Source organism: Theobroma cacao, chromosome 7 (assembly GCF_053813885.1).
Source record: "Theobroma cacao isolate CCN51 chromosome 7, ASM5381388v1, whole genome shotgun sequence".
In the NCBI taxonomy this organism is placed as follows: Eukaryota; Viridiplantae; Streptophyta; class Magnoliopsida; order Malvales; family Malvaceae; genus Theobroma; species Theobroma cacao.
The window spans coordinates 18506358-18650536 of NC_142645.1; the positions used below are offsets into that span (position 1 = coordinate 18506358).

At 34.7% G+C, this 144179-nt stretch overlaps 1 protein-coding gene, 1 non-coding gene and 1 pseudogene across 2 annotated transcripts; all 3 read left to right on the top strand.

Annotated features, from left to right (window-relative positions):
• The first annotated feature begins 855 nt into the window (after window positions 1-855).
• LOC108662680 (putative terpene synthase 9) lies at window positions 856-4628 on the top strand. Its single transcript, XM_088808400.1, has 7 exons — window positions 856-959; window positions 1051-1300; window positions 2112-2484; window positions 2791-3012; window positions 3135-3276; window positions 3656-3913; window positions 4064-4628. Exons 1-7 carry the CDS (start codon window positions 867-869, stop codon window positions 4379-4381), a joined length of 1656 nt encoding a protein of 551 aa, XP_088664526.1. The 5' UTR covers window positions 856-866; the 3' UTR covers window positions 4382-4628.
• Window positions 4629-30216: 25588 nt separating this feature from the next.
• LOC108662812 (trans-ocimene synthase, chloroplastic-like) lies at window positions 30217-100195 on the top strand (annotated as a pseudogene).
• On the top strand, window positions 85327-85433 carry LOC148761779 (small nucleolar RNA R71). The gene has a single exon (XR_016027664.1). It is a non-coding gene; the product is annotated as a small nucleolar RNA R71 (small nucleolar RNA).
• Window positions 100196-144179: the final 43984 nt, after the last annotated feature.

Genomic DNA, 144179 nt, shown 5'->3' on the forward strand with positions numbered 1-144179 from the left:
TAACAGAAGAAGAAGGGGTGAAGAAGATGGAGTTAGAGAGAGATAAAAAAAGCCAGACAAGGAAATAACATTGTGGGGGAGTTGGAGAGAGAAGAAAAGAGATTTTTTTTGTTTTTTATTTAATTAATTATTAACAACTTTTTAATATTTGAGTTTAAGTCTTTAAAAATTTTTAGTTTTATCTCATTAATGAAGTGGCAACATTTGGTGAGATGAAAATCAGTGCATTAAATATAAATCTATATAAAAAAGTTTAGCCATTGCTAGTGTATGTAATTTCTATGATTACAATTTATTCATAATGCATTTAAAAATTTAGCATTTGGCTTCTTGGTTGGTGTATAAATCTCTGTCTAAAGAACAGGGTTCGAATCCCCTTCCCTCAATTATTAAAAAAAAAAATTATATGATAAAGTGAAATCTATAAAAATGTTCTAAAAAACATAAAAAGATATTATTAAAATATTTTTAACAGCACATTTTTAAAAATGTGCTGTCTTAATTCAAATTTATTGTAATATCCAACGGATCTTTCGAGCTCGGATCAGATGGGCTAGCTGTATCTATCTATCAATCCGTAGTACAAATCTCCAATGATGTATGATGCCTATCCATTAAAATGATTTACACGTGGGTTCTTATATTTACATGTGAGTAAATAATTTAAAAATTAATTATTTGAATAACAAAACCGAAAGACATTTTTTTATCATTTCCTACTTTCCAATTGCTAAACAAGATCAACTATTTCTGCTGTTGATTATTATCCTTACTCTGTTATGTTATGGATAAATTCTTCATTGCATCTCTATAAATACCTGTAACCGGTCGAGTCACAATGCAATATTAATCATTTTAGTATTATCATGAAAGCAAAAGATATTGAACGGCGATCTGCAGGTTACCTTTCTACTGTTTGGGATGTTGAACTCGTCAAGTCCTTCACCACACCCTACTCGGTAAGTTTACTTCCATTAGATGACCAACCTTCATCACCTTAGAATTACTCTGTGTTTAACGTGCACCACTTTATTTTGGCTAACCTTGTAGTTCGAGAGCCATGGAAGTCGTCTTGAGGAACTTAAGCAAGGTGCTAGGGATTTACTTGCTACCATGAAGGAACCACGTGACCAGCTGGATCTGATCAACACACTGCAACGCTTAGGAGTGGCTTACCACTTTGAAAAGGATATCAAAGATATTCTTGCTAAACTTGTTGATGCTAACATTGCCACTGATCTTTACACTGTTGCCTTGCAATTTAGACTAATACGTCAAATTGGTTTCTTCATTAGTACAGGTTATATGCGCAAAATGTTATCGTTATTTTTAATATATAGTTTTAATTTTTTGAATAGCATTTCATTAAAGGACATTATATCTAATTTATGGTCATTCTTTTGATTTTTATTTGTGCAAGTTTTCAAATTTGAAAAGTTTGTCATTTCGTCGTCAATAACCTTATCAAACCCCATATTAATTAACATGATAATTGGACAGCCAACTTAACATGATATTAGAGCTTTAATTTCGAATCGTAAAAGATGGTTTTTCTCCCTTTAATATTGTTTCAAGTGTTTGGTTACAAATTAAACTTTGCAATACTTCTGTCATTCTTTTTGGTCGCCGGTTATTTCAACACTTGAGTCCACCTGCAAGCCCATTAAATATTCATATGAATTATATGTGAAGAAGCGTGTTAGAATTTAAATACAATAATCAAGTTCTTTTCTATTAATTTAACCTTTTAAAATAATCGATCATCCAATTTAACATGTCAGATTGACTAACAAGGCTCAAATGATCGTGTAAACATCTTTTTTATTTTTAATTTTTCTCCTTATTTATTTATATATCATTTTTGACAAATCTGATTTATTTTGCTTCATTGAAATTTATGGCAATAAATATATATCCATGAATACAATATCTTTTACCAACCTATACCTACCTCTCTTGAAAGGAATAGTTTGTCAATGTAAAAAATGACGGGACCAGATGCTGTTACATAGTTTTGCATTTGTAGGAAGGGCATACATCCCTACACGGGATTCCCCTCCTTGTTTATTTAGGTACCATACATACTCAAGATACGGGGTGAAAATGTGCAGATGTGTTTAATAAGTTCATGGAGAGAGATGGAAAATTCATGGACAGCTTACGAGAAGATGTTATTGGGCTATTGAGTTTATACGAAGCTTCGCACCTTGGGATGCCAGAAGAAGATGTTTTAGACGAGGCCCTGAATTTTAGTACAAAACATCTGTTAGTGTTAAGAAAGAAGATGGATGGAAATAAAGCTGAGCAAATACAACAATCACTGGAATATCCACTGCACTGGAGGATGCCCTGGACAGAAGCACGAGATTTCATTGCTATCTACCAATATGATGCTAAGATGAATTCGGTTTTGCTCGAGCTTGCCAAGTTGAACTTCAATATCATGCAATCTGTTTATCTGAAGGAGCTGCAGGAACTAGTGGAGTAAGATCTATTACAAAATAAATCTTAAAAGGAAAAAAATAAGAACTGTTAAGCTAAGATTGTTATCAGGATTTTAAATTACCATTACTTGATATCATTAATTAGTTAAATTACATTGGTAAGAAATCATATTTTTAAATTACTATTACTAGATATCATTAGTTGAATTAGATTGAAAATAAATAAGATTTTAAAATGTTATAGTTTTTTTTATGGGTAAAAATAAAAATCTGATAGTTGGGAAATTTAAATTTCTCATCAACTTAAATCATTGAAATTGTTACTGTTTTTCAATTGATTGGGCAGGTGGTGGGAGGACTTGAACTATAAGGAAAGGCTACCTTTTGCTCGGGATAGGCTACTTGAGTCTTATTTTTGGACAATAGGGAGTTGCCCTCCGGGGCCCCAATTCTCCAGATATAGGAGGAACCTCGCGAAATTCGGATCCATGGTAACAGCCTTAGATGACATATTTGACGTATATGGCTCACTCGATGAGCTTGAGAAGTACACGGATGCAGTAAATAGGTGAGAAATTTAGATTTTCAACGACTTCTTTCCTTAGTCATAGCAAAGCTCTTGAAAATTTGTGTTCATTCTATGTACACGTTTCCAAACTCTTTTAATTACAAACTTTTCCCAAATTGCAGATGGGATCTTAATAAGGCAATGGAGGAACTTCCAGAGTACATGAAAGTATCCTTCTCAGCGATGTACAACCATGTTAGTGAAATGGTCCAAGATGCCTTGAAAGATAATGGCATGGATATTTCACCCTATATTAAGGAACAGGTATGTTGATAAAAAGAATAAATAAATATAACAAGTTCGATACATAATGGAAAGGCCAAATAAAATATTATTTATTTGACCTTCTTGAACTTTTATGGAAATTAAGATAAAAAAAAAACCTTTAGTTTTAGTCTATTTGTTAGAAAATATTTCAAAACAATTTTGCAAATTAATTGATGTTTTATGATTTTTAATGCCAAAAAGTAAAAAAATAAATCATAAATAATAATTTATCAAATATAAAAAAGAATATTAGATGTTTAAAAATATGACATAATTTTAAAGAACAAATGAAAATTATGCACGGAGTACGTACATAATGAGAACTTTATCTATTAATTATAATTTATACTGACTAGTTGACATTCAATTTTTGTAGTGGTCTTGTTATGTTAGAGGAAGTCTCAAAGAAGCACGATGGTTTCACAGTGGATACACTCCAACGACGGATGAATATCTTGAGAATGCTTCGATCTCGATTGCTATATCTATATCCATTGTCTATGGCGTTTTTGGTGTGGCAGGACTCTCTATAAACGAATATTTGTCAGAATTTGTGGAGCATTGGTCTGCCTCTGACTTAGTTAGGTTGCCTGCCTACATTATTCGACTCATTGATGATTTAAACACTGCCGAGGTTAGTTCTTACATGCATTGCTATTGCTTTATTGCTGTACCAATTTAACATTTCAGCAAATCTCTCTCGCTTGTCTACCAAACTAGTGGCTACCTATTTTATTATATATTTCAATAATTTGTTAAGTCAGATATTACTTATCTTTTGAAGATTGAAATGAAAAGGGGAGAATCAATGAATTTCATCCATTTTTACATGACCCAAGAAGGTGTTTCGGAAGAAGAAGCACGTGATCATGTCAAAGCCTTGATAAGAAATTTTTGGAAAAAATTGAACAAAGTAATAGTTAAAGATTCTCTTCGAGCACCCGACATTGTGAAAGTTGCTGTCGAAATGACACGATGTACTCATCGGATCTACCAATATGGCGATTGGTTTGGCATTCAAAGCAAAGAAAATCAAGATTGTGTCAAGTCAATCCTTGAGCCCATTCCGATGGAGCAACGTGATCAAGCTTTACTGAAATAAGCTTTTGAAATTTCAGCCCAAGAGTGGCTTCATAAGTTGATTTTATGCTTTATGAGGTCTTATGAATAAGAGGTTGCTTATCTTTTTCTAATTGAGTCTTGCTTGCTGCTATTGCCATGTTGTATTATTTATTGCACTTAGTTCTAATAAATTATATTTATGCTTGAAGGAAAATTTGTTAAAGCTAGCAGGGGCCCTATGTAGTACGTATTGAATCAAAATATTAAATGCAATCTCCATTTCGAAATGGATAGTTGGTCTTGCTCTTAGCAATTCTGATGTAATTAGGAAAACCACTACTAACCATAAACATTTTCCCATTATATATCTACTTACATCTATAATCTGGTTGTGTGTGTCCTAATGTGGGGGTTCGGAAACCCGACTGTTTGATATAAAATAGAATTATTACCAATCTTGTTTGTCTGTGTTTGATTGACCACCTGTTTGAATTTACTTTATATAATGTTACCTCTTTTTTTTTTTTTGAAAGCTAATGACTTTGAATTAATGAAGAGAACAACGAAAGAAAACACATAAGCGTGGCCTAAATAGCCTTCCCATGTGATCTCAAAAACTTCAGATGAGCAAAAATAAATCTGCTATGGTAATTATATAGCTTCGTCAACAACTCTTCCTAACAATACCTTTTAGAATATTGTCACTATCTATTTTTAGGGGTCCATGACTAGCAACAAAAACAAAGAGGTGGGTATAGCCCACTGGACCTAAGCAAGCCTCTTACATTCATATTATGAAACTCTTACCTTTTATGAAATGATGTTGTTTAAACTTAAGTAAATGTTGGACAGATTTGAATGAATTTTATGTTAATGTAATTGGAATGTTGGTTGAGTTTTTCCAACTATATTCACATGAACTTCCTACTGTGATGTTGTTGGATTAATTGGTATCAATGGTTGAAAGAATGATTAGATAAGGAAGCCAAAGGAAAGTAATTTTTGCAAATAAAGCATGAAGGGTCGATCCAGAGAGGTTTTAAGCTTGATATAGCTATTGGAATAGCCAAGGATCAACCTCCATGGACAGGTAGATCGATCACCACAGCACAAGGTGCTTGTATGAGTGTTGTTGAGTTTTCACATGAGTGCACGGTATCGCAAATAAGTAATATAGTAACAAGTAGAGTACTGTTTCCAATAGGGATTTGTTCCTAAAGTTTTACTAAGTACTAAAATTTTATAACAAATCAATCTTATTTAAATAACTGAAATTTTAAGAAAATTAATTAATACTAAATAAAAATAAACACTAAATTAACTATCAAAAATTAAAGTTACTTGAGAAAGACCACTGACTAAAGACCTAGGATTATGGGTTCATTTAATACTTTATCTGATACCAGTTTCTCTTATTATTTACTTTCCTAGGTGGTTTTACTAACTTAAAATCCAATGCTATGTACAAGTCTCCATCTAGATGCTTGCACAAATAACTAACTTAATTAGTTAACTATATGTTTATAGGAATCAATTAAATTAAGTTCATTAAGCTAGTGTCCTAATTTGGCTATATATGGCAATTGGCATATGTCTACCCACATCATGATCACCTAAGTGGCATGAACATGCTCTATTCAAATCTTAGTCAATCTAAAATCTCTCTGTCGAGTCTCAATTAGATTTACAAATTAGTTAATTGTTTACCAAACAATTAAAAGCATTAAGAACATATTTGAATAAGCAAAACTATATCCATTCATGATAAATAAAAGAGAAACTAATATTCAAACTATATGTTAAAATCCACCATAATCCTCAAAAAACAAATTAGTTCATGATATCTAAGTAAAATATTATCCAAAGAAATTTAGCCATGAATTCAAGTCAAAGGAAATAAGAAAAACACAAAATAGAGAAAGAAAATAATGTTGAAGCTTTTTTATCTCAAATCTCTCTCAATTTCTCTTGTTCTCTTGCTTGATTCTTAGCTCCAATTCTCCAAACTAGTTGTTGTTGTTGTCTCTCTAAAATTCTTTGAAAAAGTCCCTTAAATAAGCACAAATTAACTTGATTTCCAAATTTCCCGTTAGACAATTATTTTTGGAAATAGGCTCCAGTGCTGTAGCTCTCAACATTTCAAACTTTGAAGTTTGCCACAAATTCCTTTCAGTGCCATGGTTCTCAAGTGTTCTATCTTTGTTTTACTTTCTTGGTGCAGTACTCTCTATTTGACACAAATTTCAACCACTTTCCAATTGAAAAAAGGCAATGTGATAAACAGAAAAGTTGTAGTCCTTCCTCTCAACTTTCTAGTGGTTAAAGAATCACATCATTTGATGTTCTTTAAAGAGAGTTATGGAAGAAATACCGCAACATATTCAGCAAATTCTGCACCTAATCATTTTGCACATTTCACTTCCATGAAGCTTTTTACAGTTGAGAATATTCAAAATAGAGAATAAATTACTGATTTCTCAAAGTAAGACTTTTGATATGAAATGAGCTCAAATTACTCAGATTAAAAATAATTCAACATGCATTAAACTAAATAAAGAAAAATATAAAAATTACCTAAAATTAACTTGAAAACACAAGGGCTTAGCTATTTTTTTATAGTCAAAATGCGGCAAAATAACTCTATATCATATAGTTATTACACCCCAAACTTAATATTTTGCTAGTCCTCGAGCAAAAACTAAGAAAACAAAATAATATAATTGAAAACATCAAACTAACAAAATCGGATGCACCAATTCATTGACAACATTTAATTTCCTCATAAACTATCCATTGACAACATCTTATTTCCTCATAAACTATCTCATTTTTTCAATTCAAAGTAAAACATAAATATTATCTAAATTCACATTATATTCAAATGCAAGCTGATTTTTGGATAAATTCTCATGTGTGTGTGTGTGTGTGTGTGTGAAGTCTCTTGCCATGAATCTCATGCACTTTGGATAAGTTTATGCTCATGCAAACTTCAAACTAGTTTAAAATTTCATAAGGTTGTTTTTCATCTCCCTCTCCACTAATGTAAGCTAATAATAAATTAAGGATCCTTAGGACTTTATTCAGCTTGTAGTGTGTGGCTAGGGTTGAGCTAGGATATGGGATAATATATAACTTAAGTCACCCTAAACACATAATAATTTTAAGACCTATATAGCATCATTATTTTTCTTCACTGAGTATGCCCTTTTTCTTTCAATTTCACTTTTCCTGCAACATAATATATATTTTTTTATTTCAACACCCCTAAACTTGGTTTTTTCATTAATAGTGGGATGAATACATTAAAAACCTTTCGCATGTTTCTCTACATTTCATCATTTCCACTTTTCTTATCAAATAGTCTAAACATACATTTCCTAAAACAATAAATATGCTTAGGAGTGAGGGTTGTAAAAATGGGAGAAATTTGTCAAAGGTTAAGCTAATTTTATTTATGGGTTAAATCAAAGAAAGGACAATTTAAGCTCAAAACGGCATACTAGGGATAAAGATGTAAAAAAGTTGGTTTAAAAGGCTCAATCAGTCCAAGGATGGCCTAAGTCATTTCCCTAACTAAGTATAGCGATATGATTTTTCCTCAAGGAAGAATTAAATAATTTATAAAACTCTAAACATAGTTCTAAAATCTTCATTTACGTAAACTTTCTCTAAAGAGACATGATATTTCAAGATAAGAGATGTAATGCCCAAGTATGAAAATTTCATCTGATCATGATGCTAAGATAAGACTTCACATAACATTGAAACAATATTCATGATTACTAAGAGTAAAAGATTAACAAGATAATTAGTTATCATTTTCAGATAGGTGAATCAATTTTATTTGTGCCCTAATTTAGCTTTAGTTTTTCAACAATTTCCTAAATTCACATACTCCTAAATTATTATGCTAAACAACTTAATTTAACTTCAATACATAAAAATTTTACACATAAAAATTTAAACCCCCCCCCAAAAAACACTTAAAGTAAACATTGTCCCTAATGTTATGAAAAATAAGGAAAAGAAAATACTCCCTTAAATCGTGGTTGCACCCTATTGCTCATCCTCATTGTAGTACCCTGTATTTTGATATGGTGGTTAATAAAGTTTACGGATGCCAACTGAGATTAATTACTGAGTTAAAAAGGGTAATTCAGAAGTGAACCTGTGAAATCTCGATCTCTATAGACACATAAGTAGAAGTAGACGTGATAATACGGACTAGGGGTAATTTCATAATTTCTCTTGGTGAGCTAGTACGAGTGGGTTTTTTTGATGCTATTAAGGTCTAAATTGGCCTAAGGAATGAATGAATGATGTTTATGATAGTAAAATAAAGGAAGAAGATAAAAATAATGATAATTTCCACGGTAGGGGCAAAATTATCATTTTGCTTCTCGAGTCTAACTTTTTATGTTTTCGTGAACTTGAGTATTTCTAGACTATTATGGACCTTGCCCTAGTGTCAAAAGAGTAAAAGGTTACGCAAAGGATGGGAGGAAGACAAAGTCACCATGTTAAGGGCATTTTGGTAATTTATGTGACAAATGGATAAACTTTAGATATAAATATCTAAAGCTCTAGCATATTTCTAACAGCTTCTAGCAACTCTTCTTCTTTTTCCCCTCTTTTCTCTCCGTTTCATGTTTTCTTCATCTTCCATGGAAGCCTCCCATGGTAACCCTAAACCTTGTGTTTTTCTACACTTTTTCATAAAGTTTTCATACTCTTTCTCTTCTACACCTCAAAAGCCCTTAAAGGTCTTTCCTTGGTATATTTTCTCACTAGCTGGATGGGTGGAGAGAGAGAGGGAGATTGTCCACAATAGCTTGGAAGCTTTTGAAAAGGAATTCAACTACAAAAAAACCACCAAGGTGAGTAATGAATTAGGTTTAATTTTCAAGTTGTTGATAATGGCTGACAATGGGGTTTGTGAGTGTTTTATCATTGAGGTTGTTTATTCACTCTTAGGGTGACTAGAGTAGTGTGAATAACTAACCACTTAATGGCAATTGGAAGCTAGTTAGGAATAACTAATAGAACTTGATTAGGAAAGAGCTTTTGGAATTATATTAAAGCCAATTTAGGTTGGTTGTGATGTTATGTGTGTATAGGTTCCAACAAGGCCTCACATGTCCATTTGGAGCATTAGCCGAGGTTAGAGTCAAGCAAAAGAATCAACAAGACCGGTGAGTGAACTTGCATCAAAGTGTTTTTTGGAAATACATATGCGTTGGGATGAAGCATTTAAATGATTTTACTTGGTTTTCATTAAATTATGCATGGGAACAAGCCCTTGATAAATGTTTTGATGTTGTGAAAATGTGAAATGTGTAAAAAGATGAATCCATGTGCTCCTATATTATGTTGGTATGTATATATATAAATATGTGTTGTGCATTGATGAATAATGCTGTGTGATAATGATGACCCTACTATGTGCGATGTGGGAGTGCACATGAGCTGATGGTGACCCGATTATCTGTGAGTAGGGAGTGCGCATAAGCCAATGATGACCCAGTTATGTGCGAGTAGAGAGTGCGCATAAGCCAATGATGACCCAACTATGTGATAGTAGGGACTGCTCATAAGCCGATGATGATGACCCGGCTATAATGATTAATGAAGTGGGGTGGTGTATGTGTTTATATATGTTTATATATGTAAATTTTTCAAAGCCTTTAGATTCAACCTTGGGAGACTAAATCGAGGCAAGTCAGTTAAGCACAAAATGATAGCACAAAACGATAACAAACTCAGAATAGCAAATATGGTTGTTCAATCTTTAACAAAGGTAACGAAATGATAGCACTAATGTGTGTACAGGGAAAATAGAAGAACATGACCTAAACAACACAAAAAAGTGTTGCATAACTAAACAAGACTACCAAAATGGCTCAACTGTCTACTGTTTCACTACAACTAATTAAAAGAAATAAAACAACATAATAACCAACGTTTAGACACTTTTAAACTTGACAAGGAAACAAACGACACTATATGCAACTAAGCCTTCTTCAATCTTCAAGCATCGGTTGTTTCCCGCCTTAGTTATCTGCTACTGAATTTCTAGATAAAGAGTCTTTTTTTTAACATTTTTCTAATGAAATCGAATTTGAATGAATTGAAACATTTTTTTTTTACTTTGGATCAACTTTGCAAACTATCCCTCTTTAAATCTGAAGTTCAAATCTCCAACACCCTATTTAGGCAGGTAGTGCACAAAGTCTCTGTTACCGTCTAGTTCACCTCACATGAACAATCATCAGCTGCGTGAGTGGCACATCGGCCACACCCACAATCTTTGAGTGGTTCCACCTCACTCAAGCAGATAATGATCAATCCCCACTATCGTCATAAGATTCCTTAATCTTAGGATTGTTCTCTTCTTTAACTTACATCACAAACACATAGAATTTCTTAAATCACAATCATACTTAGCCCATTGTGTATATGACTTTCTCAACACGTACATCTCATGGCATATATTTCCATAATCTCATGGATCATCCTCATTCTTAGTCCATAGTGTACATGATATCTTCAACACATACAACGCATGACATACATGTCATAAACTCATAAAACATTCTCATGCTTAGCCCATAGTGTACATGATATTCTTTACGCATACAATTCATGGCATACATGTCATAAACTCATAAATGGAACTAATGCTCCCATTAAACCTTACATGCCACATCATGTCAAGCATGTGCATCATATCATTCGTCTTGGCATTACATGCATCTCGATATACCCACACTAGCCTAAAAGCCAAAGTGATTGAATGAGAGAGTTTAAAATCATTGAAAGGCTTTGTCCCTCTATTGAAAACTAATACATAATAGAATATTTACATACATAGTAGATTTTGAAACAAGTTGAAAATCATTGTATCATCTCATATTACAAATCATTATCAAATCAAGTTCTTCATCATATTCTTTGAAAACCACTTGAAAACCTTGAAACTCAAATCCTTTGATAAATCATTTATTGAAATAACATTTTATAATGCATAAGCATTCATTTCCATAGAAATTATGTTCACTTTACATATTGAAATACTTGAAAATGTATATCCATTCACCTAATTGGAAACCTAACCTCTAGCTCCAATCACTACTCCTATGCGGCAAAATCCTTGGAGTTTTCAACCATTCTTAGCATACAACAATCATGACAATCATTATCTCGACTCAAAAATTTGCAATAATCATTTCCAACATTTTCAAAATTATTCATATTCAGCTAAATCTAATTTTCAAAATTAAAAACATTGCTACTTAACCAAATAAATCCTTAAAAACCCATAAGTCCTTCATCCTTACCTTAGGTGAGCTTAGATGTTTAGTAAAACCACAAAAACCTTGAGCTTTAACAACCCACAGAAAAATCTGGCATCAAAATAACATTTTTAGTTCTAGAAGCTTAAGATTTAAAGATTTCGAAGTTAAAAATGTCATTTTTTCCCTTAAAAACTCAAAACAAAGCTTTTAAATCATAAAAAATGGTGATTTGGACCAAAAATGGGTGGAGAGAGCTTTAGAGTTAAGGGTTTACCTTGCAAAAATGGCTGAAGGTTGCAAACCATTGGAACATGCTAGTTATTTATAGTTTTGAGGGTGAAAATACCTTTTTGCCTCTTTTATTTTTTGGAAAACGACGAAATGTATCAATACATTTGGCCCGTTATTGATATATTTGGTTGTAGGAAAATTGTATCAATACATTATGAACAAGTATCGATACATGTTCATTAGAACCCTTTTTTGGGTTAAATGTATCGATACATCATGAACATGTATTGATACATTTGAGACAGAATACAGTTTTTGAGACAGATTGCCTATAAAACCTATTGTTTGCTTATTTAGATTAAATACAATTTTAGTAAATGTCCTCAATTTTCCTTCTTTGCTTTTTACTCTTAATTAGCACCCCTATTTGAACTCAATTAAAATATCAACAAAATCAAACTCTGAAGGAATCAAATTCTAAATTTTGGTTTCAAGAACAAAATTGAAAAAAGTTTGACTAACGTTAAATTTGTGGCTCCCATTTACCATAGCAAACATATTCCAAAAATTATGAAAAATTCATTTTTTTGTCATATAAATATCGATGGAATTATTACCATAATTTTTTTTATTTCAAAAAGATTGTTCTATAAAATCACATATTTGACCCCATTCGGACTTAGAAAATCTTTTGCTTCAATGGTGACAAACAACTAAGGTGATAATGAATTCTTTTTTAAAGTTGAAACTTAATTTGATGTTCAAAACATGAAATCTATATGCTCACATGAGGGTTTCTTAACTTATCCTTTTACTTAGGGTGGGATTTCACAAATATAATCTCATTAAAAATAATATCAAGTTTAATAGAGAAAGAAAATTTAAGTGATCATTAATGATTTTAGTCATGATATTTCTAAAAGAACTCTATGAAATATTGGATTTTTTTTATAGTGGGAGAATTCAAACTTATCAAATAATTAAGTACGAAAATATTTATATATATATATATATTTTAACACCATAAATTTGTTACATTTAAACATTTGGCTTATTAATATGTATATATATCATCTACTATCATGACCCAAATCCCGGGCCATGACCGGTGCTTGAACTCAATGGACATAGCCCACTAAGCCCAAGCAAGCCTATCTATGTGACTCCATTCATCGATTTTATCAATCGTTCTTACAACCGTATTTCGTAATTCTTATCAACGAGTATTTCAATACTTTTCTATCGAAACCATATATTCACATTTATATGATTCAAAATAATGTCATCTGTGCCATCTCTTAATGGCAACATTAATCAACATAAACATCTATTGCTTAAGATATATATATGTCTTAACAATTTACATCAGGGTATGTATGTTCAACAAAAAGAACTTTAGACTCCCAGCGGAGTGACCATAGTGAATGTGCAGCTACTGAATGCCACTGATACCAACCAAAAGATGGACATACGTGGACACCTCAATCTACGTCTCAACTACCTCCTGATCTGAAAACATGAATTTGAAAAAGGTGGGTATAAACTCAGTGAAAAAGGGAATAAGCAATCGATAAGGAGAACTTGGAAATCATGATGCATTTGTTTAAAAAACAATGCAATTGATTTAATTTCTTACTAAAAACCCCTATTGCAAACTTTGATTAATAACCTCATAATGTTGCAAGAACCCATGATTAATCCATGAAGTTAAAAGGGTGAAAAATATGTCAAAATCAAGCAAGGTAGCAAGCATGATAGCAAGTTTCTTGCTGCAGCGAGAAACAACCTTAGTTTGCATATGTTTCGGTTTTTCAAGTATATCTCCTATTACAGAAGTCCAATTAACATGATTTTGGAACCATTAGAAAGCGAAGAGGCTGGAATACAACTTTGAGGTTTACCACTTTGCCCAGTTTTGATTGGATGGTGGTCAAAATATTTGTCTAAGTGAAAGCACTGCACCAGAACCTGAGAGTTTCTCGCTGTAGCGAGAATCTCCAGAAAATTTCTTGCTGCAATGAGAATCAAGCTAGTGTAACCTCCCTCCAACCCGAGAGTTTCTTACTGCAGCAAGAATGAATATCGCTACAGTGAGAAATAAAACAATTTTGTTAAAAGGGGTCTTGTTACATCAAAAGCCATTTTCTTGCTGAAATGAAAAGCAAGTTGAGAGTAATTAACAATGCCAACATACAACATAATCACAAATATGTTCATAAACTTTCTATGACATATATATATATATATATATATATATATACACATTATCATGCGTACCATCCGACCACACTCCGCTGATGTGCACTCCCTACTCGCACATAGCTTGGTCATCATCAGCTCATCTGCACTCCCACTCGCACATAGCTGGGTCATCATTATCACACAAAAAGGAACATCCAATGCATAATATACATATCAATATAATGTGATAATGCATGAACCATTTATATGGCACATTTTCACAAGATAGAAACATTTCACCAAAGGCTTGTTCCCCAGGTATATTTCTTGAAAGCAAAAAAAAATGAACTTTCAAATGATTCATTTAAACATGTAGGCACTTCCCCAAACATTTTGAAATGCAAGTTCATTCACTGGTATTTGTAAAATCTTTACCCAACTCTAACTTCCTCTAATGGTCCAAATGGAGCGGTGGGGCTTCGTTAGAACCTATCATCATAATAACATCACAATTTACTCAATTTACATAACTATAAATTCTAAAAGCTATCTCCTAACTAGCTTCCAATTGCCATTAAGTGGCTATCTATTTTCACTATCCTAATCACTCTAAAATGAATAAACAACCTCAACTACAAAACACTCACAAGTCTATTCACCAGCCATTCTCAACACTTAAAAAACAACTCTAAGTCACTACTCACCTAGGTAGCTTTGTACTTGAAATTCCTTCCAAAAAATTTCAAGCTATTATAGAAGCTCTCTCTTTCTCTCTCTAAAACACCAGCTAGTGAGAGAAAGTATGGAAGTAAGACTTTTCAATGGTTTTAAAGTGAGAGAGTGAAAGAGCAAAAGAGGTTCTATGAAAGGGTGCATAAAAGCATGAAAATTGAAGCTAGCTTGTGAGAAGTTATGAAGGTTTCAAAACAAGCTTCCTTGGAGGATGAAAGTAACGTGAGATAGGAGGAAGAAGAAGAAGAAGTTGTTGGAGAAATGAAAAAGCTACGGAAACAAATGATATTTATAGCTAAAGCTTATCCAATCTCTTCTTAAATAACGAAAATACCCTTAACAAATTGGCTTGCTCTCCTCCAATCCTTTGTGCAATCTTGTTACTCTTTTGACACTAGGACAAGGTTCATAATGGTCTAAAAATACTTAGGTTCACAAAAACTTAAAATTTTGACTCGAGATGAAAAATGACCATTTTGCCCCTATCGTGGAAATCATCATTATTTTTATTTCATTTATCATTTTACCCTTATTTTCATCATTCATTTATGCCTTAGGCCTACTTAGGTCTTAATAATGTTTGAAAGCATACTTCCAAGGGCTCACTAAAGAAATGACGAAATTACCCTTGGCTTGTGTTATCGCATCTACACCTAGTTACGGGCCTATAAAGGTCAAGGTCTCACATCTACTCAAAAATTTATATTTTTTAATTTTTTTAATTTATTCCCTAAACACCTAAATTTTATTCAATTTAGTTCATGTATTATACATTTTTGTTTAATTTAGTTCCTATGACATGGCACATATTTTTCTGGAAAAACTTTTTTCTTGATCTGCCATGTTAGCATGCCAATGCCAAATCATCATTCAATGCCACATGACACTACCACCTCATCATGTGTTGGGTTTGGCTATGGACGACATGGTAAAAAATAAGTAGCGGAAAGAAAAATTAAAACTTTAAAAACAAAACATACCTCCACCCATGGATCACCATGGTAATATTTTATCACATAGAATGGCATATAAAATCATAAAATCATAAGCTAACCATGCCAACATTCTTCTTATCGGAATAGCAATCTCCTAATTTAATTCAAATGCAATCATTGCCTATGACCCATTAGGTTCCTAAAATGTTGGCAATAGAATTGATTAATGACTTAATTTATTAATATAAATTTCAATCAATTAATTTATAATCAATTCCATAGACCAAGATTGGCATCTAGCAATGCATCATGGCCACCCAATTGCTAAGAGAGTCAAAGGGTTCTTTGACAACCTTTCAAAGTATAGTCTATCAGTGTAATTCATTCCTTCATCATATATCCTAGAGATAGTAAGAGTTTCGTACAATGTTTACTCTTATTGACCTCCATATTCATTCCTGTAGTTATGGCTTTAGCTTTATAGAGACTTATGAACCATTTTTCAGAATCTCCAAGTTGTCTTGGCCAAGGACTTTAATAAGCTAATGTTAACTAAGAATTGATAGGATATGTCCTCTAAAACCACTTGAGGTAATGATTTCTATCTTGACACTCATTTGCCTTCACATGCTTCATACTATATCCAAAAACATCCTGTTTAGGCATCCTTCGTTAGGCACCCGTAAGGATGAAATAAAAGCATAGCATTCCACATATAAGACAAGCTAGTGTCTCAAGTCTAAGGAGTATTTACACGACTGAGACATGAGTTATGTTACATAGACATAGGAGTGTACTACCAAATGCTCTTCTCATGGCGGGTCATGTTTAGTGAACTTGCTCTCCTGGGCACGTACCTCCATTTTAGTTCCAAGTATCTTTATACTTCAATCTATGAGATCAATTACTTACTTCCAAAGTAAGAAACATAAGATGTACTAGTCTCTAAGCATCATTGATGTCCAGTCTCAATGATACATTGACAAGGAATATTTTGGGATTATGCTTTAATGCATAGGGATCTCATAACTACAACCTATTATAGTTCCCTTGCAAGGCATATTAATCTCATGGACCTCATTTAATTAAACTTATAACTCAATATAATTAATGTCTTATTGATGAAGAAAAGCCTCTAATCATTCAATATGAATGATATCATTGCATGATGGCACCAAGTCTTGACCAATCTCAATTGGTTGTAGGGCTTATCCCAACATCATGTTAGTACCACATGGCACTGCCACGTCAATGTTGACATCATCACCTCTAACAGCAAAATCATACGACGTTAGGGGCAGGGACTAAATTGTTCCAATTCCAAAAATTGAGGGACTAAATTGATCATATTTTGAGTATAAGGACTAAATTGACAAAAATTCATGGGTACAAGTACTATATGGGTAATTTGACTATAAATTAATGTACCTACTATGGAATCAAATAATCAGGTAAGAAAATATTTATATATATTTCTTAACACCATAAATCTTTTACACTTAAACATTTGGCTTATTAATAAGCATATGTGTCATCTACTCAAAGATTTACATTTTTTAAAATATTTTTTTTTAATTTAGTCCCTAAATACCTCAATTTTGTTCAATTTAGTTCCTATATTGTATATTTTTGCTCAATTTAGTCCCTATCACATGGCATAGATTTTTTCTTAAATTTTTTTCTCATTCTGCCATGTTAGCATTGCCACGTGGCACCATAATGTCATCATGTCAGTGCCACGTGGCACTACAATGTCATCATGTTGGTGTCACGTGGCATTGCCATGTCAACAAATCTACCACTTTAGTGCCACATTAGCATCTACGACATCACCTCTAACTATAAAATTGGATGGAGTTAGGTGCAAGAACTAAATTGTTTCAATTTCCAAAATTGAGAGATTAAATTGTCTAGATTTTGAGCACAAGGACTAAATTGAAGAAAATGCATAGGTATAGGGACTATTTAAATACTTTGACCATATATAAATATGTTACTTCCATTCAAAATATGTTAAATAATTCAATCGAGTCATTCGGGGCTTATTTCATTTTGAATTTGAATTCGAATCATTTTAGGTTCAGGTTCAAGTTAGAACAAAATTATTAATTAAAATTTGGATTTTTAGTGGTGTTTAGATTATTACAACTTTAGATCTGATCGATTTTGGATTCGAGTGATTTCGAGTTCAAATTCTTTCAACTTCAAGTTTTCTCGAATTTGGGTTTCTTTAGATTAAGGTCTTGGACTTTTTGGTCCATTCGAGTTCGATGGAGTTCTAGTTTGGATTGTTTCAAGTGGATGTTTGTGACCAACAATTGTCATGGGACTTGAGACATTTATTCAATTTTTAGACCAAAATGAGCGACGGCATTGTTACAGTTCTTTTTCTAATTGTAATCAAATTTGTGACATGAATTGTGATAGTTTACTTACTGTGATTGAATTTAGTGGTAAAACAAATCTAAATTAATTAAGTAATTTTGTATCAGAGTTTAGGGATGGAATGACCTTAAATTCAAGTCATCTTTCTGTTTGAGTCAGTTTTATGTTCAAGTTATTTCAAGTTCAAGTTGTTGAGTATTTTAAAGTGAAATGGAATTAGATTAGGACGAATTATTAAGACTTAAGTTATTTCAAGTTAATTATTCGAGTTGTTAGGGTTTAAGTCACTTCAAGTTTGAGTCATTTTAGATTCGAGTTCCTATTTAGATTATTGACTTTTTTGAAGAGAAACTTTCTAAAGAAAAATTAAAGAAGCTTGAACAATAAAGAAAAATAACGAAGAAGCTATGAACTAGAGAATTAAAGGCAACCACACCATAACAGTTGCATTTTCATTTATATATTCTCCAAAATATTTGCAAAGCCCTTAAATTCAACCTTGGGAGACTAAATTGAGGTAAGTTAGCTAAGCACAGAAAACAATGTATTGTTTTTTGTATAAGAGCAATGGTAACAAACTCAAAATAGCAAATATGGTTGTTAAGCCCTTAACAGAAGCAACAAAACGACAGCACTAATGTGCATATGGGGAAAATAAAAGAACATGACCTACACGACACAAAGAAGTGTTGCGCAGCTAAACAAGACAACCAAAATGGCTTAACTATCTTTCATTTCACCACAACTAATTAAAAGAAAAAAAATGACATAATAACCAATGTTTAGACACTTTTAAACTTGACAAGGAAACAAACCACACCGTATGCAACTAAACCTTCTTCAATCTTCAGTCATCAGTTGATTCCTGCCATATTTATCTGTTATTGAATTTCCAAATGAAGGGTCATTTCTTCAACATGGCCCATGATCCTTGATCAGGTGAACTCCCAAACATGTTCTCAAATACTTAAACCTCTTTCTTTCCAAGCCCTTAGCAAAAATATCAGTTAGTTGTTCATCAATATGACATTGTTGTAGGTCAATATCATTTTTCTTCACAGCCTTTCTCAATGTGTGGTCTTTAACCTTGATATGCTTTGTTTTGCCTTGCTGAATAGGGTTTCTAACTATAGCAATTGTAGATAAATTATTAACATAAATCAGAGTACCTTTCTTCTATTTGAACAATAGTACGTTTCTCAACCACAAGGCATGATTTGCAATAGCAACACAAGCAAATGTATTCTACTTCAATTGAAGACTGTGCTGCCATAACTTTTTTTTCCACATTCCATGTAAAGACGACACTATCCAATGAGAAGCAGAATCCTCCTATGCTCTTTGAGTCATTCAATGAACTACCCCAATCACTATCACTATAGCCTTGTAACCAACTGCTTTCATGTTTTAAATATCTCAAGCCAAAATTGGGTGTACTTTTTGTCACGACCCAAATTTCGGGCCATGACCGACGCATGGGCCCAATGGATGTAGTCCACTAAGCCCAAGCCAGCCTATTAATCTGACATGTTCGTCATTCTATCATAAACTGCTAAGTCATATTTCATAACTTAGGATCAAAATAATATTAAACACTTCCACCTCATACTGGCATACCAAACAAGTGTATATACATTGTTTAGAATATGTATCTTAATAATTTACATTAGGTTTGCCTATACACAACAAAAGAATACTCGACTTTTAGCAAAAAGACTCGGACGAATGTACAGCTACTGAAAGCCGAGACACCTACCAAAAGATGGATACAAGTTTATGAGGACACCTCGTCCTAGTTACCGACTGCCTCTTGATCTGAAAACATGAAGTTGAAAATGGTGAGTATAAATCTAGTGAGTGAACAAGGAAAGGAACAAGCAACAATAAGGAAGAATTTAAAATCATGATGCATTTGTTTTAAAACAATGCAATTTAATTTCAGTCATATTAAAAACTCCTTATCAAACCCTTAAATGATTAATCACTTGGTAATGATGAACCCATACATAACAAATAAGTTGAAAAATGAAGGCTTTAGTGATACGCAAACAAGTCAAATGTGACAACGAATCTTCGCTGCAATGACGTTGGGATTTAAGTTATTAACCGAACAAGGGTTTCTCACCAAACCTCCTCATTTTAAACTTAAATCATTGATTCTATAATGTTGGAAGTCCATGCTCAACTATGGTATCAAAGAAGTGGAAAACAATGCAGCAATCGAACCAAAAGAGGAGCAAAACAGAAAGCTTTTTGCTGCAACGAGATTCAATCTCGCTGCAACAAATTTTGGTCACAAAACAGAAAATTTCTCGCTGTAGTGAGAAGCTACAGTACCTTTCTCGCTGCAGCGAGTTTTCGGCCAGCCAACCCCTTCAAAACTCGAGAGTTTCTCTCTGCAGCGAAAATGAATCTCGCTGCAGCGAGAAATAGAGCATCAAGAAAAAGGTTTCCTTTTACTCAATAAAAGGCCATCCTGCTAAACCAACAAAATCAACATGAAACACATGAAAATTCCTAAAGTGCAACATATCAATTTCACATGCGTTTCCATCATATATCATGTTCATGAGCTTTCATTTCATAAGCATAGATATGCATAAATATATAGATAAACATCAATATTATCATAATCACACTCGGCTCATGTACATCCCCCCACATCGTGCACATGGGCACTATCATCATCCATCTCTCATGTCACCATCATCATCGACATGTGCATCCCCCCACATCGTGCACACACACGGTTACAGTCATCATACACAATATCGATCATCATGCACATCACACATATATATATATATATATCATCATAATGCAATAATGCATGAATCCATAGCAATCACATATCACAACATAAAACCATTTAGCAAAAGCTTGTTCCTAAAGCACTTGTTTTATGAAAAACTTGATAATTCATTCAAATGTGTGGCAAATACATTATATTCCCCAAAACAAGTTTCGAAGATAGTTCACTCACCGGTATATTGTTGAGCCCTTAACTGACTCTAATTCCTCTAATGATCCAATTAGGGTGATGGGGCTTTGTTAAAACCTACCATCAAATTAACATTACCATAATGTCAATTCATACTTATAAACCCTAAAAGCTATCCCTTAGAAAGCTTTCAATTGCCACTTTAAATGAATATCTATGTTTACTATCTTAATCACTATAAAATGAATGAACATTATCAAAAATAAAGTAGCTCATAATCCTAATTACTAGCCATTATCCATAACTAAAAACAAAGCTTAGTTCATCACTCACCCTAGGGTTTCTTTGTAGTTGAATTCTCTTCCAATAGCTTCCAAACAAATGGGGTAATTCTCTCATTCTCTCTCTAGAATGCCCAACTAGTGAGAGAAAGTATGGAAATAAGATTTATCAAGGGTTTTGAAGTGAGAGAGTGAAAGAATACAAGGATTCTAGTTAAAAGGGCACAAAGGTATGAAAATTAAAGCTAGAGAGAAAATTATGCAAGCTCCATATCAAGCTTCCATGGAGGTTGGAAGTAACGTGAATTGAGAAGAGAAGAAGAAGAAGAAGTTGCTAGAAGGAGAAGATATTTATAGCTCAAATTTATCCATTCCTTTGAAATTACAAAAATGCCCTTGACTAGTTAGCTTGTTCTTATGCAACCCTTTGTGCAATCTTTTTACTCTTTTAACACTGAGACTAAGTCCATAATGGTCTAAAAATGCTCGAGTTTGCGAAACTTTTAAAAGTTTGACTCGGGTGTAAAATGACCATTTTGCCCCTATTATGAAAATTATTGTCATTTCTAGTTTTCTTGTTTTCATCATTACACATCATTTATGCGGTCTTATGCCTATTTAGACCTTAAAATATCATTAAACTTTATTCTGGGAGCTTATTAGAGAAAATAACGAAACTACCCTTGGCCTATGTTATTGTGTCTATGCCTAGTTACAAGCCTATAGAGGTTGAGGTCTCACACCTTTGACATACCTAAAGATTTTTTTTGCTGTAGTAAAGTGTAACTTTGAAGGGTCTTAGATAAATTTGGATAATAGACTTGTAGTAAATATGGTATCAAGCCTAGTTGCTGACAAGTAAAGAAGAGAACCAACAATACTTCTGTAAATTAGTCCATTTGCTTTGAAATAACCATATTCTATGCATAGTTTTAACCTTAAAGCAAGTAGAGTATTGACAACTTTGTAAGAGCTCATATTAAGTTTGTTTAATAGATCTTTTGCATACTTGGCCTAATGTAAACAAACCTGATCAGTAGCTTGTACAACTTCCATTCCCAAAAAGTATGCCAACAACCTCAAATCTGTCATTTCAAACTCATTCATCATTTAAATTTTAAATTCCTTCAAATATTCACCTCAAAGACCAATGATCAAAAGATCATCAACATAAAGTGCTACTATACGTAACACGGAATCCTTTGAGCTTTTTTTATATAATGTAGACTCATTTACACTTTTTTGGAACCCTTGGTTCATGAAGTGTTTATCAACTCTTTCATACTAGGCTCTAGGTGCGTGCTTCAAGCCATACAAGGCTTTGACTAATTTATAAACCTTATTTTCTGCTCCTTTCACGTCATAGCCATTAGGTTGTTCCACATAAATGTCCTTAGTTAGGTATTCATTAAGAAATGCTGATTTGACATCCAAGTTGATGTATTTTCCATCCCTCCTTAACTGGACAAGCAACAAGCATCGTAATGGCGTCATGTCTTGGCATAAGAGAAAAAATTTCCATATAATCAACCTTATACACTTGAGCATATCTTTTAACAAGTAGTCTTGCTTTGAATTTGTTCGTTAAGCCATCTAGATTGAGTTTTGTTTTGAATATCCACTTCATTCTAATCACATTCTTATCTTCTGGCTTATCAACCAAGATTAATGTTCCATTTTTGGTAATCATTTTCATTTCATTATCCATTACAACTTTCTAGTTGTTGTCAAAATTGGCTTTTTGACACTAGTAGGTTCTAATATGGCCATGTTACATCTGTTACAAATATCCTCCAATGATCTTGTACCTCTAATTGTATTGCCTTCAGCTTCAATATTTGATAAGTCATCATTAGTTTTAATCTGCACATGACTTTCATCATACATAACTACATTTTCTAAGCTTTCTACAGTTCCAATTTTCCAATTCCAACTTTTTTCTTCATAAAAAATGACATCCCTACTTATGAACACCTTTTTGATTCAAGGTCATAAAGTCTATAACCTATAGACAATTCATTATAGCCAATATCCAAAGCTGTAACAAACGTAGAATCAAATTTGGATTTCTTTTCATCAAGAATTTTGGCAAAGCATACATCCCCTAAAGTTTTTAGGTATAAAATAAATGGTTTTTGTTCATACCACATCTCAAATGGAGTTTTCTGAGTTATGATTCTTGTGTAAACCTTATTCAATATATAATTAGCAGTATACTACTTCTGTCCAAAATTGTTTTGGCAGATTCATCTGATATAACAAACATTTACCCATTTGAGCAAAAGTTTTATTCTTTCTTTCTGACTTACCATTCTGTTGTGGGCTATAAGTCACTGTGAGTTAATGTTGAGCACCAAGGTCTACCAGAATTGTCTCAAACTGCTTTGTTGTGTACTCAGCTCTAATGTCACTTCTTAATGTTTTAATATTCATATTGGTATAGTTTTCAACTAATGCCTTGAACTTTTTGAAATGAACTAGACCTTTGACTTCTGTTTCATAAAGTAAACCTAGTAAAATCTTGTTAAATCATTAATAAAAAGAATATAAAATCCACTACCAGTCAATGATGGAGTCTACATTGGACCACTTATGTTAGTATGAATCAAATCCAATTTTTGAGTAGCTCTCTATTTGCTTTTCTTGGGAAAGGGCTTTTTTGTTTGCTTACCAAAATGACATGCTTGGCAAAGTTTGTCTAGTTTTGTGATTCCAGGTAGGCCTTCAACAAGCTCTTATGAAGCCATAAGTGACAATGAATTATAATTCACATGTCCTAACTTTCTGCGCTAGAGTTCAAATACATCCCTTTGACTATAAAAAGCTAAATGATTGGTTTTAGATAAGCTCGAAGGATAACAATTGTTTTCCATCTCAATAGTAAACAACTCAATACCCAGAGGATGAAAAATAGTACAATATTTGCCCTTGAACAGTAACGCATGATTACTATCTGTCAATTGACCTACAGTTAGCAAATTTTGACTTGCCCTAGGGACATAATGAACACTGGTGATGTATTTTGTACCTAATACAGTTTCTATAGCCACAGTAGCAATACCAATGATTTTCAAGAAATCACCATTTCCAATTTCAACTATAGATTCAAAACTAGTATCAAGTTTTGTGAACAAAGATCTGTTGCTAGTAAAGTGATGTGAACAAGCACTATCAATCAACCAAATACTTGTTTTACCAGAATCCTCACCTGTTGTGTGGCTATGAACAGGACCTTTTCAGCTCCTTCATTCTGTTCATCTACTATAGTTTAACCTACACCTTCTGATTTTTTAGCTTTGCAGAGCTTCTCAACATGTCCCATTTGTTGGCATGCCCTGCATTTAACATTGGGCCTATACCAACAATATCTTGTTGTATGATTCCTCTTCTTACAGTTAGGGTAAAGAGGGTATTTATCTACTAACTTACCCTACTTCCTTTCACTAGTTTTTTTACCTTTTGCTTAAGCCTTCTTGCAGTTATTTCTTCTGACTTTTAGACCCTTAGTCTTTGCCACTAAGGCATTTTCAACCAACTCTTCTCCTCTAAGAGCTTTCCTTTTCTCTTGGGCTAATAGATCATTTATGAGCTCATTTATTGAGATTTTCATTAAGTTCTTAGAGACTTCTAGAGAGGATGTTTTAACTTCAAACCTCCAGTAGACTTATAAGAAACGTAACCACTACTCTTCTGTCAGTCACTTCTTCTCTAAGAAGTCTTTATTGGTTCACAACCTTTAATACTCTGTTTGCATAAGCCTAAATTCCTTCTTCGTTCTTCATCTTTATAAGCTCAAATTCCTTTGATAGATTTAGTATCTAAATGATCTTGGTTCTGTCATTCCCATGAAACTCATCCCTCAGTGTATCCTAAACAAGTTTAGGATCATCAAAGTTATAATTCTTGCAACTATAGCATCAAAAATTGCAGATTGAAGGCAAGACAAAGCCTTATGCCTCTTTGCAGCCTCCTCACTGTGCTGCTTCATTTGTGCTAGTGTAGGATCTGCGTGCCTTTGTACTAGAAGTTCTCCAGTTTTAACTATTTCCCAAAGATCCAAAACTTTGAGATACGATCTCATCTTTACTGCCTATATCTAGTAGTTTAAGCTTGAGAAAATTAGTGGTGATGAAGTTGAAAAGCCTGTAATAGCCATTGACACTTAACTCTAATCAACTAATGAGCTTTCAAGAGCTGATTTTCAAAACAAACAATAGGTCCCTTAAAAATAACGCTTTGATACCATGAAGAAGTTTTGAAGAGAAACTTTCTGAATAAAAATTGAAAAAGCTAGAATAGTAGAGAAAAATAAAGAAGAAGCTATGAACTAGAGAATTAGAGGCAACCACACCATAACGGTTGCATTTTTCGTTTATATACTATCCAAAATATTTGCAAAGCCCTTAGATTCAGCCTTGGGAGACTAAATCAAGGTAAGTCGGCTAAGCACAAAATGACAACACAAAACAATAACAAACTCCGAATAGCAAATATGGTTGTTAAGCCTTTAATAGAAGCAACAAAATGATAGCATTAATGTGCATATAGGGAAAATAAACGAACATGACTTAAACGACACAAAAAAGTGTTTGCACAACTAAACAAGACAACCAAAACAGCTTGACTGTCTATCGTTTCACCACAACTAATTAAAAGAAATAAAATAACATAATAACCAATGTTTAGACACTTTTAAACTTAACAAGGAAACAAATGATACCGTATGCAACTAAGCCTTCTTGAATATTCAGTCATTAGTTGATTCCCGCCATATTTATCTGCTATTGAATTTGTAGATAAAGGGTCATTTCTTCAACATTTTTGTGATGAAATCGAATTAGATTTGATTTGAATTTGAATGAATCAAAACATTTTTTTGTGGTTTGGATCAACTTTGCGAGCTCTATCCTTCTTTAAATCTGTAGTTCAAATCCTCAATAAACATGCATATCCATAGGTTCTACTATTTGGTAGGATGATGCTTATATAAGTAAATAAATTTTGAAAATTAATAATTTGAATAACAAGACGGAAACACCTATTTTTTTTATCATTTCCTATTTAATTTCCTCGTGCTAAAACATGACCAGTTTTATTCCCGCTGTTAATTGTTGATCACTATTTAATTATTATCCTTTCTCTGTTATGTAGTCGAAAGATTCTTCATTGCATTCCTATAAATACCTGTTTAATGTAAGAATGCTGTTTAATGTCGGCTTTAATTTATAAGGATTTGAACATGCTCTGAACCCGGACAGCCTTATTGCCTAAAGAGCCTTGTCTTGGCTTCCGACAGTATAATTAGTGGAGATCTTAAGACAGCTGTAACAAGATCTTAAGACAGCTTTAATTTGGAACTTGGAATACTAGTAATATTTCAACTGTATAAATGAAATATTTTTTCACTATTAATTTTTGTTCAAAAATTAATCAAAATAAACGTAGGATGGCAAAATTTAAAGCAATTTAAGTACGGTGGGAAGATTAAACCATAATATAGTGGCAAATTTGGTATATATCCCTATTTCTCTTGATTTCTTCTAAATATTCCATGAATCAAACAAAAGCTTTACCATTCTCATTTTAGATGATTCTTGTAGTCAAACGAGACATTAAAAGTGTTTGTTGGAGTTCAAGGAGACCCCAGCCGCCACAGGTAGCTAGCCAAACCTAGTATAAACAGAAATGGAGGGCTTAGAATTTCGTGATTAAATCATATTCAAGTAAAATTTTTGTCAGCTATAATTATAGAGCAGCCTTATTGCGATACTATGATAAGAGCCTTGTCTTGATTTCGGACGGTATAACTAGTGGAGATCTTAGACAGCTGTAATGAGGCTGCTACGGTTCGGACAGCTACGGTGTAACTAGTAATTTTCTCTGACGGAAGAGATTTTCTCGGACAGAAATTTGGCCCGGTCTGGACAAGGAGCGTGATTGGACAAATAAACTTGCAGATAATAAGGTGATTTAATGCATATTATTTGTTTTAAGGGTTCATTTCAAAAATACCCCTCATAAATAAGGTGATCTTGAAAATAGCTCTCGTTATAATTTTAACTATTTTTTGTCAAAAGAAATTAATTTTGGATAAAATTATCCTTAATAAAACCGACTCATATGTTTAGGTCCGCGCCTCAAACAGACTCGTATCCTTTGAGCTTTATTCGCTAAACCATTCATCTTTAGAGCATTTCTTACCAGAAAGAAAAACTTTTAAGTATTTTGAGCATTTTGGAGTGGTTTTTGATACACGAAGAAAAACCTTTGAACGTTTTGAGCATTTTAAGCATTTTGGAGTGATTTTTGATACATGAAGAAAAGCCTTTAAGCATTTTAAGCATTCTTCGTCAAGTAGGCATATTTGTTGATTATATTGTTCAATGGAATATGTTGTGTTGTTTAAAATTGTTGATTTTATAAAATGGAATTCAGTAGTTTTGGTTGTTTTTAAGTTTTACGTAATTAGTTTTTGGACATTGCGTAACTAGTTTTTAAGCATTGTGTGACTAATTTTTAAGTATTACGTGACTGGTTGATAGGCATTGCGTGACTAGTTAGTAAGGCATTGCGTGATTAATTAGTAAGGCATTGTGTAACTAGTTTTTAGGCATTGCCTAAAAATCAGTCACGTAATACCTAAAAGCCAAAGACGCAATAATTAACTCACACAATACTTAAAATCCATCTCACAATACTTAAAAATTAGTGATACAATATCCAAAAACCAGTAATTAAATAGCTAATAACTAATTGATTTGCTTACTCACAACTAGATTTAAGTTGCCAAAGTCATACAGTATTTTAATTTACAGATATGTCTAATCAATTTCAACTCCTTAACTTTGGGATTTTAATGAATATCAACCAATAAACTCAAGAACCTAGAACATATACTTCGATGTCATCTTTACTTTTTGGGATAGCGAGAAAGAGCTGGATGGCGAGATAGACAGTATTTGGCAAGAAAGAGAAATCAGGATTTAATTTTGAAATTTTTATCTGGATGACGGGGATAGAAAAAACCGAAGCTATTTTAATTTATCTGAAATTATTTAAAAAGCATTATTGTCCAGTCATACCAAAAATTGGCTAAAAATAATTAAAATTATAATAAATGATATTTTTGAATTGGACTTATGAGAGAGATTATCTTTCACAATTTTTTTTTTAAAGGTCAAGATATTATTAATATAACAGGAAAGGAAGGAATCCCTGTGCAATAACCACCAGCAAACAGCAAAACAACAGAACAACTCAACCAAAGGATGAGAAAACACAACAGACGAATCCATCTTGGCCAAAATAGGAAAAAATAACAAGAAACAGCCTTGCGGAAAACAACCAAGAACTTGAACCAGAAGGCACAAGAAAAAATGCCCATCAACAAGGGAAACACGAAGAATCAATATTGTCAAACAACAAGGCACAGAAAAGCAGCAAAAATCATGATGAAATCAGAAACTATGCCGACCCCCTCCTTAGCCAAGCAATCAGCAATGCTATTACCAGACCTTGGTAAATGAAAAATCTCCCAATTGATCACTTTAGAACTGATGCTCTTAGTTTGAAACATAATGTTGCGAAAATGCCGAGGAACAGTCGATGGATCACGAATCCACTTAACCACATTCATTGAATTACTTTCAATAATAAGATTATGAGAACTCACCCATGTTAAAGCAGTAAAAAGGAGAAATGCTTCTCTGACAACGAGTAACTCAGACATATTTACATCTCCCCAACCTGTAGATTTAGAGAATTGCATCTTTATTCTACCTTCACTATCTCTAAGAACACCACTAATCCCAGTCTCACCGGGACAACTTTTAGAAGCTCCATCCATAGTGAATTTGAGTTGACCAAGAACTGGTGGTTTTCACAAAATATTTTCCTTAGTCAATTTCTTTGAATTATGATCAGGTTTTTTCCTTTTGGGCTTCCAGATATTCTTAAGTCCGTATTTAGTGCTTTATGGGGTTTTTTTTCTATAGTTTTATTTTATTGTAAGTATAAAATCCAAAGTTTTCTACTTTGACAATTACTAATAAAATTGCATACCTTTAAAAAAATTTTGATCGCTGATATTTTCTAGTCAAATCGAGTTAGAACCGGTTCGAATTTGAGTGACATTACAACAATATTGAGTTTTAATCACATCTCTTTAGGCGACATATTTTTTTATATAGTAAAATCTTAAAAAGTGCACCTATTTAATATTTAGCTTCGCTTTTTTCACATTTAGTAGTAATAAAAAAAAGTGTAACCTTTGTTAGTGTATGCAATTTCTATGATTACATTTTATTCTTAATGAATCTAAAAATTTATATGGTCAAATCAGATTTACAAAAATGTTCTTGAAAACATAAAAAAAATATTCTTAAAAATATTTTTAGCAACAGATTTTAAAAATACGCTGCATTAAATCAAATTTGTTGTAGTGTCGAATCAATTTTTCAAGTTTAGATCAAATGGGCTAGCTCTATCCATCTTTCAATCCCTAGTACAAATCTCCAATGATGTATGTTGCATATCCATCAAAATGATTTACACATGGGTTCTACTATTTGTTGGCATAATGCTTATATAAGTAAATAATTTAAAAATTAATTATTTGATTAACAAAACCGAAAGACATATTTTTTATCATTTCCTACTTTCCAATTGCTAAACAAGATCAGCTATTTCTGCTATTAGGTTATGAATAAATTCTTCATTGCATCTCTATAAATACCTGTAACCGGTCGAGTTACAATGCAATATTAATCATTTTAATATTATCATGGAAGCAAAAGGTATTGAACGGCGATCAGCAGGTAACCTTCCTACTGTTTGGAATGGTGAACTCGTCAAGTCCTTTACCACACCCTACTCAGTAAGTTTACTTTCATTAGATGCCCAAGCTTCATCACCTTGGAATTACTCTGTGTTTAACCTGCACCACTTTATTTTGGCTAACCTTGCGGTTCGAGAGCCATGGCACTCGTCTTGAGGAACTTAAGCAAGGTGGCAGGGATTTACTTGCTACCATGAAGGAACCACGTGACCAACTGGATCTGATCAACACACTGCAACGCTTAGGAGTGGCTTACCACTTTGAAAAGGATATCAAGGATATTCTTGCTAAACTTGTTGATGCTAACATTGCCACTGATCTTTACACTGTTGCCTTGCAATTTAGACTAATACGTCAAAATGGTTTCTTCATTAGTACAGGCTATTTGCGCAAAATGTTATCGTTATATTTAATTTATTTTTTTAATTTTTAGAATAGCATTTCATTAAAGGACATTGTATTTAATTTTTAATTTTTATTTGTGCAAGTAGTCGAATTTGAAAAGTTTGTCATTTCGTCATAGATAACGTTATCAAGCCCCATATTAAAACTTAAATATAATAATTGTCCCTTTCCTATCAACTAAGGTTTTGGAATAATTCGACACCTAACTTAACATGATATTAGAGCTCTAATTTCGAATCGTAAAAGATGTATTTTTCTCCCTTTAATATTGTTTCAAGTGTTTGGTTACAAACTAAACTTTGCAATACTTCTGTAATTTTTTTTGGTCGCAGGTTATTTCAACACTTGAGTCCACCTGCAAGCCTATTAAATATTCATATGAATTACATGTGAAGGAGCGTGTTAGAATTTAAATACAATAATCAAGTTCTTTTCTATTAATTTAACCTTTTAAAATAATTGATCATTCAATTTAACATGTCAGATTGACTAACAAGGCTCAAATGATCATGTTAACATCTTTTTTATTTTTAATTTTACTCCTTATTTATTTATATATCATTTTTGACAAATCTGATTTATTTTGATTTATACGAAGCTTCGTACCTTGGGATGCCAGAAGAAGATGTTTTAGACGAGGCCCTGAATTTTAGTACAAAACATCTGTTAGTGTTAAGGAAGAAGATGGATGGAAATAAAGCTGAGCAAATACAACAATCACTGGAATATCCACTGCACTGGAGGATGCCCTGGACAGAAGCACGAGATTTCATTGCTATCTACCAATATGATGCTAAGATGAATTCGGTTTTGCTCGAGCTTGCCAAGTTGAACTTCAATATCATGCAATCTGTTTATCTGAAGGAGCTGCAGGAACTAGTGGAGTAAGATTTATTAAAATATAAATCTTAAAAAGAAAAAAATAAGAACTGTTAAGCTAAGATTGTTATCAGGATTTTAAATTACCATTACTTGATATCATTAATAAGTTAAATTACATTGGTAAGAAATCATATTTTTAAATTACTATTACTAGATATCATTAGTTAAATTAGATTGAAAATAAATAAGATTTTAAAATGTTATAGTTTTTTTTATGGGTAAAAATAACAATCTGATAGTTAGGAAATTTAATTTTCTCATCAACTTAAATCATTGAAATTGTTATTGTTTTACAATTGATTGGGCAGGTGGTGGGAGGACTTGAACTATAAGGAAAGGCTACCTTTTGCTCGGGATAGGCTACTTGAGTGTTATTTTTAGGGGTCAACAGCTCTTCCTAACAATACCCTTTATGATACTGTCACTATCTGTTTTTAGGGGTCCATGACTTGCACAAAAACATAGAGACGGGTATAGCCCACTACACCTAAGCAAGCCTCTTACATTCATATTATGAAACTCTTACCTTTTATGAAATGATGTTGTTTAAACTTAAGTAAATGTTGGACAGGTTTGAATGAATTATATGTTAATGTAATTTGAATGTTGGTTGAGTTTTTCCAACTATATTCACATGAACATCCTACTGTGATGTTGTTGGATTAATTGGTATCAATGGTTGAAAGTATGATTAGATAAGGAAGCCAAAGGAAAGTAATTTTTGCAAATAAGGCATGAAGGGTTGATCCCATGGCAAGGACGGGTCGATCCATAGAGGTTTTAAGCTTGATATAGCTATTGGAATAGCCAAGGATCAACCTCCATGGACAAGTAGATCGATCACCACAGCACAAGGTGCTTGTATGAGTGTTGTTGAGTTTTCACATGAGTGCACGGTATCGTAAACAAGTAATATAATAACAAGTAGAGTACTGTTCCCAATAAGGATTTGTTCCTAAAGTTTTACTAAGTACTAAAATTTTATAACAAATCAATCTTATTTAAATAACTGAAATTTTAAGAAAATTAATTAATACTAAATAAAAACAAACACTAAATTAACTAACAAAAATTAAAGTTACTTGAGAAAGACCACTAACTAAAGACCTAGGATTATGGGTTCATTTAACACTTTATCTGATACCAATTTCTCTTATTATTTACTTTCTTGGGTGGTTTTACTAACCTAAAATCCAATGCTATGTACAAGTCTCCATCTAGATGCTTGCACAAATACCTAACTTAATTAGTTAACTATATGGTTATAGGAATCAATTAAATTAAGTTCATTAAAATAGTGTCCTAATTTGACTATGTATGGCAATTGACATATGTCTACCCGCATCATGATCACCTAAGTGGCATGAGCATGCACAATTCAAATCTTAGTCAATCTAAAATCTCTCTGTCGAGTCTCAATTAGATTTACAAATTAGTTAATTGTTGATCAAGCAATTAAAAGCATTAAGAACATATTTGAATAAACAAAACTATATCCATTCATGATAAATAAAAGAGAAACTAATATTCAAACTACATTTTAGAATCCACTATAATCCTCGAAAAACAAATTAGTTCATGATATCTAAGTAAAATATTATCCAAAGAAATTTTGCCATGAATTCAAGTCAAAGGAAATAAGAAAAACACAAAATAGAGAAAGAAAATAATGTTGAAGCTTTTTGATCTCAAATCTCTCTGAATTTCTCTTGTTCTCTTGCTTGATTCTTAGCTCCAATTCTCTAAACTAGTTGTTGCTGTTGTCTCTCTAAAATTCTCTAAAAAAGTCCCTTAAATAAGCACAAATTCACTTGATTTCCAAATTTCCCGTTAGACAATTATTTTTGGAAATAGGCTCTAGTGCCCCAGCTCTCAACATTTCTAACTTTGAAGTTTGCCACAAATTCCTTTCAGCGCCATGGCTCTCAAGTGTTCTATCTTTGTTTTACTTTCTTGGTGCAGTACTCTCTATTTGACACAGATTTTAACCACCTTCCAATTAAAACAAGGCAATGTGATAAACAGAAAAGTTGTAGCCCTTCCTCTCAACTTTCTATTGGTTAAAGAATCATATCATTTGAAGTTCTTTAAAAAGAGTTATGGAAGAAATACTGCAACATATTCAGCAAATTCTGCACCTAATCATTTTGTACATTTCACTTCCATGAAGCTTTTTACAGTTGAGAACATTCTAAATAGAGAATAAATTAGTGATTTCTCAAATTAAGACTTTTGATATGAAAATGAGCTCAAATTACTCAAATTATAAATAATTCAACATGCATTAAACTAAATAAAGAAAAATATAAAAATTACCTAAAATTAACTTGAAAACACAAGGACTTAGCTATTTTTTTATTGTCAAAATGCGGCAAAATAACTCTATATCATATAGTTATTACACCCCAAACTTAATATTTTGCTAGTCCTTGAGCAAAAACTAAGAAAACAAAATAATATAATTGAAAACATCAAACTAACAAAATCGGATGCACCAATTCATTGACAACATTTAATTTCCTCATAAACTATCCATTGACAACATCTTATTTCCTCATCAACTATCTTATTTTTTCAATTCAAAGTAAAACATAAATATTATCTAAATTCACATTATATTCAAATGCAAGCTGATTTTTGGATAAATTCTCATGTGTGTGTGTGTGTGTGTGAAGTCTCTTGCCATGAATCTCATGCACTTTGGATAAGTTTATGCTCATGCAAACTTCAAGCTAGTTTAAAATTTCATAAGGTTGTTTTTCATCTCCCTCTCCACTAATGTAAGCTAATAATAAATTAAGGATCCTTAGAACTTTATTCAGCTTGTAGTGTATGGCTAGGGTTGAGCTAGAATATGGGATAATATATAACTTAAGTCACCCTAAACACATAATTGTTTTAAGACCTATATAGCCTCATTATTTTTCTTCACTAAGTACACCCTTTTTCTTTCAATTTCACTTTTCCTTCAACATACTATATATTTTTTTATTTCAACACCCCTAAACTTGGTTTTTTCATTAATAGTGGGATGAATACATTAAAAACCTTTTGCATGTTTCTCTACATTTCATCTTTTTCACTTTTCTTATCAAATAGTCTAAACATACATTTCCTAAAACAATATATATGCTTAGGAGTGAGGGTTGTAAAAATGAGAGAAATTTGTCAAAGGTTAAGCTAATTTTATTTATGGGTTAAATCAAAGAAAGGACAATTTAAGCTCAAAATGGCATACTAGGGATAAAGATGTAAAAAAGTTGGTTTAAAAGGCTCAATTAGTCCAAGGATGGCCTAAGTCATTTCCCTAACTAAGTATAGCGATATGATTTTTCCTCGAGGAAGAATTAAGTTATTTCTAAAACTCCAAACATATTTCTAAAATCTTAATTTACATAAACTTTCTCTAAAGAGACATGATATTTCAAGATAAGAGATGTAGTGCCCAAGTATGAAAATTTCATCCGATCATGATGCTAAGATAAGACTTCACATGACATTGAAACAATATTCATGATTACTAAGAGTAAAAGATTAACAAGATAATTAGTTATCATTATCGGATAGGTGAATTAATTTTATTGGTGCAATAATTTAGCTTTAGTTTTTCAACAATTTCCTAAATTCACGTACTCCTAAATTATCATGCTAAACAACTTTTAACTTGAAAACATATAAATTTTACACATAAAAATTTTAAAGCCCCCCTCCCAACAAAAACTTAAAGTAAACATTGTCTCTAATGTTATGAAAAATAAGGAAGAGAAAATACTCCCTTAAATCGTGGTTGCACCCTACTGCTCATCCTCATTGTAGTACCCTGTATTTTTGTATGGTGACTAATAAAGTTTACAGATGCCAATTGAGGTTAACTACCGAGTTAAAAAGGGTAATTCAGAAGTGAACTTGTGAAATCTCGATCTTCATAGACACATAATGAAATACCCCATACTTTGATATGGTGATAAATAAAGTTGATCGAATGCAAATTGAGGTCAATTAAAATGTTTAGAAGTGATAAAAGACGAAAGGAGTAGTTTATGATAAAATGTTTCGCAAGTGAGAAAATAATAATAAAATATAATAATTTTATCGGAGGAGAATTTGTGAGATAAAAGGCGATTTGGAAGTCAAGTGAGGCATAATAAGGTATTTTTGATACCAAGGAGACAAGATAAAATTTTTAGAATAAAATAATATTTTATTAATAAAATAATATTAAAATATTAATATTTAGCCGGATGTCGAAGTCAATCAAGAAGGAGGATCATATGGTTGATCCAAGTGGGGGAGAAGATGACAAGCCCGACTCTACAGAAATATTTGTGATGACATACATGTGGTGGATAGCATGTTTACATGCTAAGAGAGTCTTGAAAAATTTACAAAAGTCGGTATTGTACCTAGAGGTACAATAAAGTTGATTTAAGCCTCGAACTAGATCAAATAGAGAATTTACAATGAAATTAAGAATTTTAAAGTCCCAGAATGGGTTAATATGGTGATTCAGAGTTCAAGGATCAATTTGGAGTCAAACTGGAATTTTCGCTATCTAGGGGCAAAATGGTCATTTGCCACCTGGGGACAAAATGGAAATTTTTAGAAAAGATTTTTGGCCCCATTTGACTTATTGGAGTAAGATTTGAGGTTTAGAAGTGAAAAATTTTAATTTCGGTATAATTTGGAGTAAAAGGGTAAAATGGTAATTTTACCATTCGAAATCGAAAATTTAATTTTTTGAAAGGATTTTGATCAAATTTAATTATTTGGAGTGTGAAATGAGTATGAGGAGTGAAAATTATGCATTATGGAAAATTTTCAATTTTTGGGGTAAAAATGTAATTTTTGAAAAGTTCAGGGGCAAAAGTGTAATTTTAAAAAATTTGCTCCACCAAAACTTTGGAAAAATCTGGGAATTTCACTTAAGACTTGGATAAGTCAAAGGGAATGCATGGTGAAAAAAAATAGGACAAGTGGATGGCTAGAAAAAAAAAATGAATTAATAAAATATTTAAAATATGAATAAAATAATATTATTTCATTAAACAATAAAAAGGCATAAAAAAAATCAGCCCACCCATTCTTCTTCTTCAACATTCGGCCAAGCAAAAAACAAGAGAGAGAAAGGAGAAAACAAAACCCTAGAGAGAGAAAATCAAAGAAAAAGTGTGAATTTTCAAGGAAATTAAGTGAAAAAGGTGAGATTTTTTCTATTAAGCTTGAGTTTTCTTATTCCCAAGCATTTCTCTTTATTTTCCATGATTAAATTACATGTTTTCATGATGAATTCAATTCTGAAAAAATGGGTTAGGAGAGAGAAAGTTGTTGGATTTATTTGATTTTAATTTATGTTAGTGTTTTTAGTTAGTTTAGCATATTTAGAAACAAAACAACAAGAAAAGAATATATTTTCTCCCCCAACCATTAATGGCTGAATTTACCATGTAGTGAGTGAGGATGAGTTTGATTTTATTCTAGGAGAATTGGTTAAGGAATAATGAATTATGAGCCTAGAAAATTAATAGGAATTTTCGGAGCAAAAATACAAATTTTTACCCACTAGGGGTATTTTCGTAATTTGCTGTTGGGACTGATAATTTGCATCACACTGAGGGACATTAAGTTAATTTGGGTGCAATTGAGGTATAGAAACTGAAAAGAATTAAATTGGAGTTTAAACGAACCCGTTAGGAATTTAATCGGGTGATAAGATGAATTAGGCTAATACCGGATTTAGATAGTTACCAGTGCATTTTTGCATTCCATATCATGCATTGGTAGTCCAAATTAGTTTAATTTTGATTTAGTACCAACTTAGTGAAATTCTCGATTTTGCATTGTGTCAAGGTGGTGAGTCCTCTAATAAAGGCAAGGAAATTGCATCCGAGGACCAGTAGACAGAGTGCTTCGAAAGTCTGCATTCTAGACATTGTGAGTAAACTTATTATCGTCTTAATTATCTAGAGTAGTTTTATACAACTATGTGATTTTATGAAAAATGGGTTTAAATGGTAAATTGTTATGTTTTAAGGGAAATTGTGATTTTATAAAATGATTTTATAAATTTTCTGAAAAATCGAATATTGGTTTTGAAAATAGAGTAATTGGAGACTGCTAGTTTGTGTTGCAAATTTATGGTTATGAATTGAATGGCTTATGACAATAAATGAGCATGAATGGCTAAACTGATTTTGGTGTTATAATTATTTATACTATGTATTCAGCCTTGAGAGGCTAGGTTGCGATAAATTGCCATGACATGCTAGAATGAATTTTATTGATTGGTGGATTATATATTAATTATTTACTGCAGAGGGGGTTTCGTGGACCAGCCTATTAGAGGGGCACGGTAAACTCCATTATATTATTACCTTGAACGGAGAGGCGCGTAGGATATCTCCTGGGGTATAGCTTAGGGTTCACTTCACGCCAAACCACCACGTGAAGGGAACTCAGCCAACGCCAAGGAGCGGCTGTATTTTTTTCAAACAAAAATATATTTTAAGTGTACACAAAATTTTAACAGCCTTGGCGGACTCGGTTAGATGCCCTGCGCAAGGTATCACCGAGTATGAGTTTTGGCACGAGCCAAAGTTTTAAGAAATTCATAAGCCAAGTTGATTACTCGATTTTTATGGATTGATTTTATTTGGTTGAAATGAGTTGAATGGTAATGAAATTACAATATGATGATTTATTTTAATTGTCTCCATTTACTCGACTTTAGATAGTTTAGATGGTATCTGTTTACTCACTGGGATTTTATAATCTCACCACCCTCATTTCCTCATATTTCAAGCTCAGGGAATTCCGTAGTTAGCTGACTTGAACAAGGACCTTCATTTGGACTCGAATCGGTAAAAGCTGTAGGTTTCCAGCTTCCGATGCATTTTGGATAGATATGGGCCCACGTGTCACTGTAAAAGAAATTTTATGCTTTGGTTATTTGCTTTATAGTATATATGAATATAATTATCTTTTACGCTATAAGAATTATGTACCGATAGTTTTATGAAAATTATTTTACAAGAAAATAGTTTATTTTATTGAATTTTTTTATCATATTCAAATGGTCAAATTTTCACTTCAAATGAACGTTTTAGATACTTAATTTTTTTTTATCATCAAATATATATTTTCGGCTTACCTACTACATTTTTAGCAAGTTTGGAGGTTTTCGACAAAAATGACGAAAATGTCCCTGTGAGCCAAAAAAAAAAATATGTTATGTTATGATTTGGAAACGATTTGTAATCCTTCGTATTTTGATTATTTGATAACTATTGCTCACCGGGGAAGTGCGAAAGCTGATACGAGAGCCTTGCGAGGTTTTGATCGACATTCGGGGTGAATAATATTTGTCGAGGCTTCGCGGCGGTTGTCACGGGCTCGATGGGGAGTTCCGGGTCGTGACACATAACTAGAAGTAGATGTGATAATGCGGACCAGAGGTAATTTCGTAATTTCTCTTGGTGAGCTCGTACGAGTGGGCTTTTTTTATGCTATTAAGGTCTAAATAGGCCTAAGGAATGAATGAATGATGTTTATGATGGTAAAATAAAGGAAGAAGATAAAAATAATGATAATTTCCACAGTAGGGGCAAAATTATCATTTTGTTTCTCGAGTCTAACTTTTTATTTTTTCATGTGCTTGAGTATTTCTAAACTATTATGGACCTTGCCCTAGTGTCAAAAGAGTAAAAGGTTGCACAAAGGATGGGAAGAAGACAACGTCACCATGTTAAGGGTATTTTGGTAATTTATGTGAGAAATGGATAAACTTTAGATATAAATATCCAAAGCTCTAGCAAATTTCCAGTAGCTTTCAACAATTCTTCTTCTTCCTCCCCTCTCTTCTCTCCATTTCATGTTTTCTTCATCTTCCATGGAAGCCTCCCATGGTAACCCTAAACCTTGTGTTTTCTGCACCTTTTCATAGAGTTTTTCATACTCTCTCTTCTACACCTTAAAAGCCCTTAAAGGTCTTTCCTTGGTATATTTTCTCACTAGCTGGACGGGTGGAGAGAGAGAGGGAGATTGTCCACAATAGCTTGGAAGCTTTTGAAAAGGAATTCAACTACAGAAAAAGCACCAAGGTGAGTAATGAATTAGGTTTAATTTTCAAGTTGTTGATAATGGCTAACAATGGGGTTTGTGAGTGTTTTATCATTGAGGTTGTTTATTCACTCTTAGGGTGACTAGAGTAGTGTGAATAACTAGCCACTTAATGGCAATTGGAAGCTAGTTAGAAATAACTAGTAGAACTTGATTTGGGAAGAGCTTTTGGAATTATATTAAAGCCAATTTGGGTTGGTTGTGATGTTGTGTTTGTATAGGTTCCAACAAGGCCTCACATATCCATTTGGAGCATTAGTTGAGGTTAGAGTCAAGCAAAAGAATCAACAAGACCAGTGAGTGAACTTGCATCAAAGTGTTTTTGGGAAATACATATGTGTTGAGATGAAGCATTTAAATGATTTTAATTGGTTTTCATTAAATTATGCATGGGAACAAGCCCTTGATAAATGTTTTGATGTTGTGAAAATGTGAAATGTGTAAAAAGATGAATCCATATGCTCCTATATTATGTTGGTATGTATATATATGAATATGTGTTGTGCATTGATGAATAATGTTGTGTGATAATGATGGCCCTACTATGTGTGATGTGGGAGTGCACATGAGCTGATGATGACCCGACTATGTGCGAGTAGGGAGTGCACATAAGCCGATGATGACCCGACTATGTGTGAGTAGGGAGTGCACATAAGCCGATGATGACCCGGCTATGTGTGAGTAGGGAGTGCGCATAAGCCAATGATGACCTAGCTATGTGCTAGTAGGGACTGCACATAAGCCGATGATGATGACCCGACTATGATGATGAATGAAGTGGGGTGGTGTACATGTTTATATATGTTTATATATGTATATGTGATAAGAAGTTTATGATTATAATATTTGATTGAAATGAATAATGAGAAACTTGATTATTGTCAATGTGTTCACTTTGATGTGCAATATGGTAGGAATGGATTTTGTGGCATGTGAAAATCCCTTAATTGTCATCTGCCCTGAATCTCGCTGCAGCAAGAAACTCTCGAGTGGTGGGGACACAAACCAGCCCTGTTTCTCGCTGCAGCGAAAAAGAATCTCGCTGCAGGAAAAATAAATCTCGTTGCAGCGAGAAACTCTCAGGTTCTAGTGCAGTTCTTTCACTTTTACGAAGATTTTGATCACTTTCCTATCATAACTAAGAAAAGTAGTAAACATAAAAGTTGTATCCCTTTCTCTTGTCTTTCTAATGGTACAAAAATCAAGTCAATTGGACTTCTGTAGTAGGAGATATACTTAAAAAACTGAAACATATGCAAACTAAGACTGTTTCTCGCTGTAACAAGAAACTTGCTGTCATGCTTGCTATCTTAGTTGATTTTGACATATTTTTCACCCATTTAACTTCATGGATTGATCATGGGTTTTTGATACACTATGAGGTTATTAATCAAAGTTTGAAATGAGGGGTTTTTAGTAAGAAATTAAATCAATTGTATTGTTTTTGAAACAAGTGCATCATGATTTCCCAGTTCTCCTTATCGATTGCTTGTTCCCTTCTTATGTTCACTCACTGAGTTTTATACTCACATTTTTAAACTTCATGTTTTCAGATTTGAAGGAAGTTGGGACCTAGATTGAGTGTCCACGTGTGCTCGTCCTTTGGGTAGGTACTATGGCAACTTAGTAGTTGTACCTTCACTCACAGTCACTCCGCTGACGGTCACGAGTCTGTTACTTGTGAACATGTATATGTAGTGTAATCCGTAAGGATCCATGTCATAAGTCAAATATGTATATTTGATTACTAATGCCACTATGAGTTGGCAAACGGGTGACATTATTTTGATATAATAAAATGGTAAGTATTGGGTCACTATAAAATGTTATTGAAATATTTATAATTGAGAATTGAAATATGTGGTTTTAGAAATGACGGTTGAGAATGATGATTGGGATTGCATAAAAAAAAAAGCTTACTTAGGCTTAGTGGGCTATGCCCATTGGGCCCACGCGCAGGTCATGGCCCAAGATTTGAGCTATGACACTCATCATCCTCACTAAAATTGTCATCAGAGTCTGAATCCATAGGCAATGAAGGGAAAGTTGTGATATCTATCCCGACATGCTCTGTGTCATGAACTGCGCTCCTTCGCCAAAGTATGTGATAGTCTATGTGATACTTAAGTGGACATTTCCACACAAGTCACCTGATACTTGGTTATATCTTATCAAACATTAATAATAGTAACAAATTAGACTAAGAGAATCCACATCAAAATCAAAGGGCATATCGAATGCCATATATGCAACCACTAAGCCATAAAAAGAAAAAATGTTTTATTAATGTGAAAATAATTACAAAGGGACAAAGACACACCATCGTTGGTGTAAAACCCGACCCTATAAACACATGTCATGACATGCATGCACTGAGTAGCATGTTATTACGTTAGGAAAGCCCTTAAAAATAGACAAAACCCGGTATTGTACCTAACGGTACACTTGAGTTGATTTAACCTCGAACTAGTTCAAATAGGAATCGTAGGATGAAATTTAATATTTTACAATCCAGGAATGACTAAAAATGATTGTTCAGAGTTCAAGAGTTCATTTAGGGAAAAATTGAAAATTTTGATGTTTAGGGGTAAAATCGTCATTTTGTCACCTAAGATAATAATTTGATCATGGAGTGAAATTTTTGACCAAGATTAATTATTTGGAGTATAATTTAATGATAGGAAGTGAAAAATTTTAATTTCGGCAATTTTCAAAACATAGGGGTAAAACGATAATTTTGTCGTTCCGGGGTAAAAACAATAATTTTCACCACCCAAAACTTGTCAAATCATAAGATTTATTAATTTTTGGTATAAATAACTATGGTATATTAAGTGGTGAAAAATTTAAGTTTAAAAGATGAAATTTTAAAAACGGGCCAATGGAAAAGTGACACATGGTACTTTTTAATAATTTAATATAATTTTAATGAAAAGTCAGTCCAATTAAACCCCATATTAAGTGATGGCCAGCCATAAGGAGAGAACAAGAGAGAAAATAGAGAGGAAAGGAAGAAAAGGGAAAAACCAAAGGAAAACTAGAAAATTCAAAGGGGAAATCGCGTTTTTCGTCCGTTTACGCATCTAACGGTAAGATTTTTCGACTTTAGCTTGATTTCTACCTTTCCTATGCCTTTATTTCCATTTAGCATGCTTGAGGAGAGAGATCAAAAAGTGAAACCAAGGGCTGGCCAAATTTCAAGGGGAAAGATTTTGAAATTTTTAGGTTTTGATTCTTAGTTAAATTAGTAGTTTTAGTTAGTTAAGTGTGTATAGAAATCAAATTGGGCAAGAAAGCATGAAATTCTTACAATACCCACCCTTGGCCGAATATGCATTGATGTACAATGATGATGCACTGATTTTTATTCTAAGAGAAATGAAGAGAAAATGATGAAAACTGGTTAAATGTGATAGAAAAACAAAGTGGAAAATTAACAGAGTAAATGTCCCATTTTTGACCGAATTTTCTCAGGAGGAAAGTGAGCTGATTTTGGTGATTTTAGAAGGTTATTGGCTGATATTTAATGGTTAGAAATGTTGGAGAGAAAATGGGACAATTTAGAGCTAAAATGAAGCGCGTTAGCAATTTAACAAGTAAAGTGCCAAAAATAGGTTAATACCGCGTTTAAGCCATTTTAGGCTATTGCATTTCATACCATGCATTAGTATAGGATTTAAGTCAATTATATAGTGATTTAGCATCAATGTGGTGAATTGGGTAAGTTTTGCAATTTGTTTAGGAGGAGAGCCTTTCGGTAAAGGCAAGGAAGTCGTACCTGATGAACAGTGATTGGGGGACCTAAAAAGCAATTAGTTTGTACAATCGGTGAGTAAACCTATTATTATTGTAAATTATCTAGAGTTTATTTTTAAATGCTCTTCATGGATTTTATGAAACGAAAATGAGATTAAAATGGGATTTGTGATGTTTTAGAAATAAATGTGACAAATAAAAATATATTGTGTTCATTATGAAATTGAGTAATTGAAGGCTACCAATTGTCTTGAAAAATATATTTTCCTATGAATGACTTTTGATATATGAGTATGTGTGGCTATATTTTATAATTGGATTGGGAATTTATGTAAGTTGTCTTTTACTATGCAGACTAGGTAAATAAATAAAAGTCACGTTATATTGTCGAAGTTTTATTAAAATTGGTGGGTTTAGTCAGTGCAGTGACGGGTTTCCATGCACTGCCTATTAAAGGGGCACCGTAAACCCAGTTATATAGTTACTCCGATAGTAGAGGCGAGGAGGGTAACTCTTGGGGTAGTGTTAGAGTTCACTTCACGTCGAACCCCCACGTGAATGTGTAACTCGGCCAATGCCAAGGAACGACTTGTTTTCAAAACTAACATGTGTTTAACATGTGAATATCTTGACAACCTTGGCGGACTCGGTTAGATGCCTAGGCCAAGGTATCCCCGAGGACTAGTTTTTGGCTTGAGCCCTGTTTTTAATAAAAGTCAGAAGCCTTAACAACTGTTTTGGTAAATTACAAATATTTTATGGTTTAAGAAATAAATTGAAAACCTTATGAAATGGTTTGTGATTTGTTGTTTAAACTTGCCTCCATGTTACTCGCATTTAGATATTTATGATAATGTCTGTTTACTCATTGGGATTGCGAAATCTCACCCATCTTTTTTCCAAATATTTCAGGCCTGTGGCAACTTGTAGTTACTGATTTTGTCGAGGATTCCAGTTGACCCCTCTATCTCACAGACAATAGGTTACTATCGCCAACACTTGGTATATTTAGGGGCCACTTGTCATTGTAATTATTATTGTACATTATAACTTTGTAAATTATTGTATGTATGAATTTATTTTACTTACATGTGTTTTTATAAATATTGTTTTATATAAAAATGCTATATTTTTGTCTTTTGATTTACTTGAGCCGGAAACAACTGGAAATTGTTTAAAACTGATATGTAAGCCGTGCGGGGTTCCGATTGGTATTCTGGGTAATGAGTATCAATCGGGACTTCGCGGCGGTTGTCATGGGCTTGAGGGAGGTTTCGGGTCCTGACAATTCGGTTGATATTAGAGCTTTTGGTTTAAAAGCTTATGGTTTTAAAAGAAGTTTTTGATTTTTGAAGTTCTTGGATTTAAAGTTATTTAAAAATAAATTACAATGTCAGTGTGGCCCAGTTAAGATTAGTTAGTTGCATGTAGTTACATATAGAGTCTTAAGTCGTCTAAACCAATTTCGTTTTTCTTGTAGATCATTATGCCTCCTCGACGTGAGCTACCACCTATCACTAGATCTACCAGTAGGGGAAGAAGTCACCCCAGACAGAGTCGGCTGGATTTCATAGAAGAGGAGTCGGCTGCATCTTCTTTTAGAGCAGTTCCTACTGTTGAGTCTACTGACATTCCTATACCTCCTCCACCACCTGTTGCTACTCCTGGCGTACCAGCCATGTCACCCGAGGCAGCTCAGGCATTAGCGGCTTTTCTTGCTGCTCTTACGGGTCAAACTCAGGCTGGTCCAATTCCACCCGCTGTTTCCCCTGTAATAGCCCCAGTACCACCACCTCCTATTCCACCCTAGACACCGGACGTCTTCATTTCTAAGAAATTGAAAGAAGCTAGACAGTTAGGTTGCGTCTCGTTTACTGGTGAGTTGGATGTGACCGTAGCTCGAGATTGGGTTATTCAGGTATCGGAGACACTGGTAGATATGGGATTAGATGATGAAATGAAATTAAAGGTGGCTACACAATTATTTGAGAAGAGAGCCCGTACCTGATGGAATTCAGTAAAGTCTCGCTCTTCTATATCGCTGACTTGGATAGATTTCCTTCAAGAGTTCGATGGTCAGTATTGCAGCTATTTCCATCAGAAAGAGAAAAAGAGAGAATTTTTGAGCTTGAAATAAGGGAACATGACCATTGAGGAGTATGAAACTTGTTTTAACAAGCTGATGCTTTAAGTACCTGAGTTAGTGAGATTGGAGGAAGACCAGGTAAACTACTTTGAGGAGGGACTCCGTAATGAGATACGGAAGCGTATGATAGTGACTGGCAAAGAGTCATATAAGGAAGTTGTGCAGATGGCCTTACTGGCTGAGAAGCTCGACACTGAGAATAGATGGATCCGAGCTGAGTTTGCAAAGAGAAGGAATCCGCCTACGTTCCCGGGTCAGTCTTCAAAGAGAGGTAGAGATTCAACATCGGCTGCAGGAAGTACTACCTCAGCGTCTGTGGCATCCACTAAACCTCCATCTCAGCAGTCACAGCTGAGATCTTCTAAATTTGATCGGCCAGTGAGTAGTAGTCAAGGGGGGACTTCAGGAGGATTAGACAGATGTCGTAATTACGGAGGATTTCATGTTGGGTCATGTAGAAAGCTTATAACGTGTTTTCAATGCGGCCAACAAGGGTATATCAAGAGAGATTGTCCTTAGTTGAGATGAGGTACAATAGCTACTTTTACTCCTCCGACTCGTCTTAGTATACCATGAATAGACACTTCGAGATCACAGTCTAGATAGGGCCTAGTGATACGGTCAGGCATGAGGAGTAATACCCCAAAGCAGCCATCTTCCAGACCGCAGCCTCAGATTTTGACCAGGGTTTTTGCAGTGACTGAGGATGAAGCCCGAGTTTGACCTAACGCAGTGACAGGTACTATGATTGTGTTTGATAGAGATGCACATGTTTTGATAGATTCGGGCTCCGATAGATCATACGTGAGCATATCATTTGCATCATTCTCAGATAAGAACCTATTACCATTAGAGGAAGAGATTGCAGTGCATACTCCTTTAGGCGAGCGGTTAGTAAGAAATACGTATTATAAAGACTGTGGTATTAAAGTTGGGGAAGAAGAATTTATGGGTGATTTAATCCCTTTGGAGATTCGGGACTTTGATTTGATCTTGGGTATGGATTGGTTGTCCACTCATTGAGCAAAGGTGGATTGTTTTAAGAAAGAAGTGATTCTCTAGAGTTTAGAGGGAGTAGAAGTTGTATTTATTGGGGAGCATCGAGTATTACCGTATTGTGTAATCTCGGCCCTCAAGCTTTGAAATTGGTGCGAAAGGGATATCCAGCATATTTGGCTCACGTGATTTATATATCGAGGGAGGAACCTAAGTTAGAGAATGTCCCCGTAGTAAGTGAGTTCCCTGATGTATTTCTTGATGAATTATCAAGACTTCCTCCCGATCGTGAGTTCGAATTCACCATTGCCTTACTTCCTGGTACTGCTCCAATCTCTATTCCTCCATATAGAATGGTTCCGGCAGAGTTAAAGGAGTTGAAAGTACACTTGCAAGAGTTAGTGGACAAGGGTTTTATACTCCCTAGTACATCTTTGTAGGGAGCACCGATTTTATTTGTGAAAAAGAAAGACAGTACACTTCGGTTATGTGTAGATTATCGATAGCTTAACAGAATGACCATTAAGAACAAGTATCCATTGCTAAGGATTGATGATCTTTTCGATCAATTACAGGGAGCTACAGTATTTTCTAAGGTTGATTTGAGGTCTGGGTATCATCAGTTGAGGATTAAAGAACAGGATGTACCCAAGACAGCGTTCAGGACTCGGTATGAGTTCTTGGTCATGCCTTTGGGTTAACTAACGCACCAGCAACTTTTATGGATCTCATGAATAGGGTGTTCCACCCTTACTTGGACAAGTTTATTGTGTTCATTGATGATATCCTGGTTTACTCGAGAGATAATGATGAGCACGCTACCCACTTACGTATAGTATTACAAACTTTGCGGGAAAGACAATTGTATGCAAAGTTTTCGAAGTGTGAGTTTTGGTTACAGGAAGTGGTATTCTTGGGACACGTAGTATCGGGAGCTGGAATATATGTTGATCCCAAGAAGATAAGAGGCAATTTTACAATGGGAGCAACCTAAGACAGTGACGGAGATTCGTAGTTTTCTCGAATTAGTCGGTTATTATCAGAGGTTTGTTCAGGGGTTTCCTTAATAGCAGCTCATTTGACTCGTTTTACTCGTAAAGGAGTTAAGTTTGAGTGGGATGATGTTTGTGAGAGTCGATTTCAGGAGCTAAAGAACCGGTTAACCTCCGCTCCCGTTTTAACACTGCCTGTTAATGGAAAAGAATTTGTGGTATACAGTGATGCATCTAAGTTGGGGTTAGGATGCGTACTGATGCACGATGAAAAAGTTATGGCTTATGCTTCTAGACAGCTAAAGAGGCATGAAGCAAATTACCCTACCCATGATTTAGAGTTAGCAGCAGTGATGTTTGCTTTAAAAAATCTGGAGGCATTACTTGTATGGTGAGCATTGTCGGATATTTACGGATCACAAGAGTTTAAAATATTTGCTCACTCATAAGGAGCTTAATTTGAGGCAAAGGCGATGGTTGGAGTTGATAAAAGATTATGACTTGGTGATAGACTATCATCCGGGAAAAGCGAACGTTGTAGCTGATGCCTTAAGTCGTAAGTCTTCATCGTCTTTAGCCGCACTTCAGAGTTGTTATGTGCCAGCATTTTTAGAGATGAAATCTCTTGGGGTTCAGTTGAGAAATGGTAAGGATGGATCCTTATTGGCAAGCTTCATTGTACGACCTTCATTACTTAATTAGATCAAGGACATTCAGAGGTCTGATGATGAGTTAAGAAAAGAAATTCAAAAATTGACTAATGGGGTATTCAGTGAGTTCAGATTCAGAGAAGATAACGTCTTGGTGTTTAGAGACCGAGTTTGTGTTCCTGAGGGAAACCAACTGAGACAGGCGATCATGGAAGAAGCCCATTCTTCTGCCTTTGCATTACATCCTGGAAGCACCAAGATGTATAGGACTATCAAGGAAAATTATTGGTGGCCAGGTATGAAATGAGACGTAGTAGAATTCATAGCAAAGTGTCTCATATGTCAGCAAGTTAAGGCGGAGCATCAGAGGCTAGCAGGTACACTTCAGTCTTTACCTGTTCTCGAGTGAAAATGGGAGCATGTAACTATGGATTTTGTTTTGGGACTACCGCGAACACAGAGGGGAAAGGATGCGATCTGGGTGATCGTAGATCGGTTGACTAAGTCTGCTCATTTTTTAGTTGTCCATAGTACATACTTTATTGAGAGGTTGGCTCAGCTCTATATAGATGAGATTGTGAGGCTACATGGAGTTCCCGTTTCTATAGTGTCAGACCGAGATCCTCAATTCACTTCTCTATTCTGGCCGAAATTTTAAGAAGCTCTCAGAACCAAATTGAAATTTAACACTACTTTTCACCCACAAATGGATGGTCAGGCAGAGAGGACTATCAAGACTATGGAGGATATGTTGAGGGCTTGTGTCATGGATTTTCTTGGGAGTTGGGATAGACACTTGCCATTAGTGGAATTTGCTTACAACAACAGCTTCCAGTCTAGCATTGATATGGCACCGTGTGAAGCTTTATATGGAAGGAAATGTCGTACTCCACTTTGTTGGGATGAAGTGGGTGAAAGAAAGTTAGTTAGTATAGAATTGATCGATCTAACTAATGACAAGATCAAGGTTATACGAGAAAGGCTAAAGGTAGCCTAAGATAGGCAGAAGAGTATGCAGATAAATGGAGAAAAGACTTGGAGTTTGAAATCGATGATAGAGTTTTTCTTAAGGTTTCTCTGTGGAAAGGTGTGATTCGATTTGTGAAGTGGGGAAAACTTAACCCGATGTATATTCGACGAATTCGAATCATTAAGAGAATTGGACCAGTGGCTTATCGGTTAGAACTACCTCCGGAGTTAGATCGGATCCACAACGTTTTTCATGTCTCCATGCTTAAGAAATATGTACCAGACCCCTCTCACATCCTTGAAGCACCTCCGATCGAGTTGCATGACGATTTGAAGTTCGAGGTGTAACTTGTGAGTATCTTGGATTGAAAGGATCGAGTATAGAGGAACAAGAGTATTTCAATGGTCAAAGTGTTGCGGAAAAGTGCTCGAATGGAGGAAATGACATGGGAACTAGAGCATCAGATGAGGAACCAATACTCACATCTATTTGTCGAATCTGGTAAGTGAAATTTTGAGGTCAAAATTTAATTTTAAGGGGGCTAAAATTGTAAAACCCGACCCTATAAACACATGTCATGACATACATGCACTGAGTAGCATGTTATTACGCTAGGAAAGCCCCTAAGAATAGACGAAACCCGATATTGTACCTAACTGTACACTTGAGTTGATTTAACCTCGAACTAGTTCAAATAGGAATCGTAGGATGAAATTTAAAATTTTACAATCTAGGAATGACAAAAAATGATTGTTCGGAGTTCGAGGGTTCATTTGGGGAAAAATTGAAAATTTTGATGTTAAGGGGCAAAATCATCATTTTGCCACCTAAGATAATAATTTGATCATGGAGTGAAATTTTTGACCAAGATTAACTATTTGGAGTATACTTTAATGATAGGAAGTGAAAATTTTCAATTACGGCAATTTTCAGAACATAGGGGCAAAACGGTAATTTTATCGTCTCAAGTTAAAAACCGTAATTTTTAATACCCAAAACTTGTCAAAATCATAGGATTTATTTATTTTTGGTATGAATAACTATGGCATTTTAAGTGGTGAAAAATTGAAGTTTAAAAGACGAAATTTTAAAAACAGGTAAACGGGAAAGTGACACATGGCACTTTTTAATGATTTAATATTATTTTAATGAAAAGTCAGCCCATTTAAACCCCATATTAAGTGATGGCAGGCTATAAGGAGAGAACAAGAGAGAAAATAGAGAGGAAAGGAAAAAAAGTGAAAAACCAAAGGAAAACTAGAAAATTCAAAGGGAAAATCGCGTTTTTTGTCCGTTTATGCATCTAACAGTAAGATTTTTTGACTTTGGCTTGATTTCTACCTTTCCTATGCCTTTATTTCCATTTAGCATGCTTGAGGAGAGAGATCAAAATATGAAACCAAGGGCTGGCCGAATTTCAAGGGGAGAGATTTTGAAATTTTTAGGTTTTGATTCTTAGTTAAATTAGTAGTTTTAGTTAGTTAAATGTGTATAAAAATCAAATTGGGCAAGAAAGCAGGAAATTCTCACAGTACCCACCCTTGGGCGAATATGCATTGATGTACAATGATGATGAACTGATTTTTATTCTAAGAGAAATGAAGAGAAAATGATGAAAAATGGTTAAATGTGATAGAAACACAAAGTGGAAAATTAACCGAGTAAATGTCCCATTTTTGACCCAATTTTTCAAGGAGGAAAGTGAGCTGATTTTGGTGATTTTAGAAGGTTATTGGCTGAAATTTAATGGTTAGAAATGTTGAAGAGAAAATGGGATAATTTAGAGCTAAAATGGAGCGCGTTAGCAATTTAACGGGTAAAGTGCCAAAAATAGGTTAATACCGCGTTTAAGCTGTTTTAGGCTATTGCATTTCATACCATGCATTAGTATAGGATTTAAGTCAATTATATAGTGATTTAGCATCAATGTGGTGAATTGGGTAAATTTTGCAATGTGTTTAGGAGGAGAGCCTTTCGGTAAAGGCAAGGAAGTCGTACCCGACGAACAGTGATCGAGGCACCTAAAAAGCAATTAGTTTGTACAAACAGTGAGTAAACCTATTATTATTGTAAATTATCTAGAGTTTATTTTTAAATGCTCTTCATGGATTTTATGAAATGAAAATGAGATTAAAATGGGATTTTTGATGTTTTAGAAATAAATGTGACAAATAAAAATATATTGTGTTCATTATGAAATTAAGTAATTGGAGGCTGCCAATTGTTTTGAAAAATATATTTTCCTATGAATGACTTATGATATATGAGTATATGTGGCTATATTTTATAATTGCATTGGGAATTTATGTAAGTTGTCTTTTACTATGCAGGTTGGGTAAATAACTAAAAGCCATGTTATCTTGTCGAAATTTTATTAAAATTGGTGGGTTTAGTCACTACAGTGACGGGTTTCCGTGGACTGCCTATTAGAAGGGCACGATAAACCCGGTTATATAGTTACTCCGGTAGTAGAGGCGATGAGGGTAACTCCGGGGTCGTGTTAGAGTTCACTTCGCGTCGAACCCCCACGTGAATGTGTAACTTGGCCAATGCCAAGGAACGACTTGTTTTCAAAACTAACATGTGTTTAACATGTAAATATCTTGACAACCTTGGCAGACTCGGTTAGATGCCTCGGCCAAGGTATCCCTGAGGACTAGTTTTTGGCTTGAGCCCTGTTTTTAATAAAAGCTATAAGCCTTAACAACTGTTTTGGTAAATTACAAATATTTTATGGTATAAGAAATAAATTGAAAACCTTATGAAATGGTTTGTGATTTGTTGTTTAAACTTGCCTCCATGTTACTCACCTTTAGATATTTATGATAATGTCTGTTTACTCATTGGGATTGCGAAATCTCACCTACCTCCTTTCCAAATATTTCAAGCCTGTGGTAGTTGGCAGATACCGATTTTGTCGAGGATTCCAGTTGACCCCTCTATCTCACAGACAGTAGGTTACTATCACCAACACTTGGTGTATTTAGGGGCCACTTGTCATTGTACTTATTATTGTGTATTATAACTTTGTAAATTATTGTATGTATGAATTTATTTTACTTACACGTGTTTCTATAAATATTGTTTTATATAAAAATGCTAGATTTTTGTCTTTTGATTTACCTGAGCCGAAAATGACTAGAAATTGTTTAAAACTGATATGTAAGCCTTACGGGGTTCCGATTGGTATTTCGGGTAATGAGTATCAATCGGGATGTCATGGCTGTTGTCATGGATTCGAGGGAGGTTCCGGGTCGTGATAGTTGGGCCATGGGGCAACCTTAGATGATTCGTTATAAACAAACCTTTACTAGTGAGGTAACCCAATGATCCATCGATTGCTCACCCTCATAAAGAGTTATGAGATTTTACATGTATTCTACCAATAGACATTATAACACTTGAAATGAAGACATTCATTTCCTAAAAGGTCTTTCCCCCTAAAGATATAACAAGTATTTTTAGAGATGTCATTACGAGCCATTACAATGTTTGAAAGAGGGAAATTTTCCCCACAAGTACAAAAGACTAAATCTCATAGATAACTCTACTCTATCATAGTCCTATACACGGTTGGCTTATGACATCCTCCCACACTCCATCTGTTGATGTCCTCGTTGAATGGTAGGCTTGAAATTCTTTAATCTTCTATTAGAAGGCACGAAAGTCGACTTCTTTCTCCCAAGTGATCTCCTTTGGCCCCAAACCTTCCCATTTCACTAGGTACTCTTGTGTTGATCGTTGGTTGATTGTCGTCATCCTCCTTGCCAAAATCTCCCCCATTAAGCACTGTGACGGTGGCTTAATGCTAGTGATAGCTCTTGTGGCTTGACACTTACTTGCATTTATTGGATTTGCATGGAATAGCTTTAAATTGCTAACGTAAAACATGAGGCGTACCTTTATCCACTTGGGTGGATCAATCCTATAAGAAGTCTTCCCCACCTTGGCTACAATTGATATTGGACCTTCATACTTTCGTATTTGTCTTCGATCTTTTTTCCTTAGGAATCGAAGTTATTCAAGTACCAATTTCACTAGCACCAGGTTTCCCACCTTAAAGTGTTGCTCCCTTCGACTTTTATCTACCCATTTCTTCATGCTGTTGGAGGCTTTCTCTAAATAAGCTCTGACGATTTCAGTGTTTTATCTCCACTCTTTAGCAATGTTGAATTTTCGTGTACTCTTCTTGTTATATGATCCCATTGAAGTATGAGAAAGCTGAGGTTGTTGTCTAATGATGACCTCGAAAGGGGCTCGATTGGTGGTTGAGCTATTATATGAGTTGAAACATAGTTGAGCCACATCTAGTAGGGTGGGCCAATTCTTCTGGTTCGCCTCTACAAAGTGTCACAGATATGCTTCCAATGACCTATTGAAGCATTTTGTCTGACTGTCTGTTTGTGGGTGATAATTAAAAGATATGTTGAGTTCTAACCCTAATAGCTTGAACGACTCTTTCCAGAAAAAGCCTGTAAACCTTGACTCTCTGTTGTTGATAATGCTCTTAGGAACACCCTAATATTTTACCACATGTTTAAAAACCATGCAAGCCATTTCTTCTGTGAAGCCAAACTTCTGCACTAGAATGAACATCAGTACGTAGAAAATTGATCCACCATTGCCAAGATTGTTGTCATATCTCCCACTTTAGGAAGTCCTACAATAAAGTCTAAAAAAAATGCTTTCTCATGGTTTGGTTAGCACTAGTAGAGGTTTGAGCATCCTTATCGGTTTCTGTCTATCTACTTTGTCCTATTGGCAAATGAGACACATCTTCATATAATCCATTACATCCTGTCACATATGAGGCCAATAGCAACCCTGTTTTAGTAGTACAATGATCGATTACCAACCTGGATGCCTTGCTCAAGGAGTGTCGTGACATTCCCGCATTAATTTCTACCTAAGCTTTCTGCTCTTGGAACAAATATGCGTGGTCCCTTCGTTAATAGGAGTCCATTTTCCACCCAAAAGTATTTTGACCTTCCACTCTCCACCAACTTTCTAATGGCCATTACTTGGGGGATCTCAATGCAAAATTTTCTCAATCAAATTATGGATATTTGTCGTTACTCTACTAGCTATCATAGGTGTGATCACCCTTAGAGTTGCAAATTTGACCTTCTTATTGAGGGCGTTTACCACACAGTTCACTTTTCTAACTTTATGTTTGAAGGAAAAATCATACTCGGCTAGGAACTCTTGCCATCTCCCCTGCTTAGCTGTAAGTTTTAGTTATATGAAGAAGTGACTTACGATTGTATTGTCAGTCTTAACCACAAATTGTGATCCTAGCAAGTAGTGTCGCTAGGCTCGTAAACAGTGAATCACTGCAAGTAGTTCTTTCTCCCGTGCCATGTATCTCTTCTCAACTTCATTCAACTTTCAAATTTTGAATGTAATCGGGTGTCCTTCTTGTAGCAACACTCCTTCAAGGATAAAGTTTGATGCATCTGTCTATACCTCGAAAGGCTTTGTAATATCGGGGAGTAATAAAACAAGACCGTCATCATCATGTCTTTCAAACCTTCAGAGGCTTCTTGACACTGCAGCATCCAACTTCACTTTTGTCCTTTTTTCAATAATTCTGTCAGTGTTACTATCTTTTTAAATATTCTTTGACAAATCTTCAATAATAATTGGTTAGCCCTAAGAAAGAGCAAAGCTTAGTTGTATTCTTAGGGGTGGCCCATTCTTTGATAGCTTTTACCTTCTACATGTCCATCCAAATGTGCCATTGTACAATTATGTGGTGAAGGAACTAGATTCGGGTTTATGCGAATGCACATTTCTTCTTTTTTACATATAATTGGTTGTCGTATAGCCTTTGGAAGACTTGCCATAAGTGTCGTTGATGCTACTATAAGGTCGAGTTGTACACCATAATATCGTCTAAGTAGATTACCACAAACTTGTCTAGATAATCATGGAACACCTGATTCATTAGTGTGCAAAAGGTAGCAGAGCATTGGTTAGTCCAAAAGGCATAACAAGAAATTCAAATGCGCCATACCACATTATGCAGATGGTTTTCGGCTTATCTCCCTCTGCTACTCTTACTTGATGGTATCCTAATTTCAAATCTACTTTGGAGAAGTGCTTTGCACATAGGATATTTATTCTTAATTGTGACTTTATTCAAAGCTGAGTAATGCATGCGCAATCATAAACTCCCATCTTCCTTTTTCTGAAAAAGTACTGGGGCTCTAAAATGTGCTTTAGATGGTCAAATAAATTTGGCTTCAATTAGCTAGTTTAATTGTTTCCTTAGCTCCGCTAACTCTTAAGGAGCCATCCTATATGGCCTTTCTATCGACAACTTGACTCTTGGAAGTAATTCTATCCCTTGATCGATAGCTCATCGAGAAGGTAGGACCCTTGGTAGTTGTTTTGACATCATATCTTGAAATTCTTCCAAAACCCATTTCACTTATTTGGGTATTGCATTTGTGTCATCTTCACCTTTGTAGATAGGCAAGCCACGTAAAAGAGCTTACCTTTCTTGATCCATTTCTTAAACTGTATAGCTGATATCATCTTCTTCTCACTTTTAGGTAAAATTGTAGTTGGTACCACACATGGTCGTTCTCCAAAAGAAGTTCAACAACTTGTAGCAAGGAAAAGGATGGCTTGTGCTATTGTCATAAAATCCAAGCCCGAGACAAAATGAAAGTAATCTATAGTGTCTACAGTCAAGTTTATCTCCTTTTCCCAATAACGAATCTTAATCTTTACGTTTTTGGCATTTCCCATGATAGCCGAAGCTGGCAAGTTGACTACTTTCATCTATCCAAAGTCCTTCTTAACTTTAAGATTGCATCTCTTTACCTCTTTAGAGGTGATGAAGGTGTTTGAGGCCCCCATGTCGAGCAAAGCCTGGTACTTTTCTCATTCAACAACACCTCTACATATATTAAACCTTTTTGAGGCTTCTTCTCCATCTTTACTAGTTGTGCTTGTAAGATGCTAAGGAAATGAATAAAACCCACTCATGTTGGCTGTTTCTCAGTTTCTTCGATTGTGGTGTAGGGTGGGGGTGTCTCAACATCGGTAGTGCATATCGTACTGAGAGCTGCTCGGTGAGGATAGTCAGCTACTCGACGAGGTTCATTTTATAAAAACAAAGATACCGAAGGTCGTGGCTTGAAGTTCCATAGCTTGCTTGTTCTTGGTTGGGATGAGTCTCTAGCATGTGGTTTTCTATTACCTCCCATACTTAAGAATCTTTTTGCTCTCGAAAATTTTACCACATTGTTTAAGCTCGAGCTACTAGTCCTGGATGAAGGGTCCTTTATTTTATTGGAGTTTTCACTATAATCAGTAAGGTGCTCAATAGTCGCCATCACAAAAGTCAAATATTGTACCTTCTATCGCTGTAACTCCGTCTGCGCCCATGGTTTCAGACCCTTGAGGAAATAAAACAATCTATCTTTTTCAATCATATCCTTGATATCTAACATTAAAGTGAAGAAGTTCTTCATGAACTCTCGCAACTTTCGTCGTGCCTTACACTCAACATTCTCAGGGAAAAACTGGTTTTTCAATTCCTACTTTAGGTCCTCCCAAGTGTTGATGTGGCGCTCACCATCAATGAATTTGGAACGCCACCATAACTTCATGTCCCTAGCAAGATACATTGAAGCCATCGCCAATTTTTCCTCCTCTGACGCCATGTGCACAGCTCGAAAATATTGCTCCATATCAAAAAGAAAGTTATCCAACTCTTTAGCAGCTTTTTCCACTTCGTATCGCTTAGGTTTTGGCACTTTGGCCCTTTTACCTCGATCTCCTAAACTTCCACAAGCATTACCTGTAGTAATAACTAAAAGATTTATCTGAGCATTCAATTCTCCAATCTTGCCTTAGAGAGTGCTCAATGCATCCTTGGTCTCATTACTCAAGGTATTAATCATCTTGGACACTTTTTACTGAACTGTCTTAATTTCATCTATTCGCTTGCGTGGAACCATCTGAGCTTTTACTGCAGCCATCGTAGCCTCTAGCTTATCAATCCTCTAATGCACCTCTGGTGCACTTCGCGTGGTCACCATTTTTACTCTTTAGATCAGCATGTCTTGCTCATGCTCTGATACCAACTGTCACAAATTACGCTCCTTCGCCGAAGTATGCGATAGTCCCTGTGGCACTTGAATGGATGTTTCCACGCAAGTTAGTCGATACTTAGTTACATCGATGAAACATCAATAATAGCAACAAATTAGACTTAGAGAATCTGCATCAAAATAAGAGGGCATACAAAATGCCATATATGTAACCACTGAGCCATAAAAAGGAAAATTGTTTTGTTAATATGAAAATAATTACAAAAGGACCAAGACACACCATCGTTGGGCCATAGGGGTAGCCCTAGATAATTCACTACAAACATACCTTTACTAGTGAGGCAGCCCAACAATCCGTCTACTACTCACCCCCTATAAAGAGTTTACAAGATTTTACACATATTCTATCAATAGATATTACAACGCTTGAAATAACAATAGTCCTTTCTTAAAGGGTTTTTGCCCTTAATGACTTAACATGTATTTTTAAAGATGTCATCATGAGCCATTACAATGTTCGAAAAAGGGACATTTCCCTTACAAGTACAAAGGACTTAGTCTCTCAAACAACTTTACCCTTATCATAGTCCGATTCAAGGTTAGCTCATGACACTTTGCATAGGCACTCATCAGTTGCTCAAGTGCCCACTTCTACCTTTCTTGGTGGTCCATACGACGATCAATCCGTTCCATCCATTGAGTTACATTACAAGTTGGAGCTCATTGTAAAGGTTACATAGCAGCCTAAGAAGAACTACCAACCACTACTGTGGATTCTTCCAATTGCCTTAGAATTGCAATGGTGATTGGAATTTTACGTTATTGCAACTAATCATTATCATTCCATCATACACCAGCTTTTCCACACAAAGCAATTAGCAAAGGAGGAAATCCTATACCATCTCGTTTGATTTAGCCTGTTTGAAGTATAACATGAGAAATAACCTTCCTGATGTATATGGATTTATGAGTCAGAATACCGTAGATAAGAATTGTTAGTTAAAATTCTACCTATGTAAGTATACGTATCAAAAGATAATATATTGTTAAGCAGAGTATCGATCCCACAGAGAATTGATCTATAATATTACTAAGTACTAAAATTAGAATAATTTAGTTTTATTCAAACAATTAAAATCTAAATTCTAATTAAACTGAAAAGTACTCAACTAAAACTAATCTAATTAAATCTAATTAAAAATTAAAGCAAAACGACAATTGGGTAATAAGCAATTTTAAAAAGTCTCATAAAAATTGTAGCTCTGTCTCTTAGCTTACTAATGGCTCAAGCAATGCATCATTTGGACATCTAGAGTGCGAGTTATTGTCAACAAACTAAAGCATGTACAAGTAGAATTCTAGATCCTTCAAACACCTTTCTTTCCAAAATTAAACCATATTCCCTTAAATCCTACAAAAGCATAATAACTAATAAATAATAGCCAAATTAAAGTAAAAAAACATAAAATAAAAATAACTAAATAAAAAGAAACTAATTATAAAAACAACAAAAATTAACTAAATTCTAATTGAAAATTAAGGACTTAGCTAACATTTAATAACAAAATGGGACTAAATAATTCTATAAAATAGAATTATCATGAATTACGCAATCCTTTGTAACATTGCTGATGTGGGTACATGAGAGCAATCTCGTTGCCATAAAATGTAACTGCACTTTTAGCAACTTCTTCATTGCACTTTGTTTTAACGAAACAGGCTCTCCATGAGACGTTTTCGTTGTTGGGTGAGGGCTGATCATGCATCAAATGCAAATAAAACGCAACGAAAATAAATTTAAAAATTAAATTTACTCCTCACCCTCTTAGAATCTTTTTTATGCTAAATTGAGTACAGAATTAAATTAAAAAATATAAGTATATGATCAAATCACTTTACCTAAATAACAAAGGTTGGTGAATCCTTTGTTAAACCACCAAATCAGCCTTCAAAAAGCTCAACCACCTCAGTCCGGTTGTTGCAAACCAAAGCTGTTTAAGGAATCCTTGTGCAACCTCTAATGGTGATCCACACCAATGAATAAGAAACTCCTTCTATAAAGATTAGGAGTGCTAAGCCTTGACAATGTGCTAGCAAATATGAGTTTCATAAACTCAAAATCCAAACAAAATTGCGGGGTTGAACACACAAAAAATAAAGTGAATGAAAAACTATTTTTCTTCACACAATGAACAGTAAGACAAAAGAATTTCTAATGTGTCGTTCACTACCTTTTTTTTTTCAGCCGTTTTCCGCACTCTTGTTTGGAGGCTATGGCAAGGTATTTATACCTTGGATTAATTTTAAACCCTAATTACAAAACTATTTTGTAATTACCAATTAATCCAATAATTTGATTAAATAATTTAATTAAGTTCTTAAGAAGCCCAATTAACTTAATTGTTTAATTTAATCAATTAGGCCCAATAACTTAATTAAATAATTTAATTAATTAAGCCCAATAATTTAATTAAACAATTTTAATCAGCTAGGCCTAATGACTTAATTAAACAAATTCAATCAATTAGGCCCAATAACTTAATTGTTTAATTTAATTAATTAGGCCCATTGACTTAATTAAATAATTTAATTAATTAGGCCCAATGACTGAATTAAACAATTTAGTTAATTAAGTACAACTTAATTAAACAATTTTAATCAACTGCTTGAGAAGCTCATAACTTCTAATTTGATTAACTCCAACTTAATCACCTCTCCCATTTAATTTTCAACATTCATTTTAGGTGCGTGACCCATTAGGCTTCTAACATATTGGCAATGAACTCAACATATAATTCTTAAGCTAAACTTAGAATTGGATAAATTTAAACTACTTTAAATTTATCATTAATCAAGTTAACTACCTAGAGTTCATAGACCAAGATTGGGATCTAGCAATCCATCATGGCCACTCAAATGTTAGAAGAGTCAAGATGGTTTGACTCAATCTTTCAGTGATCAGCCTTTCAATGTAATTCATTCCTTCATCATATATCTCGAAGATGATAAAAGCATGGTGCAATGTCTACTTTTATTGATCTTCATATTCATTCTTAAAGTTTGATCATCAGCTTTATAAAGACTTATGAAACTCCTTTCATAATCTACAATTCGCCTTGGTCAAGGACTTCAGTAAGCTAATATCAACCAAGAACAACTAGGATATGTCCCCTGCATCACTTAGGGTGATGATTCTTATCTTGACCACTCATTTGCCTTCACTTGCTTCATGCTATACCCAAAAGCATTCTGTTTCGGCATCCTTGGTTAGGCACCCGTAGGGATTAAATCAAAGCATAGCACTCCACACATAAGAAACCCTTGTCACGACCCGATTTTCGAGCCTTGACTGACGCATGGACCCAATGGGCATAGCCCACCAAGGCCAAGCAAGCCTACTTATATAATCCTGCTCATCGTTCCATCAACTATTCTTAAAGTCACCTTTCATACTTTCAATCTATAAGAACCTAATTAATATGCTATAGCAATCAAAACTGCATTTCACATTAACCTAAATAATGTTATCCATTGCCACTCATGGTGGCTTACCAATCAGAATATTCATATATGCTTTAAGGCTTTCATTTTAGTTTTTTACATCACATGTAGGTATTTACAAACAAAATGACTCTAGGCTTCCAACGGAATGACCAAGGTGAGGGGACGACTACTGAATGCCAACATACCTACCAAAGAGATGAAACTACATGGACACCTCAGCCTAGGTTCCAACTGCCTCTTAATCTGAAAACATGAAGTTGAAAACGGTGAGTGAACATAAGAAGGGAACAAGCAACAATAAGGAAAGTTGATAATCATGATGCACTTATTTGAAAACAATGCAACTTAGTTCAAGTTCTTATTAAAATCCCTCCATTAAACCCTTGGTTATTAAATCATTTAATGATGAAGGAACCATATTTAGCATCAAATTTGAAAGAGAGGAAATTTCCAGCAATCATTCCATTTCACCCAACTCATGTGCATCCCACCACATCGTGCACATAGCCGGACAGTATCACCATCCATCTCCCTCACTACCGTCATCACTAGCAAGTGTACACTCACCTCGCACATGCACGGTTGCATTTGTCACGCAATGGTACCATTTCTGACATAGTATAAATATATATATCACCATCATACAAAAACATATGGATTCATCCTTTTACACATTTCACATTTCACAACATCAAACATTTTATCAAGGGCTTGTTCCTAGGCAATTTTAAAGCAAAAATCGATAAAATTCCCAAATGATTCATTGAAACACGTAAACATTTCCCCAAAACATTTTGAAATGCAAGTTCACTCACCAAACTTTATTGATGTTTCGGTGGGCTTTAACTTCGACTAATGGTTCAAATGGGGTTGAGGGATTCGTTGGAACCTATCATGCACAAAACATCATAGCCAATCCAATTTACATTAATATCACTCCAAATGCTATTTTTCCAAATCAAGCTTCACTAGCCCTTCCTATCTATCTTCCATTACCATTTGATTGGCTATTCAATTATCTACTCTAGTAACACTAGAAATAGCTAAACAACTTTAGCAATACACAATTCATAACTTTAATTATTAGCCTTTATCAACAACTTAAAACCAGTCCTAATTCATCACTCACCTTGGTAGATTGTAATGAAATTTTTTCCCAAGAGTTATCAAGCTATCATGAAACCTCTCTTTCTCTCTTTACAAAGTTCAGCTGGTGAGAGAAAGTATTAAAGAAAGACTTTTAAGTGTTTGTTTAAGGTGAGAGAGTAAAAGAGTATGAAAAACCCTACAACAGGGTGTGTAAAGCACAAAAATTGAGGTTAGTTTGGGAGAGTGATGGAAGCTTGAGAGAAGCTTTCATGGAAGAGGAGAGAAACGTGAGATGGGAGGAAGGAGAAGAAAAAGTTGCTGGAGAAGTGAAGAAGTTGCTAGAAGAATGAGATTTTTATAGTTAAAGCTTATCTAAATCTTCATGCAATTATAATAATGCCCTTAACAAGGCCACTTGTCTTCCTCCTTTTCTTGTACAATCTTTTACTCTTTTGACATTGGAAAAAGTCCAAAATCCTTTGAAAAGGGACCCTTAAGTAGCCCCCAAAAGTCTTAGCTTAAAAAATCCCCTAAACTTGTTATTTGTGGAAATTACGGTGAGGGTCGCGGTTCTCAATTTCCAGCACTGCGACGCTCAAATGTTCTGTTTGAATCTGTTTTCCTAGCCCAGTACTTCCATTTCAACAAAGATTTTGACCACTTTCTTGTCAAAACTGGATAAATTGGTGAACATCAAAGTTGTAGCCCTACCTCTTGGCTTTCTAATGGCTTAAAAATCATGTCATTTGGACTTCTGTAGTGGGAGATATTCTTGAAAAACCAAAATATATGCAAATAAAGCCACAGCCCATTATACACCTTTCTTCACCAATTGAAATTATTTTTGATTCCTACTCCTATAACGACGTAAAATAATTATAAGTAATGTAAAACTAGCATCATTAGCTCAAATTAAACCTTTAAACATAAGTTCCACCTTGAGTTACGAGTCTATGAAGGTCGAGGTTTCACAAACCTAGTGTTTCAAGTCTAGGGAACACAACTGACACATGAGAAGTATTGCATAAACACTTGAGTGAAATACCAAATGCACTTCTCATGGCGGGTCATGTTCAGTGAACTTGTTCTCCTAGGCAAGCACCTACATTCTAGTTCCAAGTATCTATATACTTTGAGCTCTGAGATTGGTTGCTTACTTCTCAAGTAAGGAACATAGAATGTACCAGTCTCTAAGTATCATTGGTGTCCAGTCTCAATGATACATTGACCAAGAACATTTTGAGATTACGCTTTGATGCATGAGGATCTCATAACTGCAACCCATTACAATTCTCTTGCAAGGCATATTAAACTCATGGACTTTATCCAATTAGACTTATAACTTGTTATAATTGATGTCTTATTGATGAAGGAAAACCTTTAATCATTCAACATGAATGATGTTATTGCATGATTGGAATCAAGCTTTAACCAATCCCAATTGGCTGCAGGGCTCATCCTAACATCTCCCACTAGCACAAAGCTAATTGCTACCTCATCGTATATGGATTCAAATCCATCTATCAATCGTGTCTCCATATAGACTCGCTTGTGCCCTTCAATGTGGTTAATTGCTTTTATCTATCTTCATGATGTCCACATATCACATCATGTCATATTACTATATCTAGATCTAATGAGACCCAGGTTCTACTATTATGGCTCCATTGTTACATTAATAATGTTCAGAACCCTTTATTAGTTCCATGAACTAGCGATCTAAATATCTTCCTATTTGAGCCCTTTATAATAGGATTTATATGACTTTATTTATATACACGTATAATCCCTTTTGCTTCTTGGGACCATTCCAACTAGACTATGTTGTATGCATCATATGAATGCGTCACTCTATGTTATGCCATTTGGCCCCTTTAAACTTTTTATTGTCATTGGGCTCCCACTAAATCCAAGATCTTTTATGAGAATAATATTCAAACTCTTTTAAACATCCCATGATGTATATACATCTCAATGTATGCTTGTAATCATATTGGTTTGGAATATCATAATGGGCTTTTACGTTGGAGAGATATGGACCAAATCATATTGTAATATGAAGTTGCTTTCTTTCTTGAACATTCATCTATATGTTTTGCTCTTAAGAAAGTTCCATTTTATATGAATCAAAATTCAATCGTTTGATCAATTGAACATATTTCATAATTGATCAAATATCATTGCAAGGATAAACATGAAGCTAGGATAATTAAATATGACATAATTATTCCAAATAATTATTCAAACTGGAAACATATAAGCTTCCACATCCAAATGCTAAAGACAAATGTTTCACTAGCCATTCCCATGGCAATCAAATAATTAATGTTTCAAAAACATCTAAATAAATTATCCAACATGTCAATATAAATAGGAATGTAACCATCCAATGTGGCATCTAATGCTTTAGGTCCATCCATGTGGTCACCTCCTTAGCCAAGATCCTACTTATCTTTATCTTTGGTCCCTACAATATGTCAAACATATGACAACCAACTTTGAGGTATCATATACCTTTAATAGACAATGTAGAATTATTTAGCAAATGGTACCTGAATCAGAAACTTCAATAAGCTTCTTTTTTTTGCTCACAGTAGCTAGGTACTCCTTGCAGTTCCTCCTCCAATGTCCAAGTTTGCCACAATGATGGCAAATATCCTTTTCTTTGTCTTTTTTCACACCTCCCTTAGGCTTCAAGGCCTCCTCATTTTGGGATTTTACCTTCTCCCCTTTTTGGGCTTTCTTCTTCTGTTGCTTCGTATAAGCCTTGGAAGAAGAAACAAGAAGCAATGATTCCTTATCTTTCCTGATGGACCTCTCTGTCGTGTCTAGCATATTCAAAAGTTCAGGAAGAGTGGCTTCCAATCAATTGATATGGAAGTTTAACACGAACTGACTAAAGCTATCAAGAAAAGATTGTAGAACTAAGTATATACTTAGCTCATGATCCATTGCTAATCCCAATTGTCCAAGTCTTTTGATGAGTCCAATCATCTTCAGCACATGGGGTCTAATAGAACTGCCTTCTGCCATCTTGCATCGGAATAGTTCTTTAGAGATCTCATATCCCTCAGTGCGCCCCTCCTTATCGAACAGTTCTCTAAGGTGAAGACTCATGGATTGGACATTCATATGTTCATGTTGCTTTTGGAGCTTAGGGGTCATACTGGCTAGCATCACACATGCTGCCTGATCACCGTCATCCTTATGACGTTGATATGCTTCCTTATCCTCAGCACTAGCATCAGTAGCAGGGACTGGTGGAATAGGAGTGTCAAGGACATAGGATTTCTTCTCCTGTTTCAAGACGATCTTGAGGTTCCGAAACCAATCGAGGAAGTTTCGGCCAGTGAGTTTGTTTGCATCCAAGATGCTACGCAGTGACAGATTATTAGCCATGTATATAAATTATGCCTAAATAGATAAATTAAAGCAATAAGTAAACATCATGCATAAACTATTTAAAACAAGGTTTTAAAATTTTAAATAGTTCTCCCACTATTTTCTACAAGATGATAACCCTTCATATCACCTCAAGAGATCTCTACTAGGATTCTCTTAGTGGGCTACGATCCCATCCACATAGTCATGGCCTTGAGTGTGCTCAACAAACCATGATAGGTAGATTAGGTAGGTTACTGAGCTTATCAATTGTATCTCTATACAACTCGTAAATCAGCTAGGTGACAACACATTGCCCAAACATATCGTATATGTTTCGCCTAGCCTTTGCCTCTAGTTTCCATAATAATCAAGTTTCCAAGCATCCGGATTTTATGAAACTAGTTAAGTAAGACCCACCAATAGCTCAAACATACTCGTGTAAAAGTGTGGCCTTGAGTGTGCTCAACAAGCCTCCGATTAAAAGAGTAGCTAGGTTTTCTTGCTATATGGTGGAAGGCAACTTAATCATATGTGGCATGTGACTCAGTATTTACCGAGGGATTTTATCCTTTTCGTTTTATTAAGGTCTCATTTGATTAGCATGCATAGCATTTAATATATCGCATTAAATTAAATCTATCACATGCTGTTCTACTAAGATGGTTATGGACTTTTCCGCTCTAGTTATGAACATATAAAGTAAACATGCTCAATATGATGATGATCTTGCATTTCATTTGAAAAATGTCACTCAACAATTGAGGATCATAGTTCAAATCATTTGGTGCTTAGGTTTGAAAAGATTTAGTAATTTTTTTTAAAATTACTTAATAAAGGAATTGATCATATCAAGGCCTTTAACTAGCTCAAATCATATTTGAATTAATTCTATTAGTAAGTTCTTTCCAATTAAACTTCTTTAATTAGAAATCTAAACCAATTTAGAAAACTTCCTAATTTGAGTATGTATCATAAAACATTTTAAAAGGTTTCAAGATTCAAATCATGTGTCCTAAATATTGGTCCTTATCCACTTTTTAATCTTGTATTATCCATTCACTAATTGTAGAGTTCTAATCATTATTAGAAGTACTAATTTATTAGTAAATTTATCTTAATTAAAATCTATCCTAATCGGATTAGGATGTCATCAACTCAAGTTGACTTTCAATTTTAATTAAAATTATCTAATCTAATTAGATGTGGATAAATTTAAATCATAATCCCTTAATTTAGGGAGTCCTCATCAAATGAGGAAGACTTAATATTTTTGGAGATTTAATATCAATCAATTTAAAATTGATTGATTCCACCAAGGATTCAAATTCCTTGATTTTAGGCATGTATTGCTAACATTTAGGAGGCAAGATCAGCTAAGGAAAGAATCCTTCCTGATCATTGAGTGTCCAATTTCTCCAGGAAACAACCTCTTTCCATAAAGCGATTGCATCCATGGAAATGGAAGGTGAAGCATCCATGTGTGGCAGCACCATGCACAAACTTTGTCATGAGTGCCCGTTTCACATGTAAAGGACATTCCTTTAATTTAGTTAAGTGTCCAGCCACTCAAAAATTAATTCAAATTCCAAAATTTATCCTTTAATTGAACCTTTCAAATGAGGATAATATTCTGAAATTTTCAGAATTAATTTTGCAAGATTATCTTGCCATTCAAAACCGATTTCCAAGCTATAATTATTCTGTAAACTGTTTTCAAACTTTCAATAATTAATAGCCTAAATCAGTTTGTTTGGCCATGAAAATTTCCAGAACTAATCTTCATTGAACATTTTAATAAAGATAATTTTTCTGGAATTTTTCATAATTAATTTTCAAGAGTTTATTGTCAATTAAAACTGAAATTCATGCCAAAACAGTGAGCTGGACAGAATTATATGTGCACCAATTTTCTTGCTCGAAATCAGCATGTTTGAACATGATATTTTCCAGAAATAATCTTTATTGAACATTTTAATAAAGATAATTTTCCTGGAATTTTTCAGAATTAATTTCCAAGACTTTCTTGTTAATTAAAACTGAAATTCATGTCATAACAGTGAGCTGGACTGCTTTCACTTTTTGCTCCAATTTCTTGCTTAAAATCAGCCTATTCAATCAAGAACATTTCATGATTTGCTGTCCACGTATCCAGCAATAAATGTGTAATGATTACATATTTTATTTGCTGGAAATTAAGCACAAATCGAAGCAAAATTCTACACCTAAAACAGTATGTCTGCTGCCTTGCAAGAGAGCCTCCAAAACCGTGCCATATGGTGTCCCTTTTTCTTGTGCTTCCTTAGCACAATGTAAAACACACATTAGTTAAGTCTATATATGATTCAAATAAGTTAAGATAAGATTAAAGGAGGGTACAAAGGTTGCTGGACAGAATTAAATGAAATTGGCAAAGCAGATTTTTTTTGAAAAATCAATTTTAGCAAAATCGCACCAAATCAAAATACAAAACAAATATTTGTTAATCAAGCATCCATTGAACATGAACAAGCACTCAAATGGCATGAAAGGGGCTCTGATGCCACTGTTGGGTGAGGGCTAATCATGCATCAAATGCAAATAAAACGCAACAGAAATAAATTTAAAAATTAAATTTACGCCTGACCCTCATAGGATCTCTTTCATGCTATATTGAGTACAGAATTAAATTAAAAAATAAAAGTATATGATCAGATCACTTTACCTAAATAGCAAAGATTGATGAATCTTTTGTTAAACCACCAAATCAGCCTTCAAAAAGCTCAACCACCTCAGCCCGGTTGTTGCAAACCAAAGCTGCCCAAGGAATCCTTGTGCAGCTTCTAATGGTGATCCACACCAATGAATAAGAAAATCTTTTTGCAAGGATTAGGAGTGCTAAGCCTTGACAATGTGATAGCAAAGATGAGTTTCATAAACTCAAAATCCACACAAAACTATGGAGCTGAACACACAAAAAATGAAGCGAATGAAAAACTATTTTTCTTTACACAATGAATGGCAAGACAAAAGAATTTCTAATGTGCCGTTCACTACCTTTTCTTTTTTTCAGCTGTTTTCCACACTCTTGTTTGCAGGCTATAGCAAGGTATTTATACGTTGGATTAATTTTAAACCCTAATTATAAAACTATTTGTAATTTCCAATTAATCCAATAATTTGATTAAATAATTTAATTAAGTCCTTAAGAAGCCCAATTAACTTAATTGTCTAATTTAATCAATTAGGCCCAATAACTTAATTAAACAATTTAATTAATTAAGCCCAACAATTTAATTAAACAGTTTTAATCAACTAGGCCTAATGACTTAATTAAACAAATTCAATCAATTAGGCCCAAAAACTTAATTGTTTAATTTAATTAATTAGGCCCAATGACTTAATTAAAGAATTTAATTAATTAGGCCCAATGATTAAATTAAACAATTTAGTTGATTAGACACAACTTAATTAAACAATTTTAATCAAGTGCTTGAGAAGTTCATAACTTCTAATTTGATTAAGTCCAACTTAATCACTTCTCCCATTTTATTTTCAACATTCATTTTAGGTGTGTGTCCCATTAGACTTCTAACATATTGGCAATGAACTCAACATATAATTCTTAAGCTAAACTTAGAATTAAATAAATTTAAACTACTTTAAATTTATCATTAATCAAGTTAACTACCTAGAGTTCATAGACCAAGATTGGGATCTAGCAATCCATCATGGCCACCCAAATATTAGAAGAGTCAAGATGGTTTGACTCAACCTTTCAGTGATCAGCCTTTTAATGTAATTCATTCCCTCGTCATATATCTCGGAAATGATAAAAGCATGGTGCAGTGTCTACTCTTATTGATCTCCATATTCATTCTTAAAGTTTGATCATCAGCTTTATAAAGACTTATGAAACTCAGTTCAAAATCCTTAATTCGCCTTGGCCAAGGACTTCAATAAGCTAATATCAACCAAGAACAGCTAGGATATGTCCCCTGCATCACTTGGGGTGATGATTCCTATCTTGACCACTCATTTGCCTTCACATGCTTCATGCTATACCCAAAAGCATCCTGTTTCGGCATCCTTGGTTAGGCACCCGTAGGGATGAAATCAAAGCATAGCGGTCCACACATAAGATAACCTGGTGTCTCAAGTCTAGGGAGTATTTACTCAACTGACACATGAGAAGTATTGCATAGACACTTGAGTGAAATACCAAATGCACTTCTCATGGTAGGTCATGTTCAGTAAACTTGCTCTCCAAGTCAAGCACCTCAATTCTAGTTCCAAGTATCTCTATACTTCAACCTATGAGATCGATTGCTTACTCCTCAAGTAAGAAACATAGAATGTACCAGTCTCTAATTATCATTGATATCCAATCTCAATGATACATTGACCAGGAACATTTTGAGATTACGCTTTGATGCATAAGGATCTCATAACTGCAACCCATTACAGTTCCCTTGCAAGGCATATTAATCTCATGGACTTCATTCAATTAGACTTATAACTTGTTATAATTGATGTCTTATTGATGAAGGAAAACCTTTAATTATTCAACATGAATGATGTTGTTGCATGATTGGAATCAAGCCTTAACCAATCTCAATTGGCTGCAGGGCTCATCCCAACATTCCATTAGGCTATCGCAACACAAAGCTCCAAGATGATTGCATCACAATCTTGATGATACCTTATATATTTCCCATATTCATCATTTTCAAGATTTGGAGTTCCAAAGAATTCGTTGATGGCTTAAATGTGGAATGGTGCCTATTTGCCATAGACAAAAACAACCTCATCAACATGCTTAAATACATTTGAATAGAACTTCCTTACCACTAGCAAACCTGTAGCTTCAGGTTAGGCATAAAATCGTTGCCAGTGTCATTCTTCAATCATCTGATATATCTCCTCATAATGGATTAGAGGAATTTTTAAACCTCATTTAGGGATGGGCACCTTGTTAACCAGTGAAGTATAATATCTTGTTGAAGCATCAGCTGAGACAAACTTCATTCCTTTGAACGTGCCACTTGAACTTGGTTTTGAAAACGTAGGTGCCGTTACTATAGAAATGCCAAAAAACCAACCAAGATAAAATCCAACCAAAATAACAAGAGTTTAAGTATTTCCAAAATCTAAAAAGAATTTGAGCTTAAAATATAATAAGTGTGTAAAAGAAACCAAACCAATTTGTTTCAACACAAATTATTTTCAAAATCACCACATGTGTAAAATGCCATAGTCTATTTGTTTCCTAAGCTAAAATTGCAATTATTGCTACATGCTTGTAACACCCTGTACCCTCGTATAGAAGACAATGTGAACTTATCGACAACACGAAGGGTCAATTAACGTAAATTTAAGTGCGAAAGAGTGGTGATGGGCGAAAGGAATATTTTCAAATAAAATATTTTGTACCTAAGAAAATAATAATTAAATAATAATAGTTTTATCGAGCATGAATTAGCAAGTTAAAAGGTGATTTGGAAGTGAATCAAGGTAAAGTGAAGCACTTTGAAACTCGAGGAGACAAGTGGAAAATTTTGGAATAAAATATTATTTTATTAATAAAATACTATTAAAATATTAATATTTTATTTGTTGTAGAAATAAGTCAGAAAGGAGGAGTATATGGTTAATGTAAGTGAGGGAGAAGAAGTAAGAATGAATTTTGAGGAAAAATGACATAAGCGAGGCCCACGTGCCTTTATTTAATGAAGTAAGAGCGGGTAAGTAAATATTTAAATATTATGGTGATATATTGGTGGAGTGCAAATTTGATATTTTATTTGTACTTGTGCAAAGGAAGAAAGATAAAAGGAAATTGGAATTAAAAGAAAGGAATGAAGGACCGAATTGTAAAGGATGAAAAGTACGGAGGGTCGAATGGTAAATAAGGAAAAGTTGAGGACTTGTGTGCAATTGCAACATTTGAAGCTAAATGGAAATTAACTAACTAAGGAAAGTTAGATTATGTGGGATAATGAGAGGTGCATGTAAATTCACTATTACATGCAAACTGTAGCATGCAAAAAGGAGGAAGTTAGTGGGGAACATGCGGGGAACCCCACCATACATAGTAAAAGGAAGAATAAGACTAAATCTATCTGCATGTAATGAGATTGGTTCATTAGGTGGCCAAATAAGGAAAGAAAGATGTGTGGTGCATGTGACTTAAATAATTTAATGAATGATCAAATAAAATATAATGTAAAGTTTGTGCATGAAATGTGATTGGAGGAATAAGGTGGTGCAGGAATAAAGAAATGAAGAAAAAAAGAATGAGAGAGTGAGGTGGCAGATGGAGAGAGAATGAGGATGGATTTTGGGCCAATGGGCAAGGGAGGAAATTGGTGCATGAAGCACCATTGGATGGCAAAGTGGCAAAATGAAATAAGAAGAATAAGAATGTATGTGTGTTTTGATTGGCTCGTGAGGGTGGCCAAATGAAAACAAAGGAAAATTTGTCCATGAAATGTGATTGGTTCCAATGGGCGACAATATAAATATTAAGTTGCAAGAGTGAAGGAGAAATGTGAAGAGGGCTTTGGTGAGACTTGAGGGCCAGCCATTTAGAGAAGAAAAGAAAGGAAATGAAGCTTGAAAGGTTCCACCCGAGAAGAAGAAAAAAAAGAAAGAAAAGAGAGAAAGAAAGGGAAGGCTCGGTTTTGCACAAAATCAAGAGGAACTGTGAGGTTTCCTCCCTCATCTTGTAGATTTGTGCTAATTCATCACCCAAGGAGTCTTAAATACACAAGAAAGAAGCCACAGAGGGTTGATGAAGTTGTAGAGCTCGGTTTCAAGAAATAAGAAAGATAAGGTAAGAATTTTGGTTTTAGCTTGAGTAATCTTTGAAGATGAGTTAGTGACTAAGAGAAATGTCTTGTGGTAGCAAAAATTGACTTGATTGGAGAAGTTTTGGTGACATGCAAGCCATCAAACCCGTGGGTGCATGACGGACTCAAAGTGGATAAGAAATGGTAAGCATAATATTATAATTTAAGGCCTACGGTTAGTTAAATATTGTGAAGAAATAATTGTGCAAAATGTTGGCAGCTTGGAAGACCAATGAGGTTGCATGCAAGGTTAAATCCATAACAAAGGTAAGGCATGCAATGTGTAGTGTTTATGTGATGCCTTGGGTACGGTTAGAAAGCAATTATGTTAGTTGAAAGCTTGGAAAAATGAAATGTGCGGACATGTGTTGTTGTAAAAGGCTTAAAAGATTAAAAATGTTGGTGCGCATTAATGAGCATTGATGTGGTGCATGGTGGCAGCATGTAAATGTAAATAGTGGTGCATATAAGCTTAGAAAATGCTTGGTGAAATTAGATTTACAGTTGTTATCGTATGCATGAATAATAGTATGAAAACAATAAGTTTCCGGTGCATATAATATAAAGAATTACGCAAGCAAAAGATAAGAATACCTTTAGTAAAAATGTGTCAAGATGTATATGAATATGCAAGGTTAAGTGAGAAAGAATGGTGATTCTAGCAAGATGTAAGTTATTAAAATGATTATTGATGCTTAAAGAAGAAAGATAAATGGGAATGATGAACACTAAGTATATTAAGCTTCGCTTATTGCTAGGAAGTGTGCAAGTAGAAAAGAATATCGTGGCAGTTAACTAAAGGAGGAAACATAACCAGATAAGTGGCAAAGTGATATCTCGCCATTGTACGGTGAGTAAGGAGTGTCTATTTCAAAATCTCCACACTATATATGGATTTATGTTAACAAATGTTTCCAGTTTTCTTAATTGCAATTGTGGATAGTAGGAGCTAGTGGAAACCATAGGAAATTGTGGATGTAAGTGATTTGGAAATTGTTTGTGTAGAATATATATATACGTATGTAAAGAGTTTTAAAAATCGGGAAACAAGCCTTTCTGCATTATTTTACATCAAAACTCCGTGCCTCGTATTTTTGTGTGACATGCATAGTTATATGCATTCATTAAATGGTCTAAAATTAAAATTTTTGAGAACCAGTTGTAGTTTGACTCTTATACTAATGTTTACACCATGCCATTTAATGTGAAAAGCAAGCTGAAGGGTTATCGAACCTTGATTTCAAACGATTTAAAGGAAAATCCTCAAAAAACTTGATTTACTTTTGAAAACAGTTTTGACAAATCCAGAGTGTAAAGAGTTGGTCGAATGTCACATCAGGATAGTGTGACCCTTGTGTACAAGTGAGCTATAACTAGAGAACCTTTGGGTCACTGATGGGTTGTTAGACGTGGTTGGGGCCATGGTTTGTGATTATACGTGGAAGTGGGTCCACGTGTTGGTTATAATGATTACTTACTCGAGAGCCTTGAGAGTTTTTAGAACTCGTACTCTTTTGCATGGTGGAGAGTTAATGTTTTTCTGCAACTCCTTTATTACTTGCAAGCTTTCAGTGCTTTATAAGTTGATTTTGAGTTGATACACATGGTCGTACATGATTATTTTTGACATACCACTCATTTTGGGAGCATGTGTACTTTTATACGGTTGTTTGTTTTTAATAAAAAGAGATGATTTCAATGACTGAAAGTTTTATTTTGCTATGCTTGTTTTCAGCATTGTGTTCCCACGAAAGATATTGTATTATGATTTTACAGCATCACTTTTACAGGGCACAAATACCCTCTTTGTGATTGGTTTTGTAAGATTATCATTTTTATTCTAATTTTACTATTCAAATTTGTCTGCTTTATGCTTGTTTCCCATCTACGCCCTACTAACGGAGTCGATGATCACTGAGTCTATGAGACTCACCCCCATATTTCCCTTTTGCAAATAGTGATCAGCCTAGCGAGCATAAATCGACGATCATTGACCACCACAGATAGGTAAAGGCATCTCATATCATCTTATTTCGTGTCGCTCTACTGCTAGAGGTCAAGTCATTGTAATGTTTTTTATTTTTGTAAATGGATACTGAACTTAATATAAATATTCAATTGGGAGTTTTAGACTATGATGTATTTACTCCCAGTTATATGGAATAAAGGTCAAGTTGATTTCTTATGTCTATTGTTCAAATCATGTCATAGGAGTTATACGATCTAAAGCCATAACATAGTTTGGTGAACAAGTATAGTGAATTAATGAGAATTTCTAGTAAGGCTTGTTCAGAACTTGACGGGTTCTCCCGAAAGTCTTGGACGTCGATAGCAATCGAGGAGTGGTCGTTACAATGCCCATCATCCACCAAGCAAATTTCTGCCAACTCACACCATAAGCAACAAGACTTTCAACATATGCATTATCAAGCACACAAAATTCTATGAATCCAACCCATAATCAACAATAATTTCACTATAATCATTATCAATTAAAAAACAATTCACCCCACCCAAAGCATAATCAAGAAGCAAATCTTCATTCCTGTCATCAACCACATATAAATTACCCATTCAATATGTAAAATCTATGGAATCTAGCAAAGGCAATTACTATAAAAAAATTTCTCAAAACAAATGAAAATTGTTGAAGAAAACACTTACTTGATTGAATATATGGAAAAATAAGGAATGGTGAATGAGTTAGTGAATAAGATGACTGCACACACTTACAACTTGAAAGCACAAGTGGGTGTGTATTATGGAGGCAAAAACTAAGGAAGCAGGAGTTTTTGGGAGCTTAGGTTAAATGTATAGGTGACTGGAGAATGAAAAAGGAATGATGAAAAACATGTTTTAAACAAGGTTGGTGTTAGCCTTCAACCCAACACCATAGCTCTCATTTTGTTTGCACTCAAAGCATTAAGCTTCAGGTTTCAATGTCGTGACGCTCAAGCTTTCTATTTCTAGCAAACGTAATTCCTTATTCCAATGCCTTAACTCTTAATGTGAAGGTAGGGGCTCTCAACCATTCTATTTTGGACATTTTTTTCTTCATTGCTAGCTTTGCGACTCTGAGTAGTGAGGGCCGCGACACTTAACCATTCTGTTTATGAATAGTATGTTACCTGCTTTCATAGCCACGACTCAGAATGTGAGGGTTGTGGCTTTCTTTTTTTTTTTTTTTGATTATCACTTTACTCTATTGTATCCCTAAGAGCTGTAAATTTAAACATAGAATAGAAAGGAAACATCAAATGATAAGCAAAAAAATTGTAAATTACTAAAACTAAAAAAAAAATACTAAAGTAAACTAGGCTGAGAAACTTGGGTTGCCTGCTAGGAAGCACTTCCTTTATAGTCATTAGTTGCACTCTTTTAAGCTTATTTAAGATAGGAGAGATAGATGGAAGATTGTTGACAATTAATATTTCCTCCCTAGTAGTGCTTCAATTGTTGCCCATTCACCTTAAATGTCTCATTTGTTGACCTATCTACTATTTCTACTGCTCCATGGGGAAACACCTTGGATACAATTAAAGATCTGGACCATCTTCGTTTGAAATTGCCTAGAATAGGTTTAATCATGAATTGAACTATAACACATACAGGCCTGGCTTGAAATACTGCTCAACAATCCTTTGATAATGCCATCGCTTCGTCTTTTCCATGAATAATTTGGCATTTTCATAAGCATCTAATGGAATTTCATCTATCTCATTTAATTGAAGCAAATGCTTATCACCCATTGCCTCCAAATCAAAATTTAATTTCTTGATGGCCCAAAATGCACTGTGCTCTAATTTAACTAGGAGGTGACACGTTTTTCAAAATAACCAATTGATATGGGACATACCTATCGGAGTTTTATAAGCAGTCCTCTACGCCCGTAATGCATCATTAAGTCATCTGGCCTAATCATGCCTTGATGGTGATACCACTTTCTCTAAAATTCTCTTGATTTCTTAGTTTGAAAATTCAACTTGTCCATTTGTATTAGGGTGATAGGCCGTGGCAGCCTTATGTGTCACTCCATACTTAGTGAGTAATGCTATAAAATACTTATTACACAAGTGACTCTTTTTATCACTCATAATAGCTCTTAGTGTACTGAATCTAATGAAGATGCTCTTCTTCAAAAATTTCATCAGCACCTTAGCATCAGTTTTAGGTAGAGATGAGGCTGCCACCCACGTTGACATATAGTCAACAGCCACCAAAATGTAATGATTATTGAATGAGGATATAAATGGTCCCATGAAATCAATTCCTTGAACATTGAAAATTTTTACTTCAAAATTGTTGTCGAACGACATCTCATGTCATCTGAAAATGTTCCCCACTCTTTGGCATCTATCACAATGCAAAACAGCCTTATGAGCATCCTTGAACAGTGCTGGCCAATATAAACCTGATTGAAGAAATTTGACTACTTCTCTATTTCCTCCAAAATGGCCCTCATATTTTAACGAGTGACAATGTTTCAACACACTTTCAACTTCCTCATCTGGAATGCAACTTCTTATCATTTTGTCAGCACATTGCTTAAACAAAAATGGTTCATCCCACATATATAATTTAACATCACGTAGAAATTTCTTTTTCTGCTAAGAAGTTAAATTTGGAGGGAGAAACTTACTTACGATGAAATTGACATAGTTAGCATAACATGGTAAATTCTTTTGACCAACATGTAACAATTGTTCATCCGGAAAAGTTTCGTTGACCAAAATGAAGTCCTTACCTTGGTTATCATGCTCTAACCTTGCCAAATGGTCTATTACTTAATTTTTTGAACCTTTTCTATCTTAAATTATCAAATCAAATTCTTGTAGCAATAGAATCCATCTTATTAACCTTGGCTTGGCATCCTTTTTAGAAATCAAATACCTAGTTGCAGAGTGGTTAGTATCAACAATAACTTTAGTGCCAATCAAGTATGTACGAAACTTGTAAAATGCATACACAACAACTAATAATATTTTCTCGGTGGTGGTGTAGTGCATCTAAGTTTCACTCAAGGTTTTACTTGCATAATATATAGAATGAAAAATTTTATCTTTTATCTGCCCTAACACTGTACCTGTATCTCACAACCCAATTCTAGGGCCATGACCGATGCAAGAGCCTAATAGGCATAGCCCACCAGACCCAAGCAAGCCTCTCTTTCTTTAAGATCTATTACTCAAAATTTCTAATGAATGTTTTTTCAAAATTAAACAGTGAGAACCAAGTATATATATATATATATATAACATCCCCAACATAGGGTTATCATTCTTCAAACCCAACCGATAGGGGTAATCAATCAACATACAAAGTGCAAAACAATCTCATAATTTACATTTCAGTAAATATATACACTAACAAAAGACCTTGACTATCAGTGGAGTGACTTTGGGTGTGGGTGCCGCTACAGGATACCATGGTACCTATCAAATGGAGAATACAAATGGACACTTCAATCTAGGTCCCAACTACCTCCAAATCTGAAACCATGAAGTTAAAAAGAGTGAGTATAAACCTAGCGAGTAAACATAAGAAAGGAATAAGCAAACGATATGGAGAGCTTTTTGAACACGTGATGCACTTGTGTAAAAACAATGCAATTTTATATATTATCAACAAAACTCGATGTCGTGTTGTTTTTCAACTCATTTTAAAACATTTAGGAAATTCAAGCAAGGTAAGCATAGCAGAGCGAATCTTGCTATAGCGGAACGACATTCTATAGCATATAGTACAATCACATTTTTTATTTTCAAAACTTGTCTATAGCATATATATATATATATATATATATATATATATATATATATACACATGTACACCACCGCCGCCTTACTCTGCTCATGTGTACTCCTTACACGCACAAGGCAATATCATCATGTGCACTTCCTACACACACATTTCAATATCATCATGTGCACTCCCTACACGCACATTTCAATATCATCACACGCACTCTTGCCCACATCATTACCAGCATGTGCACTCCCGCACAACACACCACCGGCACCGTCACGTGCACTCCCACACCGCACATGCACGGTTATAGCTATTATACAGCATTATCACTCAAAGCATAACACACATATCCACATAATATAGGAACACATGGTTTCATTATATCACATATTTTACCACATAAAAACATTTCATCAAGGGCTTGTTCCTATGCACGTTTTAAAGAAAAGTTCGATAAAACATTTCAGGTGATTCAATTAAACACATATGCATTTATCCCAAAACATTTTAATGCAAGTTCACTCACCTTACGATAGCGGGATATTACATCGCTATTAGTTCAGAGCCGTATCTAGCTATTTCTACTTGCCAATCGCTCGTTATTTCCTCAAGCATGCCACCATAGTCTACTATCTTTACTTTTGCACTTCCTAGCAACAATCATGAATCCTTATTCAACTAACTTATATCTTGACACATTTTTACCATAGTTGCCTTTATCCTTTACTTGCGTAATTCTTTAAATTATAATTATCGGCAACTTCGTTATGACTGTAGCACCCATATTAACCTTTTTTAACCATTTTCATTCAAATTCGTCTTATATTTCCACACATAATCCGCATATATGGCAGCAACAATCATCCTCACTTTCACTCAATTGTTTCCAAGCTTACAATTAATATAATTGCCTTTCATCCATACCCATGACATCACGATAACCCTACATATTGCTCACAATCATTCTCACCATATTAAACCAATCATATGCTTCAAATTGTAGAATTAAGCTTACCACTTGGTTTTAGCTCAAATTTGACCCAACAAAATTCATAATTTCCTCACACCCATGGCCACCATAGCTACCACAAAATGGTTCACACATTATTTCTCCAAAGATTTAACTAACCATGAGCTTAAAACACAAAAATCCTTACCTTATGTTTCTTGAATCCTGAGACCCACTTGATATTTCTTCAATTACTCTTGAATAACTCACTACCCAAGCCTCTCACTTTTCTCTCATTTCTTTCCTTAGCCAATTCTCTCTATTTTTCCTTTCAAATGCATGGTGGCAAGGTGAAATGGCATGGAAGCTTGAAAATGGCGTTGGGTGGGTGAAAATGGCGTTGGGAGCATGAAGGTGGAGGAGAAAATATCTTTTGGCTAAAGATAAGAACCAACCATGGGATAAGAATGAAGGAAGCTTTGACCACTAATGGTAAAATTACCATTTTACCCTAGAAGGTTCTCACCCTTTTTAATTGTATCCTCCCACAATCTTTTAATTCTAATTTCTTTCCATTTTTCTTCCTTAACACTTTTATCAATAAAATATCAAGTTTATGCTTCAACGTGGTATCATCACAATATTTAAATATATACTTACCCGTGACAACTTTATTTAATAAAGACAAGCGAGTCCCATTAACCTCATATTTTTCTAAAATTTCCTCGTTCCTCTTCTCCCCCACTTAGATTGACCATATACTCCTTCTTCATGGAAAAATTTTGACACTGAATAAAATATTAATATTTTAATATTATTTTATTTTAAAATTTCTCACTTGTCTCGTTGGCACCCAAAATGTCTTATTATGCCCCGATTCACTACCTAATCACTTTTTATATCATTAATTCATTCTTAATAAAAATATTATTATTTAATTACTATTGTTTCCCGTGCAAAATATTTCATTTCAAACTATGCCTTTCACCCTTCATCACTTTTAAACACTCTAATTAATCTCAATTGGCATTCGATAAGCCTTATTAGCCAACATATCAAAGTACAGGGTGTTACAATGTAGCTGATCACTAGCATCACATATAAGCTCAAATAGGAGTGACCAATCAAGAACTACAATAATTAGTGCAGATGTTAACTTTTTTTTTCAATTCTATGAATGCAACATGACACATCATCAAATTTAAATGGGAAATCTTTTTCTAAGAGATTGCACAAAGGTTTAATAATTTTAGAAAACTCTATAATGAATCGCTGATAAAAACCAACGTGTCCAAGGAAACTACTAATACCTGTTATTGAGGTTGATGGTGGAAGCTTTTTAGTGGTCTTAATCTTCACTTTATCCACCTCCAATCCATTGCTTGACACCTTGTGACCAAGATGCCTTCTTATACTATAAAATGGCACTTCTCCCAATTATTACCCAGTTTGCCTCTTAATATCTTTGCAACACCTTATCAAGGTTTAACACGCATTCATCAAAATTATTACCAAAAATCAAGAAATCATCCACAAATACCTATAATAATTTCTCCACCATATTAAAAAAGATAAAAATCATGCATCGTTGAAATGTGGCTAAAGCATTGAACAATCCAAGTGGCATATGTTTAAAGGCAAAAGTACCATAGGAACATGTGAAGGTTGTTTTCTCTTGATCTTCTGGTGCTATGTCACTTTGATTATATCTTGAGTACCCATCCAAGAAACAATAGTACTCTTTTCCAACTAACTTGTCCAACATCTGGTCAATGAATGGTAATAGGAAATGATCTTTCCTTGTAGCCTTATTTAGCTTCAAGTAATCCATGCACACTCTCCATGCAGTTGCTATTTTTGTGGGAATGAGCTTATTGTTTTCATTTGTAACCACTATCATCCCACCTTTCTTTGGTACACATTGCACTAGACTTACTCACTCACTATCCAAAATAAGATAAATGATGCCAGCATCTAGCCATTTGATTATTTCCTTTTTTACCACTTCTTTCATGATTGGATTCAATTATGAGACCTTGATCTTTATAGACTTATAGCTAAAAGTAGACGCGATATCACGGACTAGGGGTAATTTCGTCATTTCTTTCATGAGCCCTTTGAAGTATGCTTTCAAACATTATTAAGGCCTAAGTAGGCCCAAGGCATAAATGAATGATGAAAATAAGGATAAAATGATGAAGGAAATAGAAATAATAATGATTTCCAAGGTAGGGGCAAAATGGTCATTTTTCACTCAAGTTGAAATTTTTAAGTTTTCATGAACTCGAGTATTTCTAGACTATTATGGACTTTATCTCATTGTCAAAAGAGTAAAAAGATTGCAAAAAGGATTGGAGGAAGACAAAGGTAACTTGTTCAAGGCATTTTCGTAATTTAAGTGAAGTTTGGATAAGTTTAGGCTATAAATATCTCATTTCTCCAGCAACTTCCTCATTTTTCCAGCAGCTTCTTGTTCTTCTTCCTCCCATCTCACATATCTTCATTTTCCATGGAAGCCTCCCTTAAAGCTTCCATAACTCTCTCTCTCTCTAGCTTCAATTTTCATGCTTTTGAGCACTTTTTAATATAACCTTTTGTGCTCTTTCACTCTCTCATCTTAAAACCCTCAAAAGTCTTTCCTTCACACTTTCTCTCACTAGTTGGAAATTTTAGAGAGAGAAAGAGAGAGAGAGAGAGAGAGAGAGAGAAAGAGAGACTTTCCATGATAGCTTGAGTATTCTTAAGAAGGAATTCAACTATAAATCCACCAAGGTGAGTAATGAATGAGGATTGATTTTAGGTTCTTGATAATGGCTAATAATTGGAGTTGTGAGTTGTTTTATTGTTAAAGTTTGTTTATTTATTTCTAGTGTTACTAAAGTAAAGAAAATAGATAGCCACTTAATGGTAAGTGGAAGCTAGTTAAGAGATAGCTTTTAGAATTATAGTTATGTGAATTGAGTTGATTTGTGATACTAATGTGATGATAGGTTCCAACGAAGCCCCGCCGCCCCATTTGGACCATTAGAGGAAGTTAGAGCTAGGTAAAGATTTAACAAATACTGGTGAGTGAAATTGCATTAAAATGTTTTGGGATTAGAGCACATGTGTTTGATTAAATCCATTGAAATATTTTATCTGTTTTGCTTTAAAATATGCATGGGAACAAGCTTTTAATGAAACGTTTTGCGTTGTGGAATGCGACTGTGATGAATCCATGTGCCCTGTGTTATGTTGATATATATATATATATATATCTAAATATATATATGATATGTATTGACAGTAATATTGTTTGTAATTATAACAAAACATGTGCACGATGTGAGGGAGCACGTGTCGATGATGACGGGTGCGAGAGTGTGGATGATGATATTGCTTGTGCGCGATGTGGGGGATGCACGCGGCAGTATTAGTTGTGCACGATGTGGGGAGATGCACACGACGACTCCAGCTATATGCACGATGTGGGGGTTGCACATGATTTGGGTGAGGCAGTGGTGGTATTGGTGGTTATGTATGTATGTATGTATATATATGTTATAAAAGCTTATGAAAATAATTGTGATTGTGTTGCATGTTGGCATTGTTAATTGCTCCCAAATTGCTTTTCATTTCAACAAGAAAATGGCTTTTGATATAACAAGACCCTTTTTTACTAGATTGCTCTATTTCTCGCTGTAGCGAGGTTCATTTTTGCTGCAACGAGAAACTTTCGGGTTAGGGAGGGTTACACTAGCCTGGTTCTCGCTGGTGGTTCCAAAATTCTATATCAGTGCTCTCAATTTGACGAAGATTTTGACCACCTTTCATTCAGAACTGTGAAAAGTGCTAAACATAAAAATTGTAGCCCAGCCTCTTATCTTTCTAATGGTCTAAAAATCATGTCAATTGGACTTTTTTAGCGGGATATATGCTTCAAAAACTGAAACATATGCAAACTAAGACTGTTGCTCACTACTGAGAAACTTGCTGTCATGCTTGCTACCTTGCTTGATTTTGACCTATTTTTCACCCATTTAACTTCAAGGATTGATCATGGGTTTTTGCAACATTATGAGGTTATTAATCAAAGTTTAAAATGAAGGGTTTTTAATAAGAAATTAAATCAATTGCATTGTTTTTTGAAACAAATGCATCATGATTCCCAAGTTCTCCTTATCGATTGCTTGTTCCCTTGTTATGTTCACTCACTAAGTTTTATACTCACATTTTTAAACTTCACATTTTCAGATTCGTTGGTAGTTAGGACCTAGATTGAGTGTCCGCGTATGCTCGTCTTCTTGGTAGGTACAATGGCATCTCAGTAGCGGTACCTTCACTTAAAGTCACTCCGTTGACGGTTGAGAGTCATTTGTTTGTGTACAGGTATATGTAATGTGAACTACTAGGAGTCATGTAATAAATGAAGTATGTATATGTTGGATTCATGATGATGCCCTTATGAGACGGCAATGAATGACAGTACCTTGAGATAATACAAATATGAATATTCGGTTGCTATAAAATATTACTGAAACATTCATCGTTGAGAATTACAACACATGGTTTTCAAGATGATGGATGGAATGAGGAATAGGATCTCATAAAGAGGCTTGCTTGGGCCTAGTGGGTTATGCCCATTGAGCCCATGCACCGGTCATGGCCTGAGATTTTAGGCTATGACGTCAATTTTCTTAGATGCTCGATAGTGGCTCTGTGATTATCCTTCAACAAAATTTTGGGCATGCATATTAAACAACTTATACCTTTAATATATGCTATTGTCTAACCAAGTGCCTTTTTATGCTTTCTTAGAACTCTTAGCAGCTTATCTTCCTACTTGTTAGTAAGATTAGATGCAACAAAAATCGAAAGAGTATATAAGTCTCCAAGATATGTATACCTCAAATGATGATGCAATGGTTTGAGTTCCAATTTAAGATTCTTCAATTAAGGTCTTCGCTAGTGAAAATGAAGATGTAGACAAATTTAATAGCTTAAATTGAGTTCCCAACACAAGAGATGGGGCATTCAATGCATTAACACATTTTATGACATCCTCATCATTTGACTCAGATTCAGAAATCAATGATACTTCAAGTGGGTCAATAGGATGACTTTCCATGAAGACTTTATTTCTGGCCTTGTCTGTCACACTAACTGCAATACACTCATCATGATCATCAGTAAACTTTAAAGATTTAAAAATATTGAATGTTACCTCTTGAACTTGTACTCACAAGGAGAAATCTTTCTTCTCAACATCAATGAGTGCTTTAGTAGTGTGTTAGAAAGGTCTCCCAAGGATAATAGGAACCTTTTCCCCCATATCAAGATATATAAAGTCCATCAGAAAGATGAATTTATCCACCTTTACAAGCACATCTTTCACTATTCCTTTTGGATAGATGAAAGTTCTGTTTGCTAAATGTAGAGTCATAGTCGTGGGTTTAATCTCCTCCAAGCCCAACTTATAGTAAATTGACAAAGGCATCAAATTAATACTTGCCCCTAAATCACTCAAAGCCTTGGCAAAGAATAAAGCACCTATTATGCTTGGAATAATAAAGCTACTTGCCTTAAGCATTGGAAAGAGTTTATTCTGAATGCTTGCACTACACTCCTCAGTGAATGTTATTGTCTCAAATTCACCTAACCTCATTTTCTTGGATAAAATTTCTTTAAGAAATTTAACATATGAAGGCATTTGCTCTAAATGCCTCTGCAAATGAACTATTGATGTGAAGCTTTTTAAACACCTCCATAAATTTCTGAAACTAACTTTCCTCTTGTTGCTTCTTGAAACGTTGAAGAAAAGGTGGTGGTGGTAAAATTGCCTTAATCTCTTTTGCTTGACACTGCTCACTAGAACTTGCAATCTATGTGTCACTCTCAACACTGTTGTCATTCTGTTCAGCTCGTTGTGGCTCACTTTCAACTTCCTTACCACTTCTCAAAGTGATGGCCTTGACATGTTCCTTAATTTCTCTTCTTATATTTGTTTTTATAACACTAGGTAGTGCTCCTTGAACTTAGTTGTTTAATAAATTAGCAAGTTGACCAACTTGAGTCTCGAATGTTTTGCAATGATGCTGTTTGACTCTGAACGAAAAATGCTTGACTTTGAATGATGCTATCATGTTGTGTCATGTACTCCATTAGTAAATCCTCTACAATTGGTTTTTTATCTAAGATAAGCATTCTTGCTTGTTGCTGGAATCCTATAAATGCATTCAACCTTGAAGTTGAGTATGATCCTTGGTTATTGGTCCAAAAGAAGTTTGGATAGTTCCTCCACCTTGGATTGTAAATGTTAGGGTATGGGTAATTCTGTTGTCTATTCCCCACAAATTACACTAGTTCTTTCAAACTTGGACACTGATGGCTTGCATGATCATCTCCAAAATACTCACAAGCTACAAAAAGACCTTGAATGGAGTTAGTACCAAAAGATTCAAGTGTTTTAGTTAAAACTACTACCTGTGCAGATAGTGCCAAAGTGGCATCTACATCATGAATTCCAATTACTCTCCTATGCATTGATCGCTCTGTTGGCCATTGGTAGTATTTTGCAGCCATATTTTCTAACAAATCATATCTTCATCAATTGATTTAACCATTAAAAGTCCTCTTGCATGGCATTAATGGTAGTTCAAACATGACCACTTAAATCATTGTAAAATGTTTGCACTTGAAGCCACTTTAGGAAGCCATGATGAGGACAACACCAAAGTAATTCTTTACATCTTTCCCAAGCCTCGTACAATGATTTAGAATCTTGTTACATCAATGATGTGATATCATTCCTCATTTTTGCTCTCTTGGCCAAAGGAAAGAAATTAGCAAGGAATTTTTGAGCAAGATCATCCCTTGTTGTTATTGAGCCAATAGGGAGCACATTCAGCCATGCGTTAGTTTTATCGCTTAATGAGAAAGGGAAAAGCCTTAAAGGAATTACATCATCTGTGACACCATTGTGTTTAAAAGTATCACATATCACCAAGAAGTTGGATATATGGCCATTTGGATCATTATTTAGTAGACTCCCATACTGGATTGAAGTTTGAATCATGGTGATGATGGCCAATTTGATCTCAAAATAGTTGTCTTGAATAGCCAACCTTCGAATGTTGGATGGAACTCCTTGCACCAATGGTACATCATAATCCCTTAAGAATGATTTTCAGCTACTACTCACTCTTGGATTTGTTGCTCATCTTGTCGATCATCCATAGTATATGTTTGAGCAAAACCTTGTTGATTTTCTCTTCGAAGTCTTTGGAATGTTCTCTTAATCTTTGGATCATAAGGTATAATCTCCAAGCTTTTTGCCCTTCTCATACAATGATGAAACAAACCTACAAAAGAAAGAAGAAAAACTTAAATTATGAGTAATTTGTGAAATTTTAATATTAGCAAATAGAAACAACAAAATTGTCGGCTACGACACCAAAAACATGTTGTTGATTTTTCATGCAAGTGCACATTATCGTAAACAAGTAATATAGTAAAAAGTAGAGTATCGTTCCCACAGGAATTTTGTTCCTAAAGTTTTGCTAAGGACTAAAATTTTGTAACAAATCAATTTTATTTAAGTATCTAAAATTTTAAGAAAATTAATTCAAACTAAATTAAAGCAAGCACTAAATTAACTAACAGAAATTAAAGTAACATGAGAAAGATAATAGACTAAAGACCTAGGATTATGGGTTCATTCAACATTTCATCTGATACCAGCTTCTCTTATTATTTACTTTCTAAGGTGGTTTTACTAACCAACAATCCAAAGCTATGTACATGTCTCTATCAAGATGCTTGCACAAATACCTAACTTAATTAGTTCACTATATATCTATAAGAATCAATTAAATTAAGTTCATTAAGCTAGTGTCCTAATTTGGTTATGTATGGCAATTGACATATGTCTACTTGAGTTGTAAATCAAATCACCTAAGTGACGTAAACATACACTATTCGAATTTTAGTCCAATTTAAAATCTCTTTGTCGAATCTCAATTAGATTCACAAATTAGTTAATTGTTGATTAGGCAATTAAAAGCATTAAAAAAAATTTTGAATAAGCAAAACTATACCTATTCATGATACATAAAAGAGAAACTAATACTCAAGCTACATTTTGAAATCCACCATAATCCTAGAAAAACAAATTAGTTCATGATATCTTAGTAAAACATTATCCAAATAAATTTAGCCATGAATTCAAGTCAAAGGAAATAATAAAAACACAAAATAGAGAAAGAAACTAATGTTGAAGCTTTTTTTATCTCAAATGTCTCTTAATTTTTCTTGTTCTCTTGCTTGATTCTTAGCTCCAGTTCTCCAGAATAGCTGCTGCCACACTCTTTCTAAACTTATTTGAAGAAGTCCCTTAAATAAGCACAAATTAACCTAATTTTCAAATTTCCCGTTAGACAATTATTTTTTGAAACAGGCTCTAGTGTCACAGCTATCACTTGAGAGCTGAGGCTCTCTACAATTCTGACTTTGAAGTTCGCTACAAATTTCTTTTAGTGCCATGGCTCTCAAGTGTTATGTCTTTGTTTTACTTTCCTAATGTAGTATTGTCTTTTTGACATGGATTTTGACCATCTTCTAATCTAAACTAGGAAAAGTAATAAACAACAAAGTTGTAGCCTTTCCTCTCATCTTCTAGTTGTCTACGAATCACCTCGTTTGGAGTTCTGTAGAGAGAATTATGGTAGAAATACCGCAATATGTTTAACAAATTCTACACCTAACCATCTTGCGCATTTCACTTCCACAAAGCTTTTTACACTTAAGAAACTTCAAAATAGAGATTAAATCAATGATTTCTCAAACTCAGACTTTTGATGTGAAAATAAGCTCAAATTACTCAAATTAAAAATAATTCAACATGCACTAAACCAAATAAAGAAAAGTATAAAAATTACTTAAAACTAGCTTGAAAACGTAGGGATTTAGCTATTTTTTACAATCAAAATGTGGCAACATAACTCTATATCATAGAGTTATCAATGAGGTTCTAGAATTATCCAATATCAACCCCCCTTTTAGAGGAGGGTCGATCCCTACATGTAAAGCTCTTGGAGTAGCCTTTAGAAATGACTAAGATCGACCCCCATGGAAAGGAGGGTCGATCCCAACAAGGGAAAACACTTAAAAAGATTTTTGTAAACTCTAAGATCAACCTCCAATGACAAGAAGATTAATCCCTACAAGCTAAACTTCAAAATAGGCTACTAAAACCCACAAGGATTGACCCCCCTTAAGTCAAGGGGTCGATCCCTACACCATTAGGCAAAAAAAATAAAAACCTACAAATTGACCCCCAAGGATAATGAGTCGATCCTAAGGCTCCAGGTTAAAAAAAATATAAAAGCTAGTCGTCATTCTTCAATCATTTTTCACTTCCCTTAACTCCCAAACACTTTCTCTTTCTCTCCAAACCCTCATTTAGCCTTTATGGACTCCATAGAGTAAAGACCTAGCTTCCAAATTTTTTGGAGTTTAATATATGCATTTGCACACTTAGTTTAAGCAAACAAATACAACACATTCCATAATCAAATTGTCCAAACTGAAAAAAATTATCATTTGAGGCAACCTAACATTTTGGTTCAACATTCCATTCAACCAACTTATAATTTCAATATCTTTCAGGATGCTGCATCCTAATGTTTCCAACAGCACAGAATAAATCTCTACTTTGGATTACAAAAGGTCAAAGAAGGTTCAGATCAATGTTGGAAAGAACATATGGGAAAATGTTTTATGGAAACCTTGAATATGCCAATATTTGGTATAAAAATTGTTCAATTACAACTAACTGCCAGATCAGAAATATAATTGGTAAATGTAGCGATAAAGAATCAAATGTAATTGAATAATCACTCGCTTTGGAAGCAAAAGTTCAATCAGTCTCTCCTTTGTTGTCAAGTTGAATGAAAACTTACTGTTACATAACCTCACACTGAAGTCAGTAGGGTCTTTTCTATAACTTTAGTTAGATAAGGGAAGTGATCAGAGTACAATAAAATAGTTCCCTGCCAAATTAACTCTGCCAAGTCCTTAAAGTTGGGCTTCATCTCAACATTGTTTGTGCTATTGTCAATCTAATATGAATTTCACCTGATAATGATAAATAAGTAAACAACATCCTGAGAGGGAATGTATGCCAACTACTTTCATCCATTTTAAAATACCATATGAACCTCTACCAAGCATTTAAATAGCTGGAAGGCATCTCCCTGTATCATAATTCAAGCAAAACCATAAAGAAGAAAAGAAGGCAACTAATTAACGAATAAATTGTTAGAGAATAACCCCTGCATGGACACGTGGAAGCTTTTGGACAGCATGATCTGTATGCTTACTAATTGTCAATATTTTTTATGTTAGAATAGAACAATGTTTTGCTGTTTCCATCTAATTTGATCACCTGTTAAGCGATTTGTTACAGGTGTTACATACACTAACATTTTGTAACATATATATGATCATTGTGTGATCATCATGCATATAGAAGAATTCTCTGCTTTTGTCCAGCAACTTACTAGTTCTCTCTTTCTCAAGTCATAGTTTTATATCATGATATTAACATGGTATCAGAGCACCTCCCGATTCTTGTAGGACCTTAGATAACTTCCTTTCAATACTCATGTGTTCTTAGTGGTTCTGCTTTAACTTCTTGTTCAAGAATTAGTTTCTTTTTATAATGACAACTCCAAACATAACTCATCAACCTCCACCAGTCTCCGATGGCTCCAATTATGGAGTTTGGGCCGTGAAAATGAAGACTTACTTGAAAGGTTATAACCTGTGGAATGCAATAAAACAAGATGTTGAACCACAAGCACCAAGGGAGAATGCTCCTGTTGCTCAAGTTAAGCAATATGGAAAAGAAGTGGCAAAAAAAGTTTAGAGCTCTTTCATTCATTCAGTCTGCTATCTTTGAGGATATTTTCAACAGAATCATGGAATGTGAAACAGCTAAGGCAACTTGGACAAAGCTACATGAAGAATATGTTGGGACCTCTAGAACAAGGCATATGCAGGCACAGAACTTGAGAAGGTACTTTGACATGATGCGAATGAAGGAAAGTCAGTCTTTAAAAGAATATATAGACCAAATTCTTAAGCTTGCTAACCTAATAAAGTTGTTTGGTGAAGAGCTTAAAGAAGTTCGAGTAGCTAAGAAGATTATCAACAGTGTACCAAGGAAGTTTGAACCTACAATAGCATCCCTATTACAATCAAAGGACTTGTCTGACATTTCAATTACAAAAATTGTCAATGCCTTGCAAGCTGCAGAACTGAGAATATCAGCAAGAGATGAAGCTTTTGGGGAGAAAGCCTTTCTTGCTAAAGGAAAAGGCAAAGCCAAAGCTGAGGCTTTTACCAAGAAAAATTACAAAGACAAAGATAAGAAGATTACTCAATCTGGTCAATCCTCAAACAAGAAAAATAAGTTCAAGCCATGTTCCTACTGCAAGAAAAGGAATCATACTGATGATTACTACTGGTTTAGGCCAGATGCAAAATGTAAAATATGTAGTCAATTAGGACACACTGATAAATTATGCAAGAACAGAACAATTGAAGATAAACCTGCACAAACAAATGAAAGCTCAGAATTAGCTGAAGAAGTGTTGTTCATGGCTCAGTCAGATTTTGCAAGTGACTTTGGTAACTGTGAATGGCTCCTTGATAGTGGCAGCTCACGGCATATTGCACTTTTTGAAGCTATGTTTGTTGATCTTGATAAGAACCATCGATCAAAAGTCAGAATAAGGAATGGTGGTTACCTACAAGCATATGGTATAGGGAAGGTTCGAATACAAAGCTCAACTGGACACAAGTACATATATAATTTTTTGTTTATACTTTCTTTTGCACAAATTCTGAGTGTTGAACAATTGTTAGAAGATAGTTATGTTCTGTTTTCAAAGATAAAGCTTGCAGAATTTATAACCCCTCAAGTGCATATCTTATGACTATACCAATGAGGAATAGATGTTTTCCTATTAAACCTAAACATCTATGCTTGCAAGTTGAGGAACAATCTGTTTCACTAATTGATCTTTGGCACAGAAGACTTGGTCACTACAATTCCAAGACCTTGGAACAAGTCAGCAACTCAGTTATGCTTGATAAGCTTCCAAAGTTATCCAATAATGCTTCAATATGCAGTGTATGTCAGCTTGGTAAGATTTCAAGGAAACCTTTCCTTTGAGTAGTACCAACAGAACCAAGTCAAAGCTTGAACTTATTCACTCTGATATAGGTGGACCTCTAAGTGAGGAATCACTAAATGGCAGTAAGTTTTATCTTCTATTTATTGATGATATGACCAAATGGAGTTGGATTTTCTTTATGAAATTCAAGTCAGAAGTCTTTGCTTTGTTCAAAAACTTCAAAACCAAAGTTGAACTTGAAACTGGTTATCGAATCAAAATATTGAAGACTGATTATGGTGGTGAATATACTTATAATGAATTCACTCAGTTCCTCAATCAGCAAGGGATAGTTCATCAACTTACTGCTCCATACACTCCTCAGCAAAATGGAGTCAGTGAAAGGAAAAATAGGACAGTCATGGATATGAGCATCTTTCTGTTATATCAGAAGAGGATGCCTCAAAATTTTTGGGTAGAAGCTGCAAATACTACTGTATGTTTACAGAGTTTGTTACCAACTCATGCCCTGAATAACCGAATCCCTTTTGAAGCATGGTATGGTTTCATGCCCTTAGTTACTCATTTGAAAGTGTTTAGTTGTGTATGTTATGGGCACATACCAAATATCTTGTAAAACAAATTGAGTGAAAAAGCTGAATCAGGAGTATTTGTTGGCTATATTACTTAAGCTAAGGCATACAGAATCTATTTGCCAAGCAAAAATAAAGTTGTTGTGAGTTGAGATGTAGTGTTTGATGAAGATTCTAGCTGGAACTGGAATGAACCTCAACCTCAACTGTCATCTCCAAGCCAACATGATAAAATTTTTGCTTTTGATACTCAAATTGAAATTCAAGAAGATGAGAGTATAGATGATATGCCAGTTAGGGGAACCAGATCACTTGAAGACATTTATCAGAATAGCTTAGTGACTATTCAAGAACTTAGTTGCTATACTAAAGCTTATAAGGATTCTATTTGGTTTAAAGCTATGTAGGAAGAACTTCAAATGATCTAGAAAAATGGCACCTGGTCTTTGGTTGACAGACTTGAAAATAGAAACATCATTGGTGTCAAATGGATATTCAAGAAGAAGTTAAATCTTGATGGTTCTCTTAATAGATACAAAGCTCGGTTAGTGGCCAAGGGCTACAGTCAACTACCTGGTGTTGATTATGGAGAAACATTTGCTCTAGTAGCTAGGTATGACACAATTCGATTATTGTTAGCTCTGGCTGGTGCACTTAAGTGGAAAGTTTATCATTTAGACATAAAATTTGCATTTCTCAATGGCATCTTAAAAGAGGAAATTTATATTGAACAACCTGAAGGGTTTGAACTTTCATCAGGTGAGAACAAGGTATATAAGCTTCACAAGGCTTTATACGGATTGAAGCAAGCACCAAGGAGATGGTACAGTAGAATCAATGACCACTTGATTCATCGAGGCTTTGTTAAAAGTCAGAATGAAGCCACATTGTACACTCTTGAATCAGGTAACAAATTGCTATTGATAGTGTCATTATATGTGGATGATCTGTTAGTTACTGGAAATTGTGAAAAGGCTTTGGAAAATTTTAAATCTCAGATGCAAGCAAAATTTGAAATGACTGACTTAGGACTTATGAGATATTTTCTTGGACTTGAAATTCATCATTTGAGAATTGGTATTTGGTTATCTCAGCAAAATTATATCTTTAAGGTGCTCAAGAAATTTCAAATGTCAGATTGCAAGTCTGTGTCAACTCCTTCTGTTGTAAACAACAAGCTTTGTGCAGATTTTAGTAACCAACTTGAAGACCCTTTTGCATATAGAAGACTAATTCGATGCCTGCTTATATTTGTGCTTCAAGACCAGATATACAATTCTCAGTGGCATTTTTCTCTTGATTTATGCAAGTACCAATTGATCAGCATATGATTGCTACCAAGAGAATTCTAAGATACTTGAAGAAAACAGAATTTTATCGGATTCATTATACCAAGTCAACAAAATTTGAATTGTTTGGATATACTGATTCTGATTTTGCATGAAGCAGTGAAAATGCAAAGAGCACATCAGGTTATTTATTTACACTTGGTAATGGTCCTTTTTCTTGGAATTCACATAAAAAACCTGTTGTAGCTCAATCTTTAGCAGAATTTGAATATGTTGTTGCTACTGCTGAGGCTGCAAATCAAGCTTTTCGGTTGAGGAAATTACTTATGGACATCAAATTGGAGCAAAAGTTTCCTACAAATTTGTTTATTAACAATAAGTCTGCCATTGCTATTGTAAAAAATCCTATCTGGCATGGCAAGACTAAACACATAAATGTGAAATTTCATGCCATTGGAGATACATTGGAAAAGAATGAGATAAATATCCAATATTGCCTTCCAGAGTTACAGCTAGCTGATATCCTAACCAAGCCTCTTCAGAAGTCAAGAGTTGAATCTCTCAGAACTAAACTAAATCTCTCCATTGCAAGTGTTAAGGGGGAGTCTTAGAGGATAACCCCTGCATGGATACGTGTAAGCTTTTGGACAGCATGATCTATATACTTACTAGCTGTCAATATTTTTGATGTTAGAATAGAACAATGTTGTGCTGTTTGCATGTAATTTGAACACATGTTAAGCGGTTTGTTACAGGCGTTTACATACACTAACATTTTGTAATATATATATGATCACTATGTGATCATCATGCATATAGAAGAATGCTCTACTTTTGTCCAGCAGCTTACTAGTTCTCTCTTTATTTCTTTCTTTCTCAAGTCATAGTTTTATATCATGATATCAACATAAATGCTAAAACTTTTACCCATTGCTTTTGTTTGTGTCTGTTAGGGGGTTACTGACAAATAACGACGCCTTCTAGCTCCAGATAAACATATGTCATCATGATTTGGTGTACAATACATAAAATCACAGTTGGAAGCTGCAATAAAATGAAAAGTCTCTTTCTGGCTAGTGTTGCTCTGCCACCTTTAGTACTAATTCTTGTTCTTTATGTCCCACTTTGTTTGGATTTAAAGGCTCCCTACAGGATAAACAAAGATGCATAAAAAGAACCATATTGCTTTAGTAAAAGATCTTTCCTCACCGATGGCCATTTTCAACCAAATAACGCCACTTTCTTCCTTTCAACCTCCTCTCATCTTTAATCAGACTAGCTTTCCCCAAAAAAAAAAAAAAAAAAAGCCCTTGATCTAAGAAAAATCAAACAAAAGCTTTACCATTCTCATTTTAGATGATTCTTGTAGTCAAACAAGACATTAAATGTGTTTGTTGGAGTTCAAGGAGACTCCAACCGCACAGGAAAATATAAACAAAAATGGAGGGCTTAGTGGCTAGCCAATTTCGTGATTAAATCATATTTAACTAAAATTTTTGTTAGCTACACTTGATAGCGAAACCCCAAACTACATAAATTAGTTACCGATAGATTGCCAACCCTTTTATTGTATCATTAGCCAGATGTTGAGTAATGTCAATCCATTAATACTTGTTAGTGGTCGAGTTACAATGCAATATTAATCATTTTAGTACTATCATGGAAGCAAAAGCTATTGAACGGTGATCTGCAGGTCACCTTCCTACTATTTGGGATGTTGAACTCGTCAAGTCCTACACCACACCCTGCTCAGTAAGTTTACTTTCATTAGATGCCCAAACTTCATCACCTTAGAGTTACTTGGTGTTTAACCTGCACCACCTTAGAGTTCGAGAGCCATGGTAGTCGTCTTGAGGAACTAAAGCAAGGTGCTGGCGATTTACTTGCTAGCATGAAAGAACCACGTGACCAACTGGATCTGATCAACACAATGCAACACTTAGGAGTGGCTTAACACTTTGAGAAGGATATCAAGGATATTCTTGCTAAACTTTTTGATGCCAACATTGCCACTGATCTTTACACTGTTGCCTTGCAATTTGGACTTATACGTCAAAATGGTTTCATCATTAGTACAGGTTCTATGCGAATAATGTTATTGCTATATTTAATTTATGATCATCCTTTCTTATTTTTACTTATGCAATTAATCAAATTTGAAAGTTTGTCATTTCATCCTAGATAAACTAATCAAGCCCTGTGTTAAAACTTAAAACTTAAATAAACTAATCAACTAAAGGTTTGGAATAATTGGACACCTAACTTAACACACTACAACAAATTTGACTTAAAACAGCACATTTTTAAAATTTGTATTAAAAATATTTTTAATAACACTTTTTTTATATTTTTTAGAACATTTTTGCAGATTTGACTTCACTATATAAATTTTTAGATGTATTATGAATAAAATGTAACAATAGAAATTACATACACCAGCAAACGTTGCATTACTTTATATTAGTATTAAATGCGAAAAAATGAAATTAAAAATTTAAATGGGTACAATTTTTAGGATTTCACTATACAAAAAAAAGGTTACTTAAAAAAGTGTAATTAAAACTCAATTTTATTGTAGTGACATGATATTAGAGCTCTGATTTCAAATAGCAGAAAATGTGTTTCTCTCCTTTTAATATTGTTTCAAGTGTTTGGTTACAAATTGAACTTTGCAATACTTCTTTAATCCTTTTGTGGTTGTAGCTAGCTTCTTTCAACACTTGAGTCCACGTGGAAGCCCATTAAATATTCATCTAAATTACATGTACAGATGTGTTTAACAAGTTCATGGAGAGAGACGGAAAATTCGTGGACAGCTTATGAGAAGATGTTATTGGGCTATTGAGTTTATACAAAGCTTCTTACCTTGGGATGCCAGAAGAAGATGTTCTAGATGAGGCCCTTGATTTTGCTGGAGCTTCCCAAGTTGAACTTCGATATCATGCAATCTGTTTATCTGAAGGAGCTGCAGGAACTAGTGTAGTAAGATCAATTAAAATAAATAAACTTAAAAAGAAATGAATAATAAACTGTTAAGTTAATATTGTTATCAGATTTTTAAATTACTATTACTTCATATAATTAATTAGTTAAATTACATTGGTAAGAAATCAGATTTTTAAATTACTATTACAAGATATCATTAGTTAAATTAGATTGAAAATAAGTAAGATTTTAAAGATGAAAATGCGACAGTTAAGAAATTTAATTTTGGCATCAACTTAAATAATTTAAATTCTTACAAAATAGCATTGCTGTTAAATGGATATATATATATATATATATATATATATATGATTTAATGGAAAATGTTCCTAAATCTCAAATAGGTAGTATTGTCTCTCTTGTAAATTGTAATAAAGCCTACAACTTGAATTAAGTTGATTTCTGTATGTCAAATTTTTGACATTTTTTCAATTGATTGAGCAGGTGGTGGAAGGACTTGAACTTTAAGGAAAGGCTACCTTTTGCTTCGGATTGGCTAACTGAGTGTTATTTTTGGGCACTGGGGAGTTGCCCTCCGAGGCCCCAATTACCCATATTGAGGAGGAACCTCGCGAAATTTGGATCCTTGGCTCACTTGATGAGCTTGAGAAGTACACGGATGCAGTCAATACGTGAGAAGTTTAGATTTTAGCAACTTCTATTTAAAACTTTCGAAATTTTGTGTTCATTCTTGGACAACATTTCAGGTAAAAATGACAAACTTTTCCCAAATTGCCATTTACAACCGTTTACAACCATAAGATGGGATCTTAATAAGGCAATGGAGGAACTTCCAAAGTACATGAAAGTATCCTTCTCAGCCATTTACAACCATGTTAGTGAAATGGTCCAAGATGCCTTGAAAGGTTATGGCATGGATATTTTACCCTATATTAAGGAAACGGTACGTTCATTAAAAAAAAATGTAAAAGTTATGGTACATAATCGAATGGCCAAATAAAATATTATTTATTTGTTTTTCTTGAACTTTTATGGAAATGAAGAAAAAAAAACCTTTAGTTTTAGTCTATTTGTTAAAATAATTTCAAAACAATTTTGTAAATTACTTGATGTTTTACAATTTTTAATGCTGAGGAGTAAAAGCAAATCATAATAATAATTTATAAAATATAAAAAGAATATTAGATATTTAAAAATATGACTTAATTTTAAAGAAAGATACATAAAGAAAAAATGAAAATTATACAGGCAGTACATACATAATGAGAACTTTATTTATTAATTATAATTTATGCTGACAAGGTGACATTCAGTTTTTGTAGTGGTTGTGTTATGTTAAAGGATATCTCAAAGAAGCAAGATGGTTTCACAGCGGATAGGCATTATTCGACTCATTGATGATTTAAACACTACCGAGGTTTGTTTTTTACATGCGTTGCTATTGCTTTATTGTTGTCAGCTGCTGACACTTGCTGACAAAATCTCTTTTTCCACTCCAAAAACGAATCATAAATGTAATCAAAATCTCTTTATTGATTTAATCATGTTGCAGATTTGCAAGGGAATTATTTTTATTATTTTATAAAATAATAAAATTATTTTTTTGTTAAGTCACATATTGCTTATCTTTTGAAGGTTGAAATAAAAAGAGGAGAATCGATGAATTTCATCCATATTTACATGACTTAAGAAGGTGTTTCGGTAGAAGAAGCACGTGATCATGTGAAAGGCTTAATAGGAAACTTGTTGAAAAAATTGAACAAAGTAATAGTTAAGGATTCTCTTCGAGCACCCGACATTGTCAAAGTAGCTATCGAAATGACACGATGTATTCATCGGATGTACCAATATGGCAATTGGTTTGGCATTCAAAGCAAAGAAAATAAAGATTGTGTCATGTCAATCCTTGAGCCCATTTTGATGGAACAATGTGATCATGCTTTACTGAAATAAGATTTTGAAATTTCAGCCAAAGAGTGGCTTAATAAGTTGAGTTTATGCTTTATGTGGTCTTTGAACAAGAGGTTGCTTATCTTTTTCTAGCTGAGTCTTGCTTGTTGCTATTACGCTATCTTGTGTTATTTATTGCACTTAATTCTAATCAATTATATCTATACTTGAAGGAAAATTTGTTAAAGCTAGCAGGGGTCCTATGTAATACATATTGAATCAAAATATTAAATGCAATCTCCATTTCGAAATGGATATTTGGTCTTGCTATTAGCAATTTTGTTGTAATTAGAAAAAGAACTACTAACCATAAAAATTTTCTCATTAGGAGAAAATTTTTTTTAACCCTTAAAAATAACGTGCTTTTGTAAATAAGCCTCCAAATAATTTTAACTGTTTTTAGCCACAAGAATAGATTTGGAGACAAAAATGCCCTTAATGAGCCATCTTCGTTGACGCACACTCTCAAACAGGTGGAAAATGGAAAAATAAATATACAAAGAATTTGCGAACATCTAATTTTGTGCAAAACATCCATTTTTTTTTTCACGAAGCTTGTGTAAAGCAAAATAATGTTGCATGAGATGGTTTTTCAGAGATTTGGGACATGGCATTCAGATAATAGGAGAAAAGTGATATTAAACCGAACGAGGAACCGACCTTGATGAATCAAAAGCTTAGAGAATGATGTGAAACTAGAAATCCCTGATACGATGGTGAATCGAAAGGAGAAATATGTGAATCCAAAGCACGAAATGCTCGTGCTATAACAGGCCATATGTGAGACAGTTGTGGCAGGGCAGGGTTTAGAGTTTGTGAAATGGCATGTTGGGAATGTGTGACACGACATGATAGGAATGTGTGACACGGCTATGACATGGTAGGGTTTAAAGTTTGTGACACGACATGGTTGGAATGTGTGACTTTGCTGTGACACGGCACGGTTAAGAGTTTGTGACACGCCATGGAGGGAATCTGTGACACGCCATGGAGGGAATCTGTGACACGCCAACATTCAGAGTTTGTGACATGCCATGGAAGGAATCTGTGACATGCCAGGGTTCAAAGTTGGTGACATGCCATGGAGGGAATCTGTGATACACGCCAACATTCAGAGTTCATGGCACGCCATGGAGGGAATCTGTGATATGCTAGCGTTCAGAGTTCGTGACACACCATGGAGGTAATCTGTAACATGCCAGTGTTCAGAGTTTGTGACATGCCATGGAGGGAATCTGTGATATGGCAGGGTTCAGAGTTTGTCAGACTCCGTGGAGATCCGTGACACGACAGGGTATAGAGTGTGTGACACGACATGGCAATTTATAGGTGACACGACATGGTTTGAAAAAAGAAAAAAAAGTAGGCAAATAACGAGGAAATCGATTGGACTTCAACTGAATGAATTCAATAAATGAATATTTTAGAGGAAATTGTGAGGCCATTTCATTTTAATTAAATATTTTTCAAAATTCGCAAACGTTTGTGTGAAGAGGTTCATTCCTCATTCCTCATTCCTAAAGATACTAGAGTGTTCGACTTTCTTCTTTGCAAGCTTGACGACACCGCAGCAACAATGTCGGTTATTAGTGAAGAGGTCAGTTAGTTTGAAAATAAAACCTTTAAAACTTTCTTCTGTTTGTTGATTTTTTGCTGCGTTTGTGTGGTATGTTCGTGTTTTTTCAATCTTTCTCAATTGTTATGTTTAAATTGTTTTCTTCCCAGTTTATTGGTCATACCAAAGTTTTGAACTACAACAAATATGGCGTGTAGTGGGTAAACTGCTTTTTAGGGTTTTTAACGTGTCACGACATTGGTTATTTTAGCAGTTCATGTAACGAGTCAATAATTACACTGATTGGCATGTCACACGCTGTGGGTATTTTAGGCTAGTTTGTGTAAGGACACAATAATTATAGTCATTGACGTGTCAGTGTTGGCGTGTTACAACATTTGACTTGATACGCATGGCGTGTTACAACATTTTACTTTATATGCATGGCGTGTTAAAACGTTTTACAATATATGCATGGCATGTTACCACATTTTACATTATATGCATGGCGTGATACAACATTTTACATTATATTCATGACGTGTTACAACATTTTACATTATATGCATGGCGTGTTACCACATTTAACGTTATATGCATGGTGTGCTTTCGCATTATGGGTTAACTCACTCGTGCATGTGTGCCATGTTTTACAGATGCAGTCTAGACAATATGAGGATCTTGACAGTTTGCTTATTATGTTGAGGGAGAAGTGTGCATTCAATGTCGCTATTAACACCCACTGTAAGTGGTCGCAACTGCATTACATCAACAAGACTCTCCAAGAGAAAGGGGAGTACGATGCAGTGAAGCGTACGTGCTTCAGAATGCTGCTTGACGTATATCCACAAGCCTACTTCTTCGTTGGTCTCCTACATAACATCATGATTCATCGAATCAGTGTAATAGATTTAATGGAGCATGAGCTATGGTTTGCCATTGGCAAAAGCAACGCGAGCATATCAAAGCAAGAGTTCTGCCTTATCACCAAATTGAAGTTTGGTCGAATGCCCGATGTGTTCACACGATTGTATGAGGTTGTTGTGGATGGAATTCGTGTGCGATAATAGAACAAGCAACAAAGCTTTAAGCTACAGGCCTTGCTTGAAACGTTATGCGAAGGCAACTTTCAGCAACCAGGAGACACGACCAAGATGGCACTCATTTTGATTGCGAATAACATTTTATTTGGTCAAGGCTACCATAGACAGGTGACACCTTGGCTCTTGTTGTTGGTGGAAGACATTAGTGCTTGGAATGACTTCCTATGGGGTCACTATGTTTGGAGGCTAACCTTGGACTACCTTTTCAAGGGGTTGGAAGTGCCTTCCTCGAACGTGCAGAAGGATCATTTATGGTACAACATTTACGGATTGCGTGGGTGATACAGGTATTGTCACATAACATTTTTTACTATCCTTTTGACATAATAGTTTATGGTTGCAATCGTTTATCATTTACGGTCTGATAATGGTTATATTTGACTTGCAGTTTTGGGCAATGGAGGCAATTCTGGCCTTGTGAAAGATAGTTGCCCCTTCTTCTTTGAAGGACGTCTACCCACGCATGTGTATATGGCAATGCAACCAGAAGCCAAAAGATTTCTACAAGGTAGTTGAGATGTTGGAGTCATCTTAATAGGTGAGTGAACAACTACTAATTTTTGTTGTGAATTTGTATAATAATTTTTCCTAAAATTTAATCACGATCCCTATTTTGCAGTTGTGGGCAATGGAGACCTTGGAGCCCACCCCGAATGAGGCCAGTTAAGATTATTTTCTGGACATTGATGTCCCGTTATCTGAGGGCTACCAATACGTGCCAATAGGGCACATGGAGGATCGTGCGGACTGGGGCTTAGGTGCAAGGGAAAAGAAGAGAAACTTGAAGCACAAAAGAGCCACTAGTTCCATGAAGTGGAGGTGCACAGCCGTTGCTGTCGGTCCCCAACTTGATGGAGGAAGGTGACGACCATGGCAATGGCAGTGAAGAGCCGATAAGGACGGTTCTAAAGGTTTGTGTTCAACAATGTCACGACCCGAAAATCCCATCGGGCCCGTGACAACCGCCGCGACGTCCCGATAAGCACTCATTACCCCGAATGTCGATCGAAATCCCGCAAGGCTTAGCATCAACTTCCGCATCTCCCCGGTGAGCGACAGTTATTAAATCTCGCATTTCAAGAAATCATAAGTTCTTTCCAACTCAAAATAATAAAATATTATTTTCTAGCTCACAAGGGCATTTTCATTATTTTTTTTTTCAGAATTTCGAAATCCATAAAAATGTAATATGTAAGTGGAAACACATATTTCATGATTTAAATTAAAATTTGAAGTCTAAAACATTTGTTTAAAGTAAAATTATAGCTATTTGAATATAATAAAAACATTAAATAAAATATTCTATTTTCTTAAAACACTATTTTCAAAGTCTTCCTAAAATAACTTTTGTAGCGTAAGAGTAAAATAAATTTTTTTATATAGTAATAAAGATAATTAAAGTATGAAATTTCATTTACACTGACACATGGGTCCCCAACTAACCAAAAAGGTGTAGAGCTACGAACCCTTACTTCCTATGATGCAACTCCGAGATTAATTCTCCTCTTAATCAACTATCAACAAACTGTCTTGAGCCTGTAAAATGGATAAAAAGAGGGGTGAGATAAAATAATCCCAGTGAGTAAACAATTACCATCAGAAGCATCTAAAACCGAGTAGATGGAGACAATATAAAAGCATTATATCTCAATAATGTTCATAATGCAAAATTCGTTTCAATCTATATCAAATAATTTCTTTTCATCAAAATTTCCCGGCTTATGAATTTCTTAAACTTGGCCCCTGCCAGAACCATTCTCGCGGGTACCTTCCTCAAGGTATCCCACTAAGACCGCCAAGGCTGTTCAATGACCCATACCCATAAACATATTTTCACATCTAACACACAGCCGTTCCTTGGCGTTGGTTGAGTCTTACTCTCACGTGGTGGCCCGAATGTGAGGTGCACCCAAACCATACCTCAGGAAATACTTCACCCAACATATCCCCCCGGAGGTAAGTATATAATTGAGTTACCGTGCCCCTCTCATAGGTAGTCCACGGAAACCCCCACCACTACAGTGACCGTTTAATATACCACCAGACCTATAAAATTTCCAACAGCATAATATGGCGAATAAAATTTAATCCAGTCTATCGAGACCAATCCAAAACTGTTCATATATTTTATGCCAACCTAAAAAATCTAGCCATCATGCTACCATATTGTCATAAGCCCCAATTTCAATAACATATAAAATCATAAATTTCAACACAGTCTCCATATACGTAATTTTCCCAAAACAATATTTGATTTCAAAACCAGTATCAATTTCATTTTTATTAAAAAACATTTTAATTGAAAAACATAATATTTTATAATTCCAACTCACCATTCAATAAAAACATCAAACACGTATAATTACTCTAGATATTTAAGATGATAAATTATCCACTCACAGTTCTAGGAGTCGATGTACTCCTAATCCCAGTCTTCAAGCACAATTTCTGCACTTTTACTAGTGTAAGTTGCTCACCACCTATCCACAATGTACAATACATAATTCACCACATCAATACTTGACCATTATAAAATCAATTCAGGCTCGGTATATATGCATGATATGACATGCAACTTATCTGACTATCGCTTAAATGCGGTGCTGACCTAATTCGGCCTATTACCCGATTAAATTACTAACGCGTCCGTTTAAACTCCAAATTAATTTTTTTCAGTTTTCATACCTCAATTGCACCCAAATTGACTTAATTTCCCTCAGTGTGGTGCAAATTATTAGTCCCGATAGCAAATTACGAAAATACCCCTAATGGGTAAAAATTCATTTTTTTGCTCCGAAAATTCCCATTATTTTTCTAGACTCATAATTCATCATTATTCATCATATTCCTCAAATAAACATCAAGATCATCAGCCAATATTCCCTTAGAAATTCAGCCAATAATAGTAATGGAGGAAAATGAATTCTTTTCTTGTTGTTTTGTTCCTAAATATGCTAAACTAACTTAAAACACTAACATAACTTAGAATCAAATTAATCTAACAAGTTTCTCTCTCCTAACCCATTTTTTCAGAATTGAATTCATCCTCAAATCACATAATTCAACCATGGAAAATGATGGGAAATGCATGGAAATGATAAATCTTAAGCTGAGCTTGAAAAATCATACCTTTAAACACTTGATTCCTTGAAAAATCACACTTTTTCTTTGAATTTTCTCACTCTAGGGTTTGTTCTTATTTCTCTCTCTCTCCTGCTGGTTTTGGCTGACCATCCCAGTGAAGAATTCTAGAATTTTCAAGCCTTTTAATAGGCTTAATAAAATATTATTATTTTATTTACCTTTTGAATATTTTATTATTTTATTTTTTTCTAGCCATCTTTTTTACTTTCTTTTTCTACCACTCAATCCTCTTCACTTATCCATGTCTTCCATGAAATTTCTAGACTTTTCCAAAGTTTGGGTGGAGCAAATTTTTAAAAAATTACACTTTTGCCCCCGTAAAGTGAAAAATTACATTTTTACCCCAAAAACTGAAAAATTTCCCATAGACATATTTTTCATCCCTTACACTCATACCATTCTCCAATTTGTCAAATGTGATCTAAATTCTCTCAAAATCTCAAATTTTGTCCGTGGGTGGAAAAATTATAATTTTGCCCCTAGATAATGAAAATTCCGGTTTGACTCCGAATTGATCCTCGAACTCCTAATTACCATTTTGAGTCATCCCTAAACTGTGAAACTCTTAATTTCACCTTAAAATTCCTATTTGAACTAGTTCGAGGCTTAATCGACTTAATGATACCATTAGGGGCAATATCGTCTTTTAACGATTTTTCGAACTTCCTAAATATACAAACATTCTATCGAGCATGTGAATGAAATTATAATTATTTTACAAAGCAGGGTTTGACAACACTACCCCCCTTAAAATAAAATTTTGTCCTCAAAATTTCACTTATCAACTCAAAGAAAAGGCGGGGTATTATCTTTTATTCGATGCTCAACTTCTCCTGTTATCTCTTTTATAGGGAATCTTGAGTTTCTCCTCGTATTTATTTCCAACTCAACTTGAATACTTCACTTATATCTATTGTTACCCTTTAGAAGTTTGATCAGCAATAATCCTCTCGATCATGAGTCTTTATGTCATTTAGGATTATACTAAGTTGTTTCCCAAGATAAAGAGTCTACGTAGCTTCCTGTCTATAATCGGTGCTGCAGTCACTGACTATAAACAAGACTCTACATCAACTCCATTATTCCGCTGTTTACCACAAGAGTTGCTTCATTTAATCACTTTTCATTTAACTGAGTTAATACAAGAATTATAAATCCTCTTAGTAATCCTTTATAGTACTCATTTTCTATGCCACCGTCATAATCTTTTATTCACAAATTCGTTACTTAACATTGATGTTCCTTCTCATTAATCTCTCATCCTCTTTATTTCTTAAGATTTGACTTTGATCAATAGATTATTGATCTTAATACTCCACAAGGTAATTTATTTCAATGTAGCCGTTGGAATCTACTTAATTAAAACAAATCTTTCACTTTTGGAGTTACTACCTTAGTCATTCTCAACGGCTTGGCTCCTTTTTGAGTCTATACCACAATTAGCAAAGTAAATTTTCTATCACAGATGCATGATCGGGATACTGACCCCAACATATCAATATTATCTATGTGATATGCCACTGTCATCTCTTAGGGCATATTTCATTACCAATATTCACATATCTTTACCATGACAATTTCTCAAATAAATTAAAACTTGGGAAAAACATACTTTACAATTTATATCTCCCTCTATAAGCATCTCCAAAAATCCTCATGTCCTATGTCCCACCTTAGGACAGTCTTCCCATATGGTTCAATAGATCACAACTTCATCACACGCCTAAGGATTCATTATTGATAGTATCCCACTATTCTCATAGTCGAAACCGATTATATTCCTCATCTTAAAATTTTATGGTATCACTTTCTAATTCCCTTCGTACTCAAATTTATAATCCTTGACTTAACCCCGTTAACTGGTGATCAATTCATAGTACTGCAAGGTTTAATCGTTATTAAATCTAATAATTGCTGGAACCATTAATGGCTTTCTATTTCAACCTTCAGTACTTATTTAAAATAATCGATCTTGCCACTAAGATAATTATTCATCCTCAATACTTATATTACTAATCTACCTTTGTCATACTAAAAGATTTTTATACTCCTTTTGTCCTTTAAACAACTACTCTATCATCCGTTTATATTATACAAGACAAAAGTCAACTCTTAAGACTTTTATACAAGGGATTATTATCCTTCTTATCCTACATCTGCCTAGGATTACATTATTACAAGCTTCAACAAGGCACTAAACATCTTTAGGATCATTATCATCTTGATTTTTTTCGAGTCTGTTTTAAGTTTTCCCTTTTTCTTCTCTTGCCATTTACTTACATCGCTCCCACAGCCTGGGGGAGAATGTCAACGACCAATGCCGATGTTTTCCCACTATAATATTCTTCTTCTGCTATCCTTATTTTCTTCCTCCCTTTGGCATATTCCTCAATTCCTTTTAAGAGAAAGTTTCTCATGCCTTCATTTACGTCATTACTATCAACGCTCTCATCAGTCTCATTGTCAGTAGGACTTTCCCTTATTTTAACTTTCGTTCCCAAATCTGATGGAGCCCAATTAGTAGGTACTCTAAACGGATCTCCTTATAGATTATTAAGTTCAGGACACCATCGACTTTCAGCAGTAAAATCTGTTGGTCCTTCACTAACACTCTGTGAAATATCAGAATCACTGTCCCTCCTAGACATGTTAAGTGTAATCCAACACACTTCAAAACCTATATGAAATTAAACAAAAATCACTTAATCTCTTATACACCCTGCAAACAAACAGGTCTCTATATGCAGACTCATGCATTCTATTTGACTTAACTTAACTCGGGGACACGCAGTGTCAGTGTGGATTTGTTAAAACAACTTTAAAACTAAAAACTTTAAAATCCAAAGCTTTAAAATCAAAATCTTTGATCTTTAAACTATGCTCTGATGCCAATTTAATTGTCACGACCCGGAACTCCCATCGGGCCAGTGACAACCGTCGCGACGTCCCGATAAGCACTCATTACCCCGAATACCGATCGAAACCCCGCAAGGCTTAGCATCAACTTTCGCATCTCCCCGGTGAGCGACAGTTATTAAATCTCACATTTCAAGAAATCATAAGTTGTTTCCAACTCAAAACAATAAAATATTATTTTCTAGCTCACAGAGGCATTTTCGTCATTTTTTTTTTCAAAATTTCGAAATCCATAAAAATGTAATATGTAAGTGGAAAACACACATTTCATGATTTAAATTAAATTTTGAAGTCTAAAACATTCGTTTAAAGAAAAATTATAGCTATTTGAATATAATAAAAACATTAAATAAAATCTTCTATTTTCTTAAAACACAATATTTTCAAAGTCTTCCTAAAATAACTTTTGTAGCGTAAGAGTAAAATAAATTTTTTCATATAGTAATAAAGATAATTAAAGTATGAAATTTCGTTTACAGTGACACGTGGGCCCCCAACTAACCAAGAAGGTGTAGAGCTACGAACCCTTACTTCCTATGATGCAACTCCGAGATTAATTCTCGTCTTAATCAACTATCAACAAACTGTCCTAAGCCTGTAAAATGGATAGGAAGAGGGGTGAGATAAAATAATCCCAGTGAGTAAACAATTACCATCAAAAGTATCTAAAGCCGAGTAGATGGAGATAATATAAAAACATTATATCTCAACAATGTTCATAACGCAAAATTCGTTTCAATCTATACCAAATAATTTCTTTTCATCAAAATTTCCTGGCTTATGAATTTCTTAAACTTGACCCCTGCCAGAATCATTCTCGCAGGTACCTTCGTCAAGGTATCCCACTAAGACCGCCAAGGCTGTTCAATGACCTATACCTATAAACATATTTTCACATCTAACACACAGCCGTTCCTTGGCGTTGGCTGAGTCTCACTCTCACGTGGTGGCCCGAACGTGAGGTGCACTCAAATCATACCTCAGGAAACACTTCACCTAACATCTCCCCCCAGAGGTAAGTATATAATTGAGTTACCGTGCCCCTCTCATAAGTAGTCCACGAAAACCCCCACCACGACAGTGACCGTTTAATATACCACCAGACCCATAACATTTCCAGTAGCATAATATGGCAAATAAAATTTAATCCAGTCTATCGAGACCAATCCAAAACTGTTCATATATTTCATGCCAACCCCAAAAATTTAGCCATCATGCTACCATATTGTCATAAGCCCCAATTTCAATAATATATAAAATCATAAATTTCAACACAGTCTCCATATACTCAATTTTCCCAAAACAATATTTGATTTCAAAACTAGTATAAATTTCATTTTTATTAAAAAACATTTTAATTGAAAAATATAATATTTTATAATTCAAACTCACCATTCAATAAAAACATCAAACACGTATAATTACTCTAGATATTTAAGATGATAAATTATCCACTCACAGTTCTAGGAGTCGATGTACTCTTAATCCTAGTCTTCAAGCACAATTTCTGTACTTTTACCAATGTAAGTTGCTCACCACCTATCCACAATGTACAATACATAATTCACCACATCAATTCTTGACCATTATAAAATCAATTCAAGCTCGGTATATATGCATGATATGACATGCAACTTATCCGACTACCGCTTAAATGCGATGCTAACCTAATTCGGCCTATTACCCGATTAAATTACTAACGCATTCGTATAAACTCCAAATTAATTTTTTTCAGTTTTTATACCTCAATTGCACCCAAATTGACTTAATTTCCCTTAGTGTGGTGCAAATTATCAGTCCCGATAGCAAATTACGAAAATACCCCTAATGGGTAAAAATTCGTATTTTTGCTCTGAAAATTCCCTTTATTTTTCTAGACTTATAATTCATCATTATTCATCATAATTCCTAAAATAAACATCAAGATCATCAGCCAATATTCCCCTAAAAAATTCAGCCAATAATGGTAATGGAGGAAAATGAATTCTTTTCTTATTGTTTTGTTCCTAAATATGCTAAACTAACTTAAAACACTAACATAACTGAGAATCAAATTAATATAACAAGTTTCTCTCTCCTAACCCATTTTTTCAGCATTGAATTCATCCTCAAATCACATGATTCAACCATGGAAAATGATGGGAAATGCATGGAAATGATAAATCTTAAGCTAAGCTTGAAAAATCATACCTTTAAACACTTGATTCCTTGAAAAATCACACTTTTTCTTTGAATTTTCTCACTCTAGGGTTTGTTCTTATTTCTCTCTCTCTCCTGCTGGTTTTGGCTGACCATCCCAATGAAGAATTCTGGAATTTTCAAGCCTTTTAATAGGCTTAATAAAATATTATTATTTTATTTACCTTTTGAATATTTTATTATTTTATTTTTTTCTAGCCATCTTTTTGACTTTCTTTTTCTACCACTCAATCCTCTTCACTTATCCATGTCTTCCATGAAATTTCTAGACTTTTCCAAAGTTTGGGTGGAGCAAATTTTTAAAAAGTACACTTTTGCCCCTGTAAAATGAAAAATTACATTTTTACCCCAAAAACTGAAAAATTACCCATAGACATATTTTTCATCCCTTATACTCATACCAACCTCCAATTTGTCAAATGTGATCTAAATTCTCTCAAAATCTCAAATTTTGTCCGCGAGTGGAAAAATTACAATTTTGCCCCTAGATAGTGAAAATTCCGGTTTGACTCCGAATTGATCCTCGAACTCCTAATTACCATTTTGAGTCATCCCTGAACTGTGAAACTCTTAATTTCACCTTAAAATTCCTTTTTGAACTAGTTCGAGGCTTAATCGACTTAATGATACCATTAGGGGCAATATCGTCTTTTAACGATTTCTCGAACTTCCTAAATATACAAACATTCTATCGACCATGTGAATGACATTATAATTATTTTACAAAGCAGGGTTTGACAAACAAGTCCTTATGTGATTATCAAATAACATATCTGTGTTTGTAGTTGGACCATGCGATGACAACTCTTCAACCACCGATAGGTCTTCCTCAGACTGACAATGCTAACGAGGAGCCGGTAAGGATTGTTATAACGATTTGTGTTCAATAATTCCATATGTGATTATTGAATAACATATCTGTGTTTGCAATTGGACCATGCGATGGCAGCTCCTCAACCATTAAGAGGTTCTCCTTAGACTTATAGTGTTAATGACTCGTTGGTAAGATCGGTTTTAACAGTTTGTGTTCAACATTTCCACATATGTTTATCGAGTAACACATTAATTTCTGTTATTGCAGTTGAGGGAGGTGACCATAGTTCCTTAACCACGAATCGGTCCTACTCAACCGCAAGATGGTAACGAGCCATCAGTAAGGATATTAAAGTTCTAACGGGTAATGTTCAACAATTCCATATATGATTATTGAATAACACAGTAATATATGTTTTGTAGTTGACCCATTCGACAAGAGTCAATGACGAAGTAGTCACGAAGTGTCAGTTGTGATGGATCATGCACCGGTATAAAAAAGACATGTTGGAGCTGAAGGCTTCAATTCAATTGTTGACTCTGGCAATGCAAAGGGTTGAGGATCGTGCCATTGCTCGGATTCTAAGCAGCTTGAAATCACAGGTATATTATTTTATCTTCGCTCATATATTGGTCGTTTACGTTTAGTAGGTGTAGTTCTATTTTTTATTCTCGGTTTATGGTTTGTGGCATTATATGACCTAACAGATTTTTCCATTTGTCTTGTTTTGTAGGGCGGTCCTTCATCTCACGGTGCTGGTGAGGACCGTGATGATGCTGATGATGGGCACCCTGATGAACCTAGTGTGTACATTCACGATGAAGTTGCTGGTGCTAACGGAGACCCTGTTCTTAAGGTTGATCTGGTTATTGATGCATCTGCGGGAGGGAAGGGGGACTTTTACTCAATTGTGGCTAAAGGAAAGCATCTTCCTCAAGCCGATGCATTAGTGGAGGCAGCAGTAGGAGGGGACCATCTTCCTCAAAGCACTCCTAAAGCTAGCGGCTCACAGTTGTTGTCATTAGAGTCATCTGATGTTCATCATCGTGCAGCATAAATTTCAAATCCAACTAAGTGAGCACAGGTGAAAATGGCGAGCAAATACAGGGCAAACCCATACATTGACCCTTCAGTGAGCCGTTGGGATGTAAATAGCACAACGGTTGAAGTGTATGAAGCTTTCAAGAAAGGCAAGTGCACGAGGTAAGCTCACAAATAACATTGCAAATATTATTTTTTAATGAAACATTAATCCACCAAGGCATTTCAAACTCATTCTGTTACATATGCAAGCGTAACGTCGTGATCTTAGAGGATCAAGGGGCTGAGTTTTTCACAACATTAGAGGATCCCAAAGAAGAAAGGACTAGTGAACATATAGACACATGCCTCAGCGTACTTTGTAAGCGAATGACAAGGCCGAAGTTGAAGCTGTACATTACCCGTGCATGCGAGGTTGACACGATATTCTTCTTAAGTTTATTTGAAAATTTTTCAATTTTGAAAATACTAAGTTTTTTATTGCATTAAGTGTAAGCTACTGTATACATGCTTCACAAGACACCATCCATATGCTACACACCTTATTTCCAACTGAAGATGCCAGGTCAACTATGGATATTCCATATGAGTTGCAGGCATACGTGGAGAGTGAGAAGCCGACATATGACAAAAAATGAGAAGATGTCGATTTCATCATCGCACCTTGCAATGTTGGTGGGCTTTGGGTGGCAGTGAAGATCAACTTGGTGAGGTACACAATCAAGGTGGTGGACTCCGCAAGAACTTTAGATGCTAAGGATAACGGAGTGAGAGCTGCTCAGATGACACCCCTTACGACAATTATGCCAATCATCTGCCATCAACCCAGTTATTTCAACAAAACATACTGAAAGGCATGAGATTTAATGCCGATGCCATTGGAAATTCATTTGCCAAAAGCTAAAGTGCATCGACAAAATGATATTGTTAGCTGTGGGATGTTCATGATAGGGTACATTGACGATATTTTGCAATTGGAATTGATCAGAGTTAAGCAGAATATGATTACAAATATGCATCGCCAATACGCTCTAGAAATTTTTTCTAATAGTTGTGAGAGCGAACCCTAAACATATCAACCCTTGTCTGTACATTTTTTGTATATACAATTAATTTTATTAATTTTAATGTTCGTACATTTTATACATTACTTTTTCTTTCTCAATTCCAACATAGTGCCTTTAAATTAATACTGCAACCACATGGCGTGTCACACAATTGGGGCATGGCGTGTCACCCCTGAAAGTTGGAACAAGTCGGCGTGTCATACCAAGTATCTGGTTCCACTCAGCATCTCACCACAATTGGTGCGTGCCATGTCACCCCACAATATAGCAAGAAGTCAATGTGTCACCACATAAATCTGCATGCACTCAGCATGTCACCACAAGATGGGGTGTGCTGTGTCACCCCACAATAATGCAAGAAGTCAATGTGTCACCATAGAAATCTGCATGCACTCAGCGTGTCACTCTAACTTTCTGGTTCCACTCAGCGGCCACCACAATATGGTGCATGCCGTGTCACCCCACAATACTACAAGAAGTCAGCGTGTCACCATAAAAATTTGCATGTACTTAGCGTGTCACGCAAATTATCTAATTCTACTAAGCGTGTCACCACAAGATGGGGCGTGCCGTGTCACCCCACAATAATGCAAGAAGTTAGCGTGTGAACATAAAAGGTTAAATCAAATGAAATAGAAAGGAATTAAAATAAATCATTAATTGTTTAATACAAGTCGTAATAAAATGTGAGAAATGGGATAACAGTATAGGGACTTCGCAAGTCTATTCAGTGTTCAAAACTATGGACAAAATGAAATGAATAATCAAATAATGTATCTACAAAATTAATAAGAAAAATAAAAACTCATCTACAAGAGGAAACTAACAAACACAAAATCCAAATATGAATGAATGTAAGATACTGCAAGAGCAAAATGTGACAAAGGTATTGCATATGGGTTACACATTTAGTCAGGCTGACAAGCTGTGTTCATCCACAAGACACCCTACGTTTTCAGACATTGTCCTTCGTACTGGACAATAGTTGCATGTGTGACTGGCTTGCCTGCAACTTGAACATGCTTTTGGTTAGCACACTCGTGGAGGTGCCAATTGACTTGGAGATAGTGTCGGATTTGTGGATGGAATTGCAAATAAGGATGGACAATTTTGTTTGTTATGCTTGTACCTCTTGCATTGCGAACATTTTCGTGCTCGACTGCCTTTACCAGCCGATGGAATCTTTCTCCTCCTAGGTCTTCTTGCTTGGCCTCGCTAAGGTGGTGGCAAGACGACAATTTGTTTCACATGAGGGGGGATGTCCCACTCACTAGGATGCCCTACCAGGCGAATGGTTGTCTTGTAGTAGTCAGCGCAAAATTCAATGGCGTCATATTTGCATTTATTGAAAAATATAATGAACTCAATGTTCAAGCACAATGTAAATACTATGTCAATTAGGGTTCAAATAAGAAATAAAATATTCTAATCTTATTACTGTAATGGCATGGCTGCATGGTAGTAAATCTGTTTGGAACTCACAACATGAACACATCTTTGTGGACACGTTTACAAGTCTGTCCATCTTCCCATCTTTAAATTCAAACTCCACTTGATTGATAGGTATAACCACAAAGCGATGTGCATCATTGAACCGTTTGCTCAACTTCCTGGCAACCTAAGGGCTGAGGGGCGTGGTCACCTTGATGGCCTTCTCGTATAGGTCATGGAACCAACGTTGAAACATGTCTTTGATGAACTCGATCAAAACAATGATTGGCATTTGTCTTGCATGCTTCAAGCATGACTTAACACATTCTGCAATGTTGGATGTCATCATTTGGTATTGTGTTGCCTGTGAATAAACACGTGCCCATCTCTCAAGCTCTATTCTCATAAGGTCAGCGTAAGGTCTCGCGTGAATCTGCTTGAGTTGGTTCATATGTCTATTGAAATCAAAAACCTTATAGCAATCTCGAGCAAAGGTGAAAATCATAGAAACGTCGTCACACTTGAACTTGTTTTTAAAGTTTTTCTTCAAGTGGTACCCGCATCAACTGTGGTGCACTTTTGGGTATGCATTTTGGATTGCTTTCTTAATGTCGAGATGCTGATCATAAATGAACATAGTGTTTTCAAGACAACCAACCGCATACACAGCTTGCTAAGAAACCACGTCCATGAGTCTTCGTCCTCAACATAGCCGATGCCAAACGCAACTGGATATACGCACTCGTTCGCATCTATGCATACAACGACAACCAGAACTCCCTTGAACCTACCTTTCAGATGTGTTGCATCAATTGCAACTGTATGATGCATTACATCCCTAAACCCCCGAATACAAGCCTTGTATGCCCAGAAACAATATTGAATCTTTCTATCTCATCAGTAGCTATTGCAGTGACTGTGCCAGGATTTTCTTATTCCAACATATAAAAATACGAGGGTAGTAGTTGAAATGACTCTTCTGAGGGACCGAAAACAAGCCTCTCCGCATACTCCTTTACTTGTCAGGCCTTGCAATACAAGCATTCCAATCCCCACTGAACCCTCATATCACCAATTATGTCCTTAGGTCTCAATGCTACTCCATTAGCCTGAAGCTTGTGTGACATAAGTTCACCAATTATCTTCTCACTCGCAGTTGCAAATCGCACTTGCAAACCATCGACAGTAAACCTTATAATGAGCTTTAAATGACCTTTTCACTCTTATCCCAAATTGCTCTTTTAGAGCCAACATGTTCAAAGCTCGTTTCAACTCGGCCTTCAAGGAAAATATTCTTCCTTTGTATAAGCGATCATCGACACATGTTGACTCTTCAGCTGTAATTGTTTAGAAGGAGAACCTTTCTGCACTTCGAATTACCCACGTACGAGATATCCTTGCATTTCCCCTTTCCTGATAACTGTGATGGAGCAATGTACTAGGGGAACGAATCCCGTTCTCATCAGTGATGAGGTTATTGTATAGGGGTTCATCACACTGAACATCTCCTACATCAACACCTCCAATAGGTTTCGTTTCACCTTCAACATTATTGCAAATTGGAATGTCACTATCATAAAGCTAGTCCTTGTCTGAACTCTCATCATGCCATTCATCAGGCCCATCATCCGAATTATTATTAAATCTATCTTCACCAGCAAGGAACAAATCCTCATTTCTTTCATCAGATGCAGTATTATCCTCAAGCATCGCAGTGCCACCCTCCAACGTCGCAGTGTTGTCCTCAAGTGTCACATTCTCATTTGAAAATGCCATTACACCCTATACAGTTTCACCCGATTATTGCATTTGTTGGACACAAGTAACTAATTGGTTTAATACACATCCTGATCAGAATTGTGCAGCCAATTGTTCTATGAATATCATTTGTTTACCGGGCTGCACAAACTCTTGTGCATATGTCAATTGCCATTGTTGTGGGTTACGGACCAAATGTTGTGGTATTTGTGAAGCATTGTATATCTCATTTTGATTGAGCTGATTACCATGTTGTTCAGCTTCTTCATGTGACATAACATTTGTTTGGCGTCCCTTAATGCTGGCATACACAGTCGGAACATTCCTCTGTTGTAGCAGAATTAATGCAACATCCTCATCGTCCTTGATAATTGGCCGTGATAGCTCTCCGAGTGTACTGGTCAATGCATGTAACTCAATTTCTTCAATTTTTGAGTTTACCCCAACAACATCTTCAACTAGCTTCATCAATCCCACAAACAACAAATCACTCCTAACCCCGCACATTCGTGACTCACCACCCTTGTAAATGCCATCCACCCACTAACCACAGTGTCTTATCACAAGTCGCACAATTTGAACCTCATTGAAATTTTGAAAACAACAATAATTTGTCAATCATTTAACAGATTACATGACATGCTGTGTTCTAGAATTTGTCAGTCATGTTTTAACACGCCATGCATATAACATAAAATGTTGTAACATGCCATGCATATAACTTTAAATGTTGTAACACGCTATGCAGATAACGTAAAATGTTGTAACACACCATGCATATAACATAAAATTTTGTAACACGCCATGCATATAACGTAAAATGTTTTAACACGCCATGCATATAATGGAAAATGTTGTAACACGCCATGCATATAATGTAAAATATTGTAACATGCCATGTGTATAACGTTAAATGTTGTAACACGCTATGCAGATAACGTAAAAATGTTGTAACATGCCATGCATATAACATGAAATTTTGTAACACGCCATGCATATAACGTAAAATGTTTTAACACGCCAACGCTGATATGCCAATGACTATAATTACTGTGTCCTTACATGAACTGGACTAAAATACCCATGGCATGTGACACACCAATCAGTGTAATTAGTGACTCGTTACACGAACTGCCCTAAAATAGCCAATGTCGTGACACGCTAAAATAATGCTAACACATATCATAGATGCATGGCATGTAACAACTCTGAGCAATGTTTCTAATCCATGTTCTAATTTACACCAAATGTTTTAAAAATTTAAGTATTGCTGTAATAAACCCAATAAGACACCTTGATGTCATCTCTGCGATAGGGTCTATTAATCTACAATAACATGGCCAGATGTCGAGAAATAGACCACAGCCCGATGACGATAGTGCTCAACAGATAGTTGACAGAGCTCATATAGTTCAGAGAGCTGAAAGAGTTAATGATTATGGTACTCAACAAAGAGTTGATAGAGTTGAGACAGTTCAGAAAGTTAAAAGAGAAAGATGAGCGAGCTTAAACAACTGAGCATTTATTTATTTATATTTTCTCTCTGATGGGAAGGAGATATCGGGACCCTAATTTGAAATGATATTTTTAAGGGCATTTTGGTCTACTCATGCTTCTTTTTGGCTAGAAATAGATAACTTTATATGGGTGGTTATTTTTGAAATCACCTTATCAAGAGGTCTATTTCTCACAATTTCCTCTTCTCATTATATATCTACTTACATCTATAATCTGGTTGTGTGTGTCATAATGTGGGGTTTGGAAACCCGACTGCACGATGTAAAATAGAATTATTACTAATCTTTTTTTTCTAGGTGTGATTGACCACCTATTTGAATTTACTTTATAAAAAGTTACCTATTTTTTTTTAAAGGTGATGACTTTGTATTAATGATGAGAACAACAAAAGAAAACACATAAAGATATTCTAGATAGCCTTCCCCTGTGATCTTAAAATCTTCAGATGAGCAAAAATAAATCTACAGTAGTAATCATACAACTTTGTCTGCTACCTCTCTCAATAATACCCTCAACGATATTGTCACGATCCGTTTTTGGAGGTCTGTGATCAGCACAAGAACATAGATGAGTATAGCCTGCTGACCCAAGTAAGCCTCTTACATTCATATTATGAAACTCCAACCTTCAATGAAATGATGTTCTTTAAACTTAAGTAAATGTTTGTCTAGTTGGAACGAATTATATGTTAAATAATTTGAATGTTGGTTGAGTTTTCCCAACTATATTGACATGAACTTCCTACTCTGATGTTGTTGGATTAATGTGGTATCAATGGATGAAAGTATGATTGGATAAGGAAACCAAAGAAAAGTAATGTTTGTAAATAAGTGTTGGTCCTTAGAATATGTGCTAGAAGGGGGGTGAATAGCACAATTTGGCTCTTGACAAGATTGGAAACTAATTTACAAAACTTAAGAAAACAAAAACAGAGTATAAAATGCACAGCAATTTAGAGTGGTTTGGTCCAAGACCTACATCCACTACCTTCATTATCCAACCAAGGATTTTCTCACAAACTCACTAACAATCAGTGAAATTCACTAGCTTCCAGCAAGCTTTTACAATGGCTTTTACCAGGCTCAGCCACAACCTTTTACACTAGTTTTTCATGGGCTCAACTAAAACCCAAAGTGGTTTTCCAAGGCTCAACCACAACCTTTAACAATCAAGCTATCCCAAGCTTGAACAACCCTTTAGAATAACTCCCTTACTCTAAGAATACAAGAGAAGTAGTAAAAGAAAGCACCTATGATCACTGGATGATCTGATTGGTACAAGATTGAGTGCTAAATATAAATGAAAAGAGTAGGCGTTTAAGTGCAGACAAGTGCAGTGAAGCTTTTCTAGTTTTTCTACTTTCTATAGCTCAAAACTCATTCAAGGCTTCTCAAAAACTTGTTTCTAATTGTTGAAAGACCTTTTTCTACTTGGAGATTTAACTCTGAAGGTAGTTTGGCAGTTTATATCCGTTGGAAACAGTTGAGAATGAGTTCTAGCCGTTAATCTATCTTGTAGTGCTCTGGTTCAAATTACAAACAGAGAGCTCTTAGTTGACTAAGTTGGTTTTGTTTCTGGTTTACAGAATCTGGCAAAGAGCACTTAGTCAACTGACTTGGTTGACTAAATTGATTCTGTTTCTCAAACTTTTTAGCCCGCCATTTCTACAATTTGAAATTTGGTCAACCAATGTTCTTCCTTGTTTCACCAATAAGCTTCCTCTTTGTTATTCAGTTACATCTTGTTAATTTTATCCCTCTTTTTTTTATCAAAAATACTCTTTGAAGAGTTAATAAATTAATTTCATATATTAATTTCCTGCACACTCAGGTAAAGGTATTAGACACAAATAAATGGGAATGTTTTATTATCATCAAAAACTAATGGAGCCAACAATCTCACCCTTTTTGATGATGACAAAACACTCTTTAATTAACAGCATAGTGTCATTTTAATTTTTTTTAGTTTTTTACAAAAATTGAAGATTGCTCCCCCTAAGTATAAGCTCCCCCTTAGTGTGTGCATATTTTATTTATTTTATTTTATCCAATTTTATTCTTGTCATATAGAAAATGATATTGTACATTTAGAGTATACATATGTTCAGCAACATAGAGTGATTTGCAGCAAGTAAGTATTAGTAGATCATCATTAAACTTTCAGCTTTAAGTATTGACAGATTTTCATCACTGTTCCAGCAGTTGTCAATAGTTTATTGATTTCAGATTTTGTTCACATCATTCATGTTTCAATTTATATACTATTCATACCATCTATATCTATTTTTCAAACAGAAATTATCCACAATGCCATAACAAAAATCATTTATCAGCATGTAAATCAATATCAACATAGCACCAGCAGATTTTGTTCATGACAGTCAAAATACCAAAATAGCAAAATATCAGCAGACTTCAATTTTTAGCAATTAAGCAACATAGTTACATCAGCATTCATTTTTCACATACAACCACATAAATAACAGAATTAAAACTGAGTGTTTAAGTGCCACCATGGCACAAATAATAGTTAATTAACAAGTATTATGATACTGCCCTTGGACTATTTTTGCTTCCTATCTCCTATTTTTCTAAGTTCATTCACCTTTGATTCTGTCTTCTTTCCTTTCTTGGGTTCCTTCTTGGTTCCTGTACCCTAACATTTTCTTTAAAATTTATTGTTCTAGTTCCTGGTTCTTGCACCCATTCTATTCTACTTCCCCTTTTTGTAGCATCAAAGGGAGGGGCTTCTATTCATCTGATGTGTCAGAGGGTGAGGATTCAGTGATGTAGAAAGGGTTGAGAGGAAAAGGAGAAGGCTCCCGGAGAGGTGATGACTGTCTTGGGGAAGGTTTTGGGGAGGCCTTGTCTGAGACAGGGATTGGAGAGAAGGTTGAAATTGGTTTGGATTTCTTTGCCAACCTGGAAGACTTTCTTCTCTTGAGAAAAGCTGTCTTAGTTGCCATTGTCTTCCTGCCTTTGGTTCGTAGTTTTGCTTCAGTTGGTGGAGCTGAATTGGCTTTGGCTTTCCTTGTTTTTGTCTTTACTCTAGTAGCTGATGCAGATTTCTTTCTTTTTCCTACACCTTCACCATCCTTTTGAGTTTTTATCTTGGCAGTTTCTTTTTCAGCTTGTCCCTCCTTAACCATTTGGTGGAAGATATTCATGATAGAAACTTCCTCTGAATTTGGAGGAGAGGCCTGGTGTTTCTCTATCTCTGAATCATTTTTGCTTTGAGGTTCAAGGGAGGTTGTCTTGGCTGGTTGATCAACACTTTGGGGAGAGTCTTCAGTCTGCAGAGTAGAACTGATGATTTATAGGTAGAACCTTCAGCCTGAATGCCAGAACTTCCAACATGAGGAGCTGATTTTTCTGCTAACTTAGCTGAACTTTAGCACCTTGTTGTGCAGGTGCAATGCTGGATGTGGCAGAACTGTCTACAGCCACAAGTTCAAATTTCATGTTTTCCTTCTCTTTCAGTTTGTTTTTCAACTCAGTGATTTTATCTTCCATTTTTTGTAGCTTAACTCCTTGGTCAGTCAGCTTACCATCAATCCTCATGAGCAGATTAAAAATCACTTCATCTGAAATTTTGAAGGGAGCTTCTTCAGGTTGAGCAGGCAGACTGTGTTCTTTTCTTGGGCCAATTTTAGAGGTTTTAATGAACTTTTCTCCATCGATTACATACCTCATTTTAACTAAGCTGCCATACTGAATAGCTTAATCTTTGGTTTTTACCAGGTCCATATCATACCTCTTTGTCCATATTCCCTTCTTCTGCATAAGGGATGTAATCATAGTCCTATACGGCGGATTTACCTTATCAAGTCTGCAGACACTTCTCATTTTCTCAATCATAAATTTTCCCAAATCCAGAGACAATCCATTAAAAGCATGCTCTATCAACCAAAGGTTCTAGAGGCTAATGTAGCTAAGGCTTCCACTTTTGCCTTGTATATTTGCTGCTATGAAATAGTGTAGAAATCTGATTTGAGGGCTAGTTATCAAACCAGAATTACTTTTTGAAGAATATTTTTCTTTCTTTCCAATGATGATCTCCCACAATGAAGATGGATCATAGTTTTCAGGCAATTCAAATTCACCTTCTTCATACTTTATTTTAAGCAGGTTCCCTAAATCCTCAGTAGTCATAACAAACTTTTTTCCATTTAGAAAAACATTCAAACCATCTTTTACATAATCATCAAAATCTATTAATTCCTTTCCTTTCAAAGCAATTCCAGAACAAAACTCTTTGACCAGACTTAGACTGTAAGACCCATTCTTAAAGGTGCTGTAACCTTTTAGTTTTAGTTCATCAAAGTACTCAGATAGACTGGTCTAGATTTCTACATTTTCCTTAAAACTCTTCCAGTCAATGAATTTTCCACAAGAGATTGGTGCATTCTCGATATTTTTGAATCTATGCTCATGCAACTTATTCCTAAATTTCGAAGAAGAAGAACTGGTACCTTTGTGGAGTGAGGGCTTTGTTTCTCTCTTTTTGCTAGTTTTCTGCTTTTTTTCTCTAAGTTTCTCGAATATATCTTTCACTAAACCAGGCATGATTTTCAGTTTCTTCTTTACACTTTCAGTTGCTGTTTCTTCCTCTATTGGCCTTTTCCCTTTCTTCTTTTCTGATATCTCTTTGCTTTGAGATGTTCTAGCCATGTTGGTTGCAGAAATTTCTGAGGGTTTGAGTCGATTTCAGAGGCAAACAGGGAGATTTAGGTTTTTTTTTCTAGAGCAATGGCTTTCAAGGGAGAGAAGAGGAGAGGTAGTCAGTAGTTATTGCAAAAAAAACTACTCACCTTCCTTTAAGTACTGCTTTATTTTATTTCTTTATAATTTTAAACTTCCCTCTAAAATTTGGTTATTTACCTTTGAAAATTTTTCTTCATTTTTTTTGCACCAGGTAAACACATATTTTTACCACATTTTACTCTTTTTTCTCTATACTCACTGAGTCTTATTAGTTGACTAAGAAATCCTTAGTCGACTGAAAGCATTTTATTTTCTATGAGAAAGCCTAAGGTTTTCTTATAATTCCTTCACACTAATCATCCCTAAATTTCTTCTAATCTCACAGAATCTATCTTCACTCAGAGGTTTGGTAAAAATGTCTGCTAATTGATGTAAAGTATTCACAAATTCTATCTTAATATCATTTTTCATCACATGGTCTTTAATAAAATGGTGTCTAATTTCAATGTGCTTTACCCTAGAGTGTTACACAAGATTTTTTGATATATTGATTGCACTTGTGTTATCACAGTATATCGGTACATTATGCATAGCTATTCCATAGTCTTTTAATTATTGCTTGATCTGAAGGATTTGTGCACAGCAGCTACCTAATGATACATATTCAGCCTCTATTGTAGACAGTGCCACTGAGTTTTACTTTTTGCTGGAATAGGACACAAGCATCCTTCCTAAAAATTAGCATGTTCCACTAGTGCTTTTCCTATCAGTTTTGCTACCAGCAAAGTCAACATCTGAATATCCAGTTAAGCTAAGAGTTGAGTTTCTAGAGTACCATATTCCTAGTTCTTAAGTGTCTATGAGCTATCTAAAAATTCTCTTAACAGCTGTTAGGTGTGATTCTTTAGACTGTGACTGAAATATAGCATACAAGCACACACTAAATTGAATATTTGGTCTACTTGTTGTTAAGTAGATAAGAGAGCCGATCATACCTCTATAGAGCTTTTGATCTACATCCTTACCTTTTTTATCTAAGTTGAGTTTGGTGGATGGACTCATTGGTGTGGAAATTGATTTCAACTTTAACATATCAAATTTCTTGAGCATATCATGAGTATATCTTTCTTGGTTGATGAAGATTCCTTCCTCACTTTGTTTGATTTGAATACCAAGGAAGTACTTTAACTCTCCCATCATACTCATCTCAAATTCACCCTACATTTCCTTTGCAAAGTTTTTGCATAAAGCTTCATTAGTTGCACCAAATACAATATCATCCACATATATTTGCACAACAATTAAATCATTTAGATATCGCTTAATGAACAATGGAGTATCGATGTTGCCTCTATCATACCCTTTCTCAACTAGAAATTTTGAAAGCCTTTCATACCAAGCTCTAGGAGCTTGTTTCAATCCATACAAGGCTTTATGAAGTTTGAAAACATGATCAAATTTTTCAAAGTCTTCAAAACCAGGTGGTTGTTCTACATATACTTCCTCTTGAATTAATCCAATTAAGAATGCACTTTTGACATCTATTTCGAACAGTTTAAAATTCATGAAACATGCAAAAGCTAGCAACAACCTTATAGCTTCAATCCTAGCAATCGGAGAAAAAGTTTCATCATAATCTATTCCTTCTTTTTGGTTGTATCCTTTTACTACCAACCTAGCTTTATTTCTAACTACATTTCCTTGCTCATCTACCTTATTTCTAAATACCCATTTTGTACCAACAATAGGGTGATTTGAAAGTCTAGGTACCAATGACCATACATGACTCATTGTGAAATCTCACCAATTATTTGGTCTTGTGGGTGATCTCTCAGAAATCTCTAACTCCTTGGTAGATCATCATGCTGATTTTCTACTCTTTGTAAATTTTCTAGAGGTGGAGTTTCATTTTCTCTTATAGGTGAACTTTCTTCATTATTTTTGTTATTTTCTAAGCTCATTTCCTTTATTTGTTTTCTAGGACTTATACATCATCATCATCATCATCATGAACTTCTTTTTGCAATGCATTTGACTCATCAAAAACTACATGAATTGATTCTTCAATGGTCAAGGTCCTTTTGTTAAAAACTCTATAGGCCTTTGAGTTTAAAGCATATCCTAAAAATATTGCTTCATCACTTTTTGCATCAAACTTCCCTAAGGGTTGTTTTCCATTGTTCAATATAAAGCATTTACAACCAAAACTCCTAAGGTGAGAAATATTTGGTTTCCTACCTATATAAAGTTCATATGGAGTCTTTGAAATCAAGGGCCTTATTGAGACTCTATTAAGAATATAAGTTGCTGCATTTACTGCCTCAGCCCAAAGATATTTAGGTAGGCTGTTCTCATAGAGCATGGTTTTAGCCATTTCTTTCAAGGTTCGGTTTTTCCTCTCTACAACTACATTTTGCTGAGGTGTTCTAGGTGCAGAAAAATTATGATCCAACCCCTTATCATTGCAAAACTTTTCAAACTCATCATTTTCAAAGTCTCCTCCATGATCACTCCTTATGGTAACTATGGCTAGTTCTTTTTCATTTTCTACTTTCTTACAATGACTTAAGAATGCTTGTAGAGCATCATTCTTATGAGCAAGAAAATACACACAAGTATATCTAGAATAGTCATAAACTATTACAAAGCCATAAGATTTTCCTCCTAAGCTAGTTGTGTTTATTAGACCGAATAGATCAATATGAAGCAATTCAAGAGGTCTAGATGTTGACACAATTTTCTTATACTTGAAGGATGTCCTTGCTTGTTTTCCTAGTTGGCAAGCATCACATATCCTATCATTTTCAAATTTTAACTCAGGTAGTCCGACAACAAGATTCTTCTTAATTAATTTTGGCATAATATGCATGCTCACATGTTCTAATCTCCTATGCCATAACCAACTATCATTTTCAGCATTTGCAACAAGACAAACTTCACTATTTATTTCAAGATCTTCAAGAAAAATTACATACATATTCTTCAATCTATTTCCTATAAATGAGATTTTATTTGTGCTCATATCTATCACTTCACACTTAGTTGAATCAAAGCACACTTTAAATCCTTTATCACATAATTGACTAATAAATTATGATTTAAGCCTTTAACCAACAACACATGACCAATTTGAGTTTGGAAATTCTTACCAACCATACCTATACCATGTATTCTTCCTTTTGAATCATCTCCAAAGGATATGGTTCCTCCCTTTCTCTTATCCAATTGAGCAAACAGTATTTCATGTTCTGTCATGTGCCGTGAACAACCACTGTCCAAGTACCAAGGCTGTTTCTTCTTGAGTTGAGCTTTTGAACATGTCTCCTTTAAGTCCAGCACAACCTATAAAATAGAATTTCAATTTTTCTTTATAGGTACCCATACTTTGATGGGTCCTTGAGTGTTAGTTGCAACAAAGGATTCCTTAGGAACCCAGATTTTCTTAACTTTCTACACTGTTCTTTTCTTAAAACACTTATATGATAAATGACCATGTTTACTATAATTATAACATCTAGGTAATGCTTTAGCTGAATTTTTATTGTGGTATACATCTCTTTTTCAAGATTCATTTTTCAAACATTTAAGAACTGTATTTTCATTAAGAGTTATTTGAAAACCTTCAGACTTGTTTTCCAGCTCTTGTTTTAAAACCTCAAAGTCTATTTTTGAGTGTTCTATCTCAATTTGCAAAATATTTCTTTGCTCAAAAACAGAAGTGAATTCTTGTTTGATTTGTTCCAAATCATTTTCAAGTAATGTAGCCTTTTTCTTTAATGATTTGTATTTTGAAAAAAGTTTTTCAAATTCTTCATACAGGCACTCATCCTCATCTTGTAAATTATCTTATGAATTAATGCAGGGGGATGAGGGTACCTTTATTTCATCCTCTTGTGCCATTAAATAGATGTTTGCTCTTTCCTCAGAGTTTTCATCATCAGTTTCAGAGCTTGATGTGTCACTATCCGACCATGCAGCAGCCACCATTGCTTTCTTGGATTTCTTATTTTTCTTAGGGGTTTGATCTTTCAGCAATGGACACTCAGACTTGAAGTGACCAGGTTTCTTGCATTCGTAGCAGATCATCTCCTCCCTTTTGTTGGAGTCATTTTTGTTCCTTATTTTCCATGAAGCACCTTGGTCTTTCCTGAAACCTCTTCTAGTTAGCCTTTGATTTCTTCAGCTCATTAACTTTCTGAATTTTCTTGCAACTAGAGCTAATTCTTCATCATCATCACAAGAAAGCTCTTTTAGCTCTTCTTCAAGGATGTTGGCTTTAAGTGCAATGCTCTTTTTCTTTTCCTTTGCTTCATTTCGGTTTTCTTCTTCTTCTTCCTTAAGCTCTAACTCATGAGTAAGAAGAGAACCACAAATCTCATCAAGTGTGATGATGTTCAGATCTTTAGCCTGTCTAATGGCAGTCACTTTTAGTTTTCAAGATTTTGGTAGGCATCTAAGTAGTCTCTTAACTAATTCATGTTCAGGGATAGGCTTGCCTAGCTAACTTAATTTATTTGTGATGTTTGTAAACCTAACAAACATGCTGGTGATGTCTTCACCAAGCTCCATTTTGAACATTTCATAACTATGTGTTAAGAGAGCAATTTTGGACTCCTTTACTTGAGAAGTCCCTTCATGGATTATTCTAAGTTTTTCCCACACTTGTTTAGTTGTTGTACAGCTTGAGACTTTGTTAAATTCAATGGGGGTCAAGGCATAATGTAATGTGTTGATGGCCTTAAAGTTTATTTGAACTTTCTTAGTTTCAACCTCAATCCATTCAGACATTGGCTTAGGCATCAACTTATTTGTCACTACATTCACGATTGAGGGCATAAAGGGTCCATCAGTTATGACATCCCACATTTCATAGTTTATAGCTCCAATGTACATTGACATTTTAGAGCTCCAATAAGGGTAATTAGAACCATCAGACAGAGGTGGTCTATTTGTTGATTGTCCCTTAGCCACTACTGATTTTTGTTGAGCCATTTGGATCCTCCTAAAGGATGTTAAGCCTTAATGGTAGGGAACTTGTTCTGATACCAATTATTGGTCCCTATAATATGTGCTAGAGGGGGGTGAATAGCACAATTTGGCTCTTAACAATATTGGAAACTAATTTCCAGGACTTAAGAAAACAAACATAGAGTATAAAATGCACAGCAATTTAGAGTGGTTCGGTCCAAGACCTACATCCACTACCTTGATTATCCAACCAAGGATTTTCTCACAAACTCACTAACAATCGGTGAAATTCACAAGCTTCCACAGAGCTTTTACAATGGCTTTTACCAGGCTCAGCCACAACCTTTTACACTCGTTTTTCACAGGCTCAACTAAAACCCAAAGTGATTTTCTAAGGCTCAACCACAACCTTTAACAATCAAGCTATCCCAAGCTTGAACAACCCCTTAGAGTGACTCCTTCACTCTAAGAATACGAGAGAACTAGTAAAAAAAAGTAATTATGATCACTGGATGATCTGATTGGTACAAGATTGAGTACTAAATACAAATGCAAAGAGTAGGCGTTTAAGTGCAGACAAGTGCAGTGAAGCTTTTTTGGTTTTTCTACTTTCTACAGCTCAAATCTCATTCAAGGCTTCTCAAAAACTTGTTTCTAATGGTTGGAAGACCCTTTTATACTTGGAGATTCAACTCTGATGGCAATTTGGTAGTTTATATTCCTTGGAAATAGTTGAGAATGAGTTCTAGCCATTAATCTGTCTTGTAGTGCTCTGGTTCAAATTACAGATAGAGAGCTTTTAGTCGACTAACTTGGTTGACTAAGTTGGTTCTGTTTTTAGTTGGCAAATTTTGATAGAGAGCACTTAGTCGACTGACTTGCTTGACTAAATTGATTTTGCTTTTCAAACTCTTCAGCCCATCATTTCTCCAATTTGAAATTTGGTCAACCAATGTTCTTCCTTGTTTCACCAATAAGCTTCCTCCTTGTTATTCAGTTACATCTTGTTAATTTTATCCCTCTTTTTCTATCAAAAATACTCTTTGAAGAGTTAATAAATTAATTTCATATATTAATTTCCTGCACACTCAGGTAAAGGTATTAGACACAAATAAATGGGAATGTTTTATTATCATCAAAAACTAATAGAGCTAGCAATAAGGCATGAAGGGTTGATCCTAAGCCAAGGAGGAGTCGATCCTTATAGGTTTTAAGCTTGATATAGCTACTAGAATAGCCAAGGATCAACCCCCATGGATAGGTAGATCGATCCCCATAGCACAAGGTGCTTATATGAGTGTTGTTGATTTTTCTCACGAGTACACATTATCGCAAATAAGTAATATAGTAACAAGTAGAGTATCATTTCCATAGAGATTTGCTCCTAAAGTTTTACTAAGTATTAAAATTTTAGAACAAATCAATTTTATTTAAGTAACTGAAATTGTAAGAAAATTAATTAAAACTAAGTTAAAACAAGCACTAAATTAACTAACAGAAATTAAAGTTACTTGAGAAAGACAATAGACTAAAGACCTAGGATTGTGGGTTCATTCAACACTTCATTTGATACTAGCTTCTCCTATTATTTACCGCCCTAGGTGTTTTTACTAACCTAGAATGGAAAGTTGTGTGCAAGTATCTATTGAGATGCTTGCACAGATACCCAACTTAATTAATTCACTATCTGTCTATAGGAATCAATTAAATTAAGTTCATTAAGCTAGTATCTTAATTTGGTTATGTATGGTAATAGGTGTATGTCTACCCAAATTGCGAATAAAATCATCTTTGTGACGTGAACATACACTATTCAAATCTTAGTCCAATTTTAAATCTTTCAGTTGAGTCTCAATCAGATTCACAAATCAGTTAATTGTTGATCAGACAATTAAAAGCATTAAGAATAGATTTGAATAAGCAAAACTATATCCATTCATAATAAATAAAATAGAAACTGATATTTAAACTACAGGTTGAAATCCACCATATTCCTCAAAAAACAAATTAGTTCATCATATCTAATTAAAATATTATCCAAAGAAATTTAGCCATGAATTCAAGTCAAAGAAAATAAGAAAAACACAAATGAGAGAAATAAACTAATGTTGAAGCTTTTTGATCTCGAGTCTCTTTCAATGTCTCTTGTTCTCTTGCTTGATTCTTAGCTCCAATTCTCCAGACTAGCTGTTCTCATCTTCTCTCTAAAATTCTCTGAAAAAGTCTCTTAAATAAGCACAAAAATTAACCTAATTTCCAAATTTCCCGTTAGACAATTATTTTTCGAAACAAGCTCTAGTGCCACGAATCTTACTTTGAGAGCCATGGCTCTCAACAATTCTGAGTTTGAAGTTTGCCACAAATTCCTTTCAACGATGCGGCTCTCAAGTGTTCTTTCTTTGTTTTACTCTCTTATTGTAGTATACTCTTTTTGACATAGATTTTGACCACCTTCCAATCCAAACTGGGTGAAGTGATAAACAAAAACGTTGTAGCCCTTTCTCTTAGCTTTCTATTGGTCTAAGAATCACCTCATTTGGAGTTCTTTAGAGAGAGTTATGGTAGAAATACCACAACATATTCAGCAAATTCTGCACATAACCATCTTGCACATTTCACTTTCATGAAGCATTTTACACTTGAGAACCTTTAGAATAGAGAGTAAATCAGTGATTTCTCAAATTAAGACTTTTGGTATGAAAATGAGAACAAATTACTCAAATTAAAAATAATTCAACATGTGTTAAACTAAATAAAAGAAATATAAAAATTACCTAAAATTAACTTGAAAACACAAGGACTTAGCTATTCTTTTATAATCAAAATGTGGCAAAATAAATCTATATCATAAAGTTGTCACACCTTCAAACTTAATATTTTGTTAGTCCTCAAGCAAAAACTAAGAAAACAAAATAACATAATTGAAAACATCAAACTAACAAAATCAGATGCAATAATTCATTGACAACCTCTAATTTCCTCATAAACTATGTTGTTTTCTCCACTCAAAGTAAAATATAAATATTATCTAAATTCACATTACGTTCAAATGCAAGCTCATTTTTGGATAAATTCTTGTGTGTGTGTGTGTGTGAAATCTCTTGCCATGAATCTCATGCACTCCAAATAGGTTTATGCTCATGCAAACCTCAAACTAGTTTAAAATTTCATAAGTTTGTTTTTTATTTCATTCTCCACTAATGTAGGCTAATACTAAATTAAGGATCCTTAGGACTTTATTCAGCTTGTAATGCGTGGCTAGGGTTGAGGTAGGACACGAGATAATATGTAGCTCAAGTCACCCTAAACACATAATTGTTTTAGGACCTATATAGCCTTATTATTTTTCTTCACCGAGTACATCCTTTTTCTTTTACTTTCACTTTTCCATTGTCAAACATAATAATTTTTTTATTTCAACACCCCTAAACTTGGTTCTTTCATTAATAGTGGGATGAATCCTTTACAAAACTTTTGCATTTTTCTCTACATTTCATATTTTCCACTTTTCTCGTCAAATAGCTCAAAATATATTTCCTAGAACAATATATATGCTTAGGAGTGAGGGTTGTAAAAATGGGAGAAATTTCTAAAAGGCTAAGCTAATGTTATTTATGGGTTAAATCAAAGAAAGGACAATTTAAGCTCAAAATGGCATACTGGGGATAAAGATGTAAATAGGTTGGGTTGAAAGGCTCAATCGATCAAAGGATGGCCTAAGTCATTTTCCTGACTACTTATAGCCTTACGATTTCACCTCAAGGAAGAATTAAACAAATTCTAAAACTCTAAACATAGTTCTAAAATCTTCATTTACATAAAATATCTCTAAAGAGAAATGATATTTCAATGCAAGAGATATAGTGCTCAAGTATGAAAATTTCATTCGATCATGATGCTAAGATAAGACTTCACATGACATTCAAACAATATTCGTGATTACTAAGAGTAAAAAATCAACAAGATAATTAGTGATCATCATTGGATAGGTAAATCAATTTCATTGGTGCACTAATTTTAGCTTTAGTTTTTCAACATTTTCTTAAATTAACATACACCTAAATTATCATGCTAAACAACTAAACTTAGCTTCAAAACATAATAAAAAACATAACAATTATAAAAATAAAAATTTAAAAACTTCTCTCCCAAACTTACAGTAAACATTGTCCTTGATGTTATGAAAAGTAAGGAAGAGAAAATACTCCTTTAAATTGTAGCTGCACCCCACTAGTCATCCTCATCATCCTTACCAAAATTCTTATTAGAGTCTGAATCTGTAGGCAACGAAGGGTGAGTAGCCATATCCATCCCGATATGCATTGCATAGGCTTGCATCATTTGCTTAAGTGCCTCGATTCTGCCTTTTTTGGCATTCCATACGATGATCAATCCCATCCATTGAGTTACACTATCGGTTGGAGCTCACTATGGAGGTTAAAGAGTAGCCTGAGAAGAACAACTAGCCATTACTATGGACTTTTCCAATTGTGTCATGACCCGAAACCTCCCTCGGGCCCATGACAACCGCCGCGACGTCCCGATTGACACTTATTACCCGAAATGCTAATCGAAACCCCGCAAGGCTTACATAGCAGTTTTCCACTTCCCTTGTAAGCAATAGTTACTAAATATCGAGTTTTAAGAGAATATAAACTATTTTTAATCGAAAATAATCAAATATAAAATTTTTGCCACACAAGGGTATTTTGGTCATTTTTACTAGAAAATTTCGAAACTTGATAAAAATACAACGTATGATAAAAAAATATCCATTGTCGATTAAAAATAAATTTTTGTAATCTAAATCATTCATTTAGTGTGAAAAGTTGGCTAATTAGACTTAATAAAAATATTCGATAATATATTCCATTTTCTTATAAAACAATTTTTATAGAACTATACATAAATAATTTTTGTAGCGTGAGAACAAAATAAATTCATGCATACAATAATTTACAAAGTTATAATATACAACAATAATTACAATGACAAGTGGCCCAAAACTACACAAAGTGTTGGTGATAGTAACCTACTGTCTGTGAGATAGAGATGTCAACTAGAATCCTCGACAAAATAGGGTATCTACAAGCTACCACAGGCCTGAAATATTTGGAAAGGAGGTGGGTGAGATTTTGCAATCCCAATGAGTAAACAGACATTATCATAAATATCTAAAGGCGAGTAAAATGGAGGCAGGTTTAAACAACAAATCACAAACCATTTCATAAGGTTTTCAATTTCTTTCTTAAACCATTAAACATTTGTAATTTACCAAAACAGTTGTCAAGACTTATAACTTTTATTAAAAACATGGCTCAAGCCAAAATCTAGTCATCGGGGATACCTTGGCCGAGGCATCTAACCGAGTTCGCCAAGGTTGTTAAGATATTTACATGTTAAACACATTCTAGTTTTGAAAACAAGTCGTTCCCTGGCATTGGCCGAGTTACACATTCACGTGGGGGTTCGACACTACCCCAGGAGTTACCCTTCTCGCCTCTACAACTAGAGTAACTATGAAACCGAGTTTACCGTACCCCTCTAATAGGTAGTCCACGGAAACCCGTCACTACAGTGACTAAACCCACCAATTTTAATAAAATTTCGACAGTATAACGTGGCTTTTATTTATTTATCCAGCCTGCATAGTAAAGACAGCTTACATTCTATTCCCAATGCAATTATAAAATATAGCCACATATACTCATATATCATAAGCCATTCATAAGAAAATATATTTTTCAAGACAATTGGTAGCCCCCAATTACTCAATTTCATAATCAACACAATATATTTTTATTTGCTACATTTATTTCTAAAACATCAAAAATCCCATTTTAATCTCATTGTAGTTTCATAAAATACATAAAGAGCATTTAAAAATAAACTCTAGATAATTTACAATAATAATAGGTTTACTCACCGTTTGTACAGATGAAATGCTTCTTAGGTGCCCCGATCACTGTTGGTCGAGTACGACTTCCTTGCCTTTACCGGAAGGCTCTCCTCCTAGACACATTGCAAAATTTACCCAATTCACCACATTGATGCTAAATCACTATATAATTGACTTAAATCCTATACTAATGAATGGTATGAAACGCAATAGCCTAAAACGGCTTAAACGCGATATTAACCTATTTTTGGCACTTTACTTGATAAATTGCTAACGCGCTCCATTTTAGCTCTAAATCATCCCATTCTCTCTCCAACATTTCTAACCATTAAATATCAGCCAATAACCTTCTAAAATCACCAAAATCAGTTCACTTTGCTCCTTGGAAAATTCGGCCAAAAATGGGACATTAACTCGGTAAATTTTCTACTTTGTTTTTCTATTACATTTAACCATTTTTCATCATTTTCTCTTCATTTCTCTTAGAATAAAAATCAGATCATCATCATTGTACCTCATTGCAGATTCGGCCAAGGGTGGGTATTGTGAAAATTTAATGCTTTCTTGCCCAATTTAATTTCTAAACACATTTAACTAACTAAAACTATCAATTTAACTAAAAATCAAAACCTAAAAATTTCAATTTCTCCCCCCTTGAAATTCGGCCAGCCCTTGATGTCACTTTTAGATCTCTCTCCTCAAGCATGCTAAATGGAAACAAAGGCATAGGAAAAGTAGAAATCAAGCTAAAGTCGAAAACTCTTACCGTTAGACGCGTAAACGGGTGAAAAACGCGAATTCCCCTTTAAATTTTCTTGTTTCTCTTTGGTTTTTCTTCTTTTTCTTCCTTTCCTCTCTATTTTCTCTCTTGTTCTCCCTTATGGCGGGCCATCACTTAAAATGGGGTTTAAATGGGCTGACTTTTCATTAAAATAATATTAAACTACTAAAAAAAATGCCATGTGTCACTTTCTCATTGGTCCGTTTTTAAAATCTCGTCTTCTAAACTTTAATTTTTCACCACTTAACATACCATAGTTGTTCATACCAAAAATAAATAAATCTTATGATTTTGACAAGTTTTGGGTGGTGAAAATTACGATTTTTACCCCGAAACGACAAAATTATCGTTTGCCCCTATGTTTCGAAAATTGCTGAAATTGAAATTTTTCACTTCCTATCATTAAATTATACTCCAAATAGTTAATCTTGGTCAAAAATTTCACTCCATGATCAAATTATTATCTTAGGTGGCAAAATGACGTTTTTGCCCCTGAACATCAAAATTTTCCATTTTACCCCAAATGAACCCTCAAACTTCGACAATCCCTTTTAGTCATTCATAGACTATAAAATATTAAATTTCATCCTACGATTCCTATTTGAACTAGTTCGAGGTTAAATCAACTCAAGTGTATCGTTAGGTACAATACCGGGTTTTGTCTATTCTTAGGTGATTTCCTAGCATAATAACATGCTACTTAGTGCATGTATGTCATGACATGTGTTTATAGGGTCGGGTTTTACAATTCTACGCCCCTTAAAATAAAATTTTGACCTCAAAATTTCACTTACCAGATTCGACAAATAGGTGTGGGTATTGGTTCCTCATCTGATGATCTACTTCCCATGTCATTTCCTCCATTCGAGCACTTTTCCACAACACTTTGACCATTGAAATACTCTTGTTCCGTAGTACTCGATCCTTTCGATCCAAGATACTTACAGGTTGCAACTCGAGCTTCAAATCGTCATGTAACTCGATCGGAGGTGCTTCGAGGATGTGAGACGGATCTGGTACATATTTCTTAAGCATGGAGACATGGAAAACGTTGTGGATCCGATCTAACTCCGGAGGTAGTTCTAACCAATAAGCCACTAGTTTAATTCTCTCAATGATTCGGAATGGTCCAATATACCTCGGGTTAAGCTTTCCCCGCTTCGCGAATCGAATTACACCTTTCATTATCCAACAAGATATCATAATTTACCATAACAATATAATAAAATAAAACTTAATACCACAAAGCATTTAGATTATTACCTTTCCAAGGAGAAACCTTAAGAAAAACTCTATCATCGATTTCAAACTGCAAGTCTTTTCTCCGTTTATCTGCATAGCTCTTCTGCCTATCCTGGGCTACTTTTAGCTTCTCTCGTATAACCTTGATCTTGTCATTAGTTAAATCGATCAATTCCACACTAGCTAACTTTCTTTCACCCACTTCATCCCAATAAAGTGGAGTACGACATTTCCTTCCATATAAAGCTTCGTACGGTGCCATACCGATGTTAGAGTGGAAGCTGTTGTTGTAAGCAAATTCCACTAACGACAAGTGTCTATCCTAACTCCCAAGAAAATCCATGAAACAACCCCTCAACATATCCTCCATAGTTTAGATAGTCCTCTCTGATTGACCATCCATCTATGGGTGAAAAGCAGTGCCAAATTTCAATTTGGTTCCGAGAGCTTCTTGAAATTTCGGCCAAATTTGAGAAGTGAATCGAGGATCTCGATCTAACACTATAGAAATGGGAACTCCATGTAGCCTCACAATTTCATCTATATAGAGCTGAGCCAGCTTCTCAATAAAGTATGTACTATGGACAGCTAAAAAATGAGCGGACTTAGTCAATTGATCTACGATCATCCAAATTGCATCCTTTCCCCTCTGTGTCCGCGGCAATCCCAAAACAAAATCCATAGTTACATGCTCCCATTTTCACTCAGGAATAGGTAAAGATTAAAGTGTACCTGCTGGCCTCTGATGCTCCACCTTAACTTGCTGACATACGAGACACTTTGCTACGAATTCTGCTACGTCTCGCTTCATACATGGCCACCAATAATTCTCCCTGATAGTCCTATACATCTTGGTGCTTCCAGGATGTAATGCATAGGCAGATGAATGGGCTTCTTCCATGATCACCTGTCTTAGCTGGTTTCCCTCAGGAACACAAACTCGGTCTCTAAACATCAATACGTTATCCTCTCCGAATTTGAACTCACTGACTCCCTCATGAATCAGTTTCTGAATTTTTTTTCTTAACTCATCATCATACCTCTGAATATCCTGGATCAGATCAAGTAACGAAGGTCGCACTATGAAGCTTGCCAATAAGGATCCATCCTCACCATTTCTCAACTAGACCCCAAGAGATTTCATCTCTAATAATGCTAGAAAATAACAACTCTGAAGTGCTGCTAAAGACAATGAAGACTTACGACTTAAGGCATCAGCTACAACGTTCACCTTTCCCGGATGATAATCTATCACCAAGTCATAATCTTTTATCAACTCCAACCATCGCCTTTGCCTCAAATTAAGCTCCTTCTGAGTGAGCAAATATTTTAAACTCTTGTGATCCGTAAATATCCGACAATGCTCACTATACAAGTAATGCCTCCAGACTTTTAAAGCAAACACCACTACTACTAACTCTAAATCATGGGTAGGGTAATTTGCTTCATGCTTCTTCAACTGCCGGGAAGCATAAGCTATTACTTTCTCATCCTGCATCAACACACACCCTAACCCCAACTTAGATGCGTCACCGTACACCACAAATCCCTTACCACTCACAGGACGTGTTAAAATGGGAGCAGAGGTTAACCGGTTCTTTAGCTCTTGAAATCGATTCTCACAAACACCATCCCACTCAAACTTAACTCCCCTACGAGTTAGACGGGTCAAAGGAGCTGTTATTAAGGAAAACCCTTGAACAAACCTCCGATAATAACCGGCTAATCTGAGGGAACTACGAATCTCCGTCACTGACTTAGGTTGCTCCCATTGTAAAATTGCCTCTATCTTTTTGGGATCAACATATATTCCAGCTCCCGATACTACGTGTCCCAAGAATACCACTTCCTGTAACCAAAACTCACACTTCAAAAACTTTGCATATAACTGTCTTTCCTGCAAAGTTTGTAATACTATACACAAGTGGGCAGCGTGCTCATCATTATCTCTCGAGTAAACTAGGATGTCATCAATGAACACAATAACAAACTTGTCTAAGTAAGGGTGGAACACCCTGTTCATGAGATCCATAAAAGCTACCGGTGCGTTAGTTAACCCAAAAGACATGACCAAGAACTCATAATGATCGTATTGAGTCCTAAATGCTATCTTGGATACATCTTGTTCTTTAATCCTCAACTGATGATACCCAGACCTCAGATCAATCTTAGAAAACACTGTAGCTCTCTATAATTGATCGAAAAGATCATCAATCCTCGGCAACAGATACTTGTTCTTAATGGTCATTCTGTTAAGCTGTCGGTAATCTATACATAACCGAAGTGTATGGTCTTTCTTTTTCACAAATAAAACTAGTGCTCCTCAAGGAGATATACTAGGGTGTATAAAACCCTTGTCCACTAACTCTTGCAACTGTACTTTCAACTCCTTTAAGTCTACCAGAGCCATTCTATATGGAGGAATAAAAATAGGTGCGGTACTCGGAAGTAAGTCAATGGTGAACTCAAACTCATGATCGAGAGGAAGTCTCGGTAATTCATCAGGAAATACATCAGGGAACTCACTTACTACGGGGACATTCTCTAACTTAGGTTCCTCCCTCGATATATCAATCACGTCAGCCAAGTATGCTGGATATCCCTTTCGCACCAATTTCAAAGCTTTGAGGGCCGAGATTACACAAAACGGTAATACTCGATGCTCCCCCGTAAATAGAACTTCTACTCCCTCTAAACTCTGGAGTATCACTTCTTTCTTAAAACAATCCACCTTTACTCGATGAGTGGACAACCAATCCATACCTAAGATTAAATCAAAGTCTCGAATCTCCAAAGGGATTAAATCACCCATAAATTTTTCTTCCCTAACTTTAATACCACAGTTTCTATAATACGTATTTCTTACTAACCGCTCGCCTAGAGAAATATGCACTACAATCTCTTCCTCTAATGGTGACAGGTTCCTATATGAGAATGATGCAAATGATATGCCCACATATGATCTATCAGAGCCCGAATTTATCAAAACATGTACATCTCTATCAAACACAATCATAGTACCTATCACTATGCTAGGTCGAACTCAGGCTTCATCCTCAGTCACTGCAAAGACCCTGGTGGAAATCTGGGGCTGTGGTTTGGAAGATGGCTGTTCTGGGGTATTACTCCCCATGCTTGACCGTATCACTGGGCCCTGTCTGGACTGCGATCCCAAAATATCTCTCTGCAGTACACTAGGACGAGTCGGGGGAGTAGAAGTAGTTACTGTACCCCGTCTTAACTGAGGACAATTTCTCTTGATATGCCCCTGTTGGCTGCATTGAAAACACTTTACAGGCTGTCTACATGACCCAACATGAAATCCTCCGCAATTACGGCATCTGTTCAATCCTTCTGAAGTCCCCCCCTGTCTACTCATCACTGGCTGATCAAATCTAGAAGATCTCGACTGTGACTGCTGAGATGGAGGTCTAATGGATGCCACAGACACTGAGGTAGTACTTCCTGCAGTAGATGTCGAATCTCTACCTCTCTTTGAAGACTGACCCGTGAACGTAGGCGGATTCTTTTACTTTGCAAACTCAACTCGGATCCGTTTATTCTCAGTGGCGAGCTTCTCAGCCAGCAAGGCCATCTGCACGACCTCCTTATGTGGCTCCCTACTAGTCACTGTCATTCGTTCCCTAATCTCATTACGGAGCCTTTCCTAGAAATAATTAGCCTGATCCTGCTCAGATTTCACCAGATCTAGCACATATAACATCAACTCATTAAAACGAGTCTGGTACTCCTCTACAGTTAGATTTCCTTGTTTCAAGCTCAAAAATTCTCTTTTCTTTTCTTTCTGATGAAAGTAAGTAAAATACTGACCATCAAATTCTTTGAGGAAGTCAGACCATGTTTGAGGAGTAGTGGAACGGGACTTCACCAAATTCCATCAAGTACGAGCCCTTTTCTCTAGTAATCTAGTAGCCACCATTAGCTTCATATCGTCATCTAATCTCATATCAGAAAGAGTCTCCGAAACTTGATTAACCCAATCCTTAGTCGCGTTCGCATCCAACTGACCAGTAAACGAGACCCAACCCAACTGTCTAGCTTCCCTCAATTTCTTAAAAATGGAGACGTCCGGTGTCTGGGGTAGAATAGGGGGTGGTGGTACTGGGGTTGTTATAGAGGAATCAGTGGGTGGAACTAGACCAACATGAGCCTGGCCCGTAAGAGCAACGAGAAAAGCAGCTAATGCTTGAGCTACCTCGGGTGACATGGCAGGTACGCTAGGAGCAGCAACAGGTGATGGAGGAGAGACAGGAATGTCCTAGACTCAGCAGTAGGAGCTGCTCTAAAGGAAGACGTAGCCGACTCCTCTTCTATGGAATTTAGCCAACTCTGTCTGGGGCGACCTCTTCCCCTACCGGTAGATCTAGTGATAGGTGGTAGCTCACGTCGAGGAGGCATAATGATCTACAAAAAAGAATGAAATTGGTTTAGACGACTTAAGACTCTATATGCAACTAACTAATCTTAACTAGGCCACACTGACATTGTAAATTATTTTTAAAATAACTTTAAATCCAAGAACTTTAAAAATCAAGAACTTCTTTCAAAACCATAAACTTTTAAACCAAAAGCTTTTATACCAACTGAGTTGTCACAACCTGGAACCTCCCTCGGGCCCATGACAACAGCCGCGACGTCCCAATTGACACTTATTACCCGGAATGCCAACTAGAACCCCGTAAGGCTTACATATCAGTTTTCCACTTCCCTTGTGAGCAATAGTTACTAAATATCGAGTTTTAAGAGAATATAAACTATTTTAGATCGAAAACAATCAAAAATAAAATTTTCGCCACACAAGGGTATTTTGGTCATTTTTACCAGCAAATTGTGAAACCTGATAAAAAAATATCCATTGCCAATTAAAAATAATTTTTTGTAATCTAAATCATTCATTTAGTGTGAAAAGTTGGCTAATTAGACTTAATAAAAATATTCGATAATATATTTTATTTTCTTATAAAACAATTTTTATAGAACTATACATAAATAATTTTTGTAGCGTGAGAACAAAATAAATTCATGCATACAATAATTTACAAAGTTATAATATACAACAATAATTACAATGACAAGTGGCCCAAAACTACACCAAGTGTTGGTGATAGTAACCTACTGTCTGTGAGATAGAGATGTTAACTGGAATCCTCGACAAAATAGGGTATCTACAAGCTACCACAAGTCTGAAATATTTGGAAAGGAGGTGGGTGAGATTTTGCAATCCCAATGAGTAAACAGACATTATCATAAATATCTAAAGGCGAGCAAAATGGAAGCAAGTTTAAACAACAAATCACAAACCATTTCATAAGGTTTTCAATTTTTTTCTTAAACCATAAAACATTTGTAATTTACCAAAACAGTTGTCAAGGCTTATAACCTTTATTAAAAACATGGCTCAAGCCAAAATCTAGTCCTCGGGGATACCTTGGCCAAGGCATTTAACCGAGTCCACCAAGGTTGTTAAGATATTTACATGTTAAACACATTCTAGTTTTGAAAACAAGTCATTCCTTGGCGTTGGCTGAGTTACACATTCACGTGGGGGTTCGACGAGAAGTGAGCTCTAACACTACCTCGGGAGTTGCCCTCCTCGCCTCTACAACCGGAGTAACTATGAAACCGGGTTTACTGTGCCCCTCTAATAGACAGTCCACGAAAACCCGTCACTGCAGTGACTAAACCCACCAATTTTAATAAAATTTCGACAATATAACATGGCTTTTATTTATTTATCCAGCTTGCATAGTAAAGACAGCTTACATTCTGTTCCCAATGCAATTCTAAAATATAGCCACATATACTCATATATTATAAGCCATTCATAAGAAAATATATTTTTCAAGAAAATTGGTAACCCCCAATTACTCAATTTCATAATCAACACAATATATTTTTATTTGTCACATTTATTTCTAAAACATCAAAAATCCCGTTTTAATCTCATTGTCGTTTCATTAAATACATAAAGAGCATTTAAAAATAAACTCTAGATAATTTACAATAATAATAGGTTTACTCACCGTTTGTACAGATGAAATGCTTCCTAGGTGCCCCGATCACTGTTGGTTGGGTACGACTTCCTTGCCTTTACCGGAAGGCTCTCCTCCTAGACAGATTGCAAAATTTACCCAATTCACCACATTGATGCTAAATCACTATATAATTGACTTAAATCCTATACTAATGCATGGTATGAAATGCAATAGCCTAAAACGGCTTAAACGCAGTATTCACCTATTTTTGGCACTTTACCCGATAAATTGTTAACACGCTCCATTTTAGCTCTAAATCATCCCATTCTCTCTCCAACATCTCTAACCATTAAATATCAGCCAATAACCTTCTAAAATCACCAAAATCAGTTCACTTTCTTCCTTGGAAAATTCGGCCAAAAATGGGACATTAACTCGGTAAATTTTCTACTTTGTTTTTCTATCACATTTAACCATTTTTCATCATTTTCTCTTCATTTCTCTTAGAATAAAAATCAGATCATCATCATTGTACCTTATTGCAGATTCGACAAGGGTGGGTATTGTGAAAATTTAATGCTTTCTTGCCCAATTTAATTTCTAAACACATTTAACTAACTAAAACTATCAATTTAACTAAAAATCAAAACCTAAAAATTTCAATTTCTCCCCCCTTGAAATTCAGCCAGCTCTTGATGTCACTTTAGAATCTCTCTCCTCAAGCATGCTAAATGGAAACAAAGGCATAGGAAAGGTAGAAATCAAGCTAAAGTCAAAAAATCTTACCGTTAGACGCGTAAACGGGAGAAAAACGCGAATTCCCCTTTGAATATTCTTGTTTCTCTTTGGTTTTTCTTTTTTTTCTTCCTTTCCTCTCTATTTTCTCTCTTGTTCTCCCTTATGGCCGGCCATCACTTAAAATGGGGTTTAAATGGGCTGACTTTTCATTAAAATAATATTAAACCATTAAAAAAATGCCATGTGTCACTTTCTCATTGGTTCGTTTTTAAAATTTCATCTTTTAAACTTCAACTTTTCACCACTTAACATACCATAGTTTTTCATACCCAAAATAAATAAATCCTATGATTTTGACAAGTTTTGGGTGGTGAAAATTACGGTTTTTACCCCGAAACGATAAAATTACAATTTTACCCCTATGTTTTGAAAATTGCCGAAATTAAAATTTTTCACTTCCTATCATTAAATTATACTCCAAATAGTTAATCTTGGTCAAAAATTTCACTCCATGATCAAATTATTATCTCAGGTGGTAAAATGACGATTTTACCCCTGAACATCAAAAATTTCCATTTTACCCCAAATGAATCCTCGAACTCCGAACAATCCTTTTTAGTCATTCGTAGACTATAAAATATTAAATTTCATCCTACGATTCCTATTTGAACTAGTTTGAGGTTAAATCAACTCAAGTGTACCGTTAGGTACAATACCGAGTTTCGTCTATTATTAGGTGCTTTCCTAGCATAATAACATGCTACTCGGTGCATGTATGTCATGACATGGGTTTATAGGGTCGGGTTTTACAAATTGCCTCAAAATTCCCATGGTGATTAGGATTTTAGGTTATTGTAACTCTTCCCTATCATTCCATCATACACTAGCTTTTCTACACAAAGCATTTCTCGAAAAAGGAAATCTTATACCATCTTATTTGACTCGACTTGTGTGAAGCATAGCATGAAAAATAACCTTCCCGATGTCTATAGATTTATGAGTCAGAATAGCATAGATAAGAATTGTTAGTTAAAATTTTACCCACACAAGTATGTGTATCGAAAAGATAATATATTGGTAAGCAGAGCATCGATCCCACAGAGAATTGATCTAAAATATTATTAATTACTAAAATTAAAACAATTTAGTTTTATTCAAACAAATAAAATCTAAAATCTAATTAAACTAAAAATTACTCAACTAAAACTAATCTAATTAAATCTAATTAAAAATTAAAGCAAAAAGATAATTGGGTAATAAGCAAATTTAAATAGGCTTAGGATTACAGTATCTTTCACACTTCATCTAAATCTTACTTTTTCTCTTAACTTATAGCAATGGGTTGAATTGCAAATCCAGAGTCCTTAATTATTTATAATGCTCTCCCGAATCTTTTAGAAAATATTTATTTCAACCAAAACAGTATATTCATATGTGAATTGAAATTAAAATAGACTCATTAAGTTCATGTTGGTCTCGTTGGAGTGTTAGAAGGGGGTGGATAGTACTAAAAAGGTTTAGAACTTGTTTATAGAGCTCATATTTACTTTTTGTTTGTAGAGCTCTTAATCATCTAGAGGAAGGAAGGCTTAGAAGTTGTTTGAATTAAAAGACATAAAGTAAGGAAAAGTAGAGAAAAGTGGACAATGCAAGAGTAATTATAGTGGTTCGATCCCCTTGACTACATCTAATACCTTGATCTCGTAATCAAGGATTTTCAACCCAATTTCACTATACAAGTGGAATTAACAACCTCCATTAAGCTTTAACAAGGTAAGCTTCCAACCTAAGCTCTAATCCCTTGCAATATGCTTTAGAGTGCTTCACACACTCTAATTCCTTAAGAAAAAGAAGTACAACCGATCACCTTTACAGATCTAGAAAGATTACAATCATGCTCAAATAGTTTTTCAAAAATAAGAATGAAGAACAAGCGTTTTTTTTGAAGGTTATTTGGCTTTTTGCTCAAAATGGTTCTTTTATGCTTCTCACTACATCCTTTGACCGTTGAAGCTTACTTTTATACTTGGGTAGTTAGATTTTACTGTTTAGGATGGATTCTAGCCATTAGAAACAACTCTGATGCCATTATAGCCGTTATTTTATCCTCTAGTTTTTAAATTCAAATAGGCAGGCAGAGTTTGGCTAACTAGTTACAAGAAAACTCTAACCTATTACAACTTCTCTACCTTGCATTCTCTTATAGCTGTGTACACTGTGTTAATCGATTAGAGGAAACTTTAACTAATTATAAACTTTCTGTTTTCATTTTCCTCTACATAGGATTCCTTTAATTGGTTAGCTCTTCCTTTAACTGGTTGAGGCTTCACTTTTTTCAACCTTAACTGATTAAAATTAGCTTTAATCAATTAGAAAATCTTCGACTATTGAATTTCTCCATTCTGGCTTTCTCCAATAGTCAACCTTCTATTAAATTTGATTTTGACTCTAGAAGGTACTATGGTAATGTGCTCTAACCAATTAACCAAACTCCTTAACCGATTAGCATGACTTTGGTTTTAACCTCCAACACCTCTTTAATGAGTTAAGCTTGGTGTTAACTTATTAAGGCTTTTTTGTCTTGTTTTTACCCAATGCTCAATGATGCCTTAACTTGCTAAGGCTCTTTGTTAATTAGTTACTAATGTTCTGTCTTCATTAATCACTATCTTCTTTCTTTTTTTAATTGATTAACTTTTCTTTAGACTTAGCAAGCATCTTGACTTGCCTTTAATTACTAATTTTGTTAGGGGAATTAAACTATATCCTACACACTTAAATAATAAAGTTAGACATTAATGAATAAGGAATGTTTTGTTATCATAAAAAACATATGGAGTCAACATTCATCCCCTTTTTTTATGATGAAAAAACACTCATAGACTAAGAGTGTAATGTCTTTAACACAATAAAATCAATGTGCAGATTGATCCCTTTAGATATATGCTCCCCATAAATATGTGAATTTAAAAAATAAAGCATCTGTAAAAAAATCATATATTTTTACACTTATCAACAATCAATCATCAATGACACATAATAATTCAACAGTACACTTCAGTCAATATAATTAGTAAGTGAAAGCATGCCACGATTTATGAAAGTTAATATAAATTCAAATAAACCAAACACACATAGCACAGTCATAAGGTCTCATAAAGTCATAAATGTAAACCCACAAAATCATAGCTAAAGACTGAGTTTGTTTTTCCTAATAGATTACTTCCTAGCTGGTTTCTACTCTCCACTCTCTAATCTTTTCCTCTTTTTTTGTCATCATTCATAAAGGAAAATCCTAGTAAGAATTTGAGTAGAGTGAGGATTCATTAATGCCAAAATGCACTTTTAGATGCTTATGAGAGGAGTTAGATGAGGAGTCAAAGGAAGAGGATGAAGAAGTAGAAGTTGATTAGATAATCTGAGGGGTTTTAGGCTTAGAAGGTTGTTTAGTAGTGGTCAAGGCCAGTCTTGCTGATTTTCTTCTTCTGAAGGTGGTGGTTTTAATAGCCATTGTTTTTTTGCCTTCCCTAGAGGGTTTCTTGTCACAACCCAATTCCTGAGCCATGACTAGCGCAAGGACCCAATAGGCATGGCCCGTTGGGCCCAAGCAAGCCTTTTTATGAAAATTTGTTTATTAGACCACTTGTCCCTCTTTTACCTCTAAGGTTCTTAATTCATTGTTTTCAAAAATAATTTCCTTTCGAAAATAAACCATGGTATCTGAACAATACCA

Coding starts and splice junctions, on each gene's coding strand:
- LOC108662680 (XM_088808400.1), top strand. CDS start 867: ATGAAAGCAAAAGATATTGAACGGCGATCTGCAGGTTACCTTTCTACT. Junction 3,277..3,655: donor CACCCTATATTAAGGAACAG/GTATGTTGATAA, acceptor CAATTTTTGTAG/TGGTCTTGTTATGTTAGAGG. Junction 3,914..4,063: donor ATGATTTAAACACTGCCGAG/GTTAGTTCTTAC, acceptor TATCTTTTGAAG/ATTGAAATGAAAAGGGGAGA.